Here is a 122,109-nt window from a genome sequence, read left to right as displayed (position 1 = left end):
TTGATCAAGTAAAGACTCTTTATGCCTGCAGCATTTGCAAATTCCAAAAGGCAAATGTTGCATTAATAAGAAAACTTTGTTGCAGTAACAGGAATCTGTTTTAGGAAATGAAAAAATCTGGCTTGACAAGGGACATTTTACATCCTTTTGGAAAAGCCACTTGACCGCTTTCCCTCGGTGTCCTATTCATGAATTTTGAAGATTATTTTTTCCTAGCCTTGTAATAACACATGAGTAATAACACATGAAAAAATGAGAAGGTGAATTACATTGTAAGGAGCGGCCCCCAACCGTTATAAAATGTACAGTAAGGGCCAAAAATCTGGTCCCAACTTACTGCGAACTAAAAGCGTGATACAGGCCCTTATAAACTGTACAAAGATAACAACACAGTTAAGGCAAAAGAAGACAAAGATTGTGTCACAAATGTCCATGGCCACTGAGTGTGTTAAGCACCTGGGCTTCAGCTGCCCACATTTGTGCCACACAGCTTGGCTGGTGGAGTACGTTGTGATACCACTCAGTGGTCAGTAGTTGTTAGCACTGAAAGTGGCTTGAAGTACATTGGGTGGGCTTGTGCTGAGGGAAAGTCACGCAGATTGCTCTGCCAGGGTTGCCAGATCTCCCTGCACTGGAGAGGGCATCGAGCTTTCCAAGAAGGCAGTGGCAAACAGCTACAGCCAGGCACTTGCCACCAGCCCAACAAGGTTGTGTGACCTTGACCAAGAATGTCCATGCAGCGTCACCAAGGGAATACAATCGGTTGTGAAAAATATTCACTTAAAATTCTGAAATTGAACATCAATAGCAATTGGATATTCTTTGTGTATTATTGACTTGCACTGGGGCTGGGACAGCATTCCCGGATGCCATGAGTGGTGGTGAGGCCATTTTGAGAAGTTCTGTCCTTCCTCTCAGTCACACAGTTGTGTACTTTTGTCCGTACAACAGCTTGGCCTCTTCCTGCATCATTGTGGGGGTGCTACAGCTGGGTCCTGAGTCCAATTAAATCCACTACACCTGCAGCGGGGCAGGATGGCTATGGGATAGGGCAAGAGGTAGCATCCTCTTGACATGTGGTAGCATCCAAGACATGTGGTTTGGTGACTGAGCCGTGGACCCCAAAGTGAGGGGCAAATCTTTTAGCTGCGTTTAAAAAGGCTGTCTCCCCTCCTTTTTTGTTGTCAGTTTGAGGTGAATAAACCAACGAAGACATGAAGGGGCAGAAGATACCATCTCTTCTCTGTTTGCTCTCCATATGTGCTACAACTTGGGGTAGGTTTTAATTCCGTTGTTTATGGAAAAAATGATAAAGGTGACAACTCTTATTATTTTTTTGATGGGGGAATTAATTCTGACATTATTTATTAATGGTTAAGGATCAACTCGGCGGTGAGGCCATTTTGAGAAGTTCTGTCCTTTCTGTCAGTTGCACAATTGCGTGCTTTTGTCTGTACAACTGCTTGGCCCTGTGTAAGGGTCACTGACCACCCAGATCATTGCCAGCCAGCTCTATGAACATATGAGTGAGGAAGAAGCTGCAGCTTGAGGCTGGGGACTCTCTCACCTGGATTTGGGATCGGAGGTGGTGCTTTTGGAAAAGCACAGGAAACTCAGGTGGCTAAGGCAGAGGCATGCTGATGTAAATGTACAGATGGTTAGTCAGGTTGCCCACTTAACCTGAGTTCTGCAGAACTGGTTAACTCTGGTTTCCTTAACCAGAGCCCTGCATTATGATACTGATCAAACTTAACGGAGAAAAGCTGCCACCCTTGCTGTCCCAGAGATCTGTGCTACAGAAAATCTTTGAAAGAGCATGCTGTTGAAACACATGATGGGAGCGTTCTACCTGTTGGAGCCAAAGAGTTTTTTGGGTCAGGGATAAGGAGGGGCAGAAAAATGCTTATAAACTAGATTTAATGTAATCCACTCATTTGTACTTACACATTTCTACAGAAAAGGAAACGGTAACAGGGCTGTTTGCAAAGGATGTCATCCTTCCTTGTCCTTTTCCACCTGGTGATGATGAAGTAATTTACTGGAAGAAAGAAGAAAACGATGTGCATAGATACTACGACAGGAGGGATTATCTGGAAAGCCAACACCTGAATTACAGAAACAGAACTCATGTTTTTCATGAGCATATTCCTCATGGAAATGCCTCCTTGAAACTTATTAACCTGACCTTGACTGACAAGGGCCTTTACCGCTGCTATGTGGGGACACAACAAACTAAAACAGAAGTGGAAGTTGAGCTGCATGTGCAAGGTCAGTAAGATAACAAAAGTGCTTGGATGATGCTGGTAGAAACCAGGTAACGCCCACAGATTGTCTGACATGATTTCTGACATGGTATTGAAATCCTCCAGGGGAACAGAGCACCTCTTGGGCCTGTTGGTGTTCTCTCTGTCTCTGGAGAAATGTAACAAGTTAAAAAATCACACTGCAGAATTGCTTCTGATAACCTACTACACAGTGACTTCCAAAGGGCAGTTGGCGTACCTGAGTCATAAAACATCATATGGCTTTTTAGAATAGTATAGACCACAGCATTAACAATAAGTAATGCCATTCTTTCTCCTGAAGCCACATTAAATTTTGTTTTCTGTTGTGCTTATTCTCCCCAGTGTCATTTCAAAAGACCAATCACTTCAACTTGGAAAGGATTTTGAAAATAATAGGACTGCTGTGTTTTCTTGTTTGTTTTAATCTAGTTTCCTCTTATTATGCACTGGAATACCGAAAGAAAGACACAGAAAGGATGCTGACATGCTCTGCCTTTCTTACGTATCCAGCACCAAATATAACTTGGGTAATAGGCAATAAACCCATCCAAGAAACACATCGTGAGGAAACTAGGGATGGCATTCTCAATTCTCTTCGAAGTCACCAGAGCATTGTAACCACATCTGATCCTTACTCCTGTCATATTCCTCTCCCTCAAGGGAAGTGGACTGCTGAATGGAGGATGAAAGGTAGGAATAAAGGGAGGCCTTTTCCTGCAACATTATGGAGTGCAATGGCTGGGTTCTGAGACCAATTAAATCCACTACACTGCAGTGGGGCAGCATGGGTATGGCATAATGCAAGAGGTTGCATCCTCATCCTCTTAGAAAGTCCTCAGTTACAATTACAAGCCAGCACAAGTCCAAGAAGTAGGGAAAGGAGGGGGTAGCTCACATTTCTGTAAGTTTTGCTTTACTCTCAGTATTTTTTCTGTATGTTTCACGTTTCAAGGGACACATAATGATCAAAATTCACACTGTCAAAAAAAGAATGAACTCAGACAAAATATGTGGAAAGGGTTATATGAGACTGAGTGATGTTTTTTGTTCTTGATGTGTATGTTTGTCTATTCTCCACCTTGTGCCAGAGCGTTTTCAGTACCATTCAATCCTTTATTTTTACTTCTCCTGAAGTGCAGTCTTAAGTACCCAGGTGCAGCATGTGGGGTGCATGGGAGTGAAGAACCGCAGCACTGTTTATGTTTGGCAAACTGCAGCTGATCTTGTTATTTAATGGAAAACAGAGATATGAAAATTACATTCTCCATTTTGTCTCAAGCAATTCACAAGCATTGTCTGGAAATTCAGATACTGGTACTTTTCAGCCTCTCATGTATCTTAGGAAGTATTTTTAATAGGATCGAGAGGAATGCAAGAGCAGTTACCTTATTGGATATGCACGGCTGCCTCCATTGCTCAGATTTCTCCCTGAAGTGTACCCAGTACACACTCAGCTCCTAACCCACCGCATATGCTTCAGAACAAGGGTGGTGTTTTTAATTTACGTACCTTCCGACTCTGGAAGGCTTCAACTAGGGTATCAGAGCAGGTAACAAGTGCACCAGAAACGTCTGTTTTGTTCATCTGCCTTTCCAAGTCACAAGTGGAAAAGGTCCATTTCATTACAGCGTTGTTTAAATTCCCCTGCATCTGTCTGCTGTCTCGCTGAAACATTTTTGAGAATATATTGCTTTCCTGTTCCTTATATAATAGCAGCACTGGGTACCGTTTCTTTCTTTCCTAATGGTTTTCAGCACCACACCTCTGCTTATTTGGATCCATGCACAGAAACCAAGTGTGGTTATACTATGTCAAAATAATGTATTATACTTCCTTTCTAGCAGACTGCCAGCCACCATAGCCTCTGTTTTTTTTCCCTTGCTTGTAGCAGATCTCTGCAGTTAAATAGATAGTCGTGCTATGATGTTAATTTGTCCCATACTAGTATTTTATTGGATCATTACGTGTTAGTTCCACTTACCTGCCCATCACCAGGTCAAACCAGTTCTGTTAGTCAGTCCCTCGTAGTCCCCCAGTTTAGGTGAGAAATAGCGAAATGAAAACAAATTCAATATTAACAATTATATGTTGTTACTAATTAGATTTGTTTTAAAACGTATATATGATCAGTTTGTATTTAAAAATCTTTAAATTCTTCTAGAAGAATACTGTGATGTTTGAATAGGATATCAAAACAATGGAGTATGTTTTGAAATGTTTGTGTTGTACTAATTGGTGAAAAAACTTACCATCCTCCTTGATAATATTTTCTAAAACAGTTACAGAGTGTTTTGTAATTGCCTGTTTCAGACGAACTGTCAAAAGCAAAAGGAAGTAGCATTGTCATTCCTTGTGAATTCAGCAGTGACACTTTACACAGAGAGGGCAACAGCGTTGTCTGGAAACGAATCAGAAATTCAGAGACCTCAGTCCTGGCCATCTTCAATGGTACCTCTCACTCTTACCAGCCTCGAGTCCAGATTAACCAAAGGGACTGTTCAATGATATTGAGTGATCTTACCACAAGTGACAGTGGAGAATATCTCTGTAACATGTCAACACCTCACTACACAAAACTCACTGTGATATCTTTGGAAGTTGGTAAGTTGCTGCTCCTTCCCTATCAGAGGGTGGGGACAAATGAGGGGAATACAGGGCCAGAGTCAACCAGAAATCTGTGAAATACTGAAAAACATTAAGACATATGTATTTAAAGCCTTCTTTCTTTCTTCAAAGCACAGAGGGCTGTGCAGCTGAGAGCACAAAGAAACTTATGGACTCATATCCTAAATGCTGTGTTGGTAGCAAATACTCTCTTCAAAGGGAGATGAAGGCATGCCCATAGAAGTGGTACAATTTTTATTCTGCGGAAGAAACCTTGTTGAGAAAAGCATGTAGTTGTTATTTTCAAAGCTTTAATTCTGCACAGCAGGCCTTTTTTACACTTGGAAATATGTATGTTTGTATGTATGCCTTCCTTTTTATGAACTGTAGTAAACATCCAGCTGTGAAGTCTTAGTTACAGTTATTTCCTTATCTCTGGTTTCAAGCAGACTTAGGATTAACTTCTCTATCTATTGAAAACTCTTAAGGTTAAAAATTGACTCCAGCGTTTTAAAATCATAGTGTAAACCAATTACAGAGTTTTTCAAAAACAGCGTGCTGTTTGCGGTGGTGCCTCTTGAACTCTCTGTTCAAAGGGAATGGAAAAAAAACAAAACCACATTCAAGCAGTATCAAGTAGGCATCCATTAAATGCAATCAACTCAAAGACAGAGAACTAATATATGGCACCTCCATTATTGTTTTAAAAAAGAAGTAAACTTGAAACAGTCTGCAGAATGTGAAACACAGAGGCAACATAGCAAAAATGGGAATAGAGTAAGTTATAACACCTGGATATTTGTCTTCCCTTCCTTCCCCACCACAGCTTGGTTTCTGTCTGAAACTATAGGGTGTTCTAAATGGCAGCGACTATACACATGGTATATATATGAAGGAGGGGAGTTAGTGTAAAGAAAAGTGTTGAGTCAGACAAACATACCTCCTTGAAGCTCACATTCCAGCATGATCGTCCTTATCCTGTAAACCTAAGTTTACGGCGGAGTGTAGAAATTTCCAAAAAATGTTTTTGAACAAGATGCGGCAGTGGAAAGGAAACCTGAAATAGAAGAACTGTAGATGAACAAATGAGTCCTTCAAATGTGAGTGTTCTCATATTGATGAGAGGAGCTGAAACAATGCTGCCTAGAACCAGAGCCAACCTCGGCCAGATGGGCTTTTGTGTCCTGTGGAATCTGTTGGTACCACCCACTTCTGCAATTCGGGAGTACCGTTAATGGCATTAAGCACTGTACCTGGAAGCAGCATTTACCCACCTGAGAACTTAGTTGATTATCAACAGGACTTGTATAGAAGTTCTCAAATCATATTTAATGAGAACACAATTTTCTATCAGCACAGTTAAGTAAAGCAATTGGCTTTTACCCATTCACCCTTAATTCATTAAAGTATCCTTTTGAAATCTTCACTTACAGGATGGGTCATGTAACTTGACCGTTGTATCAGTACCATTAACAATAAATGGAAATGTTCTGCCTTAATCATAGGTATGAGATTATAAGTAAGGGAAAAATCATAATTTTGATGTAAGTATCCAATAGCAATGAATGACAATGAATAATTGAATATAAAATATCACAGATTAATATTCACTATTATTCAATAAGTTTTTGAGTTCCTGTTTAACATTTTGGAATTTGTATTTCTATAGAACATTCAGATAACACTTGGAAAACTGTGACATTACTTGTACTGGTGCTGATAGTACTGGCAGCGATAGGACTGGCAGTGACAGGAGCCTATCTCTGTCGCACGGTACGTACAAACATTATGGTATTTACTTTTGAGCATACTATTAAGCTGAATTTCAGACCTTGAATGTTTGACCAAAACAGATTTGATTTTCATGGGATAAAGGATGCAAACAACACTGAAAAACTTAGAATAATAAATCTCAGCTTAAGTAAATTGCCCTATTTTTTTCTATATTCTATGTCCAAAAAGCCCTCCTTAGCACATCTAGGCAATAGTATTTTAGTTGTAACAATGCTAACATGCCCTTTCCTTGACCAGATTGCTCTCCTGCACTCTATAGAAAGATGAAAAAAATGATTACCTGTCACAAACACTTGCTGATAGCTTGCTTTGAAAATAACCAGTTTTGTAATTTTCTCTCACTTTTATTTAAGACAAACAAAACCAGCAAAGATCCCCAAACTACGGGCTGTACTAGCATTCATTTGGGCCCAAATTATCACTTCAGCTCTGTCCAACTTCAAAATTCAACGCAGCTTGTTTGTGTAAAGATATGCAAATTGCTTTGTTTGGGAGACTGCTGTGACTATCTCTCATCTCTGTACAACTGTCCTATTTACTAGTGCTACCAAGTCAGAAGGACATATGGTTGTCTCCCTGATAGAATAATAGAACCAATACCTTTGAGATGAAGCTGTTTCATTTAAAGAACTTAAGCAAGATGAATAGATATTGGGACCTGTAGAAACCTTTAACATATAATTGGAGGAAGCAGAGCAATTTACAAGTTAACACTGCTCTGTTTACATTGATGAAAACTAAATGGAAGAAACGGGAATGCTGCTGCCCTTTTATGTACATGTTTATTTTATTCAGCTGACATTAAAATAGAAGATAGTGACTTACCTCTAACATGAGTATGTCTTGTTCTGTTCCTACTGGGGGGTTAATTTTATGCATCAGTAGTTCTCATGGATGTTTTTGTTTTAAATAGAAAATCGGGATCACTACAAGATGCAGGGGATCAGGAGTGCTATAAGCACTTTGACATACCAAAAAATAAGCTATCTCCAGAAACACAGACACTACTGAGAATACTGCTGAAATACAAGCTTGAGCAGAGGAGTTCCTTTGTCTTCCCTATTGAATTACACTAAGAACCAAGTGGAAAGGCAATCATCTGAACAACAACAACAAACAAGTAAAGTGACAAAGAACATATACAAGTCAATTGACATTTGTATGTGAGGAGTCTGCATGAAGAACCGGAATGCGAGTGTACTAAAAGGACAATGAAAAAGTGTCACACAAGGTTGAGTTTTGAGTGTCGGTGGACTTTGGGTTTCTTTTTGGACTATGAGGGGAAGAGAGGGCTTACTGTTTTGTACTTCGTTGAGTATTGTAATTCCAGTTCCATGACAACTCTTCCCTTCGTTTTCAGTTTTGACATTGAAATGTCTTAAAAGAATGCTGTTTATGAGCCAGGGGCAGTCCTTATGGGATAAGTCCCTCAGCAGCATCTTTTAGGCCCCTTGTGTAGCTGGAGAACAAAAATGCTTTCAGTGATACTAGTGGAAGTTTCTAAACTGACCATTTGCATTAAATTTAGTTTCTGCTGTCCTAAAAAAAAAAAGGTGTAGCCTTTGACTGGCAGGACAGCTAGAAGCTGGGCTATCCCAGCTTTTAGGGCTGCCCCTACGCAGGTTTACTCCAGAGTGCTTTAATGATCTGCACATGAAGGATGTGGGACTGTGAAACGTGACTGGATTTGCCCTAAGGTTTGATTTCATCATTTGCCCTTAGGTTTGATTTCATCTGCCAATTAGGATTTGTTGCAACATAATGAAGTGGGTTGTTGGCAGTGTGTAATCTTGTATTGATCCCTGGGGCTCGACAAAACAGAAATACATCGAAATGAATGTAATCCACTACAGAGTCTCTTTGGGTTTTCACTTGACATTTATTTCTGTAACTGCTTTTTTTTTTTTTCCCATACACCTGCTTTTGGTTATGCCTGATTATATGAAACCTCTTCTCATATTTGTCAGCTTGGACTGCACTTACTCCTCTTCATGAACCTGAAATGCAATTGAGAGGGATAGTACACAACTGTTAAAATTAAACTGTTACATTTAAACTGCTAGAAATTAAAATTAAATTGTTGAATTTGAACTCTTTAACATGTTAATTAAAATTAAACTTTTAAAAACTGTTCGAGTTTTACAGGGGGGTTTAGAGTTCAAGTTCACATGTAAATGACAGAAGTTTCTGTTAACTAACGCTTCTGCTTCCTAGCATTGCCAGCTTGTGTCTGAAATAGGATATTCTATGATTCTATGATTCTGAGTTGGAAGGGACCCTTAAGGATCATCAAGTCCAACTCCTGACACCGCACAGGTCTACCCAAAAGTTCAGACGATGTGACTAAGTGCACAGTCCAATCTCTTCTTAAATTCAGACAGGCTCGGTGCAGTGACCACTTCCCTGGGGAGCCTGTTCCAGTGTGCAACCACCCTCTCTGTGAAGAACCCTCTCCTGATGTCAAGCCTAAATTTCCCCTGCCTCAGCTTAACCCCGTTCCCACGGGTCCTGTCGCTGGTGTTAATGGAGAAAAGGTCTCCTGCCTCTCGACACCCCCTTACGAGGAAGTTGTAGACTGCGATGAGGTCTCCCCTCAGCCTCCTCTTCTCCAGGCTGAACAGGCCCAGTGCCCTCAGCCGTTCCTCGTATGTCTTCCCCTCCAGGCCTTTCACCATCTTCATAGCCCTCCTCTGGACACTCTCCAACAGTTTCACGTCCTTTTTATACTGTGGTGCCCAGAACTGCACACTAACACTAACACTAAATGGATGTACCATATTGAATTTAGCTATCACTTAGAGTCTTACTTGAGCTAAGAAGACAGGCCTCTTGTCCTTATGCTAAGATGTGTATCATCCCTTTGACAGCTGAGGATTTCTATAGAGCCCTCTTGCAATACATGATGTTGTTTGCTCTGAATCACACATACTTTCAAACGTATGAACATACTTTTGAACATACAAAAACATGAATAGCTGTAGGTAGAGAAGGTATTTTTAGGGCTACACTATTGAAAAAAAAAAAAGAAGTCTTTCCAATGTCTTTCTCTTCTTAAAGGAGTTGTTGTTTGCTGATTTTTGGGACAGCATTCCTTATCTGAACAAGTGCCCACTTCTCTATGACTTCTGCAGTTATGAGGCAGAAGAGGGTGCTAGGAAAATACAGGAAATGAACTACAGTCTACAAAGTACAATAAATGACTCTCATGAAATGAAATTTTCCTTTGAATTTGTGGAAATTTGTGGAAATTTTCCTCTTAATTTGTGGAAATTTTTCCTCTTAAAGCCTACAAAACTTCATGCGAGTTTCAGTTGCAGTACTGCTTCCATCACGTGCAAATGCATAAGTCCAGATGTTCATCTAGTTTTACTGTAGATGGTGGAGCTACAGGAATTAATTTCAACTAGAGGTGATTTTATTAGTCCAATATAAAAGCAGAAATTTCCTCCCACAGAATTGTGGGTAAAGTAGAGAGAAGGGATTGAGTGGTATGGAAGTAGCTAAATGGTTACAGAAAGGTTTCTGTTATGTTACTTGACTTTGGAGCTGTACCCCCACTAAACTTACCTGATATTAAGAATGGGAGTTTACATTACATTTGTAAATGAAATAGATAAAGCAATGACCCAGCTCCTCTTTCTGTCCTTCCTACACCAGTCTTCCTTGCTGAGGTTGCCATCAGGCAGGCATAGACAAGCAAGGGTTTGCTTTCAGTTCCAGACCACGTTCCTAGGCTCCTTTTAGTTTCATCTGTATTACTCTACTGCCATTCTGATCAAGTGCAAAACACCACAAATATACTCCTAGTTACTAATTACTTCCCAGCATCCAAGTGACTAATGACTACTATTTTCATCAAGCTCTTCAATTCAATACAATTTTTGAAAGAGCACTCTTAAAGTATCTGGCAATCTGCTAGTGCAGTAATCCCCTGGCTTTATTACATAGGTAGAATTCTACATCAGACAGAGAGAGAGAGATGGAGCTTTTAAATATCCCATGTAAAAAGACAGTTTGGCAACTTCTGGATGCTGAGCGGAGAGGTTAAGTGACACCATCAAGAGAACAGAGATTTCATTTTGTATAAGCAACACATTGCTGTCCTAAAGATTTACTGTAACGTTAAAACAAAGGGTTGACTGAAACCAAAAAAATTAGTAAACCACTATTTACTCTAGTCCATATTACTTGAGGAGATGCAACAGATCTTCCTGTATACACAGCATGTGCCACCATGGATTAACCTGTCACATTTGCTCTGTAGGGTAGAATCATACCTTTTTCATGCCAATATCTCTCGACTTGCTCCTCAGCTTATTAACTTGAGATTCAGCTATTTCAGCCCTTTCTTCAGCATCATCCAGATCATGTTGCTGTTTTCTGTACTTGGAAAGGTACAGATTGGCTTGTGCTTCCTGGTGAGAGAAAATAGTACAGCCGATTTCCTTCAGTCCACGTGAAGCAAAGCCAAGCAGGACAGAAGTGCTCAACACGAATAACCAACACTTCTATGGGAACCACTAGACTCCTGGAGGGATGAGGGTTTTTGTTTGTTGAAGGGTTTGTTGTTTGCAGTGGCACTCTTCATTTCAAGTGAACGGGGAGGATTTCAACGTGTCTCCTGAGGGACTAGCCAGAAGAAAAGGTCTTTCCTGTTCCTCCCCTTCCCTCCACCCCCTGCAAATTACACTCCATTCTTAAGATAAAATGGAATATCTTAATGTAATCAACACACATGCTATATACTATGTATATAAATACATTTATAAACATAGAGTTTGTATAAATACAAATAGTAATACACACAAATTCGGTACTTGTACTAAAAACTTTTGCCGATTAAAGATTGTGGTTGTAGGGCAACAAATTTCTCAGAGGAAAAAAGGCCTAAATAGTCACTTACAGCTTCCTCTGCTTGGTGCTTGTAGCTCTTCACTTTTAGTTGTAGCTTATCAATCAGATCCTGCATCCGGGCCAGATTCTTCTTATCTTCTTCTGACTGTACCAAAACACCATCAGTTAGGATAATAGTGTACAAAAGCATCTGTCCACTAGTTATGGGCGACATATATGTCCTTTTACAAATGCGTAGTTTAAAATATAAACAAGCCATATTGTGATCAACCTCTGTGTAGATGAGAAAAAAAAATATGTAAGCTGAAGATTTGTGAGGGCCTGCTTGCTGAGGACTAAGAATAGCCTCCCAATTTATATGTATGTAAATATTGAGATACATACACGCACATATACATGTATGCACACACACATGTACCCCCAGAGTTCCTTGCTTGGCAGGTGAGGACCTCTCTTGTCATTATAGAGAGCGTCATTACTGAGTGAAACAGAGCAGTGGGCAGGCCTAAAATACTTATAATTTGCATATTTTAAATTTTGTGTTGGGGGCAGGCATTTCTGGCAAAATGATCCAGGTTTAAGCCGTCACAGTCCATAATCAGAAGGACCTGCTAATTCTGTCTGCCTGTGCCGCAGCACTGTCTTCTAAGAAAACAACCTCTGCACACACAAGTCAGAGTAAGACAACATGTAGGATGCTAAGTAATATCCTAAAGCAGATGGTTGGGATTATCTGCTCAGGATTCATGTTGAAAGCAAGGGAAACAGTGCTCTGCGCTGAAGACCTTTTCAAAAGGCAAGCAGCAACAGCAGCTGTTAGTAAGCCTGCAGGAGGCTGAGACTACTACAGCAGTAGTAGTACTACACCCAGCAGTAGGTGACAGAGCCCTGGGACTGGGCAGCCCTATGCCGAGTGATGCACCAGAGTTAACTGACTCCTTATGGCTCCTTTAAGCAACACCAGCACAGCTGAGAGACATCTGAGCTCTTTTTTCTCTTGCAGTATGAATAGTCCTGTAAGCCTGCTCCATTTAGCACTGTGCTGAAACTGTCCAAATCCCAGCAATAGTAAGCTAACGCTGGTTACAATTCGTCAGGCAAGATGATGGTAGCACTAGGAAGATGTTCCTCCCACCCCTAAAGCTTCCTGCAATGAGAAAGCTCTGGGTAATGCCCTCCTTCATCCTTCACTGAAACACTGAAACAAATTCAGTCTCGGACAGGGAGAAAACATTTCTTTCCAGGGATCTAGGGGTTCCTACAGTCCTCGACGTACCTGGTAAGTCAGCTCTTTAATGCGCCTCTCAAACTTGCGGGCTCCTTTTTGGGCATCTGAATTGCGACGGAGTTCAGTCTCAAGTTCATTCTCCAGTTCACGAACCTGCAAAAAAGGAAAGAGACCTTGCAATTATGCTACAAATATAAAGCAGTGGGTAACTTAGTTCACAGTTCAAGACATATTCATTTTCTTCAGCAACTTAATAGTGCTCAATTTGAGGAATAGGTCAAAATGTTGATTTTTTCATTCTATTTTTTCATAAATGTATTTAAGCTGTGCCAGCAGCCAAAGGCCCCACTCAGAACTAGATGCTCTATATACATGTGCAAAGATCAAAAAAAGTTTATCTGAGCCAAGCAGATGCTTTTCCTAGTTGTAGATATTTATATTTTTTTTAAATCAAGGGCTTAGTCACCTACTGTGCTACAACAGCTCACAGCTCACTACAACTGGATCTTGGAAGGGAAGGATGTGTCCAAGAACTGCTCACCTGCATCCTTTGAACTTACCAGGCACCCCAAGGGCACCCACCCACTCCCAAGTCTGTATTTGATCACAAACTTACCCTGGATTCCAGTTTCTGGATCTGTTTCTTGCCACCTTTCAGGGCTATTTGTTCTGCCTCATCCAATCATTTCTGGAAATCTTTCATGGTTTGTTCCATGTTCTTCTTCATTCTCTCTAAGTGAGCACTAGTATCTTGCTCTTTTTTAAGCTCCTCAGCCATCATTGCTGCCTGAAAAAACAACCAACTTTATGACAGCAGATCCATGTTGAATAATCCACTACTTGGCTCATTGGCTATACACCTAATGCTACCAAGAATAGATTGTGTATGTTTATCTCTCCTGGACAGAGACAAGGCATTTTTTTTTTTTCTCTCCATATTCTAACATTATAAGTCTTTGCTTGTTTGTTTTCGTATCCATGCTACAAAATGTCCTCATTTATAATAGCTACAAGTAAACCTATGTTGCTCACTGCAGGCATTTCACCCAGAACTTATTTCAAGTCTAATATTGGAATTTGATCTTGAATATTGCTTTGAAAGGTAGTGAATTAAAAAAAACTAGCAGACGAGTTTCCCGGCACAGCCATAGACAAGAGCTGCCTGAGCAGCTGTAACAGCACAGCAATTTCTGCAGTCTGTGCTGTGATAGGAAGCTCAGCTTCAGCATCTTACATATTCCCTGACCGTTCTCTAAGACTGGTAACAAGGGTGCCAATTAGCTCATGTCTGATCTGACACGTGTCCCTGCCTCCTAGAGCCATTTGCAGATTCTTGTATCCATCACTGAACATCCATCGGAAGACAGCAAGCACTGCAGTCCAGGCTGGAGCTGAATCAAGGACAGTCAGTGTCTTCTCTCTGGCAGGCAGTAACAGAACTGCCAGCTGAGAAGCAGTGAAGACCACGGTACAAGAATAGCTTCATCCAGGCGCTCCAGACACAACTCACAGAAACATCCAGTTCTAGATTTTACTCTGTCTGCTGGTGTGATGTGATATGTCAGCCAAACTCTATGTTTCTCCAGGTCTGTGGGGAAAGAAACTATACTAGTCCAAAATGTCATCTTCCTGACAGGAAGAATGCGCTCACTGTCTCTTCTTGGGAACTTCATCCTCACGTTTTTCTAACAGATGCCTCATTTTGGACTTGGGAATTGTACTCCTCACAGCAGATTCTATGCACACCTGGCGACCTGTTAGTGCTCGTTCTGTCTGAAGTAGTTTAGCCTATCCAGGTATCTAATCCACCCAATTCAAAGGTGACATGACCTGAGACTTTGGGGATCGGTGGAAGCTGCATTCTCAGGGAAAGGAAGAATAAAAAAAGATCAAGCAGAAGTATTTCCTTTCTCTTAACCTCTAGTCTGTTTCCTTTTGTAGTTTCATCAGCTGCCTCCAGATAACTGTGGAGCACTTCAGGTATATCAGGTTTGTAACAGGTGCTTGGGAAATGCTGGCTTGTCCTAAGACAGTGTGGTACTGAAACAAACTGAGCAAGCAATGAGGCTACTTACATCTGTGATTGCTTTCTTAGCTTTTTCCTCTGCATTTCGGCACTCCTGGATTGATTCCTCCGCTTCATTCTGCATCTGGGAAATGTCACCTTCCAGCTTCTTCTTCTGATTGATTAGGCTTGTGTTCTTTATAATGTTTTCCAGAAAACAAACAGTGGAAAAGCAGGAAAAATGATTAATTGAGACATAACTTCTCTAAATACCATAGCACACAAAGGCTTAATGTTTTTTGCAGCCCCTGGATTACACAGAGCAATATTTAGGGAGGGAGGTCCACGTATGGGGTAAGGGTTGGCCTTTACTATGTAGCTTAGCTTCAGACTGAGGAAATATTACAAATACTTTCAACAACGTAAATATTCAGATTTCAATTCAGGTAAAATAATAAGCAAGAGGCTGAAACAGAAGAATGAATAAAGCAGTTCAACTTGGAAAAGTAATGATCCGTTATCAGTCAATAAGGTGATTAAAACAAAAGTCCCACGTCAGACTGTTGACGTATCACACGTGCTGAATATTACAAAATATTGCCAGCCTGCAGCTCATTTTCATCTCCTTCTGAATGTTGGTTGTTTGGTGAAGAGAAGATTGGGTTTTGCAGCAAAAGTGCTGGGGACTCAGGATATATGCCTCCACAACCCTGTAAAAACTGCGGTGCCCATTGTGACCAAGTCCAAAGGACTCTCTTAACAAAGACCTGATGTGGCAGAGCATGCTTTGCTGCCGTGCACAATGCACCTAGTGCTCATGAGGCATTGAACTTTGCTTTGCTAAATAATAACAGCACCTTGTGCGAACGCTACTGCTTTTCCAAATAAATGCCTCCCTATCCCAGCCACAGCCTAATGAAATCAGGAAGCTGGGTTTTTATAGCACCAAAGAAAGTAAGAAATAAAATTTATTCTTGTTATCTCCCATCTTTATATTTTCTGTGAACTGTTTAATGCAGTTGGTTGAGTCATCAGTTCCAGATAACCTGACAGTAACGAGGTGGCATTCCTGCAGAGTGACTTATTTCCTCTACCATTTTCTACCTTGAAGGTGGGCAAGGAGTGTGTCTGCCTTATGACAGCAATGGACAAACAGCGTCAGTGCTTAACAGGCAAGGCTGTTTAACCCAGAAGAAGCCAACCTGAGTATGCAGCAGGTTCACACGTTCGGTGGCTTCCAGCAGCTCATGCTCTGCCAGCTTCCTTGCCCGTTCAGTCTGGTCCAGCAAAGCCCTCAGCTCGTCCAGCTCCGACTGGAGAAGATTGTTCCTCCTGTCAGAGACTGCCAGCTGTTCCTTCAGATCTTCATTCACATGCCCGGAGTCATCCAGCTGCACCTGAAGTTCCTATAACAAAGCAGACAGGTTTTTACCAGTCCAAATGCATTTTGAGCCACTGCGCTTACATGAGAGGGCCACCTCTAGAAGCTCAGTGTTTCTTTATTCGAGAAAGGCTTCCTCCAGACCATAATCTGAATAGCTTTTGTGGTATGTGATGCAAAGAGGGAAAAACCTGATCTGCAATCTGTCAGAACTAGTGCTTCTGCCCGAGGCAGAACCAGCTTCATAGCATGGGAGAGAGATGAGGCAGGCGATGACTTGAAAGGTCTCTTAGCAAGGCTCTTTAAACTACAACAACAAAAATTACTTACGTTGAAGCACATTAGAAAGCTGAATATACACACACAATCTGTACTCTGGCTAACTGATGCGCTCTCCACTTTTAAAGGCCTTGCAAGCCCACATGAAAATCAGATTTTCAGTACCTCATGCTGTAACTTTCTGCCCCAACGGGAAACTGTAGCCAGCAGGGGTTTTACACCTGGATCTCATCCCACTTGTATGCAAGTCTTGGAAGAGATCCACAGTTCAGTGTTCTCTCATGTCAGAAGTGATCACTAAGGGCTTTTCCCGCATGTCCCTGAGAGTAGCTTCTCTTAATCACCAGCACTGTTTTGCTGTGTGCTATGAAACCCAACCTGGGACTGAGAGCTCTCAGAGTACCTTTATTTGTGTTTGCAGGACACGTGTTGACTTCGTTGCTTCTGCAGCATGCCTGTTGGCATGGCTGAGCTGAATTTCAATTTCATTGAGGTCCCCTTCCATCTTCTTCTTCAGCCGAATGGCCTCATTTCTGCTCATTTCTACACAGAAAGGGAAAGTCTGTCCAGTCTTTGGGAACATAATCAGACAGCGGAGGAAATGTGTTATTACTGATATTTCTGAAAGTGATGCCTATCCTTGAAATGCACTTGGAAAAACAGCATGTTCAACACTTACAAACGAACGCAGCTCTGAGAGTATGTTTGATATTACTGCATTGGGGTCATCGTATTCTTGTGGCTGCTCAAAGGGACGTCCTGCTTTAGTGATCAGCCAAGCGGCAAGTGTGCAAAACAGAAAGAACTGCTCACCAGGATTAGTGGGCAGTGCAAAGTAGTGCCTGTTTAAAAAGGAGAAAAACAGTAAATAAATAGACTGCAAACTCCTGCAGCAACTATAGCATTCTAGGTCAGCACAGGCTAGGAAAACAGATTCTTCAACTGACATCCTCAGCGAGTAAACAGTTGGAACTACATCCAGGATCTCTAGTTTCACACATAACTGCAGTAGACTACACCTGCCACACGCAGCTTATCTGTTTCCCGCTTTGAGCAAGTCTTAACCAATATTAGACTTCTAGGGAACCAAACTAAACCTGGGTACTCCTATGAATATGCCTCATTAAAAATAGTATTTTTTTGTTTGTTTTTCACCAACTGACCACATGAAAACTTGAAAGGCACTTCTGTGAGGATGGGAAAGCAACTTTCCTGAAGCACCATTGCTTGATGTCCTGCTGAGTCGTGTCCTCATCTGCGACACTGTACCAGAGTAACCCCGCCACCCAGGCCTTCCTTAACATCTCTTCCTGATACTGGGAATACATCCAGTTCCTCTGGCTTCCTAACCCCTGATTCAAAGATCGAAGCCGAAATTCCTTTAAGTGGTATATTCTTTATTGCAGCGCTGGATGCACGGGGGATCTCTCCACCTATCGTGCATACCCAAAGCGGAAAGCAGTCTTGAATTTATACAATCAATCTATCAATATTCTACAAGCGCCTATACATATGCATTACCTATCCCCGCCTTCCCTCGCTTCTCATGCTAATTAGCCTTTTGGCACCTTGCGCCTGCGTAGAGCCTCCCAAGAATTGTGGGCAGGGGTCTTTGGGACGTGGGCAGGGGTCTTTGGGAGGAAGACCCCGAGTCTTCCTCACAGTGTACTTTTCACCTTTGGTCAGGAATCTGCTGAATTGGCACGTTTCTTAATTGCGAGAGCTGGTTGTTGCCAATTCTTCCGTTTGTTGTATCTTTATAATGAATTCCAATGTCCAACTCCCCCTTGAGCGGCCAGTAACAAGTCTAGGGCCATCCGATTTTGTAATACTACCTGTGATAAACTAGATATCTCTTCTTGTTGAGCCTTTATAGCATCCAGAGTTTTGTTTTCTAACTTCTCTATAATTGCAGAAATATTAACTATCGCCTTTTCCAATTCACTCACTCCTAACCATGGGATAAACCATCGAACAAAACTATGAAAAGCGGTGTGTCTCTCTATCAATGGATTGTTAATTTTTCGTCTAATTCTCTGGATATGATTTCTCAAATAACCTCGAGGCGCTACATCATGTATGGTCAAATTGGGGACTACTGCTCCAACAGTGCAAGTTCCCTTCCAATTCTCGGGCAAGACCTTACGGGCTGTATCATTGCATAGCCAATATCACCCTTTTCCTTCTGGAACCGGCCAGCTGGTTGAATTTGCCCAGCCGCTAGTCGTACTAATATCAATTGTTCGATTACAAGATGTCTGATTTCCCACATAAGTAGTATCCGTATTTATACAATCCTGTTTTCCCATACCCCTAGGTGGGTTACACCTTTGTACACATACATAGTAAGATTCCAACGGCACAAAGCTACTCACTTCTAGTTCCAAAACTTCTTCATATTTTCGACCCCAAGATGTGTTTTCCCACAAATTAGTCCAAGATAAGTTTGCAGGCAAGGGAATCCTGATTAACGATACACCCTTATTCCAATGCTGTGGCAGATGGGTGCATACCCAACAGTTCGTCTTATTAATCACTTGAGGTACAGTTTGTATTAAGGTCAGGTGTAAGTTCTCATCCCAAGTTGCCCATCCCAAATCTGACAACCACACCCCCACAATCATTAGGATCTGGAAAAACGCAATTTTGCTGGTCCAATTGGGGTCGTGGTCCATATCCTCGCCGGGGCCTTTTTCACCTTTGAATCGTGGATCCAAGCTGCTTGCTCCTTAATCTTAATGGCGGTGTGTGTTGTCAGTAATACCTGGTATGTTCCCGTCCACTTTCCTTCCGTTTTTCCTCTAGGGGTTGTCCTGAAAAAGTCTTTATATATATAATCCCTGAGCTTAAAAGGGTGGATTGGTTGATCCAACCGTCTAGCCCAGGTCCTGAGAACAAATTTATGTACTTTATTTAATTATTTCTGAAGTTCAGTTATATATGCATATAAATATTCTAATCCTAACTGCGTTCGATCCTCTCCACTAAATAGAAATGGATACGGCCTTCCATATAAGATTTCAAAGGGACTCAAATTCCCTTTTTATTCTAGGTTTAACTCAAATTCTAAGTAATGCTAAAGGGAGGGATTGAGGTCATGACAAATTAGATTCTTGTCCGATTTTAGCTATTTGTTGTTTAATTAAATGTTTCATTTTTTCTACCTGTCCACTTGCCTGCGGTCTATAAAGAGTATGCAGTTGTCTTTAGAATATCTTTAGAATCTTACTTATCTGTTGTACCCCTTGCACACAAAAATGTGAAACTCTATCAGAAGACATTGCTACTAGAATCCCAAAGCATGGTATTATTTCATTTAACAAGACTTTAACCACTTCTTCTTGCTTTGTTTGTTCGACAGGGAAAGGCTTCAGGCCTTCCTGAAATCATGCCAGTCAGAACCAGTAAATAACAATACCCCCCTTTTCTAGGGAGTTCTGAAAAATCAATTTGCCACAGTTGCCCCGAATAATTCCCTTTATCAATGACACCAAATGTCACCCTATTTCCTGTATTGGGATTATGACGCATACAGGTGTCACATTGTTGGGTTACCTGCCTTATTGTGGTATACAGATTTCTTGCTACCAAGACTCGATTTAATAGTTTATAGAGGGCATCGGCTCCCCAGTGGGTTTTGTTGTGTTCCCCCAAAACCATAGGCCACACCAAATTAGAGGGCATAACAACCCTGTTGTCCTTCAAATGAGCCCACCCATCAACATTCAGCTTCCCTTTTAGATCCTTGATCAACTTTAAATCTTCTTTTGAATATTTAGGAGCCTGTCCTTTCTCTAATGTCTGAATTTTACCGTCTGGTATTAAAGCAAGCACTTCCACTTGACCTCTTTCCACCGCCCTTCTTGCCTCTTTATCAGCCAATCTATTCCCAATCTCGAAGTCGGTGGATCCTCTTTGATGCCCTCGGCAATGCATAATAGCCACTTTTTCTGGTTGTTTTACAGCCTCTAACAATTTTAAAATTTCTTCAGCATGTTTTATCTGTTTTCCCTGAGCAGTCAGTAATCCACGTTCTTTCCAAATCGCTCCATGAGCATGTACCACGCCGAATGCATATTTAGAATCTGTCCAAATATTTACCCTTTTTCCAGCTGCCAGTTCCAATGCTCTCGTGAGAGCAACTATCTCTGCCTTTTGAGCTGATGTTCCAGGGGGTAAAGGCTTAGACTCAATTACCTGCTGAGTAGTTGTTATAGCATATCCAGCTTTACGTTGTCCTTGTGTAACAAAACTGCTCCCATCCGTGAACCAAGTTTCTTCTGCATCTTCCATGGGCTCCTCCTTAAGGTCTGGTCGGCTGGAATACACAGTCTCCATAGTTTCTAAACAATCGTGAATCACAGGTTCCGCCGGAGCATCACTAAGAAAAGAGGCTGGATTCACAATATTAGTTATCACAATTTCCACATCGTCCTGTTCTACCAATATTGCTTGATATTTCAAAAATCTCTGAGGAGATAACCAATGAGCCCCCTTTTGTTCTAAAACTGCTGACACAGTGTGTGAGACAAACACTGTTATCTTCTGCCCCATTGTAAATTTCCGGGCTTCTTGTATATTCATAATTACGGCTGCCACTGCTCGCAGGCAGCCTGGCCATCCTTTACTTACTTCATCCAATTGTTTAGAGAAATAAGCCACTGCCCTTTTGTAAGGTCCCAACTTTTGTGCTAGTACCCCTAAGGCCATACCCTGTCTTTCATAGGAGTATAACCAAAAGGGTTTAGACAAATCTGGTAAACCAAGAGCTGGAGCTCGCATCAACTCCATCTTAAGCTTATTAAAGGCTGCTCGGGCTTCTCCTGTCCATATTAGTCTTATGCAGTTATCTTTAATTAAATCATACAAAGGCCTTACAATTAATCCATAATTGTTAATCCATAATCTGCACCAACCTGTCATTCCTAGGAAAGTTCGTAATTCTTTAACAGCCTGTGGTTCTGGGGTACGACAGATTGCTTCCTTGCGTTCCGTCCCCAATTCACGTTGTCCTCCTGAGATCTCAAATCCTAGGTACGTCACGTGGGTTTGAACCAATTGTGCCTTCTGTTGTGAAACCCGGTATCCATTCATTCCTAGGAAATTAAGGAGGCTCACTGTCCACTGTATGCAGCTTCCCCTGTCTTCGGTAGCAAGCAAGAGATCATCAACATATTGCAGCAGGACCCCTGCAGAATTGGGGGCTTCCCAGGATTCAAGTTCCTTTGCAAGTTGATTACCAAAAATCGTAGGGCTATTTTTAAACCCCTGAGGAAGCACTGTCCATGTCAACTGGACTTTTCGTCCTGAGTCAGGATTTTCCCATTCAAAGGCAAAGAGGTTTTGGCTTTCTGGGGCCAAGGTTAAACAAAAGAAGGCATCCTTTAAATCCAGTACGGTAAACCAGACCAACTTGTCCCTTAACTTGGTCAATAGCGTATAAGGGTTTGCTACCACAGGGTGTATGTCTTCAGTGATTTTACTTATGGCCCTCAAATCCTGAACTAACCTATAGCTTTTTTCATCTGCCTTTTTAATTGGCAATATGTGTGTATTGTATTCTGATTCACATTCGATCAATAATCCATACTGTAAAAATTTATCAATTATCTCTTTAATTCCTTTCCTATCTTCTATCCTCAAAGGATATTACTTAACCTTAACGGGTTTCTCTCCTGGCTTTAATTTAATAATTATTAAGGTCACATTTTTGCTCTTCCAGGGACTTCGGTAGCCCAAACTCCTGGACATATTGATCTGTGATCTCTAAAGGTATTTCACTTTTAGGGTCTAATAAATCTCTACCTAAGAGTGCCCATAAGGAGTTAGGCGTATATAAAAATCTGTGTATGCCCCATTGTTTCCCTAACTTGTACTTCAAAGGTTCACAAAAATAAGCCTTTTCGGTTACACCTTGTCCTGGTTTCAGTTAGAATAGAGTTAATTTTCTTCCTAGTAGCTGGTGGAATGCTGTGTTTTGGCTTAGGATGAGAAGAGTGTTGATAACACCCCGATGTTTTAATTGTTGCAGAGCAGTGCTTATACCAAGCCAAGGACATCTCAGCTTCTTGCTCTGTCCTGCCAACGGGCAGGCTGGGGTGCAGTAAGAGCTGGGAAGGGACAGACCCAGGACAGGTGACCCAAACTAGCCAAAGGGGTATTCCATACCATCTGACGTCATGCTAAACAATATATAGGGGTGGCTAGCCGGGGGAGGGGGCCGGACTGCTCGGGGTTAGGCTGGGCATTGGTCAGCGGGTGGTGAGCAATTGCATAGTGCATCACTTGTTTGTACATATTATTAGTAGTGGTTCTATTATCATCATTGTATTATTACTATTATTATTATTATTATTATTATTTTGTCTTATTAAACTGTCTTTATCTCAACTCACGGGCTTCACTTTCCATTTCTCTCCCCCGTCCCAGAGAGGGAGGGGGAGGGTGAGCAAACGGCTGCGTGGTGTTTAGCTGCCAGCCGGGTTAAACCAAAACACACCTTTTACCCTAACATAATAATTCTGTGAAGGCATTAATGCTTGATTTAGAACTGAATACGTTGCCCCATATAAATAAGAAATTTCACTTCCATTCCTCCCCTAGCTTCATTATAATCAGTGGAGGATCCGCTAGGGTAGATTCCCCAGGTCCCCGTTATTCCTGTTGAAATCAGGGACCAATGATTACCCTAGAAAAAGGCTAGTCAATTTGTCCTCCGAAGCCAGGTCCAAACCGTTTTGTTTTATTTATTTATTTATTTATTTTCATTACATTTCAGAGTTGGTCCAAAAATTCCGTAGGGGTTTCTTTTAGACCTTGTTGGAAGCATATTCTCAATTCCCAATTCATCCAGATTTTAGTATTTACTTAGCCGTTCATAATTTTAGGGATGATTAGGGTCTCAGTGGGGTCGGTCAGGGGAATGCAGTTGTCCACAGTTCCCTGAGCGGTCCCATCGGTAATCTCAGCTCGCACATGAACTCAGGTTGTTTTAAGAGTTAACTGTTTTTCTGTTTCCATAACAACTCTCTCTCGGACCCATCCCCATCGTGATCCCTTTGCCCCAAAGGGCTAACACCCATGATTTTAAGATCTCTGCCTAGAGCAGAGGCAGAACTATTAACATTCCTACATCCTCTTTCCCTGCTCATTCAACTTCAAACACCTTTAACACTTTCAACAACCCTTTTAACACTTCCTTTATCTCTCTCCAGCCTGTACTTCTCTAATGCCAACATCAAAGGCTCAGTCAGGGGCCAACTTAATTCCGTACCTTTTCCCACCAAGATGCTGAAACAACATCAGTATACAACATTTCATCCTATTCTCCTTCTCAAAACCAACATTAACTGTAGCAAAACATTAGAGTTTAAAGTTCCATTTAGGGGCCACTTTTCTCCACATTCCAGCTTATAAAGCGGCCACCATTGATTACAATATTTTATCAATGTTTTCCTGTTCACACTTCCACCGGCAGATCCTCCAATATCCTTCCAGTGACTCAAAACACATCCTAACGCACTTTTCTTAGGAATTTCACTGCTTACTCGCCCCCCCATTTTCCAGTTTACACTTTCAGAATACACGTGTTACTTACAAAAGCGTATCACAAAAACGTATCACTCACAAAATTACAGGCATGCAATATCTTTCAGTAGCGATGTCACAAAGCTACTATTACCAGCAATATTGCTAAAATCACAATAACAATAGTCAGAGTCAAATTCCACATGCGATAAGTCAGAAAACCGAACTGTGTAACACCATAACGATATCTTTCTTATAACAATGCCACGAACCTACTATTACCACCAGAAAAATAGCCAAAATCACAGTAACAATAACCAGAGTTAAATACCATACTCCATGAGTCAGAAAACCGAAATAAACAACACAATTCCAGATGGACCTTAAAGCGAGCTCTTTCCTTAAGGTCCCCAAATATACTTATGGTGCTTACCACAAAGTTTATACCAAACACTGCCTCGCAGAAGATCACCTTCTGACTTACAGACAGTTCCAGATACAGATGGACCTCAAGGTCCCCAGATATACTTGTGGTACTAACCACAAAGTATATACCAAATACTGTCCTGCAGAAGTCACCTTCCGACTTACTGGACAGTCCCAGATGACCGGTCTACCAGAAAACCAAACCAGAATAAAGAATATACTCACTTACAATGATGGGGTCCTTGTCTGCCTCCGCAGTGATCCGGTGAGTCGAGGAGTCCCTCCGGGAAATCCCGGGGGTACCCTAGGGAGTCCTGTCCCCAGCGGGTCCTGCGGTCCGGCAGAGAGGTCGTCCCATCTGGGGTGCCAGATTGATTCAAAGATCGAAGCCGAAATTCCTTTAAGTGGTATATTCTTTATTGCAGCGCTGGATGCACGGGGGATCTCTCCACCTATCGTGCATACCCAAAGCGGAAAGCAGTCTTGAATTTATACAATCAATCTATCAATATTCTACAAGCGCCTATACATATGCATTACCTATCCCCGCCTTCCCTCGCTTCTCATGCTAATTAGCCTTTTGGCACCTTGCGCCTGCGTAGAGCCTCCCAAGAATTGTGGGCAGGGGTCTTTGGGACGTGGGCAGGGGTCTTTGGGAGGAAGACCCCGAGTCTTCCTCACAGTGTACTTTTCACCTTTGGTCAGGAATCTGCTGAATTGGCACGTTTCTTAATTGCGAGAGCTGGTTGTTGCCAATTCTTCCGTTTGTTGTATCTTTATAATGAATTCCAATGTCCAATTTTGAGATTTATAGTCCTTACATTTGTTTCTCTGTCCGTCTGCCGCTTCCTTATCATGAGTTCCAGTGTCTTGTTTCGAGATATACAGTCCATGTCTGGGGATTGTCCTTGCCTCCCCAATGCCTCCCCAATACCTCCTTAATCACCCCCCACATCTCTTCCCCTTCCTGCCTTCCTCTGCTAGCAGGTAGGCTAGAGACTGGCGGACACTCCAAAATTATGTTGAGCTCAATTCTGTTCCCATGGAATTTTAGGGAAGCAGAATCCATCCCACTGCCCCATAATATAACAACACTGACAATTAAGAGTCAATAAATGTATCCATTCAAATGTGATTTACATTATATAAATTACTGAAAAGCTCAAAAGAATCTAAAGTCAAAGATCTGACATTGCCAATAACTTGTAGGCTGTGAATACGATAAGGTTTGTTCAGTCTCAGGCATTTCTCACAAGGCGAGTGATTTAGAATGAAAGACAAAATATGAATTTCAAAAACAACTCCTGAACGTATCAGCAGAAGGGCACATATCAGCAAAACAGCACACTTCAACAATTAAATTAAAACGATCTTTTGCTCAAGTTTTACACCTGTACCAATGGCAAGGGAAGCCAGGATTAATTTGTCTAATTTTTTATCTACTTTACACCACAACAAAAATTATTCAAAAGCGCATACTTCTTTCTGTCCATTAAATGGAGTCTAGACCTATACTTAAAGAAAAGTGACCATAGCTGAGACATGAATATGCCTCATTAAAAATAGTGGTTTTTGTTTGTTTTTCACCAACTGACCAGATGAAAACTTGAAAGGCACTTCTGTGAGGACGGGAAAGCAACTTTACTGGCGCACCATTGCTTGATATCCTGTTGAGTTGTGTCCTCATCCACGACGCTGTACCAGAGTAATCCCGCTGCCTGGGCCTTCCTTAACATCTCTTCCTGATACTGGGAATACACCCAGCTCCTCTGGCTTCCTAACTCCCCAGATCTCTTCCCCTTCCTGCCTTCCTCTGCTAGCAGGTAGGCTAGAGACTGGCGGACAGCTGGGATCAGGAGCGTGCTTCCAAAGCAATTTCTCCAGGCACTCTCACCCACTGTCTTTTGGGTCACTTTAGGGAGTGAGGAAGACTAACTGGGTCTGTTTTGGATCAAACTGAACGAAAAATGTGGTCTGCTGGCATACCTAGTGAGCCCTGATAAGCATTTAGCCCATAAAAGGTCTGTTTTCCTTGCTCCACATACACAGGTGGTCAGACAGCTGGCTAAAAGCAGCTTGTAGCTACCGAGCTCATCCTCGGGCCTCTCCTTCAACGTGGGCATCCGTGGGACTACGCTGTCAAAATACTTTTCTTTTTTCTTTTTTTTTTTTTTTAAAGCACCCCACCATCATGGCAGGCCCTTCCCCTCGCCCCCACCCCAGGACCAGGACGTGCGGCTGCCGAGGCGGTGGCCCCGCTCCCCGGCCCTGCTTCTGCCTCAGGCCCGCCCCAACGCCTCCGCGCCGCGCCGGGCGGCGACCTGGAGAGGGCCGCTCCGCAACCTCCTCCTCCCGCTCCGCCTCCATTTCGGAGCCCCCGCCCCGCCCATAGCAACCCAGTGCCGAGAGTGGTAGCGGCAGCCAATCCTAGCAAGGGATTGCTAGATTCAAATTTTCTGTGCCAGGCTGCATGAGGCACGGACCCAATTTACTACACCAATGTCTCCTGAAGATCCGTCTCCTGAAGATTCAGAGGGGAAATTCTAGAGAATTAGTACGGCAGGCATGGAGTTTTATCAATAAGTGGAAAAAAAAAAAAAAAAAAGAGGTAAGAATTTGTACACCTGCGGTCCTTTGCTCGCTGGTAAAACTTGACGTGCTCAGGTATGTCTAGTTCTCCTAAATGCGTGCATTCCTGAAACGTGCTGTTATTATCCTGCTGTTAATATCATGTTGTTATCATGTTGTGCTGTATTTTGAAGTAGTTCATGTGGATGGAGCAGGGACGTGGTCTGTCAGTTACAGTATGATTACGCTTGTGCTCTTCTGTTTGTGAGCTTGCAAAACTGATGGGAGAGCCTCCTCTGTGTTCCTACCCTACACTTCCTAGTCTCTAGATGCATTTTTCCAAGTTCAGCCAATGCACTTTTGATCAAGTAAAGACTCTTTATGCCTGCAGCATTTGCAAATTCCAAAAGGCAAATGTTGCATTAATAAGAAAACTTTGTTGCAGTAACAAGGAATCTGTTTTAGGAAATGAAAAAATCTGTCTTGACAAGGGACATTTTACATCCTTTTGGAAAAGGCACTTGACCGCTTTCCCTCGGTGTCCTATTCATGAATTTTGAAGATTATTTTTTCCTAGCCTTGTAATAACACTGAGGGTTAACACATGAAAAAATGAGAAGGTGAATTACATTGTAAGGAGCGGCCCCCAACCATTATAAAATGTACAGTAAGGGCCAAAAATCTGGCCCCAACTTACTGCGAACTAAAAGCGTGATACAGGCCCTGATAAACTGTACAGAGATAACAACACAGTTAAGGCAAATCTTTTACCTGCATTTAAAAAGGTCATCTCCCATCCTTTTACGCTGTCAGTTTGAAATGAATAAATCAACAAAAACATGAAGGAACATAAGAAACCATCTCTTCTCCTCTGTTTACTTTCCATATGTGCTACCGTTTGGGGTAGGGCTTATTTCTTTTGCTTATGTATAATGATAAAGATGACAACTCTTATTCTTTTTTATTTTTTTTTTGACAGGGGAATTAATTCCGACATTATTTATTAACAGTTAAGAATCAATTTGGGGTAAAACACTCCTGAAGCAAAAGAAGACAAAGATTGTGTCACAAATGTCCATGGCCACTGAGTGTGTTAAGCACCTGGGCTTCAGCTGCCCACGTTTGTGCCACACAGCTTGGCTGGTGGAGGACATTGTGATAGCACTCAGTGGTCAGTAGTTGTTAGCACTGAAAGTGGCTTGAAGTACATTGGGTGGGCTTGTGCTGAGGGAAAGTCACGCAGATTGCTCTGCCAGGGTTGCCAGATCTCCCTGCGCTGGAGAGGGCATTGAGCTTTCCAAGAAGGCAGTGGCAAACAGCTACAGCCAGGCACTTGCCACCAGCCCAACAAGGTTGTGTGACCTTGACCAAGAATGTCCATGCAGCGTCACCAAGTGAATACAATTGGTTGTGAAAAATATTCACTTAAAATTCTGAAATTGAACATCAATAGCAATTGGATATTCTTTGTGTATTATTGACTTGTGCTGGGGCTGGGACAGCATTCCCGGATGCCATGAGTGGTGGTGAGGCCATTTTGAGAAGTTCTGTCCTTCCTCTCAGTCACACAGTTGTGTACTTTTGTCCGTACAACAGCTTGGCCTCTTCCTGCATCATTGTGGGGGTGCTACAGCTGGGTCCTGAGTCCAATTAAATCCACTACACCTGCAGCGGGGCAGGATGGCTATGGGATAGGGCAAGAGGTAGCATCCTCTTGACATGTGGTAGCATCCAAGACATGTGGTTTGGTGACTGAGCTGTGGACCCCAAAGTGAGGGGCAAATCTTTTAGCTGCGTTTAAAAAGGCTGTCTCCCCTCCTTTTTTGTTGTCAGTTTGAGGTGAATAAACCAACGAAGACATGAAGGGGCAGAAGATACCATCTCTTCTCTGTTTGCTTTCCATATGTGCTACAACTTGGGGTAGGTTTTAATTCTTTTGTTTATGAAATAATGATAAAGATGACAACTCTTATTCTTTTTCTTGATGGGGGAATTAATTCTGACATTATTTATTAATGGTTAAGGATCAACTCGGCGGTGAGGCCATTTTGAGAAGTTCTGTCCTTCCTGTCAGTCGCACAATTGCGTGCTTTTGTCTGTACAACTGCTTGGCCCTGTGTAAGGGTCACTGATCACCCAGATCATTGCCAGCCAGCTCTATGAACATATGAGTAAGGAACAAGCTGCAGCTTGAGGCTGGGGACTCTCTCACCCGGATTTGGGATCGGAGGTGGTGCTTTTGGAAAAGCACAGGAAACTCAGGTGGCTAAGGCAGAGGCATGCTGATGTAAATGTACAGATGGATAGTCAGGTTGCCCACTTAACCTGAGTTCAAAGCTCAGAGCCCTGCATTATGATACTGATCAAACTTAACGGAGAAAAGCTGCCACCCTTGCTGTCCCAGAGATCTGTGCTACAGAAAATCTTTGAAAGAGTGTGCTGTTGAAACACACGGTGGGAGTGTTCTACCTGTTGGAGCCAAAGAACTTTTTGGGTCAGGGATAAGGAGGGGCAGAAAAATGCTTATAAGCTAGATTTAATGTAATCCACTCATTTGTACTTACACATTTCTACAGAAAAGGAAACGGTAACAGGGCTGTTTGCAAAGGATGTCATCCTTCCTTGTCCTTTTCCACCTGGTGATGATGAAGTAATTTACTGGAAGAAAGAAGAAAATGATGTACATAGCTACTACGACAGGAGGGATTATCTGGAAAGCCAACACCTGAATTACAGAAACAGAACTCACGTTTTTCATGAGCAAATTCCTCATGGAAATGCCTCCTTGAAACTTATTAACCTGACCTTGACTGATGAGGGCCTTTACCTCTGCTATGTGGGAACACAACAAACTAAAACAGAAGTGGAAGTTGAGCTGCATGTGCAAGGTCAGTAAGATAAAAGTGCTTGGATGATGCTAGTAGAAACTGGATAACACCCACAGATTGTCTGACATGATTTCTTACATAGTATTGAAATCCTCCAGGGGAACAGAGCACTTCTTGGGCCTGTTGGTGTTCTCTTTGTCTCTGGAGAAATGTAACAAGTTAAAAAATCACACTGCAGCATTGCTTCTGATAACCTACCTACATTACTAAGTAATGCCATTCTTTCTTCTGAAACCACATTAAATTTTGTTTTCTGTTGTGCTTATTGTCCCCAGTGTCATTTCAAAAGACCAATCACTTCAACTTGGAAAGGATTTTGAAAATAATAGGACTGCTGTGTTTTTTTTGTTTGTTTGTTTTAATCTAGTTGCCTCTTATTATGCACTGGAGTACCAAAAGAAAGACACAGAAAGGATGCTGACATGCTCTGCCTTTCTTACGTATCCAGCACCAAATATAACTTGGGTAATGGGCAATGAAACCATCCAAGAAACACATCGTGAGGAAACTAGGGATGGCATTCTCTATTCTCTTCGAAGTCACCAGAGCATTGTAACCACATCTGATCCTTACTCCTGTCATATTCCTCTCCCTCAAGGGAAGTGGACTGCTGAATGGAGGATGAAAGGTAGGAATAAAGGGAGGCCTCTTCCTGCAACATTATGGAGTGCAATGGCTGGGTTCTGAGCCCAATAAATCCACTACACTGCAGTGGGGCAGCGTGGGTATGGCATAATGCAAGAGGTTGCATCCTCATCCTCTTAGAAAGTCCTCAGTTACAATTACAAGCCAGCACAAGTCCAAGAAGTAGGGAAAGGAGGGGGTAGCTCACGTTTCTGTAAGTTTGCTTTACTTTTGCTTTCTTTGTCTATTCTCCACCTTGTGCCAGAGCTTTTTCAGTACCATTCAATCCTTTATTCTCACTTCTCCTGAAGTGCAGTCTTAAGTACCCAGGTGCAGCATGTGGGGTGCATAGCAGTGAAGAACAGCAGCACTGCTTATGTTTGGGCAAACTGCAGCTGATCTTGTTATTTAATGGACAACAGATATGAAAATTACAGTCTCCATTTTGTCTCAAGCAATCCCAAGCATTCTCTGGATATTCAGATACTGGTACTTTTCAGCCTCTCAAGTATCTTAGGAAGTATTTTTAATTGGATCAAGAGGAATGCAAGAGCAGTTCCCTTATTGGATATGCATGGCTGCCTCCATTGCTCAGATTTCTCCCTGAAGTGTACCCAGTACACACTCAGCTCCTAACCCACTGCATATGCTTCAGAACAAGGGTGGTGTTTTTAATTTACGTACCTTCCGACTCTGGAAGGCTTCAACTAGGGTATCAGAGCAGGTAACAAGTGCACCAGAAACGTCTGTTTTGTTCATCTGCCTTTCCAAGTCACAAGTGGAAAAGGTCCATTTCATTACAGCGTTGTTTAAATTGCCCTGCATCTGTCTGCTGTCTCGCTGAAACATTTTTGAGAATATATTGCTTTCCTGTTCCTTATATAATAGCAGCACTGGGTACCGTTTCTTTCTTTCCTAATGGTTTTCAGCACCACACCTCTGCTTATTTGGATCCATGCACAGAAACCAAGTGTGGTTATACTATGTCAAAATAATGTATTATACTTCCTTTCTAGCAGACTGCCAGCCACCATGCCTCCTGTTTTTTCCCTTGCTTGTAGCAGATCTCTGCAGTTAAATAGATAGTCATGCTATGATGTTAATTTGTCGCATACTAGTATATTATTGGATCATTACGTGTTAGTTCCACTTACCTGCCCATCACCAGGTCAAATCAGTTCTGTTAGTCAGTCCCTCATAGTCCCCCAGTTTAGGTGAGAAATAGCAAAATGAAAACAAATTCAATTTTAACAAGTATATATTGTTACAAATTAGATTTGTTTTAAAACGTATATATGATCAGTTTGTATTTAAAAATCTTTAAATTCTTCTAGAAGAATACTGTGATGTTTGAATAGGATATCAAAACAATGGAGTATGTTTTGAAATGTTTGTGTTATACCAATTGGTGAAAAAACTAACCATCCTTGATAATATTTTCTAAAACAGTTACAGAGTGTTTTGTAATTGTCTGTTTCAGACCAACTGTCAAAAGCAAAAGGAAGTAGAGTTGCCTTTCCTTGTGAATTCAGCAGTGACCCTTTACACAGAGAGGGCATCAGTGTTGTCTGGAAACGAATCAGAAATTCAGAGACCTCAGTCCTGGCCATCTTCAATGGTACCTTTACCTATCTCCACTATCAAGTCCGGATTAACCAAAGTGACTTTTCACTGCTATTGAGTGATCTTACCTCAAGTGACAGTGGAGAATATCTCTGTAACATTTCAACACCTCACTACACAAAACTCACAGTGAGAACTTTGGAAGTTGGTAAGTTGCTGCTCCTTCCCTATCAGAGGGTGGGGACAAATGAGGGGAATACAGGGCCAGAGTCAACCAGAAATCTGTGAAATACTGAAAAACATTAAGACATATGTATTTAAAGACTTCTTTCTTTCTTCAAAGCACAGAGGGCTGTGCAGCTGAGAGCACAAAGAAACTTATGGACTCATATCCTAAATGCTGTGTTGGTAGCAAATACTCTCTTTAAAGGTAGGAGGGAGATGAAGGCATGCCCGTAGAAGTGGTACAATTTTTATTCTGTGGAAGAAACCTTGTTGAGAAAAGCATGTAGTTGTTATTTTCAAAGCTTTAATTCTGCACAGCAGGCCTTTTTTACACTTGGAAATATGTATGTTTGTATGTATGTCTTCCTTTTTATGAACTGTAGTAAACATCCAGCTGTGAAGTCTTAGTTACAGTTATTTCATTATCTCTGGTTTCAAGCAGACTTAGGATTAACTTCTCTATCTATTGAAAACATTTACTTGAGGTTAAAAAAAACCTGACTCCAGCTTTTTAAAATCATAGTGTAAACCAATTACAGAGTTTTTCAAAAATAGCGTGCTGTTTGGGGTGGTGCCTCTTGAACTCTCCGTTCAAAGGGAAAGGAAAAAAAACAAAATCACATTCAAGCAGTAGCAAGTAGGCATCCATTAAATGCAATCAACTCAAAGACAGAGAACTAATATATGGCACCTCCATTATTGTTTTAAAAAAGAAGTAAACTTGAAACAGTCTGCAGAATGTGAAACACAGAGGCAACATAGCAAAAATGGGAATAGAGTAAGTTATAACACCTGGATATTTGTCTTCCCTTCCTTCCCCACCACAGCTTGGTTTCTGTCTGAAACTATAGGGTGTTCTAGATGGCAGCGACTATACACATGGTATATATATGAAGGAGGGGAGTTAACGTAAAGAAAAGTGTTGAGTCAGACAAACATACCTCCTTGAAGCTCACATTCCAGCATGATCGTCCTTATCCTGTAAACCTAAGTTTACGGCGGAGTGTAGAAATTTCCAAAAAAATGTTTTTGAACAAGATGCGGCAGTGGAAAGGAAACCTGAAATAGAAGAACTGTAGATGAACAAATGAGTCCTTCAAATGTGAGTGTTCTCATACTGATGAGAGGAGCTGAAACAATGCTGCCTAGAACCAGAGCCAACCTCGGCCAGATGGGCTTTTGTGTCCTGTGGAATCTGTTGGTACCACCCACTTCTGCAATTCGGGAGTACCGTTAATGGCATTAAGCACTGTACCTGGAAGCAGCATTTACACACCTGAGAACTTAGTTGTTTATCAACAGGACTTGTATAGAAATTCTCAACTCATATTTAATGAGAACACAATTTTCTATCAGCACAGTTAAGTAAAGCAATTGGCTTTTACCCATTCACCCTTAATTCATTAAAGTATCCTTTTGAAATCTTCACTTATAGGATGGGTCATGTAACTTGACCATTGTATCAGTACCATTAACAATAAATGGAAATGTTCTGCCTTAATCATAGGTATGAGATTATAAGTAAGAGAAAAATCATAATTTTGATGTAAGTATCAAATAACAATGAATGACAACGAATAATTGAATATAAAATATCACAGATTAATATTCACTATTATTCAATAAGTTTTTGAGTTCCTGTTTAACATTTTGGAATTTGTATTTCTATAGAACATTCAGATAACACTTGGAAAACTGTGACATTACTTGTACTGGTGCTGATAGTACTGGCAGCGATAGGACTGGCAGTGACAGGAGCCTATCTCTGTCGCAAGGTACGTACAAACATTATGGTATTTACTTTTGAGCATACTATTAAGCTGAATTTCAGACCTTGAATGTTTGACCAAAACAGATTTGATTTTCATGGGATAAAGGATGCAAACAACACTGAAAAACTTAGAATAATAAATCTCAGCTTAAGTAAATTGCCCTATTTTTTTCTATATTCTATGTCCAAAAAGCCCTCCTTAGCACATCTAGGCAATAGTATTTTAGTTGTAACAATGCTAACATGCCCTTTCCTTGACCAGATTGCTCTCCTGCACTCTCTAGAAAGATGAAAAAACTGATTACCTGTCACAAACACTTGCTGATAGCTTGCTTTGAAAATAACCAGTTTTGTAATTTTCTCTCACTTTTATTTAAGACAAACAAAACCAGCAAAGATCCCCAAACTACGGGCTGTACTAGCATTCATTTGGGCCCAAATTATCATTTCAGCTCTGTCCAACTTCAAAATTCAACGCAGCTTGTTTGTGTAAAGACATGCAAATTGCTTTGTTTGGGAGACTGCTGTGACCATATAGCCTCTAATTCATCTCTCTGTACAACTGTCCTATTTACTAGTGCTACCAAGTCAGAAGGACATATGGTTGTCTCCCTGATAGAATAATAGAACCAATACCTTTGAGATGAAGCTGTTTCATTTAAAGAACTTAAGCAAGATGAATATATATTGGGACCTGTAGAAACCTTTAACATATAATTGGAGGAAGCAGAGCAATTTACAAGTTAACACTGCTCTGTTTACATTGATGAGAACTAAATGGAAGAAACGGGAATGCTGCTGCCCTTTTATGTACCTGTTTATTTTATTCAGCTGACATTAAAATAGAAGATAGTGACTTACCTCTAACATGATTATGTCTTGTTCTGTTCCTACTGGGGGGTTAATTTTATGCATCAGTAGTTCTCATGGATGTTTTTGTTCAAATAGAAAATGGGGATCACTCCAAGATGCAGGGGATCAGGAGTGCTATAAGCACTTTGACATACCAAAAAATACCCGTCTCCACAAACACAGACACTACTGAGAATGCTGCTGAAATACAAGCTTGAGCAGAGGAGTTCCTTCGTCTTCCCAATTGAATTACACTGAGAACCAAGTGGAAAGGCAGTCATCTGAACAATAACAAACAAGTAAAGTGACAAAGAACATATACAAGTCAATTGACATTTGTATGTGAGGAGTCTGCATGAAGAACCGGAATGCGAGTGTACTAAAAGGACAATGAAAAAGTGTCACACAAGGTTGAGTTTTGAGTGTCGGTGGACTTTGGGTTTCTTTTTAGACTATGAGGGGAAGAGAGGGCTTAATGTTTTGCACTTCGTTGAGTATTGTAATTGCAGTTCCATGACAACTCTTCCCTTTGTTTTCAGTTTTGACATTGAAAAGTTTTAAAAGAATGCTGTTTATGAGCCAGGGGCAGTCCTTATGGGATAAGTCCCTCAGCAGCATCTTTTAGGCCCCTTGTGCAGCTGGAGAACAAAAATGCTTTCACTGATACTAGTGGAAGTTTCTAAACTGACCATTTGCATGAAATTTAGTTTCTGCTGTCCTAAAAAAAAAAAAGGTGTAGCCTTTGACTGGCAGGACAGCTAGAAGCTGGGCTATCCCAGCTTTTAGGGCTGTCTCCTACACAGGTTTACTCCAGAGTGCTTTAACGATCTGCACATGAAGGATGTGGGACTGTGAAACGTGACTGGATTTGCCCTTAGGTTTGATTTCATCTGCCAATTAGGATTTGTTGCAACATAATGAAGTGGGTTGTTGGCAGTGTGTAATCTTGTATTGATCCCTGGAGCTTGACAAAACAGAAATACATAGAAATGAATGTAATCCACTACAGAGTCTCTTTGGGTTTTCACTTGACATTTATTTCTGTAACTGCTTTTTTTTTTTTTCCCCATACACCTGCTTTTGGTTATGCCTGATTATATGAAACCTCTTCTCATATTTGTCAGCTTGGACTGCACTTACTCCTCTTCATGAACCTGAAATGCAATTGAGAGAGATAGTACACAACTGTTAAAATTAAACTGTTACATTTAAACTGCTAGAAATTAAAATTAAATTGTTGAATTTGAACTCTTTAACAGGTTAATTAAAATTAAAACTTGAACAGTTTTTAAAAGTTTACAGGGGGGTTTAGAGTTCAAGTTTACATGTAAATGACAGAAGTTTCTGTTAACTAACGCTTCTGCTTCCTAGCATTGCCAGCTTGTGTCTGAAATACACTAACACTAAATGGATGTACCATATTGAATTTAGCCATCACTTAGAGTCTTACTTGAGCTAAGAAGACAGGCCTCTTGTCCTTATGCTAAGATGTGTATCATCCCTTTGACAGCTGAGGATTTCTATAGAGCCCTGTTGCAATACATGTTGTTGTTTGCTCTGAATCACACATACTTTCAAAAGTTTCCAGGAACATGAAAAGCCGTAGTAGAGAAGGTATTTTTAGGGCTACACTATTGAAAAAAAAAAAAAAAAAGTCTTTCCAATGTCTTTCTCTTCCTAAAGGAGTTGTTGTTCGCTGATTTTTGGGACAGCATTCATTATCTGAACAAGTGCCCACTTCTCTATGACTTCTGCAGTTATGAGGCAGAAGAAAGTGCTAAGAAAATACAGGGAATGAACTACAGTCTACAAAGTACAATAAATGTCTCTCATGAAATGAAATTTTCCTCTGAATTTGTGGAAATTTGTGGAAATTTTCCTCTTAATTTGTGGAAATTTTTCCTCTTAAAGCCTACAAAACTTCATGCGAGTTTCAGTTGCAGTACTGCTTCCATCATGTGCAAATGCATGAGTCCAGATGTTCATCTAGTTTTACTGTAGATGGTGGAGCTACAGGAATTAATTTCAACTAGAGGTGATTTTATTAGTCCAATATAAAAGCAGAAATTTCCTCCCACAGAATTGTGGGTAAAGTAGAGAGAAGGGATCGAGTGGTATGGAAATAGCTAAATGGTTACAGAAAGGTTTCTGTTATGTTACTTGACTTTGGAGCTGTACCCCCACTAAACTTACCTGATATTAAGAATGGGAGTTTACATGACATTTGTAAATGAAACAGATAACGCAATGACCTAGTTCCTCTTTCTGTCCTTCCTACAAGTAGCAGCACCAGTCTTCCTTGCTGAGGTTGCCATCAGGCAGGCATAGACAAGCAAGGGTTTGCTTTCAGTTCCAGACCACGTTCCTAGGCTCCTTTTAGTTTCATCTGTATTACTCTACTGCCATTCTGATCAAGTGCAAACCACCACAAATATACTCCTAGTTACTAATTACTTCCCAGCATCCAAGTGACTAATGACTACTATTTTCATCAAGCTCTTCAATACAATTTTTGAAAGAGCACTCTTAAAGTATCTGGCAATCTGCTAGTGCAGTAATCCCCCGGCTTTATTACATAGGTAGAAATCTACGTTAGACAGAGAGAGAGAGATGGAGCTTTTAAATATCCCATATGAAAAGACAGTTTGGCAACTTCTGGATGCTGAGCAGAGAGGTTAAGTGACACCATCGAGAGAACAGAGATTTCATTTTGTATAAGCAACACATTGCTGTCCTAAAGCTTTACTGTAACGTTAAAACAAAGGGTTGACTGAAACTAAAAAAATTAGTAAACCACTATTTACTCTAGTCCATATTACTTGAGGAGATGCAACAGATCTTCCTGTATACACAGCATGTGCCACCGTGGATTAACCTGTCACATTTGCTCTGTAGGGTAGAACCATACCTTTTTCATGCCAATATCTCTCGACTTGCTCCTCAGCTTATTAACTTGAGATTCAGCTATTTCAGCCCTTTCTTCAGCATCATCCAGATCATGTTGCTGTTTTCTGTACTTGGAAAGGTACAGATTGGCTTGTGCTTCCTGGTGAGAGAAAATAGTACAGCCGATTTCCTCCAGTCCATGTGAAGCAAAGCAGGACAGAAGTGCTCAACACGAATAACCAACACTTCTATGGGAACCACCAGACTCCTGGAGGGATGAGGGTTTTTGTTTGTTGAAGGGTTTGTTGTTTGCAGTGGCACTCTTCAGTTCAAGTGAACGGGGAGGATTTCAACGTGTATCCTGAGGGACTAGCCAGAAGAAAAGCTCTTTCCTGTTCCTCCCCTTCCCTCCACCCCCTTCAAATTACACTCCAATCTTAAGATAAAATGGAATATCTTAATGTAATCAACACAAATGCTATATACTATGTATATAAATACATTTATAAACATAGAGTTTGTATAAATACAAATAGTAATACACACAAATTCGGTACTTGTACTAAAAACTTTTGCTGATTAAAGATTGTGGCTGTAGGGTAACAAATTTCTCAGAGAAAAAAGGCCTAAATAGTCACTTACAGCTTCCTCTGCTTGGTGCTTGTAGCTCTTCACTTTTAGTTGTAGCTTATCAATCAGATCCTGCATCCGGGCCAGATTCTTCTTATCTTCTTCTGACTGTACCAAAACACCATCAGTTAGGCTAATAGTGTACAAAGCCCAAAAGCATCTGTCCGCTAGTTATGGGCGACATGTGTGTCATTTTACAAATGTGTAGTTTAACATATAAACCAGCCATATTGTGACCAACCTCTGCGTAGATGAGAAAAAAAAATCTGTAAGCTGAAGATTTGTGAGGGCCTGCTTGCTGAGGACTAAGAATAGCCTCCCAATTTATATATATCTGTAAAAACTGATATATCTACACACATGTATGCACACACACATGTACCCCCAGAGTTCCTTGCTTGGCAGGTGAGGACCTCTCTTGTCATTATAGAGAGCGTCATTACTGAGTGAAACAGACCAGTGGGCAGGCCTAAAATACTTATAATTTGCATATTTTAAATTTTATGTTGGGGGCAGGCATTTCTGGCAAAATGATCCAGGTTTAAGCCGTCACAGTCCATAATCAGAAGGACCTGCTAATTCTGTCTGCCTGTGCCGCAGCACTGTCTTCTAAGAAAACAACCTCTGCACACACAAGTCAGAGTAAGACAACATGTAGGATGCTAAGTAATATCCTAAAGCAGATGGTTGGGATTATCTGCTCAGGATTCATGTTGAAAGCAAGGGAAACAGTGCTCTGCGCTGAAGACCTTTTCAAAAGGCAAGCAGCAACAGCAGCTGTTAGTAAGCCTACAGGAGGCTGAGACTAGACCTTTCTGCCCAGCAGTAGGTGACAGAGCCCTGGGACTGGGCAGCCCTATGCCGAGTGATGCACCAGAGTTAACTGACTCCTTATGGCTCCTTTAAGCAACACCAGCACAGCTGAGAGACATCTGAGCTCTTTCTTCTCTTGCAGTATGAATAGTCCTGTAAGCCTGCTCCATTTAGCACTGTGCTGAAACTGTCCAAATCCCAGCAATAGTAAGCTAACACTGGTTACAATTCGTCAGGCAAGATGATGGTAGCACTAGGAAGATGTTCCTCCCATCCCTAAAGCTTCCTGCAATGAGAAAGCTCTGGGTAATGCCCTCCTTCATCCTTCACTGAAACACTGAAACAAATTCAGTCCCGGACAGGGAGAAAACATTTCTTTCCAGGGATCTAGGGGTTCCTACAGTCCTCGACGTACCTGGTAAGTCAGCTCTTTAATGCGCCTCTCAAACTTGCGGGCTCCTTTTTGGGCATCTGAATTGCGACGGAGTTCAGTCTCAAGTTCATTCTCCAGTTCACGAACCTGCAAAAAAGGAAAAAACCTTGCAGTTATGCTACAGATATAAAGCAGTGGGTAACTTAGTTCACAGTTCAAGACATATTCACTTTCCTCAGCATCTTAATAGTGCTCAATTTGAGGAACAGATCCAAATGTAGCCTTTTCATTCTATTTTTTCATAAACGTATTTAAGCTGTGCCAGCAGCCAAAGGCCCCACTCAGAACTAGATGCTCTATATACATGTGCAAAGATCAAAAAAGTTTATCTGAGCCAAGCAGATGCTTTTCCTAGTTGTAGATATTTATATTTTTTTTAAATCAAGGGCTTAGTCACCTACTGTGCTACAACAGCTCACAGCTCACTACAACTGGATCTTGGAAGGGAAGGATGTGTCCAAGAGCTGCTCACCTGCATCCTTTGAACTTACCAGGCACCCCAAGGGCACCCACCCACTCCCAAGTCTGTATTTGATCACAAACTTACCCTGGATTCCAGTTTCTGGATCTGTTTCTTGCCACCTTTCAGGGCTATTTGTTCTGCCTCATCCAATCGTTTCTGGAGATCTTTAATGGTTTGTTCCATGTTCTTCTTCATTCTCTCTAAGTGAGCACTAGTATCTTGCTCTTTTTTAAGCTCCTCAGCCATCATTGCTGCCTGAAAAAACAACCAACTTTATGATAGAAATCCATGTTGAATAATCCACTACTTGGCTCATTGGCTATACACCTAATGCTACCAAGAATAGATTGTGTATGTTTATCTCTCCTGGACAGAGACAAGGCTTTTTTTTTTTTTTCTCTCCATATTCTAACATTATAAGTCTTTGCTTGTTTGTTTTCGTATCCATGCTACAAAATGTCCTCATTTATAATTGCTACAAGTAAACCTATGCTGCTCACTGCAGGCATTTCACCCAGAACTTATTTCAAGTCTAATATTGGAATTTGATCTTGAATATTGCTTTGAAAGGTAGTGAATTTAAAAAAAATGGCAGACGAGTTTCCCGGCACAGCCATAGACAAGAGCTGCCTGAGCAGCTGTAACAGCACAGCAATTTCTGCAGTCTGTGCTGTGATAGGAAGCTCAGCTTCAGCATCTTACATATTCCCTGACCGTCCTCTAAGACTGGTAACGAGGGTGCCAATGAGCTCATGTCTGATCTGACACGTGTCCCTGCCTCCTAGAGCCATTTGCAGATTCTTGTATCCATCACTGAACATCCATCGGAAGACAGCAAGCACTGCAGTCCAGGCTGGAGCTGAATCAAGGACAGTCGGTGTCTTCTCTCTGGCAGGCAGTAACAGAACTGCCAGCTGAGAAGCAGTGAAGACCACGGTACAAGAATAGCTTCATCCAGGCGCTCCAGACACAACTCACAGAAACATCCAGTTCTAGATTTTACTCTGTCTGCTGGTATGATGTGATATGTCAGCCAAACTCTATGTTTCTCCAGGTCTGTGGGGAAAGAAACTATACTAGTCCAAAAGTCATCTTCCTGACAGGAAGAATGAGCTCACTGTCTCTTCTTGGGAACTTCATCCTCACGTTTTTCTAACAGATGCCTCATTTTGGACTTGGGAATTGTACTCCTCACAGCAGATTCTATGCACACCTGGCGACCTGTTAGTGCTCGTTCCGTCTGAAGTAGTTTAGCCTATCCAGGTATCTAATCCACCCAATTCAAAGGTGACATGACCTGAGACTTTGGGGATCAGTGGAAGCTGCATTCTCAGGGAAAGTAAGAATAAACAAAGATCAAGCAGAAGTATTTCCTTTCTCTTAACCTCTAGTCTGTTTCCTTTTGTAGTTTCATCAGCTGCCTCCAGATAACTGTGGAGCACTTCAGGTATATCAGGTTTGTAACAGGTGCTTGGGAAATGCTGGCTTGTCCTAAGACAGTGTGGTACTGAAACAAACTGAGCAAGCAATGAGGCTACTTACATCTGTGATTGCTTTCTTAGCTTTTTCCTCTGCATTTCGGCACTCCTGGATTGATTCCTCCACTTCATTCTGCATCTGGGAAATGTCACCTTCCAGCTTCTTCTTCTGATTGATTAGGCTTGTGTTCTTTATAATGTTTTCCAGAAAACAAACAGTGGAAAAGCAGGAAAAATGATTAATTGAGACATAACTTCTCTAAATACCATAACACATGAAGGCTTAATGATTTTTGCAGCCCCTGGATTACACGGAGCAATATTTAGGGAGGGAGGTCCACGTATGGGGTAAGGGTTGGCCTTTACTATGTAGCTTATCTTCAGACTGAGGAAATATTACAAATACTTTCAACAACGTAAATATTCAGATTTCAATTCAGGTAAAATAATAAGCAAGAGGCTGAAACAGAAGAATGAATAAAGCAGTTCATCCTGGAAAAGTAATGATCTGTTATCAGTTAGTCAATAAGGTGATTAAAACCAAAGTCCCACGTCAGACTGTTGAAGTATCACACGTGCTGAATATTACAAAATATTGCCAGCCTGCAGCTCATTTTCATCTCCTTCTGAATGTTGGTTGTTTGGTGGAGAGAAGATTGGGTTTTGCAGCAAAAGTGCTGGTGACTCAGGATATATGCCTCCACAACCCTGTAAAAACTGCGGTGCCCATTGTGACCAAGTCCAAAGGGCTCTCTTAACAAAGACCTGATGTGGTAGAGCATGCTTTGCTGCCATGCACAATGCACCTAGTGCTCATGAGGCATTGTAGTTTGCTTTGCTAAATAATAACAGCACCTTGTGCAGACACTGCTGCTTTTCCAAAGAAATGCCTCCCTCCTATAAATGACATATATAGCATGGGTTTCTAGTGCCTCATTGCCATCTACCTGTTTGCTGTGTTTCACACCCTCAGCTAACTCCTGATCTGCAATAACCTATAGTATTAATCTCCCTCATTTCCGTTGGCAATATTACAGCAAGGATTTCCCTTAAATCTCTCATGAGCTCAAGCAAGTACAGCTTTGAACCTAGCAAGAAGCATTTCAAGCTTAGCTGTCACATACCAAGGTATTTACCAAATCGTTTACTTGGTTGCTTTACATCTCGGCCTGTTTATGAAGGCATTAATGAATGAAATTAATCAAACTGATGGTAGGTAGCTATGTTCAAGCCAATCATTCTAGGCACCCTGTATATAGTAAATGACACTGGCAAGATCCAATTTATCACATCTTGAAGTAGATGTTGAAACGTACATTTCTTATGCTCAATTATGACAGGAGTATTTCAAGAACAGAAATCTGTGTTACAGACATCTACAATTAGAAGAGATTGAGCCCACTGTAATTAACAGGCTGCTCCCCATGTGAAAGGCCTTTTATGTCTGTCTATGTAAGAGATAGCAAAACAGAGACATATGCGCTACAATTTGGGGTAGGGCTTAGTTCTTTTGCTTATGTATAATGATAAAGATGACAACTCTTATTCTTTTTTATTTTTTTTTTTTGACAGGGGAATTAATTCTGACATTATTTATTAACAGTTAAGAATCAATTTGGGATAAAACACTCCTGAAGCAAAAGAAGACAAAGATTGTGTCACAAATGTCCATGGCTACTGAGTGCGTTAAGCACCTGGGCTTCAGCTGCCCACATTTGTGCCACACAGCTTGGCTGGTGGAGTACGTTGTGATACCACTCAGTGGTCAGTAGTTGTTAGCACTGAAAGTGGCTTGAAGTACATTGGGTGGGCTTGTGCTGAGGGAAAGTCACGCAGATTGCTCTGCCAGGGTTGCCAGATCTCCCTGCACTGGAGAGGGCATCGAGCTTTCCAAGAAGGCAGTGGCAAACAGCTACAGCCAGGCACTTGCCACCAGCCCAACAAGGTTGTGTGACCTTGACCAAGAATGTCCATGCAGCGTCACCAAGGGAATACAATTGGTTGTGAAAAATATTCACTTAAAATTCTGAAATTGAACATCAATAGCAATTGGATATTCTTTGTGTATTATTGACTTGCACTGGGGCTGGGACAGCATTCCCGGATGCCATGAGTGGTGGTGAGGCCATTTTGAGAAGTTCTGTCCTTCCTCTCGGTTGCACAGTTGTGTACTTTTGTCCGTACAACAGCTTGGCCTCTTCCTGCATCATTGTGGGGGTGCTACAGCTGGGTCCTGAGCCCAATTAAACCCACTACACCTGCAGTGGGGCAGGATGGCTAGGGAATAGGGCAAGAGGTAGCATCATCATCCTCTTTGAAACTCATCAGTTACAATTAGAAGCCAGCACATGTCAAAGAAGTGGGAACAGGAGGGGGTAGCTCACATTCCTGTAAGTTCGCTTTACTCCCAACATTTTTCCTGTATCAGTTTCACATTTCAAGGGATGCATAATGATCAAACTTCACGCTCTGTCAATAAAATAACAAACTCAGACAAGATAAATGGAAACCTTAGTGAACCCAGGGGTTATATGAGGGAGAAGAATACTTTTTTTTCTTGGTGCGTGTGTTTCTTTTCCTCTTCTCTACCTTTTGCCAGAGTTTTCAGTACCATTTGATCCTTTCTTTATACCTCCCTTGAAGTGCTGTCTTAAGTACCCAGGTTCATTCTTGAATACACAGATCCCTGATCAGCCAAGCCAGCCTCCTGCCCCACCTGCTTGACCTCCGATATTTTACAATTGCCTTCCCTGTGCTACTAGGAGGCAATGCATAAAGATTGACCAGCACTGATGGACACCAATGCCGTCAGAAATCTGTCAAAAGGCCTGGGATAAGTCCCTCTGCAGCATCTCTTAGGCCTCTTGTGCAGCTGGAGAACAAAAATCCTTTGGCTAATAATAGTGAAAGTTTCTAAACTGACTGTATGAAATTTAATTTCTCCTGTCCTGAACAAAATGGTGCAGCCTTTGACTGGTAGGACAGCTAGAAGCTTGGCAATTCCAGCTTCAATATGCCTCGTTAAAAATAACATAATTTTTTTTTGCACCAACTGACCACATGAAAACTTGAATGGCACTTCTGTGAGGACGGGAAAACAATTTTACTGAGGTGTCATTGCTTGATGTCCTGTTGAGTTGTGCCCTGTCTGCGTGCTATCCTCATCCGCGCCACTGTACCAGAATAACCCTAACACCTGGGCCTTCCTTAACATCTCCAATACTCTTCCTGGTAACAGCAATACATCCAGCTCCTCTGGCTTCCTAACTCCCCAGATCTCTTCCCCTATCTGCCTTCCTCAGCTAGTGGCTGGGCAAGAGGCTGGTGTACAGCTCAGATCAGGAGCATTCTTCTGAAGCGATTCTTCCACACACCCTCACCCACTGTCTTTTGGGTCACTTCAGGGAGCGAGGTAGACTAACTGGATCTGTTTTGGATCAAACTGAATGGAAAAATGTGGTCTGCTGGCATACCTAATAATGAGCCCTGAGAAGCATTTAGCCCATAAAAGGAGACCATAGTTAGTCCCTCAAAATACACATTGTGTGTACGTGGGATACTCAGAGCCAAGTGCTCCCTTTTGCAGACACAGCACTCGCTCAGGTGGACAAGGTCTGTTTTCCTTGCTGCACATACACAGGTGGTCAGACAGCTGGCTAAAAGCAGCTTGAAACTACCGAGCTCATCCTCAGGCCTCTCCTTCAACAAGATCATTCTTTGGTCTCCACTCACCACGCTGCTGGCGGTGGGGAGGGGGCAGTCTCCGTTCATGATGATGGTGGCACATTAACCCTTAAACTCTTCCTAAACCCTTCCGAGCTGGGCCTGGCTAGGCAGCAGTGCAGGGGGAGGGCCAGTGCTGCACTCCCTTGTCTGCAAGCAGGGCTGCTTTCTTCTGCCTACTGCCTGAGTGGGCTGTAGGTTTTTTAATTGCATAAGGTTGTTCATTCCCTCAGGTCAAATATTTACCCGCTGCTTACCTGATTACGTGAGAGCAATATGAGTGGGGGCAGGCCAGGAGGAGGGAACAGCTTCTTGTACTTTCATTTGCGGAGCAAGAGTCAACCTGCAGCAGCGTTGCAAAAAACGCAGATTACTTGAGCTGTTGGCTGCGTATAGGTGTGGCTATGGAAGGAACAGGGAAAAGATTTTCAGTTTTAGAGAAGAGAACAGTATAATTCGTTTTATTTACACATATGTAAAAACCCTGCCTCCAAGAAACACCAGCCTTTATTGGAACAATTAGCTGGATGCTGAAGTTGTTGGGTACTCGTGAACTCAGAAGAGGTAACAAAAAATAAATTCTTATAATACTTCTCTGTCGCTCTTAGTGTTATGCGCAGAGGTGGGGGGAAGGGGCACGGGTTATATCCGAGAGGTAAAACTTGCGGGTCAGGTCTGCATCCTAAGGGAAACTTTGTATGGTTGTAGTGCGGGAGCCTTCTGCCTTCAGGAGTACTTCTTGCCAACCAAGGCATGGGGTTAGGGCACTAGGCGTAGGGGGTGCATTGGGGGACTGCAGAGAACTGCGACTACTTTCTACTACAGAAAATGTCTCCTGAAGATTCAGAGGGAAAATTCCAGAAAGTTAGTATCAGTATGGCTGGCACGGAGTTTTATCGATATGTGGAAGAGTTAAGATTTTTACACATGCAGTTGTCGTGTTTGCTCACTGGCAAAACTTGACATGCTCAGGCATTTCCAGTTCTCCTAAATGCATACATTCTTGAAATGTGCTGTTATTAAGCTACCTTGAAAAGCAATTAATTACAATCCTCTTAGTAAGAAATAAATAATTTTGATTTAACAAGGCGAGGAGACTATTACAGTATCTGTATGGCTGCTCCCAAAGCAGTAAGAGGCAAGCTTGTTAAGTGGTAATTAATCCCATGTGCCTTGATGAGCACACAGGTAAAATGCAAAGTTCATATGTGGTGCAAGACTATGCATGTGGTTTGGTGACTGAGACGTGGACCCCAAAGTGAGGGGCAAATCTTTTAGCTGCGTTTAAAAAGGCTGTCTCCCCTCCTTTTTCGTTGTCAGTTTGAGATGAAGAAACCAACAAAGACATGAAGGGGCAGAAGATACCATCTCTTCTCTGTTTGCTCTCCATATGTGCTACAACTTGGGGTAGGTTTTAATTCTTTTGTTTATGAAAAAATGATAAAGGTGACAACTCTTATTATTTTTTTGATGGGGGAATTAATTCTGACATTATTTATTAATGGTTAAGGATCAACTCGGCGGTGAAGCCATTTTGAGAAGTTCTGTCCTTCCTGTCAGTCGCACAATTGCGTGCTTTTGTCTGTACAACTGCTTGGCCCTGTGTAAGGGTCACTGATCACCCAGATCATTGCCAGCCAGCTCTATGAACATATGAGTGAGGAACAAGCTGCAGCTTGAGGCTGGGGACTCTCTCACCCGGATTTGGGATCGGAGGTGGTGCTTTTGGAAAAGCACAGGAAACTCAGGTGGCTAAGGCAGAGGCATGCTGATGTAAATGTACAGATGGTTAGTCAGGTTGCCCACTTAACCTGAGTTCAAAGCTCAGAGCCCTGCATTATGATACTGATCAAACTTAACGGAGAAAAGCTGCCACCCTTGCTGTCCCAGAGATCTGTGCTACAGAAAATCTTGGAAAGAGTGTGCTGTTGAAACACATGGTGGGAGTGTTCTACCTGTTGGAGCCAAAGAACTTTTTGGGTCAGGGATAAGGAGGGGCAGAAAAATGCTTATAAACTAGATTTAAGGTAATCCACTCATTTGTACTTACACATTTCTACAGAAAAGGAAACGGTAACAGGGCTGTTTGCAAAGGATGTCATCCTTCCTTGTCCTTTTCCACCTGGTGATGATGAAGTAATTTACTGGAAGAAAGAAGAAAATGATGTACATAGCTACTACTACAGGAGGGATTATCTGGAAAGACAACACTCAAATTACAGAAACAGAACTCACCTTTTTCATGAGCAAATTCCTCATGGAAATGCCTCCTTGAAACTTAGTAACCTGACCTTAACTGATGAGGGCCTTTACCTCTGCTATGTGGGAACACAACAAACTAAAACAGAAGTGGAAGTTGAGCTGCATGTGCAAGGTCAGTAAGATAACAAAAGTGCTTGGATGATGCTAGTAGAAACTGGATAACACCCACAGATTGTCTGACATGATTTCTTACATAGTAATGAAATCCTCCAGGGGAACAGAGCACTTCTTGGGCCTGTTGGTGTTCTCTTTGTCTCTGGAGAAATGTAACAAGTTAAAAAATTACAGTGCAGTATTGCTTCTGATAACCTACTGCACAGTGACTTCCAAAGGGCAGTTGGTGTACCTGAGTCATAAAACATCATACGGCTTTTTAGAACAGTATAGACCACAGCATTAACAATAAGTAATGCCATTCTTTCTCCTGAAGCCACATTAAAGTTTGTTTTCTGTTGTGCTTATTCTCCCCAGTGTCACTTCAAATGACCAATCACTTCAACTTGGAAAGGATTTTGAAAATAATAGGACTGCTGTGTTTTCTTGTTTGTTTTAATCTAGTTTCTTCTTATTATGCACTGGAGTACCAAAAGAAAGACACAGAAAGGATGCTGACATGCTCTGCCTTTCTTACGTATCCAGCACCAAATATAACTTGGGTAATAGGCAATGAAACCATCCAAGAAACACATCGTGAAGAAACCAGGGATGGCATTCTCTATTCTCTTCGAAGTCACCAGAGCATTGTAACCACATCTGATCCTTACTCCTGTCATATTCCTCTCCCTCAAGGGAAGTGGACTGCTGAATGGAGGATGAAAGGTAGGAATAAAGGGAGGCCTTTTCCTGCAACATTATGGAGTGCAATGGCTGGGTTCTGAGCCCAATTAAATCCACTACACTGCAGTGGGGCAGCATGGGTATGGCATAATGCAAGAGGTTGCATCCTCATCCTCTTAGAAAGTCCTCAGTTACAATTACAAGCCAGCACAAGTCCAAGAAGTAGGGAAAGGAGGGGGTAGCTCACATTTCTGTAAGTTTGCTTTACTCTCAGTATTTTTTCTGTATCAGTTTCACGTTTCAAGGGACGCATAGTGATCTAACTTCACACTGTCAAAAAAATAATGAACTCAGACAAAATATGTGGAAAGGGTTATATGAGATTGAGTGATGTCTCTTGTTCTTGATGTGTATGTTTCTTTGTCTATTCTTCACCTTGTGCCAGAGCTTTTTCAGTACCATTCAATCCTTTATTCTCACTTCTCCTGAAGTGCAGTCTTAAGTACCCAGGTGCAGCATGTGGGGTGCATAGCAGTGAAGAACAGCAGCACTGCTTATGTTTGGGCAAACTGCAGCTGATCTTGTTATTTAATGGAAAACAGAGATATGAAAATTACAGTCTCCATTTTGTCTCAAGCAATTCTCAAGCATTCTCTGGATATTCAGATACTGGTACTTTTCAGCCTCTCAAGTATCTTAGGAAGTATTTTTAATTGGATCAAGAGAATGCAAGAGCAGTTCCCTTATTGGATATGCACGGCTTCCTCCATTGCTCAGATTTCTCCCTGAAGTGTACCCAGCTCCTAACCCACTGCATATGCTTCAGAACAAGGGTGGTGTTTTTAATTTACGTACCTTCCGACTCTGGAAGGCTTCAACTAGGGTATCAGAGCAGGTAACAAGTGCACCAGAAACGTCTGTTTTGTTCATCTGCCTTTCCAAGTCACAAGTGGAAAAGGTCCATTTCATTACAGCGTTGTTTAAATTCCCCTGCATCTGTCTGCTGTCTCGCTGAAACATTTTTGAGAATATATTGCTTTCCTGTTCCTTATATAATAGCAGCACTGGGTACCGTTTCTTTCTTTCCTAATGGTTTTCAGCACCACACCTCTGCTTATTTGGATCCATGCACAGAAACCAAGTGTGGTTATACTATGTCAAAATAATGTATTATACTTCCTTTCTAGCAGACTGCCAGCCACCATGCCTCCTGTTTTTTCCCTTGCTTGTAGCAGATCTCTGCAGTTAAATAGATAGTCGTGCTATGATGTTAATTTGTCCCATACTAGTATTTTATTGGATCATTACGTGTTAGTTCCGCTTACCTGCCCATCACGAGGTCAAATCAGTTCTGTTAGTCAGTCCCTCGTAGTCCCCCAGTTTAGGTGAGAAATAGCAAAATGAAAACAAATTCAATTTTAACAAGTATATGTTGTTACAAATTAGATTTGTTTTAAAACGTATATATGATCAGTTTGTATTTAAAAATCTTTAAATTCTTCTAGAAGAATACTGTGATGTTTGAATAGGATATCAAAACAATGGAGTATGTTTTGAAATGTTTGTGTTATACCAATTGGTGAAAAAACTAACCATCCTTGATAATATTTTCTAAAACAGTTACAGAGTGTTTTGTAATTGTCTGTTTCAGACCAACTGGCAAAAGCAAAAGGAAGTAGCATTGTCATTCCTTGTGAATTCAGCAGTGACACTTTACACAGAGAGGGCATCAGTGTTGTCTGGATACTAAACAGAAATTCAGAGATCTCAGTCCTGGCCACCTTCAATGGTACCTCTCACTCTTACCAGCCTCGAGTCCAGATTAACCAAAGGGACTTTTCACTGCTATTGAGTGATCTTACCACAAGTGACAGTGGAGAATATCTCTGTAACATGTCAACACCTCACTACACAAAACTCACAGTGAGAACTTTGGAAGTTGGTAAGTTGCTGCTCCTTCCCTATCAGAGGGTGGGGACAAATGAGGGGAATACAGGGCCAGAGTCAACCAGAAATCTGTGAAATACTGAAAAACATTAAGACATACGTATTTAAGGACTTCTTTCTTTCTTCAAAGCACAGAGGGCTGTGCAGCTGCGAGCACAAAGAAACTTATGGACTCATATCCTAAATGCTGTGTTGGTAGCAAATACTCTCTTTAAAGGTAGGAGGGAGATGAAGGCATGCCCGTAGAAGTGGTACAATTTTTATTCTGCAGAAGAAACCTTGTTGAGAAAAGCATGTAGTTGTTATTTTCAAAGCTTTAATTCTACACAGCAGGCCTTTTTTACACTTGGAAATATGTATGTTTGTATGTATGCCTTCCTTTTTATGAACTGTAGTAAACATCCAGCTGTGAAGTCTTAGTTACAGATATTTCATTATCTCTGGTTTCAAGCAGACTTAGGATTAACTTCTCTATCTATTGAAAACTCTTACTTAAGGTTAAAAATTGACTCCAGCGTTTTAAAATTATAGTGTAAACCAATTACAGAGTTTTTCAAAAACAGCGTGCTGTTTGCGGTGGTGCCTCTTGAACTCTCCGTTCAAAGGGAATGGAAAAAAAACAAAACCACATTCAAGCAGTAGCAAGCAGGCATCCATCAAATGCAATCAACTAAAAGACAGAGAACTAATATACGGCACCTCCATTATAGTTTTAAAAAAGAAGAAAGCTTGAAACAGTCTGCAGAATGTGAAACACAGAGGCAACATAGCAAAAATGGGAATAGAGTAAGTTATAACACCTGGATATTCCCTTCCTTCCCCACCACAGCTTGGTTTCTGTCTGAAACTATAGGGTGTTCTAAATGGCAGCGACTATACACATAGTATATATGTGAAGGAGGGGAGTTAGTGCAAAGAAAAGTGTTGAGTCAGACAAACATACCTCCTTGAAGCTCACATTCCAGCATGATCGTCCTTATCCTGTAAACCTAAGTTTACGGCGGAGTGTAGAAATTTCCAAAAAATGTTTTTGAACAAGATGCGGCAGTGGAAAGGAAACCTGAAATAGAAGAACTGTAGATGAACAAATGAGTCCTTCAAATGTGAGTGTTCTCATATTGATGAGAGGAGCTGAAACAATGCTGCCTAGAACCAGAGCCAACCTCGGCTAGATGGGCTTTTATGTCCTGTGGAATCTGTTGGTACCACCCACTTCTGCAAATCGGGAGTACCGTTAATGGCATTAAGCACTGTACCTGGAAGCAGCATTTACCCACCTGAGAACTTAGTTGTTTATCAACAGGACTTGTATAGAAATTCTCAACTCATATTTAATGAGAACACAATTTTCTATCAGCACAGTTAAGTAAAGCAATTGGCTTTTACCCATTCACCCTTAATTCATTAAAGTATCCTTTTGAAATCTTCACTTATAGGATGGGTCATGTAACTTGACCATTGTATCAGTACCATTAACAATAAATGGAAATGTTCTGCCTTAATCATAGGTATGAGATTATAAGTAAGAGAAAAATCATAATTTTGATGTAAGTATCAAATAACAATGAATAACATTAAATAATTGAATATAAAATATCACAGATTAATATTCACTATTATTCAATAAGTTTTTGAGTTCCTGTCTAACATTTTGGAATTTGTATTTCTATAGAACATTCAGATGATAACACTTGGAAAACTGTGACATTACTTGTACCGGTGCTGATAGGACTGGCAGTGATAGGGGTCTGTCTCTGTAAGGTACGTACAAACATGATGGTATTTACTTTTGAGCATACTATTAAGCTGAATTTCAGACCTTGAATGTTTGACCAAAACAGATTTGATTTTCATGGGATAAAGGATGCAAACAACACTGAAAAACTTAGAATAACGAATCTCAGCTTAAGTAAACTGCCCTATTTTTTCTATATTCTGTGTCCAAAAAGCCCTCCTTAGCACATCTAGGCAATAGTATTTTAGTTGTAACAATGCTAACATGCCCTTTCCTTGACCAGATTGCTCTCCTGCACTCTATAGAAAGATGAAAAAACTGATTACCTGTCACAAATACTTGCTGATAGCTTGCTTTGAAAATAATCAGTTTTGTAATTTTCTCTCACATTTATTTAAGACAAACAAAACCAGCAAAGATCCCCAAACTACGGGCTGTACTAGCATTCATTTGGGCCCAAATTATCACTTCAGCTCTGTCCAACTTCAAAATTCAACGCAGCTTGTTTGTGTAAAGACATGCAAATTGCTTTGTTTGGGAGACTGCTGTGACCATATAGCCTCTAATTCATCTCTCTGTACAACTGTCCTATTTACTAGTGCTACCAAGTCAGAAGGACATATGGTTGTCTCCCTGATAGAATAATAGAACCAATACCTTTGAGATGAAGCTGTTTCATTTAAAGAACTTAAGCAAGATGAATATATATTGGGACCTGTAGAAACCTTTAACATATAATTGGAGGAAGCAGAGTAATTTACAAGTTAACACTGCTCTGTTTACATTGATGAGAACTAAATGGAAGAAACAGGAATGCTGCTGCCCTTTTATGTACATGTTTATTTTATTCAGCTGACATTAAAATAGAAGATAGTGACTTACCTCTAACATGAGTATGTCTTGTTCTGTTCCTACTGGGGGGTTAATTTTATGCATCAGTAGTTCTCATGGATGTTTTTGTTTAAATAGAAAATCGGGATCACTCCAAGATGCAAGAGATCAGGAGCGTTATAAGCACTTTGACATACCAAAAAAAAAAGTTTTGTCTCCAGAAACACAGACACTACTGAGAATACTGCTGAAATACAAGCTTGAGCAGAGGAGTTCCTTCGTCTTCCCAATTGAATTACACTGAGAACCAAGTGGAAAGGCAATCATCTGAACAACAATAACAAACAAGTAAAGTGACAAAGAACATATACAAGTCAATTGACATTTGTATGTGAGGAGTCTGCATGAAGAACCGGAATGCGAGTGTACTAAAAGGACAATGAAAAAGTGTCACACAAGGTTGAGTTTTGAGTGTCGGTGGACTTTGGGTTTGTTTTTGGACTATGAGGGGAAGAGAGGGCTTACTGTTTTGTACTTCGTTGAGTATTGTAATTGCAGTTCCATGACAACTCTTCCCTTTGTTTTCAGTTTTGACATTGAAAAGTTTTAAAAGAATGCTGTTTATGAGCCAGGGGCAGTCCTTATGGGATAAGTCCCTCAGCAGCATCTTTTAGGCCCCTTGTGCAGCTGGAGAACAAAAATGCTTTCACTGATACTAGTGGAAGTTTCTAAACTGACCATTTGCATGAAATTTAGTTTCTGCTGTCCTAAAAAAAAAAAAAAAGGTGTAGTCTATGACTGGCAGGACAGCTAGAAGCTGGGCTATCCCAGCTTTTAGGGCTGTCTCCTACACAGGTTTAAACCAGAGTGCTTTAACGATCTGCACATGAAGGATGTGGGACTGTGAAACGTGACTGGATTTGCCCTTAGGTTTGGTTTCCTCAGAGATCTGCCAATTAGGATTTGTTGCAACATAATGAAGTGGGTTGTTGGCAGTGTGTAATCTTGTATTGATCCCTGGGGCTCGACAAAACAGAAATACATCGAAATGAATGTAATCCACTACAGAGTCTCTTTGGGTTTTCAGATGATATTTATTTCTGAAAGTGCTTTTTTTTTTTTTTTCCCATACACCTGCTTTTGGTTATGCCTGATTATATGAAACATCTTCTCATATTTGTCAGCTTGGACTGCACTTACTCCTCTTCATGAACCTGAAATGCAATTGAGAGAGATAGTACACAACTGTTAAAATTAAACTGTTACATTTAAACTGCTAGAAATTAAAATTAAATTGTTGAATTTGAACTCTTTAACAGGTTAATTAAAATTAAAACTTGAACAGTTTTTAAAAGTTTACAGGGGGGTTTAGAGTTCAAGTTTACATGTAAATGACAGAAGTTTCTGTTAACTAACGCTTCTGCTTCCTAGCATTGCCAGCTTGTGTCTGAAATACACTAACACTAAATGGATGTACCATATTGAATTTAGCCATCACTTAGAGTCTTACTTGAGCTAAGAAGACAGGCCTCTTGTCCTTATGCTAAGATGTGTATCATCCCTTTGACAGCTGAGGATTTCTATAGAGCCCTGTTGCAATACATGTTGTTGTTTGCTCTGAATCACACATACTTTCAAAAGTTTCCAGGAACATGAAAAGCCGTAGTAGAGAAGGTATTTTTAGGGCTACACTATTGGAAAAAAAAAAAAAAAGTCTTTCCAATGTCTTTCTCTTCCTAAAGGAGTTGTTCACTGATTTTTGGGACAGCATTCATTATCTGAACAAGTGCCCACTTCTCTATGACTTCTGCAGTTATGAGGCAGAAGAAAGTGCTAAGAAAATACAGGGAATGAACTACAGTCTACAAAGCACAATAAATGACTCTCATGATTTACCTATTTTAGTGTCCGTGGCTTTGTGAATTTAGGAGATTTTTTGGGGAGGAGGGAGCATGGTGGAAAAAAAATGAAAAAAAAACATGGAAATTTTTCTTCTTAAAGCCTACAAAACTTCATGCGAGTTTCAGTTGCAGTACTGCTTCCATCATGTGCAAATGCATAAGTCCAGATGTTCATCTAGTTTTAATGTAGATGGTGGAGCTACAGGAATTCATTTCAACTAGAGGTGATTTTATTTGTCTTTATTAGTTTTATTTTATAAAAGCAGAAATTTCCTCCCACAGAATTGTGGATAAAGTAGAGAGAAGGGATTGAGTGGTATGGAAATAGCTAAATGGTTACAGAAAGGTTTCTGTTATGTTACTTGACTTTGGAGCTGTACCCCCATTAAACTTACCTGATATTAAGAATGGGAGTTTACATTACATTTGTAAATGAAATAGATAAAGCAATGACCCAGCTCCTCTTTCTGTCTTTCCTACAAGTAGCAGCACCAGTCTTCCTTGCTGAGGTTGCCATCAGGCAAGCATAGACAAGCAAGGGTTTGCTTTCAGTTCCAGACCACGTTCCTAGGCTCCTTTTAGTTTCATCTGTATTACTCTACTGCCATTCAGATCAAGTGCAAACCACCACAAATATACTCCTAGTTACTAATTACTTCCCAGCATCCAAGTGACTAATGACTACTATTTTCATCAAGCTCTTCAATACAACTTTTGAAAGAGCACTCTTAAAGTATCTGGCAATCTGCTAGTGCAGTAATCCCCCGGCTTTATTACATAGGTAGAAATCTACATCAGACAGAGAGAGAGAGATGGAGCTTTTAAATATCCCATATGAAAAGAAAGTTTGGCAACTTCTGGATGCTGAGCAGAGAGGTTAAGTGACACCATCGAGAGAACAGAGATTTCATTTTGTATAAGCAACACCTTGCTGTCCTAAAGATTTACTGTAACGTTAAAACAAAGGGTTGACTGAAACTAAAAAAATTAGTAAACCACTATTTACTCTAGTCCATATTACTTGAGGAGATGCAACAGATCTTCCTGTATACACAGCATGTGCCACCGTGGATTAACCTGTCACATTTGCTCTGTAGGGTAGAACCATACCTTTTTCATGCCAATATCTCTCGACTTGCTCCTCAGCTTATTAACTTGAGATTCAGCTATTTCAGCCCTTTCTTCAGCATCATCCAGATCATGTTGCTGTTTTCTGTACTTGGAAAGGTACAGATTGGCTTGTGCTTCCTGGTGAGAGAAAATAGTACAGCCGATTTCCTTCAGTCCAGGTGAAGCAAAGCCAAGCAGGACAGAAGTGCTCAACACGAATAACCAACACTTCTATGGGAACCACCAGACTCCTGGAGGGATGAGGGTTTTTGTTTGTTGAAGGGTTTGTTGTTTGCAGTGGCACTCTTCAGTTCAAGTGAACGGGGAGGATTTCAACGTGTCTCCTGAGGGACTAGCCAGAAGAAAAGCTCTTTCCTGTTCCTCCCCTTCCCTCCACCCCCTGCAAATTACACTCCATTCTTAAGATAAAATGGAATATCTTAATGTAATCAACACACATGCTATATACTATGTATATAAATACATTTATAAACATAGAGTTTGTATAAATACAAATAGTAATACACACAAATTCGGTACTTGTACTAAAAACTTTTGCTGATTAAAGATTGTGGCTGTAGGGCAACAAATTTCTCAGAGAAAAAAAGGCCTAAATAGTCACTTACAGCTTCCTCTGCTTGGTGCTTGTAGCTCTTCACTTTTAGTTGTAGCTTATCAATCAGATCCTGCATCCGGGCCAGATTCTTCTTATCTTCTTCTGACTGTACCAAAACACCATCAGTTAGGCTAATAGTGTACAAAGCCCAAAAGCATCTGTCCGCTAGTTATGGGCGACATATGTGTCGTTTTACAAATGTGTAGTTTAACATATAAACAAGCCATATTGTGATCAACCTGTATGTAGATGAGAAAAAAATCTGTAAGCTGAAGATTTGTGAGGGCCTGCTTGCTGAGGACTAAGAATAGCCTCCCAATTTATATATATCTGTAAAAACTGATATATCTACATACATGTATGCACACACACATGTACACCCAGAGTTCCTTGCTTGGCAGGTGAGGACCTCTCTTGTCATTATAGAGAGCATCATTACTGAGTGAAACAGACCAGTGGGCAGGCCTAAAATACTTATAATTTGCATATTTTAAATTTTGTGTTGGGGGCAGTCATTTCTGGCAAAATGATCCGGGTTAAAGCCGTCACAGTCCATAATCAGAAGGACCTGCTAATTCTGTCTGCCTGTGCCGCAGCACTGTCTTCTAAGAAAACAACCTCTGCACACACAAGTCAGAGTAAGACAACATGTAGGATGCTAAGTAATATCCTAAAGCAGATGGTTGGGATTATCTGCTCAGGATTCATGTTGAAAGCAAGGGAAACAGTGCTCTGCGCTGAAGACCTTTTCAAAAGGCAAGCAGCAACAGCAGCTGTTAGTAAGCCTGCAGGAGGCTGAGACTACTACAGCAGTAGTAGTACTACACCCAGCAGTAGGTGACAGAGCCCTGGAACTGGGCAGCCCTATGCCGAGTGATGCACCAGAGTTAACTGACTCCTTATGGCTCCTTTAAGCAACACCAGCACAGCTGAGAGACATCTGAGCTCTTTCTTCTCTTGCAGTATGAAAAGTCCTCTAAGCTCGCTCCATTTAGTACTGTGCTGAAACTGTCCAAATCCCAGCAATAGTAAGCTAATGCTGGTTACAATTCATCAGGCAAGATGATGGTAGCACTAGGAAGATGTTCCTCCCACCCCTAAAGCTTCCTGCAATGAGAAAGCTCTGGGTAATGCCCTCCTTCATCCTTCACTGAAACAAATTCAGTCCCGGACAGGGAGAAAACATTTCTTTCCAGGGATCTAGGGGTTCCTACAGTCCTCGGCGTACCTGATAAGTCAGCTCTTTAATGCGCCTCTCAAACTTGCGGGCTCCTTTTTGGGCATCTGAATTGCGACGGAGTTCAGTCTCAAGTTCATTCTCCAGTTCACGAACCTGCAAAAAAGGAAAGAGACCTTGCAATTATGCTACAAATATAAAGCAGTGGGTAACTTAGTTCACAGTTCAAGACATATTCACTTTCCTCAGCATCTTAATAGTGCTCAATTTGAGGAACAGATCCAAATGTAGCCTTTTCATTCTATTTTTTCATAAATGTATTTAAGCTGTGCCAGCAGCCAAAGGCCCCACTCAGAACTAGATGCTCTATATACATGTGCAAAGATCAAAAAAAGTTTATCTGAACCAAGCAGATGCTTTTCCTGGTTGTAGATATTTATATTTTTTTTAAAATCAAGGGCTTAGTCACCTACTGTGCTACAACAGCTCACAGCTCACTACAACTGGATCTTGAAGGGGAAGGATGTGTCCAAGAGCTGCTGCTCACCTGCTGCATCCTTTGAACTTACCAGGCACCCCAAGGGCACCCACCCACTCCCAAGTCTATATTTGATCACAAACTTACCCTGGATTCCAGTTTCTGGATCTGTTTCTTGCCACCTTTCAGGGCTATTTGTTCTGCCTCATCCAATCGTTTCTGGAGATCTTTAATGGTTTGTTCCATGTTCTTCTTCATTCTCTCTAAGTGAGCACTAGTATCTTGCTCTTTTTTAAGCTCCTCAGCCATCATTGCTGCCTGAAAAAACAACCAACTTTATGATAGAAATCCATGTTGAATAATCCACTACTTGGCTCATTGGCTATACACCTAATGCTACCAAGAATAGATTGTATATGTTTATCTCTCTTGGACAGAGACAAGGCATTTTTTTTTTTCTCTCCATATTCTAACATTATAAGTCTTTGCTTGTTTGTTTTGGTATCCATGCTACAAAATGTCCTCATTTATAATTGCTACAAGTAAACCTATGCTGCTCACTGCAGGCATTTCATCCAGAACTTATTTCAAGTCTAATATTGGAATTTGATCTTGAATATTGCTTTGAAAGGTAGTGAATTTAAAAAAAATGGCAGACAAGTTTCCTGGCACAGCCATAGACAAGAGCTGCCTGAGCAGCTGTAACAGCACAGCAATTTCTGCAGTCTGAGCTGTGATAGGAAGCTCAGCTTCAGCATCTTACATATTCCCTGACCGTTCTCTAAGACTGGTAACGAGGGTGCCAATTAGCTCATGTCTGATCTGACACGTGTCCCTGCCTCCTAGAGCCATTTGCAGATTCTTGTATCCATCACTGAACATCCATCCGAAGACAGCAAGCACTGCAGTCCAGGCTGGAGCTGAATCAAGGACAGTCGGTGTCTTCTCTCTGGCAGGCAGTAACAGAACTGCCAGCTGAGAAGCAGTGAAGACCACGGTACAAGAATAGCTTCATCCAGGCGCTCCAGACACAACTCACAGAAACATCCAGTTCTAGATTTTACTCTGTCTGCTGGTGTGATGTGATATGTCAGCCAAACTCTATGTTTCTCCAGGTCTGTGGGGAAAGAAACTATACCAGTCCAAAATGTCATCTTCCTGACAGGAAGAATGCGCTCACTGTCTCTTCTTGGGAACTTCATCCTCACGTTTTTCTAACAGATGCCTCATTTTGGATTTGGGAATTGTACTCCTCACAGCAGATTCTATGCACACCTGGCAACCTGTTAGTGCTAGTTCCGTCTGAAGTAGTTTAGCCTATCCAGGTATCTAATCCACCCAATTCAAAGGTGACATGACCTGAGACTTTGGGGATCAGTGGAAGCTGCATTCTCAGGGAAAGTAAGAATAAAAAAAGATCAAGCAGAAGTATTTCCTTTCTCTTAACCTCTAGTCTGTTTCCTTTTGTAGTTTCATCAGCTGCCTCCAGATAACTGTGGAGCACTTCAGGTATATCAGGTTTGTAACAGGTGTTTGGGAAATGCTGGCTTGTCCTAAGACAGTGTGGTACTGAAACAAACTGAGCAAGCAATGAGGCTACTTACATCTGTGATTGCTTTCTTAGCTTTTTCCTCTGCATTTCGGCACTCCTGGATTGATTCCTCCACTTCATTCTGCATCTGGGAAATGTCACCTTCCAGCTTCTTCTTCTGATTGATTAGGCTGGTGTTCTTTATAATGTTTTCCAGAAAACAAGCAGTGGAAAAGCAGGAAAAATGATTAATTGAGACATAACTTCTCTAAATACCATAACACATGAAGGCTTAATGTTTTTTGCAGCCCCTGGATTACACAGAGCAATATTTAGGGAGGGAGGTCCACGTATGGGGTAAGGGTTGGCCTTTACTATGTAGCTTAGCTTCAGACTGAGGAAATATTACAAATACTTTCAATAACGTAAATGTTCAGATTTCAATTCAGGTAAAATAATAAGCAAGAGGCTGAAACAGAAGAATGAATAAAGCAGTTCATCTTGGAAAAGTAATGATCTGTTATCAGTTAGTCAATAAGGTGATTAAAACAAAAGTCCCACGTCAGACTGTTGAAGTATCACACGTGTTGAATATTACAAAATATTGCCAGCCTGCAGCTCATTTTCATCTCCTTCTGAATGTTGGTTGTTTGGTGAAGAGAAGATTGGGTTTTGCAGCAAAAGTGCTGGGGACTCAGGATATATGCCTCCACAACCCTGTTAAAACTGCGGTGCCCATTGTGACCAAGTCCAAAGGGCTCTCTTAACAAAGACCTGATGTGGCAGAGCATGCTTTGCTGCCGTGCACAATGCACCTAGTGCTCATGAGGCATTGAACTTTGCTTTGCTAAATAATAACAGCACCTTGTTCAGACACTGCTGCTTTTCCAAATAAATGCCTCCCTATCCCAGCCACAGCCTAATGAAATCAGGAAGCTGGGTTTATATAGCACCAAAGAAAGTAAGAAATAAAATTTATTCTGGTTATCTCCCATCCTTATATTTTCTGTGAACTGTTTAATGCAGTTGGTTGAGTCATCAGTTCCAGCTAACCTGACAGTAACGAGGTGGCATTCCTGCAGAGTGACTTATTTCCTCTACCATTTTCTACCTTGAAGGTGGGCAAGGAGTGTGTCTGCCTTATGACAGCAATGGACAAACAGCGTCAGGGCTTTACAGGCAAGGCTGTTTAACCCAGAAGAAGCCAACCTGAGTATGCAGCAGGTTCACACGTTCGGTGGCTTCCAGCAGCTCATGCTCTGCCAGCTTCCTTGCCCGTTCAGTCTGGTCCAGCAAAGCCCTCAGCTCGTCCAGCTCCGACTGGAGAAGATTGTTCCTCCTGTCAGAGACTGCCAGCTGTTCCTTCAGATCTTCATTCACATGCCCGGAGTCATCCAGCTGCACCTGAAGTTCCTATAACAAAGCAGACAGGTTTTTAACCAGTCCAAATGCATTTTGAGCCATTGCGCTTACATGAGAGGGCCACCTCTAGAAGCTCAGTGCTTCTTTATTTGAGAAAGGCTTCCTCCAGACCGTAATCTGAATAGCTTTTGTGGTATGTGATGCAAAGAGGGAAAAACCTGATCTGCAATCTGTCAGAACTCGTGCTTCTGCCCGAGGCAGAAGCAGCTTCATAGCATGGGAGAGAGATGAGGCAGGCGATGACTTGAAAGGTCTCTTAGCAAGGCTCTTTAAACTACAACAACAAAAATTACTTACGTTGAAGCACATTAGAAAGCTGAATATACACACACAATCTGTACTCTGGCTAACTGACGCGCTCTCCACTTTTAAAGGCCTTGCAAGCCCACATGAAAATCAGATTTTCAGTACCTCATGCTGTAACTTTCTGCCCCAACGGGAAACTGTAGCCAGCAGGGGTTTTACACCTGGATCTCATCCCACTTGTATGCAAGTCTTGGAAGAGATCCACAGTTCAGTGTTCTCTCGTGTCAGAAGTGATCACTAAGGGCTTTTCCCACATGTCCCTGAGAGTAGCTTCTCTTAATCACCAGCACTGTTTTGCTGTGTGCTATGAAACCCAGCCTGGGACTGAGAGCTCTCAGTACCTTTATTTGTGTTTGCAGGACACGTGTTGACTTCGTTGCTTCTGCAGCATGCCTGTTGGCATGGCTGAGCTGGATTTCCATTTCATTGAGGTCCCCTTCCATCTTCTTCTTCAGCCGAATGGCCTCATTTCTGCTCCGGGCTTCAGAATCAAGGGTGGACTGCAGTGAATCTATGGCGCGTTGCTGATTTCTCCTGGTTTTGGAATAATGTAGAAGGGTCATTTAGAGTGAATGGACTCATTTTAATCTCTGGGAAGGAACACAGAACTACATGCAACAGTACTTCAACAGGTGTCTCATTGCTAGAATCAGCAGTACATTCCTGAATGACATACATAGCATGGGTTTCTAGTGCCTCATTGCCATCTACCTGTCTGCTGGGTTTCACACCCTCAGCTAACTCCTGATCTGCAATAACCTGTAGTATTAATCTCCCTCATTTCCTTTGGCAATATTACAGCAAGGATTTCCCTTAAATCTCTCATGAGCTCAAGCAAGTACAGCTTTGAACCTGGCAAGAAGCATTTCAAGCTTAGCTGTCACTTACCAAGGTATTTACCAAATCATTTACTTGGTTGCTTTACATCTCAGCCTTTTTATGAAGGCATTAATAAATGAAATTAATCAAACTGATGGTAGGTAGCTATGTTCAAGCCAATCATTCTAGGCACCCTGTATATAGTAAATGACACTGGCAAGATCCAATTTATCACATCTTGAAGTAGATGTTGAAACGTACATTTCTTATGCTCAATTATGACAGGAGTACTTCAAGAACAGAAATCTGCGTTACAGACATCTACAATTAGAAGAGATTGAGCCCACTGTAATTAACAGGCTGCTCCCCATGTGAAAGGCCATTTATGTCTGTCTATGTAAGAGATAGCAAAACAGAGACAGGTACATTATTTTCCTCTAACAATCTCAACAGAGAGGCTTAGAAAACAACAACAACAACAAAAAAAAAACACCTGCAATTCTAGGCTCTGAGTCCAGTAGAACAGGTTTTGCCTTCCTGAAACCAGAAAGAAACTCAAAACACCAAATATGACTCACACAGTGAATTTTCTTCTCACTGCCAGCCGAGCTTTGCTGATTGCATAGGATTTCTGGGAAATCACCAAGTCAACAAGGAAAACCTTGAGGGTGTTATTGCTTAGGCAAGACACTGAACTGTGCCCTGCATTCCCAGGAGACACCACAGCTTGCCTGCTGAGCAGTCTAAGCAGTCTAGAAGCAAAACATGCATGAGGCTGAGGCAGAAACACTAATTAGAATAGCCTGTTGGGATTTCCATAATCCAGACATCTGCAGAACATCAGAAAATAGCCTCTGAAAGCACCAAAATCTTGTTTGTTTTTCTGAAGCAATTAACATGTTAATGCTTGTATCTGTTCTAGCCAAAGTGGACCTTTGGCCTCCCCTTTCCCTGGCCTTTACCCTTCTAGCAAATAATGATGTGCTTCTTGGACTAATAACACTACAGCACGAAGTGGTTCAAGACCAGAGTTTCCTGAAGGACTGCACACACATTGCTAAAAATCTTACCCAGGATCAGTGTACCTCTGCAGACTAGAGTTTGTGCTGCAGGGAGGAGGGGAGCGACAAAACACATCATCCCTCTGCCATCTAATTGCTTTCCGTTTTTCCTGTTCATCCCTTTCACCTGCAAACTCCTTTCCTTCTATATTGACACTTCCCGTACCTCTGCAAGTCTCAGGGGTTACCCAAATGATGTACAGGTAACTGCAAGCTCCTCACATCCTCCCACAATCAGTGTAGCCATGACTGCATAAATTGACTGAATGCAGAGGTAAAGATTGCCTTTAGCACACACCAGTGTGAGCACCACTGATTTTGCCTGTGGTTCCCCCCTTGGGAGGCACTCATCCTAGGGGATGGGGAGGAGGCAGCAGACTAGCTAGACGTGCTTGGCTCCATGCTGTAAGCAAGTAGAGGTAGTAGGTAGGACTAGTAAAGTAAAGAAAGGTAGTAGGATTACCCTTTGGCAAATACCCAGAGCTGCCTTAGTTCCTGATAGTGAGTATCAGCTTTTGCTGGTTTGTTTACGTGTGTTTTGTTTGACTGGCTTGGGTCTTGAGAATATTTCTGATCTTTTGAGATTTTCCCCTTAAAAATAAGAATTTAAAAATTATTTGTCTCTACACGGTACCTCATATTTTCCATTTCTTCATCCTTTTCTGTAAGTTTCCTTTCAAAATCAGCCTTAAGCTGAGAAAGTTCAAGCTGAAAACGAAGGGTCTTACTTTCTTCATGCTCCAAAGCTCCCTGAAACAGAAAGCACCAAGAGCTTGCAATTGCACAGATGATCCCTTCATGCTTTTCTCACTGTTCCCAGTAGCAGAGTTCCTTCCCTGCCCCTCTCTATAAGCAAGGACATGAGCAAAACAACACATTTATCTGCTTTCTAATGCAAGCTGGCAGCTGGAAAATTGAGCAGCAAGCTCCTCAGAGTACAAATTGTCAAATAGTCCATGGCTCACAAAAAGATACATTATGCCTTGCCTGTATGGTTTTGATACCAACAAATGCATTCCCCTGGCACCCCAATACAGACACTCTCTGGAAATTCATGGGCTTGCAAGCAATAAGGAGAGGCTAAAGCCAGACTGGTGTTGGAAAGTTGAAGGGGTCCACACTCCTTCTAGCTCATAAGGACTTCTCCAAATCATAGAGTGTTGAAAGCCTCTCGGGGATACAATCTTGTTATGCCAAATGACTTTAAGGAAAGAAATAGCAGACATCGGCTCTATATGAAAATACAAAACTACTCTGTCCCCTTTTTGCAGTTAACATGAAGGAAGCTATGGAACAAGGCAGGTTTATCCTGACATCTTCGTTCTTACATCATCTCTCATGTATGGAGGTCAAAAACTGCACTGAGAGCAGCCTGCAGTTATCTAACAGGGCCTCAGACTCCCAGGTCTTGCCATTGCAACTCAGTGCTGCTCTCAAACAGGGAAGGAAAGCAGAAGGAACACCACGTATTTTGGAAATGCTCTCAGAAGGGTAAAATTGCACTGGCTTAGCTGTGTTTCCCTTAAGAGATGATGGAAACAGAATGGGGTTTCTGATGGCAAAGCTGTTCAAAATCCTTGCTAATCCGTGGACACTGTGCAGCAGCTGCAGGTCACTCAGATGCAGGTTTCATGCCAAGGAACCACCCCACGTTAACAGCACACAGAAGTACCACATTACCAGCGGTGACTGCCAGAAACCCAAACTCACAAGGGAGGGAGGAAGTCAGCATTAAGCCATTACTTTCACAATTAAAATGAGATACATCATCACTTTACTTTCATTAGCCAATAATTTCCCTGAGCTTTAGGAAGCCATTCCACACGGTTCAGGAAAGTAAAGTATGCCCCTGAGATCCCCCAAGAACTGGATGTATTCTTTGGTGTGAGAAAAGCTCAGTGACAGAGCATGTAATCACTCTTCACATCTCAGAGCTGTGGAAGCGAGATGTGCTATTTCCTCTGCTCTTATCACCAGACCTGCTTGGTTGGCTGTGAAATCCCTGCAAACTGTAAAGCGTCCTGTAACAGACAAAAGAAGTTGCACAATATTTGAGGTATTAACAGATCCCTGTCACCGCATGATGTTTACTTTAGCATACGCTATGCAGAGAATAATTCAAATGAAATGCAGCCCTCACTAACAATCCTGTGCTGTGTTACTTCTACCCAGCAACACCTACACCCCTTCCTAGCTCTGCCATGCACCAAACTTCCAAAAAACCTGACAACCCACATTTCTAAGTGAATCGCCAGGATTGTCAGCCAGCCTGTTCCATGTTGTTGGTTTGTTTCTGGAAACAGGGATGGGGTGTCCCTCTTGGTACATGCATACTTGTCACAGTATAAACGAACACAGTGATGTTAAGTGTCTATCAAACTCCTGTGGGAGACAAAGATTTTCTAGATGGCCTGTTTTCATCTCATATCCGAGCCTGGTACCACTTCTGCTTTTTTTTTTTTTTTTGTTTGTTTTGTTTTGTTTTTTTGTTTCTGCAAGCAGCAGTATCTAACACACTAAGACCTTAGAGTATTTCAAGTTATCAGGAGGTTTGTTTTCTTATGCTCAAAGATGGGAAGTGGTGAATTTGCTGATTGAAATCTAGACACTAGAAGTATCTGATAAAATACTGTAAAGCCATGGTTCCCAGCAATTTCTATTTCCTGAAAGACTGGAATATTCCATGCTAGATTGTCAGAACATGGGCAGAGGATATCTGAGCTTTCTGAAAAAAAAGGAAAAACAACCACACAAAAACCTACAACACACCTCCTTTCACATGGCCTCCATTTGATGATCTTAGAGGTGAAATCTCCAAAAGTCACCAGTCACTTTTGAAAGCTATGGCTAGGAAAGCCCGGGGGAACTGGGTGCAGCACTTGCTATCAACACATTCACAGTGTTGCTGACAGAATCAAAAAGGAAGGAGTTTCATGACAAAGGCACCCTTTCCTCTTGCTTTGAGCTCTTTCCTTACCTCTGCTTCTTCCAGAGCCAGCTGAACTTCTGACTTTTCTTGTTCAACCTGTTTCTTGATTTTTTCTATTTCATGAAGGCTCTTGTTTCCTTCACTAATCTGGTTGGTCAGATCAGAAATCTCCTCTGAAACAAGAAAAAGGTCGGAGGCATTTATTTTCAGTCTGCATGTCCCAGACATAACGCAACTCAGGGAGTGAGAATACAGCATCTGTGCCTCAGACTACTACTTCAAAGGCTCATCTGTACATCAGACATCTTGGGTTCAGCTTCCTTTTACAGCAGCTGTTTTTACCCAATGTACTTGAAGGCACAGACTTTGTCATAAATGCTTTTTGAAGTGGTTTAGTTTTATCTGTGATTGGCAGGCTAGCAACATCATGCTCTGCTCTAGGAGCTATCTATCAAGGCTTCATCTGTTGCACCTTTGCTATCTTTCTTGTTCCTGAGGCTGGCACCTCTGCCAGTGTTGGGCTCACTTCCCCTGCCCCTCACACTGATGGGAATGATGAGAAAAGCACTGGGGACAACTAGAAATTTTCTTTCAGTGATGTGAATTTCTCCATTGGTTTATCAAGTGTGGATTGTACTGTCAGTAAAAAGCTACAGACTTTTAAGAGCATTTCTTCTCCTTTGTAATGAGGATTATCTCTCTAAACAAAACTGTAGGCAACATTAGATTACACAGACCTAATCAGTCCTCCGGCCACACCATTTTCTACACTTAAACCCCCTGTTGCCAGCATCAGTCAGTATCTTTAAACACACCTGAAAGCTATTTCCAAGGAGATGAGAAATGCCTTTCCCTACAACTGTCCTCCCTGCTGTGGCACTCACACCAGGCATGGAGACTGAATGAAACCTACCTTGGAGATTCTTGTTTTCCCGTTTCAGTGTCTCCAGGTGGTCCAGTGTCTCTTCATAGGCATTCTTCAGCTTGAAGAGCTCGGTGCTGAGGCTACGGGCCTCCTTCTGAGAAGCCTCCAGCTCAGCCTGTGACTCTTCGTACTTTTGCTTCCAGTCATTGATGATCTTGTCAAACCCACGCTGCTTCTTGTCTAGGGAGGCAGCTGCTGAATTGGCCTTTTCCAGGTCGATCATCATGTCTTCCAGCTCATTCTGCAGCCTGTGCTTTGTCTTTTCCAGAGAAGAGCACTTGGCATTGGCAGCCTCAATTGCTTCCTCAGCTTCTTGCAGGCGAGCAGCAAGTTTCTTCCTGCCAGGTGGGGAGGGACAGTAAAATGACTGAGCAACCACTGCCATGCTATCCAGAAAAAAAACTGATGCCAAATCAGCATCTCAATAATTCAGTTTCCAAAAGGAAAGTGTGAAGGAAAAATAAATAGAAATCAAGCCTCTAGAGAGAAGGGTCTATGACAGGCAAAGAATAGCATCTAAATTGTGAATGCTGAGAAGTGGCAGATAATTTTTTGCATGCGTGTATATGTGTGTGAATGTTTGAAATTGAACTTTTGACCTCTCAAACAGAAGCCTGCCATTATTTGCTAGCTGTAACCAGTAAGTGCTGATTGTAAATTTTGATAAAACCTGGTCTAAGTCGAAGTTTCACATACTGAATTCTATAACTAAAAGAGATGACGACTGAAAAGGAGTTGGTTCGTGCCTTGGGCCTTTTGTTCATAGACTAGACTGGGAAAATAGAGTTTGGTAGTCACAGCAGCGAGAAGAGGCCCTGGAAATAAAGGAAGGGTCCCCAAAAAAATACAACAAAGATGCCAGATGGAGAAAATGTACTGGAAGAGGGGGAAGATCCTGCAGATTGGAGACATGCAGATGCAGATACTACAGTCCTTCCAGCTGAGGGGCAGATGAAACCCATAGTACCCACTTACTTGGCATCTTCCAGCTCCTCAGTTCTCTGTATGGCATCAGTCTCATACTTTGTTCTCCACTGTGCCACTTCTGCATTTCCCTTAGAGAGAGCCCGCTGCAGCTCCGCCTTGGCTTCTTGCTCCTCCTCATACTGCTCCCGCAAGAGATCACAGTCATGCCTGGCTGCTTGCAGGGCATGAGCCAGGGCATTTTTGGACTGCAGAAATAGAAAGGTCAAAGCATTGGATGGGTACCTACTGAAAAACCCAAATAAACATACTCTAGAAATTCAAATGGAGACAGAAATCTGTTTCTTTTTTGCCTCTGGCCTTGACAGTCCTGATCAAGTCAAGTCAAGAAATACTTGAGGTCATCCCTACTGATGACATGCTGGGCAAACCATCAAAACTGAGGATACCTCTGGAGAAACAGATAAATGTTTAAGATGCAAGATTTAAGATTTTGGGTATACTATTGGATAAGTTTCATTTACCAGTTATGGGCACCAGATATTTTCCAAAACTCTTCTCCTTTGACTTATTTGTGTCAGGGGCAGGAACTTATATCCTTAAAATTACCAGGAAGTATTCTCACTTCTACGTGTCATTTCAGCTTTTATCCAGGGTACAAACAAACATGAGTAGTTTTTCCCTTTCCAACCCAATGAATGGGACAACATCAAAGCATTACCTTGGTTTCCTCTTCTAGCTGTCTCCTAAGTTCTTCAATCTGCTGGGTAAATGATGTTTTTCCCCGGGACAGCTGACTTATCAGTGACTCCTTCTCCTCAAGCTGTCTTACAAATTCACCTGTCACAGAATTTGATCAAGAAAGGGTAAGAACAAGAAGTGACACACTCCTAGCCAGAGCCAAAAATCAAAGTCTGTCTTGTCCAATTCTGCAGAGGAAAAGAACTAACAATGACTGTGGCTAACCTTTTGTGAAGTGTCTTTCGATCTTGTAACCACCAAGATACTTCACTTTCTTCTCTCTCTCTTTTTTTTTTTTTTTAAATAGTTATTATTTGTAGTGTCATTACTTTGATTCATGATTGTTAGTTCATCTCATGGATCAGGCTAGATTGATTCTTACTTTCACATGCAATTGTAGCTGGTTTTGCTTACATGTTTTCTTCACTATTTTGCTTTTCTACAGACTGCTTTTCAGTTGGCTCCAAAGTATCCTAATATCCTCACAACTGCCAGCATACAGAATAGAGGGATACATAAGGAAAACTATTTATCATGAGAAGGGCACCATTACAGGGTGGAAACTCAAGCCTTATAGGAGTACATAGAACTAACAAGATAACTGACAGAAAATGAAATACATGTGTCTTTGAAAATACATGGAAAGTTAATATAGCAGAACAGTGATAACTGATGAGGATGCTGAGATTAAATGGTTCTCTAGTTAAAAACATAGCACACACTTGGAGGATATGTCTGAGTGGATCCAAGTATCTTCTAGGTTGCAATGCCTGAGGTTATGCTGAGGAAGGCAGTATCCACACAGACAACAACAGTACACCAACTTCCTCATCTTCCCTCTAGCTTTGCACATGTCATTGTTTATGAAACTGGATATTGTGCACATGTGCACATAGATGCACATGTCATTGTTTATGAAACTGGATATTTAGCCAACACGTCCATTTCAGCTCATGAGGTGGTAGCACAGCATGTTGGTAACTACGGTTATAGCTTAGTTTTAAAAGCCAGTCCAAGGCAGGGTCTCTTCTATCAAGCTTATGCAAATACTGAAGGCAGGAAAATTGGAAGATACAAAGCTACAGCTCCATTCAGCAGTCTTAATCCAACCAGTTCCAGTACAAGTGTTACTGCACAATACTCCTCTTTAATGTAGCCGCCTGATATACTGAATCCCAGTATTTGGGCTGAACACTCATGTGCCACACATACCGTTCTCACTCTGGAGCTTTGCCTTCTGAGTAGTGAGGTCGTTCATGAGGCGAGTCATTTCATCCAGTTTAGTTTTTGTCTCATTCAGATGATCTTCATAAGTGCGACAAAGTTTTTCTGCATTTGCCTAAGAAGGAGAAAGCAGGAAGCAGGAGAAAAGACACACAAAGCTGTAGCTTCCAAGTAACTATTTGGAAGCTGTAGCCTTCCAAATCTGTGTATGTGTGTGTATGCATCCCTTTCAGAGAAATGTCAGATAACAAAGACACAAATATCACTTTCAGCAGCAGCATACAAGGAGCGATAAGGCAGAGGTTAAGGCTGGGTCTTCATAAGCTTTAAAAAACACTTAAATCGCATTCTGTTGGTATCCTGGTTTAAGGAAAAAATTTGACCTGGTAAATACCACTTTTCTGTTTTGCACCAAGTAGAACAACAGCGAAATGTATCTTCCAGGAACATTGAGTGCCTAGAACTTGAATAAAGAATTTAGGATTTGGCTCAGATATAAGAGTGACCAAGAAGAAATGATCCTACTCATCATCATGCGTGTGTAGTTAATGTTTTTCAAGATACAGTTCATGAACAGCAAAGGTTACAGAGGGACAAATGACATCCCTTGTTCTTAGTGAACTTCTCATAAGTATCTCTTAAAGCTCTTCAATAAAACAGATCCAAGTCTTGCCACTGTTTTGAAGACAGGGACACTGGAACTGAAAGAGGAAAACCTGCTTTGGCATCTTGGAGGACAGCAGCAAAGCAGGGAATAGGAGCCCTGTGTCTGCAGCCCCAGTCAGGGGTCTCCCCACCAGACCATACCACATTTATTTTCCCTTAATTGCATTGTGAAAAAACGCACCAGAGTAAAAAGACTTTGCAAGACCTTCAAAAGCAATCACATGCCTATGAAGTTCAGTCATAAGCCTCATCATAATTGCTAGATGGGAATATCACTTCCAATGAAAACTGCTTTACTGATTCTATTTAATTGCCATTTATCATAAATTGAGGCTGATGACAGCCTTCTAACACTCAGAATAATGAAATCTCTTTTCTTCAGCTGCACAGAAAGGACTCTTTAGAGTGCCCTGAAAGCTACCAAGCTCAGGAAGCAAAATGGGTAACTCATCCATAGAAGGTCAAAATAGAGAACTGTCACAAAGCTTTTGTTTTATGCTCCTTGTTAACATGACTCAAAACAGTGAGCCAGGAACAGGATCTGGAGGTACTGTGCTTGGGATGGGAATCTAACCTTGGATGACATCACACCAGTTATCATCAGCCTGGTGGAGCACAATTAAAGTGACACAGTTTTGTGCTCTGAAATATATGATTAACCAATATGTCTGGGATGGGGGATGCACTATGTATTAGACAGGCCCTCTCAATCACTGTCTCATCTCTAAGGTAAGGAGGGTTATACCACCAGCTGAGGAAAGTGTGATACTATGCGCACATGCACCACCATATCGCAGGAAACCACCTTGTGAAACACCCCAGTCCTAGGAAACCTTCAGACCAGCCTTGGCTACACATGACCACTGTAGGTTTGAAAAGCCTCAAGATGCTTACTTTTCCCTTCACCATCTGCTCCATGTTGGATGACAGATCATCCACCTCCATCTTCAGCTCACTTTTCTCCTTTTCCAGTTTCTGCTTGACCCGCTGGAGGTTGTCCAGTTGCTCCCCCATCTCAGCCACGCTGTCTGCATGCTTCTTCCTCAGGGTGGCAGCCGTGGCTTCATAGTGCAGCGTGGCCTCCTCAAGGTCCCGACGCAGCTTCAGGAACTCAGCCTCACGTTTCTTGTTCATCTCCAGCTGGGCAGCAGTGGCTCCCCCAGCCTCCTCAAGTCGCTCACTTAATTCCTCCAGTTCTCGGGCCAAATCTGATCTCTGCTTTTCCACCTTGGCTCGAGCAGCTCTCTCTGCTTCCAATTCCTCTTCCAGTTCTTCTATACGAGCCTATCAAAAAGACAGGAGTGCCTTTGGGTTACCCTCCATGATGATTCCTATCAGGGAAACTTGAGGCACCTTACAAATACTTAAGCCTTCTGACAGCCCACACTTCACAACAGAGATGCAAGCAGAGCAGTTAAGGACTTCCCAAGTTGTGCCAATAAATTGGATCTTGAGCTAGAGTAAGGATGATGAGTTACATCTTTCTCATAGTAGATTGCTCTACAAGCTCTACAGTTTGCTATACAAGCTTTAGTTCAAGACACTGAAGTACACTGGCCTTGTATTCTGTCATGTACTTTACAGTTAGGTCAAGTACAGCAGTGTGAGTTTTTTTTTTATAGTAGGAGTGAGGAATAGTAACTAATTGCAGTTGAAGGGGAGTGTAAGAGTTCTCTTTACTTCCACTGTAAGAGTGAGGATTTTGAATATAGCAGTGTGCCAAACTGCATGCATAATGAGTACTCATTGGGGGGTAATCTTTATCAAAAAAACAGTTGTTTTGATGAAAATATGCTTCACATTCAAATTACCTGAATGTTCTTTATTTATAAAACATCAGAGCTGATATTTTGGGTCAAGACATTTAATTTGGACTGTGCTGGTCGCCTTTGGCCTTCTAATTTCTGTTGAAACTTTCCTGAGCATTTGAGCCCTTATCCTAAATTTCAAATCCATGGCTATTCACTGCTGAATCCTCCACAGTATCCCCACAACCATCCTCAGGTTCATTGTTCAGAGCTTAAAACACATTACCAAAACCTTTCTGTCTATCCTGAAACCACTAGCATTCTATAGTCATAAGTCCTGATACTGGGAAAGAACCACTATGGAGAGAGCATTGTAAGGGGAAAAGGTATTAACATGGGCTGCTATAGAGTTACACCACTTGCTGTCTCAAAGCTGAGCTGCAGCTTGCTGTGAAAATCTCTGCAAAGCATTTCAGTAAGGCATAAAAATCACAGAATCACTGAATGGTTTGGGTTGGCAAGGACTGTAAAGACCACCTAGTTTCAACCCTTGCCATAGGCAGGGACACCTACCACTATACCAGATCGCCCAGGGCCTCATCCAGCCTGGCCTTGGAGAGACTCATCCTAAGATAGATGAGAAAGAACCACACTGACCTGAAGCTCCTTGATCTTCTTCTGCAGCTGCATTACTATAGCTTGCTCATCTTCTATCTTGGAATTCAGCTGGCTCATTTCAAATTCTTTCCTGCCAAGGAAAGGAAAATCCCACTGTGACAGTTTTCCCCATAATTCAAACAAAGTTAGGCTTATGCAATTTTTAGAGTTGTTCAATAAAACTCCTAATGCATCTAAAAATGAAAACAATCCTCATGCATTGCCATGTGCATGAAAACACATCCTTCTCTGAGCAGTTGTTGCCAAGTCAAGGCTCTGCAATAACTTGTGAAATTACATTTCTTGTTCTTTTGGTCATACAAAGTAATATTATTTTCTTACTCAATGAAAAAAATATCCCTAACCAAGCCAGGTCTTTCAACAGTGCTGTCATAGTTACTTAGAATGGACAACTTTTTAGAGGCTTCCTTCAGTTTTATCTGCTAATATGATGATAAGGGTAATCATCTATAATGTTTCAGGCATACTGTATGCAATGCAATGATTTTCCCCTCCCTCCTTGGTTATATACTCTCTGTCATGGAAATTCTATTTAGCCAGCATCAGAGCAGAACGACACACCTGAAGTCTCTACATGGCAGTAGTAACTGTGTTGCTTTACTTTGTATAAAAGAAATAGTCTCTTACTTCTTCAGCTTTTCTTCCATCTGCAACTTATCATTCTCCAAGTCCATGACACTCTCTTGGGTCAGCTTCAAATCCCCTTCTAGTTTGCGTTTTGCCCTTTCCAGATCCATCCTCACCTTCTTCTCTTGTTCAAGTGAGCCCTCAAGCTTTAGGTACAAGGTCACTTGTTAAATATATTCAACACAGATGGTTTCCAACAGTCAGTTGCATGCTAAACCCATCTTTGTGCAGAGCTCTAGCAAGAGTTGAATCAGAAGTACTTAAGTATAAGCATCTGATCTTATGTTTTCTTGGTTTCTAGCAGCCAGTAGACATATGGGATAAATAAACATAGTGTAAGGATTAGTCCATGCTTTACGTTTGCGTGAGCATTATAGTTCTCTTGGTAGCAAAGCTCCGTTTGACTGCATGCCAGTTACAATGCAAATGCACACTGAGTGTGGATTTTCCCTTTTACTGTATTCCTTTCAGAGGTGTGGCTACACAGATAAGTATTTATAGTGTTGCTGTAATTTTACTTTTTGCAAGGTGCAACAAGGACTGCATTTATAAATCCTTGATTGTTTCTGAAAGAACAGGAATACATTGCAAAGATCTGTGACATTTCAGACACATTAAAATTGTTAAGTGGTAGACAAAACAAGCCTTCAGAAAAGTGAAGGCAGAGCCAGCTTACATCGTCCACTTGCTGTTCCAGTTTCACTTTAGCTTTGCTCAGTGTGTTGACTTTGTCCTCCTCTGCTTGTAGGTCATCCAGAACTTGCTGGTGAGCTTCCTGCAAAGACTTCTTCTCCTTAGTAAGTTTGCTGATGTTCTCATCAAGAGTTGCCATTTCCTCTGTCAGATTTTTGACCTGTGGAAGAGAGGACGGTTAATTTATAAGACTCTTAAGCAAGGGATTATCACAAACAGGCTCAGATGACTGTCTATACTGAAATTGTATGGAGGAAGACAGTGGGAAGAAAGGGATGTCTTCCCTTGACTCCTTGTGGGGTTTTGAATGAAACTGTCATCAAGGGAGCCAGTAAGTGCCAATTCTTGTTATGGACATTTTTATTTCAAATACATTCAGTTTTTTTTTTTTTTTCAGTGTCACTCTCACTGTGACAAAATCCAGCTCCTGGTTCTTTCTGGGAGAATTAAGAGATGAGTTTTACATTTGCAGGCCCTCAGAGGAAGAGCTGGAAGAACTCATGGTTTCAGCAGAAAACTGTTTGCTTAAACACACCAAAACTAGACGCAATTCTTTAGCAGTGTTGGAGCAAAACCCACTTCTGAAAAAGAGAAACTAAGGCTCAGACTTAACACTTTTTCCCTCATAAGTTTGAATGGCTCTGTATATATTGACCCTTTAGTGTGGCCTTTGTAACAGGCAGTGTAAAGTTGTCAGGTACACCGGTAGCTCTTGTGAAAAAGGTTATCCTTGCCTGACCTCTTCTGAAAACATGACAAAGTTCTAAAGGTACCTTATTTTCAGTGGCATGTTTCTCTTTCTCAACTTTTGCAAGAGTTATTTCAAGATCATCAATATCTTTCTTGAGCTCAGAGCACTCATCTTCCAATTTTCTCTTCTTGGAAGTCAGCTCAGAATTCATCTCTTCCTCATCCTCAACCCGCTCTGTCAGCTCTTTGACTTTGGCCTCCAGCTGAATCTTGGATTTAATCAACAAGTCGCATCGTTCCTCAGCATCTGCCAGAGTGTCTTGCTCCTGGTGAGAAAGGAAGAGGACAAGTGGTCATTGCCTCAATTATCACCTACTCTGTATTCACAGAGACTGACCCAATGTTACAGAGCAGTTTCTATCTGCCCTAATTTTTTGGCAAGACTCTGACAAGACCAACAGCTTATTTTAGTTGAATCACATCAACACGCTGGTCTGTAAGCTTTTGAACTTGAAAATACATCTAATGAACATTCAAATATACATCCCTACTCACAGCTTGGAGCTGTAGAAGCAAGTCATTTTTTTCCTGAACTAAAGAGACTTGCTTTTCTTCAAGTTCTTTTCTCCTGGCTTCAGATTTTTCCAGAGCCTCCTTCAGTTTCAAGAACTCTTCCTTCATATTGGCCATCTCTTTTTCAGTTTCTGCAGACTTCAGAAGAGGTTTAATCTTAAAGAAAAGCTTCATCCAGGGCCAATTCTTTACAGCCATAAATGCACGGATATTCCACTGAATTACAAGAAGGGCATCCCTGTTTTAGGAAGAAAACACAATCCTCTAATGGTTATCCTGAATTGAGAAAATTCCCAGTTAGTTTTATGGCTCTGCTCTCAGTAATACTGGGAACTTGTTCCAGGTCCTAACATATGCAAGATACTTTCTCCACAGTTCTTGATTTTCAGAGATGTGAAAAATTTTCCAAATCTGATTTTTGTCAGAGCTGCAGGCAGCAATATACAGTCGTTATTACCGTTATCAAACATGTAAGTTAAACCTTTAATTCAGGACTAGCTATGGCTTTAGGAACTGTAAAAAGGCCTTCACTCAACGTATAATTAAATGGCAATGACTATTATCTGCTAAGATTGAAAGGGGTGACTTCATACCTGCGCTCCACTATCTTCTGGAACTCAATACGCATCAGTCTGCCACGTGCCCTTGCTTGGATCATCGTTAAGATCTTTGCAAGTCTCTCATCCCTCATTTCTTCTAGATGGCCCAACAGACCAGCCTTGAAGAACACCTGGTACGTGCACAGATGACATTTGACCATAGTGAACGTATTTTTTCCAGAGTGCACCAACAATTACAGAGACTTTGTTTTAATTGTTCAGAAGAATGGTAATGTTATTGGCACATTTATAAAGCAAAAGAAAATAGAGGGCTAAATACTACCTGCATCAGGAACTGCATTGCACAGTTCTACAACTGGCTCTCATCTCCCCAGTTTTGAATAGGCCAAACCATTTTTTCATCATGCTACACAGTATCTGTTGGATGTAGCAGGTTCAAAGCAGGTCAGCTGAACCTCAACTCCCGACTCTCAGGTCTCTGCTGAATGGGATCATGTCATAATTGCGCATGGCTTCATTTAAAATGCTGTAGCTGATCTTGCAGTCCATATATGCTTGAGCCTATCTATGCTATAATAAACTACTGTTTTACTGATAGGCATGGAGCATCAGCTGCTCTTCTGTTTGCTTGCAGTGTTGCTGTAATAAAAGCTTTGTGGGAGCTTAAGCTGGAGAAATAAAATTTCTCTAGCACACCTTAAAAGTTAATATCAGTTTGCTGCCATATTACTGGTTCCTTGTATTATCAATTCTTCATTAATCGGCACCACCAGAGATTGCATAATACCCTATTCTGCCAATCAGATCCATCTTTTCTCTCTAAATATCAATTGTTAATCTTTTCTGGTTACCTTGGTGTGTCCAAAACGATATTGGTTATGGTCAATATCTAAAGATGCCAGCAGTTTTTCAGCAGCTTTTCTGCTATCAACAAACTTGTCTTCTGGGATTGCACCCGGATTCAGAATGCGGTACCTGTTAACAACAGATAAGCAATGAATAGGACTGGCAAAAAAATGACCTAGACTAATTTCCTACTTTGCATCTACAGCAGAATTCTGCCTTCTATGTTCAGGCAAACTGGATAGAAAATAAACTTGAATTGAATAAAATACCTCAAATAAAAATGATAGGACATGCTTTGCTTATTTTGGCTGATAGGATAAGGACAGGAGACAACACAGCTCTGTCATTACCTTTGTTTAAAGTCTGCGTAAAGCACCCTGTTTGGGAAACCCTTACGGCAAATGCGGATACCTTCCAGGACACCATTACACCGAAGCTGATGCAAGACAAGGAAAGCATCCATTTCACCTACAGGGGGGAAAACAAAAGAGAACTTTTCCATAGGGCTTAATCTTCATTTCACAGTGGGAAATGAAAAATGGGAGGTGTCATCTGAGAGGGCAACACCATGGGAAAAACTGAATAACGCAGGTCGTATAGAAATATGTTCTGGAGACTTGCAAGTAAGTACTGGAATTACACTGTTTGAGTACACTAAAAATTTTAAGACAGCTGTGCTTTTCATACCTGGTGTTTTTGATTCATTGGGGATAATGCATCGTACAAAGTGAGGGGCTGTAGATTTTAGGTTAGTCATCAGCTTATTCAAATTTTCCTGGAACAGACATGACAAAACACAATTAGCTTTAATGGTCTTGTGGAATTCCAATTGCTGATTTCTCTAGTTTGTTAGTTAAGTTTATTAAGGTCATCTACGTAGTTCCTAGTAAGATTATAAGCTTAAAAATCATTAAAAAGAAATGATTTCAAATAAATCAAAATCGAAATTAACTTCTTTAAAGGAATCCACATCAGTTTTAGCAAAATCTTAAGAAGATTTGTGTTTTACTTACAGCCCCAGAACTGTCAGATGCAACATGAATAGCCAGCAAGATGCAATATCATCCCGCAGAACATTTTTGCATTTTTTTCTCTTACACTATCTACAAGACATACTCTTCATGTAATGATACATGAAAATGGAAGATCCTCAATAAAACACGTTACATTGATGACTACCTTCATTAACACATCACTGATGTTAAACCCTGTTTTTTCATCAAATATTATGGTGACACTAAGCATCAGGACTCTCTCTTCACACTGTACTGTCTGATGACAGTTTTCACACCATCCTGTTTAACCAGTGACTTTACACCTTCCACTAGGAGTACTAAGTTCCTTTCACCTGAAGAGACTGATTTGAACTGCATTTTTGCCTAGTCACTTAACCCTTCCCATCTGTGCCTTGTAAAAGCTAGGCTTTTGTCCTCGTGGCCAAACATTTTCCCTTTATTAATCTTAGACATCTTTCAGGCAGGCAGCAACCTAGCTCAGAAGAAGCCAAGCATTCAGTGCCTGCCAGTGATCTCCAGGCTCTAAGGAAGGTGTTTTGTCTAGTATGCAGAAAATAGAGAAGATTAGAGGTGAAATATAATGTAATCAGGGCAGGCTGTTAAAGCTGAAAATTTCTCCTGTGCCAGTCAGGATGATAAATGAGACAACCCGAGCCAGCTCCTAAGCAGCTCCTTGTGTTCTGGAAAATGGGCCTCTATTATTGGACTATTAAATTGCTGTCTGCAAATACATCCTTCAGATATATTTACATTTCTTCAGCTGGCAAGATATGTCTCTCTGTTTCCTGTGATTTCACTTCATGAGGAGTAACATCTAACAAAATAAAATACATGTCTAAGGGGAAACCCCTATCAACTTCCCCACCTGATGCTAGCTTACATTACGTCTTCCTCAATATAATGCATAAAAAAAGCCAAAAAAAACCACAACCAAACCAAACCAAAAACCCGTAAGAAAACAAAAACACACTAATGGTAAGTTACAAGCCCCTTTTTTCCCCAGAGATGATCCTGATGTCAGCTTCCACCAGGAATGCATTCCAGTGAGGGAATTACTCAGGAAAAAAGAGGTTATACTCTGCTCCTTTCAACAACTTTTGTTTTCTACAATTGCTCTTATCCTAGGATCCCATTAGAAGCAGTAACAAAGCAGGGACTAGCAAATAACTTGTAATCAGTTCCAGTTCCAAAGACTTGTATGAAGCTACAAGCCATGAAATAAATGATACTTGTTAAAATAGAATTAAAAATGATTTACCTCCTGCATGCTCAAATAAAAGAAAACAGAGCAGCCCCTCACACATACAGTTTTAATAACTTTGACAGGGTCAATAACCTAGGCTTGGAATCAAATTCTGATATCGGATTTCAGTTTCCTTTGTCCATTATAGTCATTAACATCCCTCTTCAAAGCATTGTCTCAACACTAACCATCAGGTGTGGTGATGTAAACAAACCTTGTGTAATGAGGACACAGTTTGAAAAGAAGCACCTTTCTTGCGTTTCTTTTCTCCACCCTGGTCAGCTAAGGAAAAAAGAAAAAAAGAGTAAAAATCACACCATGTATCTCAGTAAGGGGTGCAGGCCATGGCACGGGAAACAGACAAACCATAGATGACTTGATGGCTGTGATCATTCAAATCATTCAAATATTATACAAAAAAAAAGCCTTCTGAATGTCAAGTGTTATATATCACAAGTTTGCAGCTTACTGTCTACATTCAGGATTTTTGTCAAAGACCATTGCTTTCTGCATTGCATTTTCATTTCAGATCTGGACAGCATCACTTGTTACACAGAAAGTCCATAAATATGAATAAGGCAGAAAAAATAACTTTAACAACACAGAGTAGCTTGTATTTCACTAAAATGCCTAGGGTGAGATGACACAGAAAGAGAAAAAGATAAAGAAAGAAATGCTTAGGCAGAATTTGTACTGCTCATTGTACTGTACAGACCTGATTCTCACGTCAGCTAATGAGACACTGAACTCATGCAAGTTACGTTTGGCCAGAATAAATAGAAATAAATATTTATTTTGTAATTTTAGATACAGTAGCTTGGCATCCCCTGAATTTTGCTTAAAGCTTCAGAGTTGAAATCTCTTAAAGAAATGATAATTTTTGACATGACCTTTAAGAAGTTTCACGACTCATGAGCAAAGCATGACCCAAAAATATACAGCCATTTCTGAATTTCTACAGTTTTTAAATACTGGACCATTAGATCATTTCCAGGAGGTCTGACATTCTGTCACCTGTCAACAGTCAATGTAAAAGGTGAGGTGAACAGTACAATCTGTTTGATGCAATTATCAAAATCCTCTCCCCCTTTTGAAAGCGACACTGCTAAGACTGGAAGAGGCTAATCTGAGCAGGCTGTTCTTTTCTCCTGACACTGAAGAAAAGCAAGGTAGCATTCTGAGAGACAGGACTATCCACAGGCAAGTATGCAGTTAGTAACTTGCAAGAATTTGCTAATGTCATGATTTTTGTTATTTATATTCAGCTCCATCTCTTAACACATTATGAAGTCTGCATTCTGCTTGCTTTCTCAGCAAGTGTCTTATGATTCACGACAACATCATCCACAGGAATGAGGTTACTAATAAGTAGGCTGTAAGTGATTGCAACTTCAGGACATAAGAACGACATCTTTGTAAAGAATGCCAGTCTTATTTACTTAGCGTCCTTTCTCTGGATGCTTGCTACTTGTCTTCTCTCAACTAAAACAGTTCTGTATAATGCGTATAGCTTAAATGCATCCTCAGATGTACATTAGTCTATTGGTCTTTTCAAAAACAGACAAAAAGGAAAAAAGAAACCCACATCAACAGCAGCAACCAGAAAGGAAGATGTATTTGTAAAATCTTCTGCTACTTTGGCAAAGGAGGAAAAATGTTCAGTCGCATTCAGTATTTTCTTGCCACTAATCCAACAAAATATTTCAAGATTCTCTCTTAAATATTGCACTTCTTATTTAATCCAGGATGGCTAGCAAGCAGGACTACAGAACAGGGAACAAGAGCTGTTCTTGTTGACAGGCATTTATGTACAAAATGTTTTGTGAAACACTTGCCTGTATAACTGAACACTTGCATGCTCAAACACCCACTGGAGTGTTCACAACACAAATTTCCTTGCCAAAATTGCTTAGAGGTATTATGCATTCAAACTAGCTGAGTTAATGGCCTACTTAGGATAACATGGCAGACTCCTACAGATGCTGTGTGCATCTAAATAACTAGTCACTGCCTCATTTAGCATTGAGTCAACTGCAGTTTATAGTTGTTTCTTAAATTCATTTCCAAGCACACACCCCAGAAATGAACAAAAACTCATGTGAGTTGATTCTGCTTACCACTGTCAGCACCAACGTAGCTTTCAAACAGGCTTGCCAGGAGTTTGTTGGATGATTTTTGGAAAATCCCTACTACGGTTTCATTAAGCGGGTCTTTGTTCTTCTCAAGCCATCCAATGATGTTGTAGGGAACCTACAGCAAGGTGTTGAAAGCATAAACCAGAGGTTGCAAATGCTCTCCATCAAAGTAGTCCCTTAAGGCTTGGCTTGAAGCTAATGACCTTTTGCGAAATGCTGTTCTCAGAGCAGGACCAGCCACCCAGTTTTTCCATCACTTTCCATCCAATTCTCTGCTTCTTAATTGCCTGACCTCTCTTCCTAACAATTACCATCTGAATCCCACACACTCTTTCCAAACTTGTTGGTCTCTATATCTTCTGAACTCCATGTGGCTGGCTGTAAATACACCACATGCCATCAGTGTCCCAGGAACCCTCCTTATAACAGCTGAACTATAAAACACACAGGTAATAATTTCACTTCACAACAGTATACTACGCTCAAATAATTAAGATTTTCTGACAGAAATGTAGTGGTTGAAAAACTAACTCCTGGACTTTGCCACGTCTCTCTGTTTAGTGAAAAAATACGTTCTGTTAATAGTACCATGTGGAGATGAAAATTCTCATTTTCTTTGCTGAATACACTAACATCTACAGATAAAGAGCAAGATGAGCATTACTTCTCATAATAAAAGCAAAGGCAGCTTACAGTTCAATCATACTTGAAAATGAACTCAAACCAGTACTAGGTAGGTTCCAGCTCTGCTGTACTGACACTTCTTATCAATGCTAGTTTGATAAAAAAAAATATTTCTTATGCCCCTCTCAAATTCTTTCTGCCCATCTAGTCTGAAAATGCAGCTTTGAAATCGTGTACGTTTCGACTCAAGTGTCACAACATTGGATTGTATTCCTTTACCCCATCATCATCAGACCTGTTAACTAAACCTTCACAGCAAAATCAATGACACTTCCCTTTGGCTGTATTGACACACCGGTCCCAACATGAGTAATAAGTGATATAAAATCTGTTCTTCAAAACCTTCCTGAAGTTAGGCAGAGATTACTTAGTTCATTTGTACAGGGAAACAAGATGGAAAGTTAGATGCTGCTGCTATTTAACCACTAATCTGAATCTGATTACAGGACAAGTGAAAAAGACAAGGCTTATTTTTAGCAATACCACTGTTAGCCCTCCTCAGTTCACTTCCTTTATTTGTGTAGCCAAGAACCAGATGTCCTAAAGTCTGGTGGCATCTTACTGTGTTGCAATGTTTATGCAGAGAGAGCAGGCATTTGCTCTTAACTCCTTTCCATCTTCACCCTTCCCACTCTCCCTTCCTCACTGTGTGCTACAGTTTAATCCCCCCTCCACACATACACACCTGGAAGACCACTAATATAAGGTCTGCTTGCAAACAGAGGAACTTACTGCACCAGCATAATGAAGAAGTTCAAAGTGAGCTTCATATTTCCTTTTCTTATCAGGCCTGGGCTTCTGCAAGTTAGGTGACTTGCCAAGATGATTGTCATAAAGTTTGGCTTTGAATGTCATATCTGTTGCTTTTGGGAACATGCATTCCTCTTCAAGGATTGACAGGATTCCCAATGGCTGTTGATTAAAAAGGTCACAGAATCATAGAATACTTTGGGTTATAAAGAACATTAGGGATCACCTAATTGCCATTGGCAGGGACACCTCCCACTAGACCAGGTTGCCCAAATCTCCACCCATCCTAGCCTCAAACACTTCCAGAGATGGGGTATCCACAGCTTCACTGGGCTACGTGTTCTAGTGCCTCATCACCCTCATAATAAAGAATTTCTTCCTTATATCTAATCCAAATCTACCTTCTTTTAGTTTAAAGTCATTTCCCATTGTCCTATTACCACTCTGATAAAAATTCCGTCTCCACATCTTTCTTGGAAAATGTTTAGTCTGCCTACAGCAGCTGTGCAGCCTTTAAGTTTGATCTGATGGAAATTTAAGCTTGCAAAATTTATTCCCATTCTGAGGATGAAATCTTTGACTATTCTGTTAAAATTGTAACCACACCTTTCGCTATTCAGTATGACACTTCTGCCTTAGGAGGCTTTCTGATGGCTTCCAGAAATTGTTTGGTTTAGACAATTGGACCAACTCACATTTTATTGCTCATCTTTCAGAACAAGATAGACTAACTTCCTAGGATTTGACAGGACAGATTTTTTGTGGGATGAGGGTGAAATGCACAGACATCCTAACCCTGGAGAAGAAAGTGATTAAGTACAAGAGCACTTAATAATCTGGCTACTTCTGCTGTTCCAAGTGTCCTACTAATACAAGACTCCAAATTTAATTTTTCCTCAGAGATCAGCAGGGTTAAATGCTATGTCAGAAGAGATGGCATAAAGAGATACAGCAAGATTCAGCTGCCCTGACAAGGCTACATAATGTTCATGAGGAAGGGAAAAGGAAAGGCATATCCTATGCTGGGGAAGCTGTGGGAGGGAAGCATGGCTTCAGGCTAGGGAGAGCCTGAAGGACTTCACATCAACATGTAATGTAAGAAACAGGACATCATGGGGAGAGAGATGCTGACATTAAGCATATGTGGAACAAAGTAAACTGTTGAACAGTAGGAGAAAAGTGAAGTAAGAAACAAGGAAGACCACACACCTACACAAAACAAGTACAACTTGTGGCTGCTGTTGGCTCTCCAAGGCAAACTCACTGAAATAAAGTTAAATAGATAGAAATGGCACAAATATTGATTTTTCTTTGATTCCATAATGCATATGGTGAGAAATCTGTCTTGCTGTTTATCCTGCTCTATTGACTGGGATTTGAGGGTAACTCCAAAGGAACATCATGAATTAAAACAATTCATTAAATACACCTTAGCACTCCTGTACGTACCTTCTCAATTAGATCGATACAAGCCTGCAGGTCCATGCCAAAATCAATGAATACCCACTCAATGCCTTCCTTTTTATATTCTTCTTGCTCCAGGACAAACATGTGATGATTGAAAAACTGTTGCAGTTTCTCATTAGTGTAATTGATGCAGAGCTGCTCAAAGCTGTTGAACTGCAGGAGTTAAAAGGAGATGCATTTGTACATAGCGAACTATGTCATGGGTTTAGTGGAAAAGCAAGAGGGAAGCTATCTACATTTACAGCCTTCTAAACAGTAACAAGTTGAGAAACTACTGAGCATTACACTGAAGGCAAAGGAGGGGGAGTTCAATAGCAGGCTGCTGGCTGCCTTGTGTGCTGTTCTCTGGAGTGTGTGGATGCCCCGATTTGTTCAGGTCTCTCAGTTAGAATGCACACCAGTTTTCCTCAGCAGCATGCCATCCAAGTCCTCTAGAGCAGAGCCAGTGCAGTTTTTGCTCTGCTTAATACAGAGAGCAAATCATAGCAGCATCATCATTAAGCACATACCCTTAGGAATGGCTTCTGAGAAACAAAAGTTGTGAAATATTTTATGTTGCAGACATTTTTTATGGTGATAATAAAAAAAAAAAATGAAGAAGTGCTGCATCATATAAAAGGCACTTTCTCTCAAAGAGAAAAAGTGGCTACAGTGGGCACACCATCCTAAAATTCAGCCCAAACAATATGAGATGTTGTCTCTGCTAAAGACCCTCTTCCTGCCCAGGAACTATGAGCATGTCCAGCTGTGTTGAATACTGAGCATTGTCTACACCTATTCATGGCAAAACCTTGTAAAGTCATATATGCTGTTTGCTCTACAGCTTTCTTGGCTTTTGGCTTTGTGTCCATTTAGAAGAAAATACCCATCCCAAGAAGTATTGTTAAGTAACTTCTGTGTCCTTCCCCAGGTCCTCACACATGAATACTCACATCAAAGATTTCAAAGCCAGCAATGTCCAGGACTCCAATGAAGAACTGTCTGGGTAGCTTAGTATCCAATGTCTTGTTGATACGGACCACCAGCCACTTGAACATTCGATCATACACTGCCTTGGATAAGGCCCCAACAGCATACAAAACCTAAAATACACATTTCAAAATGCCACTACATACAACAGAATTCACTGTGGAACACAAGGATTTCAGTACATTAGTCTTTTAAAATTCCTACTTACAGTTTAAATATCACAATTTTTCTTATAATTGCTGAGGTAATTACTAGTTAATACAACACACAGCTTCTTCCATTATCTATGCTGACTTTTCTTCAAACCATTGCTATACATATTTCAGTCACATATGTACAAACATGTACATAAAGTGTTAGTAATGTTCCTCTTTGGAAAGAGCTGGATGGCAAGTAGCAAAAGGCTTCATCCCTTGTACTGCTGTGGAGTTCAGTACCACAAAGCTCAAAGGCCTGATGTTAGCCATAATAACCAGAACTGTAGGCACAGGGGATGTCTGTGCTTAAGCTACTCCTTGACGTTTGTTTCAAATTTTGAAGGATGCTATGTCACAAGCAGGATGTTGGAAAGGAAATGTCTGTGCCTTTGCTTTAGTGTACCAAGTGCATGACTACACTAGTAAGGTAGAGCTCTCTCCAACAGTTCTCCAGTTACTGAGCCTGTGCCATAGCCTGCCTTCAGACAACAATTTTAATTTTAACCACAATGCTGAAGTACCTTCTGGAATACTATACAGCCTGCAGCAGTGCTAACCCAAGGACATTTGTTTCCTAAATTAAGAGGTACCTTTACGTGGATATTGCCTTTAGCTGATTGAGGTCACACAGAACTTAGAATTACATGAATAATAAATGAGTGTATAAATAATCCACAGATCATCTCTTCTAGGTAGCTATTCTCATCCAGAATTAGATACCAAGTCCCATGTGCTTTTACTGCACCTCATTTCCTTGAGTGGCTGCTACTAACACATCTGAAAAACAATCCCAAAGGCCACTATCCTCTTGTCAATCTTTTTACCAGTATCCTGCTCTTTCATCATCTATTCCCCCATGTTTGGGGATATAAAATGAGAACAGTTACTAGAAGATCCACTGTTCATACAACACGCACGCACGTTAATATTGCTAGCAAAAGTCTCTCTGGGATGTTACAAAAGACCCCAGGCTTGTGGAACAGGTATCCAAACACTGTGACAGTTTCTTCTTACCTGTTCAACACTTTGACCTTTAGTCACATACTCATTTCCAACTTTCACTCTAGGGTGCAATAAACCCTTAACCAAATCAGAGGAGTTGATTCCCATCAGGTAGGCAGCTTTGTCAGCACCTGATCAGGAGAAAACAAGGTTTTAGCTGGCTCTGAACTGCTATGTGAAAACATACCTAGCCAAGAAAAAGTTCTTAGTTCATCTACACCCAAAGAGAAACTAGATAAAGAACTTGCTTTTTAAATTATTAATCTTGGGTGTGCCTATGCTCAGTTCTGTGGTGGAGAAGGTCAGCTAGAAACACACTTGACAAACTCTTCAGATATAAGAGATTTTCAGAATGGATATAGGCAGTTGAAATAGTACTATTTCATGTGCTAGAGGAAGCAAAGAAAGCCTGAGGAAATGAAATTTAAAGCTAAAGCAACAACTTTTCACAACCATTTTGTTCAAATGGTCAAAAAAAATGGAGTTTCATTGTGTTGCTCTGTGTCTATTCACTCTCTACTAAGTGAGGTTGCTCGGCAGTGTACAAATCACTGCTAGAAATGATGTGCAGCACTCTTGGCTGAACAGCAGCTATACTGCACAAGATCGAATCAAACAGGCTCCACCTTCCTCAGCACAGGGTTTGATAATACGCCAGACTTTTGAAGGTAAGGAGTAACATTAAATGTTTTTCTTACTTTCAGTGCCATCAGCCTCTGCCTGCTCTTCTCTGGGTCGTTGTTTGAATTTCATGTTTCCAAAGTGCATGATGGCTCCTGTGAGTTTGTAGGCACCAGACTTTTCATCTGGTACAAATCCCAAGATGTCCATGGCTTGCTGTGAAAAGCAAAAAAATGGGTATTTGATTGCTTGCCTCTTCAATAGCAATGTTATTTTGCAGCCCCACAATCTACCCTTGCACAGGAGATATTATTAACCTGCCAAGGGGCATTATCTCAAAGCAGCCACTGGAACACCCTGATGACCCAGCAATGGATGGAAAGCAAGGGAAGAGATCCCATTATTTAGTGTTTTATGCATCAAAATTATAAGAACATTGAGCCCACGGGCATTACATGGACCAGATTCAAAAGCACAATATTTTACCGGGCCTCATGATTCATGGTTTGAATGCAATTGAGACCCATTCCAGTTTTCGTTTTATTCTAGCAGTTTCAGTGACAGAAGTTTGGCTCCTGGCCAGCACCTTTCCTCCTCACATGCACCTAATCAATGAGGCAAAAAGTGAAATCAATACAGGCTTACATCTGTTGCCATCAATTCTTCTCCATCATCCAAGTTGTCCACTGTAACTACTCCTTGTGAGCAGAAGTGGTAGTCATAAGGATTGGTGGAGACCAGTAACATATCTGTAAAAGAATTGCCAAGGTCAAAATCCATTCCATTCCAATCCAAATTCCATCCATTCAGGAAATCCACCAAAAAATGGAGATTGAAGGGATCAAGTCAGACATACATTTGTCTTTACACAAACGTGTACAATATGTTTCAAGTGCAGGGCAGTAACCAACTCTTTCATTTTACTGTTCCAGTCTGAAGACCAAGATTTAGAGAAAGAGTAAATAAAAATAATATGAATAATATGCACACACTTCTATTAAACATGTTTTGCATTATACTGAGGTCATCATTTCCTATATAGCCCTACTTTCTGCTTTGCATGACTGTAGGGGGTAAGAACACTATCTAGTTACAGAAAAAAATATTTTAGTAGGATTCAAGATAGGGACAACTGGGATGGTTCCCTCTTTTATGACAGACCTGAAAAAAATGAGTTTCAGGATTCTTTGGAAAAGTCTCTTATATCTTAATGAACAAAAGTCTAAACACAGCTTTTTATTTCTTTCCTCTTTCCTTTCTCCTCACATCAAAAGTCAAAACTACAGAGTTATTTTCTAGAAAGCTAGAAGGCTACAATACTTCACAGAGAGTCCTGCTTCCTTGAATTCACAGAAAGTTTCACCTGGATTCAGCAGACCAAGCTTTGACCAAGCTAGATGTCAATGTTTTACTTACACACACACACACACACACACACACACAGAATAGCCTGAGTTGGAAGGGACCCACAAGGATCATCAGGTCCAACTCCTGGCTCCACACAGGACCACCCCAAAATCAGAGTTTGTGTCTCAAAGTGTTGTCCAAAGCGCTGAACTCTGTCAGGCTCAGTGCCGTGACCACTGCCCTGGGGAGCCTGTCCCAGCACCCGAGCACCCTCTGGGTGCAGACCCTTTCCCTAACCCCCAGCCTGACCCTCCCCTGTCCCAGCTCCATGCCGTTCCCTCGGATCCTGTCGCTGTCCCCAGAGAGCAGAGCTCAGCGCCTGCCCCTCTGTTCCCCTCGTGAGGGAGCTGCAGGCTGCCATGAGGCCTCCCCTCAGCCTGCTCTGCTCAGGGCTAAGCAAACCAAGGGCCCTCAGCCACTCCTCATACTGTCTTGCCCTCTAGACCCTTCACCGTCTTTGTAACCTTCCTTTGGATGCTAATAGTTTTATGTCCTTCTAATATTGTGGCTCCCAAAACCGCACACAGTACTCAAGGTGAGGTCTCACCAGTACAGAGTAGAGCAGAAGTACATATCTAAGTGTGTGTGTAAATCTCTCTCTCTTTATTCATCTGTTATTATGTATATATAAAGTCATATTCTCTACGTCTACGTGTTACTTTGCTCTGTAGTCACTATTTTACGCAATCACTTATAAATATACACATAACACATATATTTATCTATATTTAGAGAACTATGTATTGATGTACAAAGATGTACATTTCTTGTCTACAAAGCAAAGCCACCATTGGTTTCAGACTCTTTAAAAGCCTGTAAACATGCCCCTCCTGGCCAGAAAGGTGAATGCTGTTTGTGGAATATACAGACAGTTTATGAGAAGGACCATATTTTCCCAGCACAGGGATTCACAGAGGAATCTCAGTGCAATGCTTCCTTGAAATCTTTCCCATAATTGTCATTAGACTACATAAAAGTTAAGAGGGTTAGGGACTTGACCACACACTGTCAGGATAAGACTTCAAAACAGATTATGATTGCTACGGCTTAACAGGAGTTCAGCATAGCAACAGAGTGACTCTTCAACGTGTTTTATAGAATATGTTTCTTAGAGGACAAACAAAAGTCAGCTAGCCACATCACTTTAATGATTAGTGAAGGCTCTATTTAAAGCATTAGGAGATAGGAGCAAGGAGACCTCATCTGCTCTCTGCTCTTCTCCAGCAGTCTATGGGACTGCCTTCAGCCAAGGGAAACTTGACAGGGGAGATTGCCAAGCAGCCGTGCATATTCTCCTTTTCTATGAGTTGTGCTAGGATACTATGCCCATTTGGGACAGGAAGAGGGAAATAGTTTTTCTTCATGGATATATAAGCAAATCTCCTCACACACACACAGAAAAAAACAAAAATCATGATCAAAGTTTTATTGCCATAAATGCTTTTAAAGGCATAGATTTTTTTCCAGATGTTTTGAGAGCTTGAATTACACAGATTCAATATGACGGTTTTTGGCTTTATAATGATACATTTTAGAAGTCACATCCAAATCTAATTCCCTTATTCTAATACCTTAAATCACATCACTTTATTGGGTACTTGCATCAGTGAAAGAGACTTTCTGAACACATCTTTGCTCCCTACCCCCTCTTAAGCTGCTTCAGAGAAAGGCTGGTTCTTAAAGGCTGCGTATCCATTAAACACTTACCTAGTAACTCTGGTTTCTTTCCTGACAGGATTTGGTAGAAGATGTGATAGTCTCTTTCACCTGGTTGCTGGAAAATCACTCGGGATTTCTCCAGTAAATCTGGTTTCACAAAGAAAAATTCAGTGAGTAAGGTTCTCCAAGCTTTCAGATGAGGAATTGTACTTTTAATTACTTTAAAAAGAAAAAAAAAAAAAAAAAGAGAAAAAAAAAAAGAATTTGCTGCTTACAAATCTCAATATCAGCAGATGACAGTTTGCCTGTGGTTCCAAAGTGGATTCGGATAAATTTACCCTAAACCCCAGAGAAAAATATTCTAATTAGTGCATACAGTATACAGAGAGGAAAACTTGAAGGTGATCATTTGGTTCAAAGAATCAGTTTATTGTAACTACTTGGCTTTGCACAGGGTCATTTTCAATGAGAAATACCAAACAATGATATAACAGTTTCTTAAGCAGCCTGAGTCTGTATCTACAGCTCTTTAATCAGCTTGTGGGGAAAGGATAACCGTGTACTATTATAACAGGCTGAGATATGGGAAAGCATGTGGCTTCCAGTTTCATGTTACAGCTTTACAGGAATGTGGGACTCAAAGTAATAATCCAATAAACCTGAACATGAGACACAGACGTCTGTGTCCATGCATGTGTGTAGTGACTCCCTCTCATTTGTAGTCCTGACTTATAATTTACAGGTCTAATGAAAACAGAGAGAGAGGCCCAAGCTCATGACAGCACTAAGAAACAAGAGAAACAAGCAGGGACAGCTTATTGAGACAAAAAAAAAAAAAGTAGATGGCATGGGTCAAAGCAGAACTGCTCTCTGTATGGGTCTGCAGAAGGAGAAGATGTGGGAGGGAGCAGGGATTGTGGTACATCTCTGACACATGACAAAGTAGAAGTATTGTAGAGAGGGTGGATGACTTGGGCTGGTGGAAAACGGTAGGACAATAAGGCTCTGCAGCAGAAGCAGTCTTGGGGAGAATCTGCCATTGCTGTTTAAAATTCTGTGATGTGAAGGGCTTCATAAAGCGAGGCTTTTCTTGGTTTCTGCTCATGGAATTGTTTAAACAACTATTCAAGGTGGATCAATCTCTCTTTTTTCCTCGTTAATCCCTCCAATAGTTTTTCCTAGACAGATCCTACTTTGTTATTCCTTCCTTGTGAAGAAGCCCAACCATTTTAGTGGACAAAATGAGAAGCAATTTATGAAATAATTATTACAGAGATGTTACCAAGTGGCATTGTTAATGACGATATTATTATGCTGCATTACGGACTTACAAAACGTGACGAGTTGTCATTTCTCAGGGTTTTGGCATTTCCAAAAGCTTCTAGGGCTGGGTTTGCTTGAATGATTTGATCCTCCAAGGTTCCCTAGAAATCAAGGTTGCAATACTATTGAGAAACCTACAGGCCACAAACTCATACGGTAACTCTAACTCAGGCATGCGTTCACTCATAGAGAGAAACCTCCCAAGGAAAACAGCTTAGCTCCACCCGAGGGGTGGCACGGCATGGAGTGGTGTAACAGCAGAATTGGCAGCCAACTAGGAACGCTTAAAATGCCTCAAATGTTCAGTGGCTCTCTGCTGTTTTGCTTTGTAGATTTGATAATTTATGCCATCTGCATGCAGATGAAATCACCATATCTTTCCATGTATTGAGAAGTCGCTGGGGACACCCAAGTGCATGTGTGTAGGAGAAGGGCTACTGAAGACAGTGACAAGCACTGCAGTGAAATGCATTAATTTTTAAAGCACTCAGAGCTTTTAGTGTCTAGAATTTTTGGAAACGAGAAAGTGTTAACCACCACTTGCACAAACTTCAGTTTGCTAAAGAAAACTACAACTGCCTTGGCTTCAGGGAACACTTCAATAGGGGAACCATGCAAAGTAAGATGCTGAGGTTCATGAGATGGAATGACAGAGCTGGGTACCATCTTCACATGGAAAAGGTAAAAAACAAAAACAAACAAACAAAAAAAAACAAAGCTGAATACTTACCCCAGTTTTGGTAGCTGGTTGCTGTCAAAAGACAGTAAAAAAAAAAAGTCAGTACTTACAAAAAGGACATCACAGGATATAAACATTGGCAAGGTTAGACATCGAGTTGGGGCCAACATACTAGCAGGAATTTCTGAAATCTTATTTAGCATTCACCACACATCACAAAATAGCCAAGTGCTGCTCCTATCCAGCTCATTATTTTAACTCCCTACTCCAAGCATATGCCTGGTTTTGCTCCAGAGGTGTTCCAGAAGGAACCACAAGATTAACAAACCAGACAGAGAAAACAGGCAAGTACCAGATGGTAAGGATAAAAGAATGTAAATGCAAACATGAAAGTTTTAGACAATCAGATTTTGCTGCACGTGAATTCTTGGATTATTAGAAACAAGGGCTGAGATGTTGAAGATAAAATGTGACCTCAGCTGAGAAGTTACATGGACAAAGTCTTCCAGCTGCAATATCTGTTATTTGCACATTTTTTTCATGATCATGCCAGATTTCTGATGCCATTATGAGCATCAATGTCATTGCACATGCAAGGCTGACTCTGGACCACTCAGTCATTTCCTAAGAGAACTTTGCAGACTTCAGATGAATGCACATTATATTTTGGGAACATGAGGTGAGCAAACGGAATCTGAGGCTGGCTGAAGTCTTAGCTTTATACATAAAGTTCATAGGAATCAATTTGCCACAAAAGAGCGTTGAACCTTGAAGTGCAATGAAGCATAGTGAATAAACTCATAGCAACACAGAATAAAAAGCAACATGAATGCAGTATTCACTGTAACCTTAGCACTTAAAAGCAGAACAGCACTTAACCAAAAGGAAATATACAGAAGTTGATTTAAAAACCTTTTGTCAAAACATTCCTATTTTAGAGGACAAAAAGGCTTTTCAACAAAACAGACATTTTGATCAAAGCTATGCTTTTGAAGACTGTTTTCCATGTGAAAAGAAATCTTTTTTTTTTTTTAATCTTCATGATCTTCCCAGCATTTGATCAGTTTTAACGCATTAAGAAACATTTAGCACTTGACAACTAAAACTCTTAGAAAAAAATATCAGCAACCAGCAGTAGTTCAGAACCAGGAAGGGTTTTGCTGCTCTGCCTGCAGCATGGGAAATTTGGAAGAGCATTGCCTTCCTACCTTCAGGGCTACATGGTTTCAGTAATGCCATTTAGATGCATCAATAACTTTTCCCAACAATTTCTTATCTTAACCATGCCCATTGAGGTCTAGCACATAGTCCAGCACTCAGGATGCAGACTTGCAATGTTGTGCACAACAAATATCTTGGAAGCTTGAAATGAAAGAGCTGCTGGCAGACTTACGCTCTTTTTACCAGGTTCACCCAAGGCTGCCACTGTGGCAAAGTACTGGATGACACGTTTTGTGTTGACAGTCTTGCCAGCACCGGATTCTCCGCTAGGGGAAGAAGGAATGTAACATTAGAGTCGCTCAATCAGCTCTAACCCATTCTTTTGCCCACCCATCCTGTCAGCTCCATGCCCTGCACAGGCTATTCTTACAGTCACTGACTGATTTCTGCAGCCTGTTTTTGGGTCATTCCAGGGAAAATCATGTCATATTAACTGAATGACGAGCTGAATGCCTACAACAACAGCAACTAATTCTTCATGTGACTGCGTTCAGAAATCTAATGCAAACCCACACTACTTTGAGTTTCCTTTAAGTTTTAATAGAAAGGTTTATTAAAAATGTCCAGACTCAGGATCCAACTCTATACAGCTAATGAGTTAAGAAACATACAGGAGAACTGCAGTATTTTGTCAGCATCATCCAGTAGAATATGTGAACTGTGTAGAGAGAGACCTAGCTCTCCATCTTTCATGCTTGACAGTAAATGTGCCTCCTCTTTTCTTGGTCATCTTCCTTCCTGTGGATGTGTCTATTCAATGTTCTTGACTATGTTTTGTAACACGAACAACATTTTGAAGAAAATCTTCTGTGTCTGGAGAGGGCAGACACAGCGAGGACAACCCTGGAAGAAGCTTCTCTAACTGCCTGTTGAGTTGTTTTCATGCCTACTTGGAAAGAACACCAAATGCAGATCAGAAATGGGCCAGCCTCCATCAAACTCTCAGCTATTCCTTTCCAATGGGGCTCAAGGCAGCCATCAGGTGGCTAAATTGCCAATTATTTCACTTGGATCAAGTTCCAGGCAATATAGCTGAGCTTTTAAGGGTCAACTTGTATTTCAATGGGATTTTCAAGGAGACTTTTCAATAGTCTTTTTCTTTTTTTTTTTCCCTTTGAAGTTTTTTTCCACAGCAAAAGAGTCTCAAATCAGCCAAAAGAGAAGCACTTACGTGATCAGCATAGACTGATTCTCCCGATCTGTGGAGGAGGAAAAAAAAAAAAAAAAAGAAAAAAAGAATTGAAGCAAACTTAGTTGGCTGTAGAAATTGCTTGTTATAATTTCAAATCAGAACCAACTATTCTAGAACCAGTCCTGAATGGACAGGAGAGAAACACAGGAAGTAGCGGTGGAAAGGTAAAAATAAGCATTATTAGTCCAACCTCCAGCACTGCCAGTTTTTCCTGTACCCTGAAGCCTCCTCTCATGTTTTGTTCAAGTCAGTACTAAAGACCTGCAAGTCATGCACATTCCCCTACGTCTAGGAAACAAACAACAAAAAGAAAGTAATTTGCTGTCAGCAAAATGTTGCTTTACTTACTCCTGTGTAGGTCTCTGCTCACGTCTGACCCCTCTGCCTTGCATTATTGCACCAACCCAAGCAATTCTACTACTTGTTCTTGGGCCATTCATCACTGTATGTATGTACTCTTTTTTGGTGAGCCATGCTGCTGAAATCAAGTTTTATAGTTCCCCTACTGTTAACGCCCTGAGCAGAAGTAAACATTTATAAGAACATTTTGCAATCAATATATTATTGAACTAGTTCAGCAAATGCTACCTAGAAGCAGATTCTAGGAACCACTGGGCCTGAATCCCTCTTTTCTGTTTTAATTCCAGACATCCTGATGAGATACATATTGGGCAGCGTGGCCATATTTCACTCTCATCTGATAAAAGAGCATCTTTCCGCAGACACGTCTCTGTCCCAGCACCTTTTGTCCCCTTGCAGCCATGGTGCTTGCCATTTTATGAAAACCAGGCGACAGCAGCGTGTGCCCACACCAAGTCTCTCTGGGATTTATCCTGCAGCCTCACAGGACCCGGTGTAAGCACATCACTGCTGCCCTCTGCTGACAAACTCTTTTTCCAGTGATTGGAGGGCTGGGGCGAGATTCTATAGAAAAATAGCAGAGCTTGCTGCTGCACAGTAGGCGCTCAGACCCCACGCGCAGTCAGCGCGCTGCTGATCCACAGCAGGTTCTTGCCAACAATGTGCACGCAGCATCCTCCATAGCTGCCCTTCATTAACTTCTGAATGTTTGCATCTGATGAGCATCTGAATGAGCTGTTACCAGAACTAGCACAGGGACAGGCAGGGCAAAAAACACAATAATTAAAAAAAAATTACTGATGCAGACTCCCAAGCCCCTGTTGCTTGTTGAGTATCTGCACATTTGGTGCACACTGCAAATGCTCTCACAAACGGCCATCTGGTATCAATCATGTCTGCTAAATAAAGCAAAACTAAATTTAAAAGCAAGGAGCGCCACTTACTACGCAGCATGTCGTGGTATGCGTTATCAGCGATGGAGAAGATGTGAGGAGGAGCCTCTGAGCGCCTCTTGCCTTTGTAGGCAGCAACAACCTCCGACTTATAGACAGGCAACCATTTGTAGGGGTTTATAGTCACGCAGAATAAGCCTGAGTAGGTCTAGAGGGAAACACAAGACAAGGGTGGAAAAAAAAACTTCCAAGGAATAAGAAAGAAAACCTGAGTTAACCCAGCAGGAACCCATGTTGCCAGCTTTTGATCTGACTTTGAATTCTGGTCAAAATTGTAGCCTTTAATCTGAATTCCTAGAGCTACTGGTTTGCTACTGGACTTCCCATTGGCAATCAATGGTACCAATATGACAGATATTAAGCAGTTTTCCAAAGGGGCAAAATTATTTTCAAGATGACAGCCAGAGAGAAACAGCCCCTCCAGATGAACAGAGAAGCAGCAAGGAGACCTCTGTCTGATTTTCTGCCTTTGCCACCCATTAAAAGCCGTTTCCTCTTGAAAACAATAATTATGAAAAGGAAAAAAAAAAGTCAGAGCTTTTCTGTTTGAACTCTGTTCTTAGGAAGAGAAATCTGGGAGAAAAAATCTCCCATTACTAACTTGATGTGAACACCCTGGGGCAAATTTCAGTTGGATGTTCAAAGAGAAAATAACTTTGTTGTACTATTCCCCAAAGCTTTTTCAGCTTTAGGAGAAATGTAGTTGGCAAATAAATAAATAAATAAAATCTATCTTCATAGTCACTCTGTAGGCTCTCTTTATCAATTAGCTGGGGCCTGACAGTTCTGAGGAAGAATGAGTTTCAGGTTGTAACATTGGGGGATTAGCATTAGCTGGTAACTTTTCAGGTACTTAGTCTGGGTCAATGCAGAAAACTTTTCAGAACCCAGATATTATATGGGCACAAGAACTACGTTCATATAGATTAATGAATTCAATGAGTTAATGATTGCAGGTGTCTTCCCCTAAAATAGGATTAGGACCTGCTCCAGAATGGCCTTGGCATGAGTCTTCAGTACTAATTTTCTAAGCAGAAAAACAAACAAATAAAATAAAACAAGCTGTAAATGGTTTAAGCAAGATGATGAAATTTCATTTTCTAACTGTAATATCTACAAGGCAAAGCTATGTTTTAGGCTGTACAAGTTTATACAGGGGTTATTAAATAAATACAGAAGCTATATAACAATCAGAACTTAAATTGGATTCACTCCTCTTATGTAAACCAAAAACCTGAATAAGGATTGGCTAGAAAAATCTATCGATTCTCCTGACTGACTTCAGACACAATTGGATGTAGCAAGCTGAGGGCAAAAGTTTGGCCTCATGAAACTAGATGCCACTGAAACTTATTCTGGTGATAACAGAAATTATGTTAATGATGTCACAGGGAAGATACAGAGCGAGGAAAAAGGCCAGAGCAAAACAAGACAGATGTCAACACTGAAAATGAAGCGAATAAAATTACTGAACTAAAGATAGAAAGGCTTCTAGTTAAAACAAGTTATGCGTGTGCTCTAAAAGCTTGAGGCATTGTTTCTTAACAAGGAAATCTCCATAGCTGGTAATGGCATGGATTAGCATTAGAAGTGGAAAAATAAACTAGGTCTCCTCAAGGTCTTGACTGCTGAAAATATGTCCCACGACACCTCTTTCCTAGACAAGCAAGGAAAAACAGAGCTAGACACAATCTTATTCACTTTTGTCTGTATTCAGTCAAAATTACTGCAAGGAAATTTCCTTTTTCCTACTGAAAAAAATGAGTGAGACCCTCAGTTTTATAACATATCCAAGTTGTAAACTGAATATGAAGATCACATGCTCGAATATCACAGCATTTGAAATGCGTATTTCCAGAGAGACAAAGTAGTGACCCTTACATAAATCATCCAGTTGCTGTAGCGCTTCCTCAGGTTGTACAACACAGATGCCTCATTCAGATGGGTCAGCATAGCCATGTCCTCAATCATGTCAAATTTGGGAGGGTTCATGGACTGCACATCGTCTTCTTTTATAGTCATGGTCTGCAAAGACAGATAGAGTACAGCACCACTGGAAGACACCAAGATTTTCTGTCACTTCACACACCTTAGAGGAGAACATATTTTTCCCTGTAGAGGGAGATTCTTTGGCTCAATGTGGTCTATGTACATGATGCCATTTATTTTCACAGATACTGAAAGAATGAGGGAAGTCTGAGATGGAACAAATAAGAAGAGTGGTGGTGTGGCTGTGGAGCCATGGGAATTCACTGTCAGCATAGGGTTTTACCTCCCACCTCCTTATTTCTCCCTCTGGGGCCCAAATCTGGACTGGTTGGCCGCATACCTCTGTTCACAGTGCTGTGCACATACTGATGCTCCTTCAGGCACCAGCAAATTCCTATTTTTCCCTTGGCTGTTTCTCATTTGCCATCAGTTACTGAGGCTTCTTGTTCACAGCCTATTTCATGGATGACATGAACCAGGCAGCAGAGCTTAAACTGAGCCAGGTATGTTCTGGGACTTGCTGCTCAGCCCTCATTCATCATGGGTCATACAAAAATGCTATCATACCCGTCCATCTGTTGTCTCGACGGTCACTTTGCCACCACTGGTTTCTGTAATTTCAGCTTCAACATAAGCTTTCTTTTCATCGGGAACCCAACATTTCTTCTTCCCTGTGAAATTAAGGAGACAGAGGGTTCACAGTCTTGAGTCAAATAACAACGTCATGTCCTACTAAGTGAGATTGCTAGGGTTAGTTAAACCCCTGGGACCACAGCAGATCGGCAGTGCTGCGGGAGCTGAGTGCCAAAACAGAAGGTTCAGAGCTTCCAAATGTTGTCTCTCCTTTGAAACTACCACTTGGCTTCCCTAGATCCTCCAAGCACAAGGTGTCACAATATTTCACGAACGCTGGCGAAGCCTCAGCCTTCATGGGAAATCCACAGTCATCATCACCAGCGTGCAGATGGAGGAACTGAGATCCAAGCCCAAATGAAACCATTTGCTAAAAAGCCACAGAATATTGCTATCTGAATGAGGAATTCAGCCCATATTATTTGCCTGCCAGCTATCAGATTTAACCTTGTTCCTGCACACTCCTTTGAAGTCTGTCTTGAAAAACAGTAATATTAATAACTCACACCGAGTTATGTATGCTGCTTTTTAGAAGTTTGGATTAGCCATGCTGGACTTCAGATGATTTGTTTTAGCAACTGCTCTGAACAGCATACAGCTGTGGTTATTGGTGATTTTACTCTTACTACTACACCTCAGAGCTCACAAAACCATTTCATGAAAAATAACTTATGGAAAGTTAAAACCTAGCACTGGGCTGTCAATAAAGCATACAAATCATGCAGAGGTACATGTACAACAGGGACATTTAGTCAGGTCACAGAATTTCTTACATTACAGCAACATCAGCGTGCGACATTTTTCTCCCAAATGGACAAAGCAGCAATCTCTCTTTTAGCAGTGCAGTGCAAGTATGTCTTGTTTCTAAATCTAGCTAATTACTTAGTATGAGTTGATAGAATGCTTCCCTTCAGCACTGCCTTAGGGCTCTCTGTAGCTTTGCAAGATAAGAGAAGATTATTCAAACTTGGTTGAACCAGCCATCTCATCATCAGCAGCAGCAACAGGGGTTTGCATCCTGCTTTGCTCTGCACTCCCCCAGCTACATTACGGATGCAACCCTTACAGGGTTAACAGGCCACCACCAGCATAAAAAAAATGGTTCTGCAACTCACCATCAAAGGCCACAGTTTGTGCCATCATCAGCTCCTTCTCACTCTTTCGTAGGAAGGGAGCAGCCTCCCCGAATTCCGACATGTCCATCATCTTGGCAAGGTTTCAAGGTGTCACAGCTCAAGGAGGAGAAAGGCAGGGACCCGCTCTAACAAAAAGGAGGAAAAAGTTGCATTTCTTGGACCATGTGATGCAATATGAAACACTCAGCAGATCGTGGCAGGTGGCTGATTAAAGTGACGACTAATTTGAAACAGAAATACCTAATGGAGATTTTGGGCTTTACTGAACCCTTCGCTAAACCCTTGCCTGTCTCAGTTTATTTAAAGCCAGACAGATCCCGTGTGGTTCAAAACCCCGACACGGGTCGCGGTTATCTCCATGGGAGAATGCAGTCTCCTCTTTATGCCATGAATGGTGCTTAGGAACAGCAGATAAAAGGGACCACTTCAGCCTGTGACTTTGAAAACCATTTAGCAGTGGCTCTGCCTCCTACCAACTCATCTGGAGTGGGCTGCATGCCCTCCAGTGCTGGGGCACCTCCCCCGGGGCCCTGCCACGCATCCACTCTGGCAGGCACTGTCTTGAAACCGCAGAACAAGAATTCCCTGCTGTGAGCTATTGCAGAGGCATGCTTTACACCCCCTGGCGAGGCTCCAGAGAGGCATGCCCATGCTCCTGCCGCAGAAAACCGGAGCTGGAGATGGTGCCGTGCCCACAGTGCTTGCCTCCGATGGTGCCAGACAGCCTGGCAAAAACCCAGGACTCATCCGGCTTGAGTACAGCAGAAGGCAAACGTGCCTGCAATACTGGCACTAAGGCTTTGTTGATTTCCACATTGATCTGAGTTTATTAGTCCAGCTTAATGCCTACAACACTTGTTTTCTCAAATGACAAGGCCACAGCATTTAGGAGCCCCTTATCATATAAGAAAGGGCAGGGCACATTCATGTAAGTGAGACTGATTTGCTGGGCTTGTACTGCCAAGCACTAAGGCTGGTTATCCCACTCTTATTTTTAATGTTTGGAAAGTAGATAGCTCAAATCAGTGGCACTTTATATAATGGAATCTATAAACACAGAACTTAAGCTTTAAGGAAAATTTGCCTAAACAGCTATACACGATATTTATTTTTAAGGATTCAAAACTTGACAATTGGGCTGAAATAAGTCTTTCTGAATACCACTGAAATGGATAGCTTTTTACTAAAAATTAATTTGATTCACGCGTGTTTTCTATATTAACTGTATAAATGACTTTTTTAATGTATACGTATGCATACATACACACATACTTATAAAGACTTACACAAACACACACAAGTATGTAAAATATTCAGGGTGCTGTCCAGAGACATCTTAAAAGCTCTGCTGCTAAAAGGTGTCTGTCCCCTTCCACCTCCCTCCCCTGGTTTAAATATTTCAGATATTTTTCTCTTTCAAATCAATACCATTTAATTAGTACTGAACCTGCTTAACTGTCCCTAAGATACTACCTTTTCCCTTATTCTATTTACTATGCAATATCCAGAGCAGATGATAAAGTTTCAGGAGTCCTGTCAAGACAGACACTGCAGTCTTTTAAAATTTAATTAGATTTCCTCTTAACAAATCTTTGTACAGATATGAGATCTTCATCAATGAAGAAAGGTTTGTTGTTGTTGTTGTTTTATTTTTTCCCCTTTTTCTTCCCCCAGCACATTCCTCCTGAGGAATGTAAAGCCCTAATACAGTTTGTCTGCCAAAAGTTTTATGTGCAGCCATCTCCCCCCTGACACAATGCAAGCTTGGGATCTTCTGTCTTGTTGTTGTAAAGCAAAAACTTTATTCTTCACGGAACTAACCTCAACTTTTTTCCTTTCTAAAGGGCCTACCTAAGCACAACTACCAGCAATTATTTTAACATTATCTGAACTGACCAAAATTCCCAACTGGAAACAACTCAAAACTAGCACAGCAAAGTCTGTCTCCCATGGGGAGCATCTTAGCTCTGGTAGAGCACAGAAACTACATCGGTTCATACATTTAAACAGAACAGGGTTAAGGCATGTAAGTGCCATTTCACATTAAACATGCAAAAGTAAGAGAAGGTCTTTATCTCTAGGATTCAGGACAGATTCTCACAAGTCCAAATATACACCAAACCTTTTCCATGTGCTTTAGCTCTATTTGCAGACCTCTTAGCGAGGTTTCTCCTGCTTTGACTTTCTGATGTAATTTTGTTTTCATGTATATTTAGAGCTAAGCACTACGTCTAACGTGTTACGATGTAAGGAAGCACTTGCTGCAGCTGGTACAGAATCCCTTTTTCTGCAGCATTTTCATGTGCTGGGAGTTAAGACAGAGGCCAGAGCCCAGGAAGCACACGTGGGGGTGCAGAGGACTCAGCATGGGAAATACACTGCAAGATATGAGAAACTGGAAGTGTTGTTTGGCTTATGGTCATAGGATTCTTTGTAGGAGATAGTACAGTCAGGAGAGACAAGGCTGAACTAAGGACATTCACTTTCCTTTCAGTTTACTTTGGGTAATAACAAAAAGAGGTAGCCCTTGTACATAAAATTTGGAAGATCCTTGGAAGCACCTGCTCCCTGTAGAAAGCCAGTATTGGGACACAAATTCAAGTGGCACACCCAGGAGCACCAACAATTTGGTGGTGCACTCAAACTTGGAAAACAAGGACCTCATCTTCCTTTTCTGTGGTTGTTGGAAGAGCTACCACTGTGCTGGTCGCTCAGCTGCTATACCAACAAAAGCCTTTGAAAGGGAAACCAATAAATCTCCAAGGCTTGTAATTCACTCTAGGTTAAGGAATTCTTTGAAGCAACAAGCTGTTTATAATTGTGAACTGCACAAATCATCATCTCTTGCAGATGACAGAGAAGACAGCAAGGATGGCTTGTAGGTAGCGGTCAACCATTCCGTTAGATGCATAATTATAACGGACCTGACTTTTTCCTAAATGTTTATTCTAGCTGGCTAAATGAATGCACTGAAGTTAAACAGAAAAGAAGCACGCGTTTGCCATCCTACTGTTCAATCAGCATCCCAGGACAACCAACATAGTGCTATACGTTTAGTGATACTACTACTACTCCTACTACTCCTTAAGCCACATGAAAACCTTATCACACCAAAACTATGGCAAAGTGTTAGAGTACAGCCGGCCACACGCATTTAGAAGTGAGAAAGGTCAGTACTCACCCCAGAGAGCACACACAGTGTCACCACTCTGCCTGGTCCAGACTTTATATACTCCCATCTCAAGGTCACCGGTGATGGCTTTTTAAAGGCATCAGGGGTTTTTCTTCATGCCTATATTTGTCCACCGGATGAGGAGACAATGCTGGAGCAGGGAGCGCGTCTGGCTGTGCCCCAGCCCAGGGGGAGGGCAGGAATGTCGGGGGGAGCACTCCTCGCCCCCCGCCCCTCGCAGCTCCATTCTTGCTTCATGACTTCATGGAAGAAACTTTTCCTGCTTCTCTGCTGTGTTTGTGCAGGGGCAAGGATAGCTTCTCCACGTGCCTGAGGACTTAATTAACATTGGCTTGGGGAAGGGGGACATTAAGATTACTCAGATGCAGCTCCCCTAGAAAATAAGAAACAAATCTTGTGCAAGGGATGAGTGACTTTAAAGGGAATTTGTTTATGTGAGCCAAACAGCCTTCAAGCATCAAAGCAAGGATGCGAGTTCTCAAATCCCACTCAAGCGTCTTAAATCCCCTTGCCGGGCCCCAGAGAATAAAAGCCAAGCCCATCGGCTCAGGTTTGGGATACATTGGTATTCCACCATTTATAAATGGGAGATGGCGAAGAAGTTTAAGAATTTATTGATTCTGTCTGGAAAGTAAACCACAGATAACAAATAAAACAAGCGTCAGTTTTAGCAAATGCTTTGCTTCAGCAAACTCATCTATGAGACTGAGTGCAGGCAATGTTTGGCCTTCTTGTCAACTCATTTTTTCTGTAGAACAAGTGCCGTAAGTACGTCAGGACTCATTTCACTCCAGTCCATAAACAGCAAAACAAGCGACACGCGGATTGATTTGCTTTTACCAGTGTGTGTACATATATAGGTTTCCTTTGGTTCCAGCATAAACTGAATATAAAAGCACAAGGGAAAAATAAAGGCAGTGGGCAATGCTTGCTGGCCAAAGGGGAAGAAAACATGTTAGCACTTCAGAACACTCAATTTCAAGGAAGCAACGGGGAGCAGGAAGGGAGCTTGCCCATAGCTTCATCAAATTCTTAGATAACCACAGGAACAAATGGCTTTGTTTGTGACCTGGCAAGAAGAAAAATATTTGCATACTGAATCTGCTATTTTTAAAGCTGCTGTCCTGAAGACTGGACAGTGACAGGTTGCACAGGCAAAGTACTTTTGGAAGAAATGGAGGGATTTGTGGAAGTGATAGGCTTAGAGATGGGAGATTGATGTGGCAGGTCTGAGGATCTGAGTGCTTTAGTGACTTGGTATTTTTAGTATGAGGGGAATGCAACCAAGAGACAGAGAATCACTACTGCTTCACTAGAGACATGCCATCTTCAGACAGATTTAAGCTGAGGAGAGGGCCTTTTGCTAAAGCTAGGAGTAAGGCTTTCAGTCTTGGTCTGGATCATCTGTAAAAGCAACCAGAGCTTGAGCTGAAAACAAACTGCCTGTGTCATGCCCCAGCACTCAAGGGGCAGTTGTGCTCTTCTTATTTATTACCTTAAATCAACATCACTTCCCACCCTTCCCAGCCTGCTGCTTTGTAGATACCCAGTGCCCTGCAGCATGGATGTGTTTTGATGTTGGATTTAACTCAGCGTCTTTTTATTTTTGTCTGGCAAAAAAGAACAGAGCTCATGATCTCAAATGAAGTGAATAGTGAATGACTCTCTAAAGCTTAAGCAGATGCTCCTGATCATGTAATTGAAAACTGGATAAACTGCATGCATCACCCAGATTCATGGATACCATTAACCTGCTGTCAGGTCTAAGAATAAGATTATTTCACGCTGTGAGGATACAGCACGCTGATGCTCTCTCCTTCTAGTTCCTTTCTTTTACTACCAGCAGCTTTAATTCCAAACACAATATTCCCATTACCACCTACTTTGGGGAGAAGGCGGCATCTTTTGCAAATACTCTGTTATCACTTACATGTTTTTTGTTCTGTAAGTATTCAGCTTTTATCAGTCCTGCACAAACACTACAGTCTCTCTCCCACGCCTCCTTTTTCTTTTTAGGGGCTGCAAACAACTGTTTCTGCAGCTGATGCCAAGGCACTTCCAATGTATATGCCACTAAAAAGGAACACAAGATCAAATGTGATCAATTTATTTTCCTTGCTGGCCTGACACAAATTGGCACTACACACATTATTCCTGCCTTTCTAGAGTTTATTAGCTTTGTTTTAATAAGAAGCTGAATTCACTGAACATTTTCCCTAGATTAAATTTGTAACAGTGACAACCACAGACACTTGTCTCTCGCAGAGGCTACTTTTAGAAAGGTTAATGCTGGTCACCGTTTCTGGGGAAACAAGGGCCTTTGATAAGAAGTGCTTGTGACAAACCTATTTTTAATGACATTACATATTAGAAAAGAATGCAATAACATTTATCAGCTCTAGACACAGATAGTGTCAATAGTGTGGTTTTATATAGTAAAGGTGACACCCGGGATCTGCAAAAGCCTAATTATGAAACCCATTCTATTTTATTAGAAAAAAGCAACCAGCCCAGTGTGTTCTGACAAAGTTGGCCTTTAGACTACCATCAATAAAGCAAGCTCTGTAATAAACTGGCACTCCTGAAAAGCCAGATCGACGAGATACAAGAACACTAGTTAAAGATACGGGTGCTTGGAGAAAGCGTCTTCTGAATCATGATCTTCTGGGCTGCTCCCTACATGAGCAGACAGACTGTCCCCTCCAAAGATATCAGAGCTTCTTATTCACCTCTAGTTTTTTTGGTCATTACTCCTTGCTGATATTTCACTCAGTTTAAAGAACACAAAGGAAGGAGTCAAAATGAACTAGTTGCGTGTCATTTGAAAGAAAAGGCCATCCATACAGGTGTAAGGAAGACACAAGCATGGCATCCAGCAGCAAATCCAGGCCCATTCTGTAGCAGCAGATCAGTTTTCTCTTGTGAAGAATTATACTGCCATTATTTAAGCTGCTGATGCCCCAAAGAAAAATTGGAGGGGGAGAGAAGCTTAGCTTTAAAAATAGCTGCACTCTGCTACATCTCAAGAAAGTTGGCACTAAACAGTACATTTAAAGTATGTTTATGACAGGAAGATAAACATTATTGGGACAGGAAACTTCCCAGTTTGTGCAAGCCTTCCTGCTCCAGTGCAAGTGCGGGGCAGTGGGCACAGACATCTACAACCTGGAGGGGGAGGAGTAGCTCCGGTTCATACTTTTTTCAGAATAATCATTCAAGTATTTTTTTCTATTTAATTCCTTGCTGATAGCTACTGTGTGGTGTGAAAGCTTACCATTGATAGTATAAAGGAAAGCTAAGTTTCTCCATGGAAAGCACCTGCTGTTATGCCAGCGTGCCAAGGGAGATAATTTCTAAGCCAGAAAAAAAAAAAAAAACCCAAAGCTCAAGTGCCTTTTGAACCACTGAAATCCATGATCTATTGCTCTCGGTATGCAGACCCCTGCACCAGAATATCTCCTCCTGCATGAGCAGCCTGAAACCACCACCGGTGGTGGCAGAAGCCAAACTCACAAAAACGCGGGAGGTGAGAAGCCAGACTCGGGAGCATTGCCAGGCTTCCCGCAGGGCTCTGCTCCCACCCCTGCCGAGATGAGCAACCTCTGAGAGCTGTCACTGGTGCCTCTGCCCCGCTGACACATGGTCATTATGCTATCTTCAGGGCGTTTGAATAGGTCAGGGCTCTAATGGGAGAGTGCAGCTTCTGGGAGTGAGACTGACAGTGCTTGGAGAGCGGATTACTGGCGCTGATAAATCAACCTTGGGTTGACTCGCACACCCCAAGAAAAGTAAAAGGGTGAAAACAGTAAGGAGCGAGCCTAAGTGAATAAATGGCCTAAGATATCTGGCTGTGGAGAGGTGCGGGGAAAGGGAACAAAGGTTTTTGTCATGTGCTTTCTTATACCTGTCTCTAAAAGCTGGCATTCCCCACCCCGCCACACAAAGTTTTCAGTCTTCACCAACCTCCAGCGTCCCACACTGCCAGTTGGGTCGGAAACTAAGCAACAGCGCATTTGCAGAACTGCTCTGCATCCTTTGCCCAACTTCCACATATCTCAAAAGCCTTTCAAGAGTTCCCCTCCCCACCGCTCTGCGTTATCTGTAACCACTGGGGAAAAGCAGAGAGTTAAATGCCTTAATAATGTATGTAAGTAGTTCAGGTTAATCTTTTCAGTATTCATTAACCAAGCATTTATTTGCACAGCACTTCATTAGAATTACCGGAGCCCATTCACCAGATTGTGCGCTTCTGAAGTTTCTAGTCAGAAGTGCTTTAGCCTTGATGAAGACAGAAAAGAAAAAAAATAATCCATAAACTTCTCTCTAAAGTTTGTATTACGCAACCTTGCTTGGAAGATAGGGTGCAGCCAGCCCGTGACTACGATGTAATCTCTCTGCTCAAACAGTCCGAAAGCACGTCAACATGCAGCATTGCCCTAAAAATACCTGAAGGCCTTCAGACAACATATTCCAGCTCTCAGTGCCAAGCTCCTGTAAGACAACTTGCCTTTGTTTGTCCTTTTCTACATTTCAGCCTCAAGCATTTAAAGCCTGCCTTTTCGAGATTGGCAAAGATAGGCACAGACCTGTTTTTGCTGCTGCAGAGGTTGATTTTTCAGAGGTGAGGGGGAAAGAAAGGGAAATATTCATGCCTTTCCAGATTCAAGCAACATTTCAATTTTTTGCTTCTGTAACTCTAAGCCTTAGCTTGACTCCTTGTCAAGGATTGTTTGCTATCTTGTGTTTGTTATCTTGTAGCTGTGTTTACCTTATGCCAATTGCAAACTATACCAAAAAAATGCACCGACGGTTTAATCAGAAAAATAATTGCCTTGCAGAGATACTTACTTAACATTGCAAGAGCAGAGAAAACAGACCCTGTGTGATTGACATGACACTAAATAGCTGGGAGCCACTGCAGGAAGCCAACTGTGTGATTTTTCACTATTTACATTCATGTAAGCAGAGACAAGACACTGCCTCTTGCCAAGTACAGCTACGCTGAGCTGATCACCTCAGCCAAGAAACTCAGTCAGCAAAGCTTGAAAAAACAATCCCAGTCCTTAAAAATCTATTTCCAGAGATATTACTTTCTGCCACAAGCTTGAAAAAGCACAAGTCTGTGCTTTTGACGTGGTCTAATGACTTAAAAACTTGATTGACAAGAAGTTTCAACACCTCCCAAGACGGACACACCATCCTTCTCTCTAGTGGCACTGCTCTGAAGCAACTGGTTGGGGTGTGCATAGAGATGTACATACGTTTAGATGCCTGTTTATATGTAAATGTATATATACGCAGACATGTGTATATGTTTTTATAATATGAAAGCAAGTTTGTCTCTCCTCTCAGCTATGGTGTTCCACACTTGCAGTTTAATAGGTGACAAAAGGGACTTTTCCTCTGCAGACCCCGCAGAACTGATCCTAGAAACCGATGCTGTACCACAGCCAACTCTGCCACTGCCATGCTCCCCCTCCTTTCACTGCACCCAGCTCCCCCAGATAGCTCATTCTTGCTGCCCAGGTTCAGCCCCAGCAAGACCAGAGGCTGTTCCTGAAGGAGCACATCAAAAACCAAAGTAATTTCTGAAAAGGCACTGCAGAGCATGACTGGAAAAGGGGAAGAATCGCCAGGCTGCAGTACGCCAGGCTGCTGCAAACTCTTGCTGCTACTTGGGTAAAAGGCAGGGGTGGGAATGCAGAGATGCCAGAAGCAATGAGAGGAGGGGTCAGGAAGGGCTACAGTGAGAAAGAGCTGTGCTGGACCAGCCAGAATAATCCAGAGCATTTGGAGACAGGCTGTGCTATGTGCCCAGACCAAAACCACAGCCAAGATCACAGCCAAGACGGGCCGGGCGTTGCCTTTGCAGAGGACTGCCTCTGCCACAGGAGCCAGCAACAGCTGGGATTTCCAGTGAGGTTACATGCATAGCTCCCTTTAGAGTCATAGCAGCTCCCCAGCAGCAGCTAATCATATCGTAACAGAACTGATTTTAAATGCCCTTTTTGTAATTGAAATATGTATTGTGTCTTTATAGAGGAGGGAAGAATGAGGGAGATGAAGAAAGTCAAATTACATGCTTGGAAATTATTGCACAAAGCCAAAATGCACAGTACACATCCACAGTTTTAGGCACTTCAGTCTCACACAATGGTCTAGAAGAAAGAAGAAAAGAAACAACACATCTGGTAGGATGAGGTAAATGAGGGAAAGACAGATTACTGGAAAAAACACAGAGCAAGAATAGGAAATACACCCTGCCTGCATCAGTGGGGGCCTCAGAAACTTCACTTTAAATATCAGTAGCTCAGCAGCTTGGAAACACCAAGCAATTCATTTGACAGGACCACCAGCCCGGTTGAGTAATTTGTTAAATTTTCATCAAAACTCACCCAACAGGAAGCCTCAGGCTTCGATCCAGCACGTCCCACAGAAACGTCTCACCAGCAGCTCAATCTATTCAAACCTATTCACCAAAAGAGCACTTGGGAATAGTCCTGGTTCAAGGGCTGCTGCTGCCCTGTGGGTACACAGGGCTGTACACAAGGTCTCACCTCTCCTAGTGCTGTCCTGCAGGTCAGGCACCTGTGCTGTGCCTCTTCCTAGGGAGACCGTGGGGTCCTAACAATGGTTTCTGCACAACAACAACATAGCATTTTTATTTATATAGCATAGGAAGATGTACATTTTTAAAATCATCAGTGACATTTTTCAGAGAATCCAAACTCACAGCAGCAGGCTTAACTGAAAAATTTGACACAGAATTTCTAACAAAAATACAGGTTATTTTGGGGTATGAAAATATGCTATGGAAAAAAAAAAAAGGAAACTCTGTAAAATAGATTATTCTGCCTCTTGCCTGTCAGGATATATTGATCCTGGTGGAAACTCTGGTCCTTCTTGTCATACTGAAGTTGATGAACAGGTATTTTTCAGAGCAGAAATATCTCTGCTCCCATTGCCACCCAGGTGTGCACCAGAAGAACCTCAGAGTAGGAACTGCAGAACTTGAGGGCAGATGATTTCCATTGTGTTTTTTTTTCAGCATGGTCACAGGACCTACATTCAGCCATTACTGATGCACCTCCACCCTACAAGACCTGCAATGCGTCTATCCTCATTTAAAAAAAAAAAGTCAGTGAAGCAGATATTATTTCTAGGAAAGAGGAACTGATCGAGGCCAAGGTAAGGGCTACGTCCACATATGCAGTGAGGCAGACAATTCATGCTGATTTATTGTCGCAGAGTTACAAGGCTGATTACCTTTCAAAGAAAAGGGACTAAGCAGTCTGGTCATGGCCATGGTGGACCTGGAAAAACCTGGTGGACCAGGAAAAACCACCAGGCAAAATAGTCTGACAGCCTACTCAGACAGTTTCAGCCTCCATGGGGAGACGAGCTTCTAGCCAGACAGGTCATCTCTTTTAATGCTTACTTAGTCTAAAGAGTAGCAATTTTATCCATGTAAAAGCTAATGGCATGTCATTCTTGTCAGATCGGTTTATTTTGAATCTAGGAGAAAATTAAGATGTGCGAGAATCAGATTTTAGATGTTGAAAGCATAAGGAAAGCACTAAGTGGCACTGCTGTTCAAAACAGAACAGGCAAACGTAGTCAAAAGATAACAAACCCATTATATTTCAAGTTACAGCTCTAGAAGAAAATTTGGCTTACTCTACATTGGACACAGATTGGAGTTTCAGCTACTTGCAGCTAGAAACCATAAAACCATCATGAACAGACTTGAACTACTTACAGCTTTCTATTGCCACACGGGGCGCGCAGCTGGGGTGATGAAAGAAACATGCAAATTGGGATATGGGTCGAATTTATTTCAAGAAGAGAAGGAATAGAAAGGGAATCAGGAGGCGGATGTATGGATCCTTTCCCATAAATAATAAAACACTCAGAGTCCACCAGTGGGCACCAGCGCTGCCCCGTAGCCACAACATGCAGGCGGGTCTTACTGATTTGATCACAGGGTATACATGTAGGGTTCAAAGAGAGTAAGTACTCCCTTAACCAGAAAGGTTGCAGTCCTTTGAACTACAGATTCAAGATGCTTTTTGGTGAGCATTACGGACTATAAAACAAGTATGGACATGCACTTTCATATGGGTTATAAAAGGGAGGCTGCAAAAGGGCAAATGATAGAAAATCCTCCACTCTCTTCCCGTTCCTCATCTCACAGCCTGTTTGCTAGTAGTAACAACGTGTGACATGCCACACACGGCTCTGCTGAGCTGAGCTCCAGGCGTCTGACACTAAACCACTGATAAAGTCATAACATGTGGAAAAAAAAAAAGCTGTTCAGGGCCATAACCACGCTTTGGTAGCCAGCAACGTGTGACTTAATCCAGCTGTCTCCATTAAATGTCTCCCACCACTGTTATCACAACCAGAAGCAAAAAGGGCGTTAGCAAGGGGGAGAGATTTATGCACAGTGCTCTTTAATTGAATTGGGTTTGTGTCTGCCTTACACTTTCCAGCTGAGCAACGACGGGATGAGGAAAGAGTGCCTGTGCACCAGGGCACACATGAGGACTGTCAGGCAGCTGTGAGAGTAGCTCCTAACCACACGCATTCAAAGAGGGGACCGAATAATAATCATCCAGCTCTGCTTTAACTATGAATATCATTTATTTTTCCTTAGCTTCACCTCCTTTTTCTCCCTGCCTCAGCTGAGGACAAGATGATCGAGGGGACAGCTCCTGAAATCCCTCCTCTTCTTTTCAGACTCTGTGGAAGTGCACAGCAGAAGGAAAGCACCAGGAGAGGTTGTCACTTTTGGCTCTGCATTTACAAAATAAGAAGCAGACACATAGGGGCAAGGAAAAAAAAATAAAATGAGTGGATGTTGTTTCATTCTCATTCCTCTTTTATTCATTAATGTCTGCAAAGACATTACTACTCCTACTTCCTCACCCCCCAAATAAAACCTTCCTTGAAACAGCAGACTGAACACATCACCTCGGATGTTTTTACAACCTGACAAAACGTATTAAGCACTAGCATCCAGTTCTTTTTTCTCAAGATTCAGTGCTCATTGTGTCTATTGGAATTTCTTTAGAGGTCTAAAATAAAAAAAAAAAAAAAGAATCCAGCAGCTGCTGAGAGAGTGAGAGAGTATATTCCTAGCCTTAAAGGATTAGGAGCTTTCAAAAATAATAGTCAGAAAATTAAAAACAAAAAACAAACCTGAAAATTCTTCATGATGGGAACAGATCATTAATATTAAAATATTATGGGATATTAAAAATAACGTACCATCCTACTGCATTCACAGTATCTCTGATGAGGCAGTCTAAGTAAATCCAGCCTGGGACATACGCATTCAAGTTAGAGAAAAACATGTCTTAGGGGTGGAATTACAATTAGGAATGTGAAGAGGAACATGACAAGAATAATCACTGACCCAGGAAGCTAAGAGATTAGATGAAAAGGAAACCTGACTAAATTAAAGTAAGAAACACGCACAGCTTGGGGTGCTCACAGGCAGCGTACTAACACAGGGTCTTAATACTGCTGTATAGCGAGGCCAGACCACGAGTAAGGCGTCTGCGTGTTTCTATTCCTACTAGCTTTTACAAGCCAATTCCACCTTTCTGAAGTCATTGAATGAACAATTGCTATCATTCAATCATTTTTATCAGGCTTCAAATTAAAAAAAGGGAGAACTTGTACAGAGAAGTGGTACGAAGATCCTACTCTGAGCTCTGCTAGCACAGAACTTGTGCTGCTCTCTGTGGCTCTGCCTCATTCCCAGCAGCAGCCAAGGTTTCAGCAGCACAGGGGATGTTTCATGCAGCAATATGCAAGCCACTCAACCATTAAGGCATTAAACTTTTAAAGACAAAAGCAGAGTGGCATGGTTAATCCACCAGTGAAAATGTATGCATGCCTTGTCTCCCCCATAAGATTGGCATTTCAGGCAGTACAGTGCTTGCCTGCAAATTAACCTGCAGAAGCCTGGTAAGACTTTTCATTCTCTCCAATGCCACAGTGGACCAATCTAAGATTTTTTAGCTTGTTTGTATGCTATACATAACATTAAGTACAGCCATTACTAAAAGCTTAGCTTAATTATTAGCTGATTCCTTCATATGCATGCAGACATAAAACTTCAATTATTTTTAATTATATGGAAAGTTTCAAGTGTCTGCTTTATTCCATTAAGATCATTCAGGACTCAGTAAAAGCGACAAACGCTTAATTTTTAAATGACAGTTCCTAATTAATTTGAACTCTGACTAATTAAAAGATTTGCAGATTCCAACAATCTAGCCCATTTTCAAAAGGCAAATCTTTAAGCCTGAAGAAAAAAATGCTCTACTTTCCATCGAGATTAAAGATTCAGCCCCTACTTGAAGTGCAAAACCCTCTTCAGCTCCAAGGTACAAACAGCCTCTCGAGGATACCCAAGTCCATCGCTCCCACTCACATAAAAATCTAGGCTCTGGAGACAGGAACGAGAGCTTCAGCCAGAGCCCATGGTGGTGACAGCCTGGGGTAATCCCACTCACCTACCCAGCTTTTATCTTTGTGCAGCACCGTATAAAAGGGGAAAGCAGTGCCCAGCTCTGACAGCTGCTGACAGACAGCCTGCAACATTAAAAAGGAAAATGCATTTGCTAGGTACCCCCACAGAAATGCTAGCTTCAGGGGATAGCTTCAGCAAAAGAAGAAAAGTATTTATATCTGTAGCCAATGAAAACAAGGCTTCTGGCTGTGCTGTGGATCTCCCAGCACCCACAGCTACGCTTACCCTCGCTGATCAATTCTGATGACGTTCAACGAGGTGAAACTCAGTGACAGCCCTACAAGTCAGCAGCTGGTGAGAAGCTGGACTCCAAAGCCAATGTGGACAGAAGGTGGTCTTCCTGTACCGTGTATACCAGAGCCCAAATGGCCAACGAGTCCAACCAAGCCAACACCATTACATGTTTCTTCCACACCAGCAGGAAGATCAGTAGTGGCACAGATGCAAGGAAGCTGAGGTCACTTTTTTGTGGAACAAAGCAGGGCTTAAGGAGGACCCAGGCCCATACTGTATGAGTTTTGCTGCTTTCATCATGCACTGCTTTTAAATGCCTGAAAACCAGGTTGTTGACTGGTGTGAATTAAGTTGGATTTTCAGCACAGCAGCTTCACACAGCTGCTGGCAACGAGCTTCCTTCATGCACAAACAGAGCTAATATACACAGAGATGGCTGGCCAGATTCCTCCAAGTAGAGTGAGTAATGCACATAGCCATAGTAACCAGCTCCTGCCTCCGAGCTTTCCTTTACTCTGAGGTTGATCTGCGTGTGCATGGATCTGCGGAGAGGAGGTTACATTTCTCCTGGCTGGAGGAGCGAGTGCAGGAGACCTGGCTCTGCGATTCCGCCACACGCTGCAGCAATGACACGGAGCGACCTTGCCTATTGGTCTCTAAGTGGTTTTCCAGCACGTCACATGCATCTGTTACCCACTTATCGACCCACTTGAGTCACATAAACCAGCCAATACTCTCTGCTACACAGGGTTATTTACTGCACATCAATGTTGCATTTTTAATATCTCCAAACAAAATTATGGTGTTGGATATGGTGTTAGAAAACTATTTTCAATGACTTCATGGAGTTTCACAGTAAGACAGGTTTATAGTTAGCTTTTTCACTAGCATTTTGTCTGCCTAAACCATCTTGCATCTGAGGACATTGAGCATTTAGTGTTTTAATGATACAGGCGTGCCAGAGCCTTTAACACAAGATAAAATCCAGTCTCACTTGCACACATCAGCATTTGGAAGTGTTGGCACCTGAGTTATGAGCTCAGGACCCAGAGCCACTAGCTTTTATTCCTTTGTAAACAGGTAAAAATAAACACATCCTTTCTTACCCTTTATGGGGATGAAAACATTGCAAAGAAGGAGGGATGTGTGTACTGTGAAGAGCAGAGTGAGCTGCAAAGATTACCCCAACAGGGCATACAGCAAGCTTCATCTGGGGAGCTCTTCATTGTACATTGCAGTGTCTATATAGAAAATTAATGAATCAGATCATAGCTTAGACTGCAGAGCTGTGCCCGGAAGAAGGAAAAATCCCACCTTCTTACCTCAGAAAACACTAAGGATTACAGAGATCTTCATACAGAGCAATAATATGCAGAGTAAGAAAAATCTCAAAGCTATTGTGGTTTCCTACTGTTACACAGTGCCTTACTGAGTGAAAGGGAAGCTGGCTGTGCATGAACTGTGGAAAGCAACTAATTTCATCCAGCAGTAAAGAAGATCTGACCTGAATTGCCGAGCTTAACTTTACCTTGGGCTATGGACAAGTGCAGAAGATGTTAGTTACCACCGCAGAGCCAGCGCTTTGTACCCCCACTGAATTCCTTCACTTACCTCTAGGTTGTGAGGCACCCTTGTAACTGGCTAACAAAAAAATATTAGTGGCTCATGTCTGTGGCACGAACGATCGCTGCTTAATATTTCAGTCCAGCAGAGTTCTCTTCCAACATGCCCTTGTTAGATTTGCCTGTGACTGATGACGTTTAATGAGTCTGGGAGAAATCCAGGAAAATGTTATCACCGAACAACAGACAGAGACTAATGCCAGGCTTCGGCTACCTGCTTTAAAATTTTAATCACACTTCAGCACTACAATGAATGGAAAATACTTACCAAAAAGATTAGCACCATTCCTTCTACCTCTCCTCTAATCACTTTCAACCTTAAGGTCTAGGAAATGGAAGAATATGGGGGAAGCAATGGTAGAGGGGATGTTCCAGTTTCTGTAATGCAACCACCTCATGCTTTTGCTCATGGGGCAAAAGATGCTCCTACACCATGCCTATCCAAGGCTGTAGCACAAAACTTATTAAACTTGTATGCATCATGCAGGATAGTAAAGTTCTTACAGAACTTAAGACAGGTATTTTAAAGTTTTTCCCTCTTACCTGAGATATATTGACATAGTATATAATTTTCTTAAAATAGTCAACATGATATTAAGATAAAGGAGAAGTAACAAGTATCACCCTCCTATAAACAGGAGTTTCCTGGAGGACTCTGTACCTCTGAACAGCTCTCACTTGGGCTCAGCCAAAGGTTTTTCACCCTTTATCATCATTTACATGCCTCCTTGTGTGCAGACCTGGTAAGCTAATCAAATCGTATCTGCAGTTTAGGACTAGCTTCCACATTTCCTCCTCCCCAACTCATGAATAAACATGACAGGATCGGGCACTGAGTAGTTAGATTTCTAATCAACAAGGCTTAGGAGCAGGAGGGAAAGGGGGAAGGAAAATCGCCATTTGAGTACTCCAGGCTTCAGAAATAGAACTAAAATTGGAGGCTGCGCAACCTCGCTCTGGTACCTTTGTGCGTAAGCACTGTGCCTCCAGTGATGTGATTAGATGCTATTTTTCCCCTGGGGGCTCTGCCTCATTCTGCGAATGAGAGAGGCCTGCGTGGGGAGGAAGGCAAAAATCAGGTGGCAAGGGAGACACTGCTGTCTGCATGCCCCTTTTTGCTCGGTTGCTGAAGCTGCCTTCTGTATGAGTCAGAAGTGAGAAAAGATGATTTTAAGATTCAAGTAATTGCTGGCTGCATTAGTATGCCAGGATGCTTTGCCTCAAAGCACCTGGGTGACATATCAGCAAGCAAGGAAGTTACTCCAGCCTTTAGGCAGGCAACCATTATACCTGGTTTTATTTTCAATGCAACTAGGTTGAGATGCCCTAGGTTTGCAAAAACTTACTGGTTTGTATGGGAACACTGAGTAGAAAGAAGTGCATGAAAGCATTGTATGCACAAGCTGCTGCCAAAGACATGAAGAACTATGTTTTGAGCTACAGATACTTGTATAAAAACCATACCTGTGCAGGCATGTATGTATTAACTGTTATGGGCCAGGCTGGATGGGGCCTTGGCCAGCCTGATCTAGGGGGTGGTATTCCTTTCTATGGCAGTGGGGTTGGAGATGCATGATCTTTAAGATCCCTTCCAACCTGAGCCATTCTGTGACTAACAAATGGAGGCTTTTGGCATTTCATAAAAGGAATCAGAAACTGGCAGCTTACCTCTATTTGCTTCGTGGTTCTCTGTTGGTAACATGAAGGAAAATGAACACAGATATACTTAATAAATGTCATATAGAAATTAAGTTAGAAGGGAGCTACACACTAGATATATCTTCATTTATTAAATAGCTACAGGCCAGCAAAGCTCCTTCACACATACATAGGTGTTTGGACACAGTCTAAACAGCAGCAGGTGTCTGAGCAGTTAGATCTGCAGCTCACACAGGGAGACAGGAGCAGTTTTTAATTCTGGCATTGCCCACAGCCCATAGCCTGTTACCTCTCTGTTGGGGACAAGTCACCTCGGAGGGCAGCATGCATCAGCCAGCCCAAAGATGGCACTCCTTAAGCGCACCATGCCTAAAAATAAATGGCACTTCAGCCACGGGCATCAAGCAGGTCAAGGGGTGACAACAGCCTCATGTACAGAGGGTGCTGCTCCCCAGGGTAGTAACGCCTCCCCCAGGAAAAATTACTTGTGCTCTTTCTAATGAAAGGGAAAAGAGGAACTTACTTGGCCTCTACAGAACACAAGCAAGGCAACAGCTCAGTACCTTCAAGAATATCTTGACGAACTTCACAGCGTCAAAGCAAACCGTTAAACTCATCCTGCAATGAACACAATAGCTCTCAAAGTTCTTACTGCCTTTGAAAGCCACAAAGAAATTGTCTTAATTCATCTCACCCTGAATACAAGAAAGAAAATTAAAGGCTTCTTTTAAAACCTAGATTCAAATCCAATTGCTAGATATGCGATAAAAATAAACCAGAAGATATTTCGCTAAGCTTTATCCTCAAGAGATAAAAAGAGAAACAATTAAGGCACTTGATATGACACACAAGCAAGCAGAAATGGCTCCTGACTTTGGCATTCAGCCCCCATCAAGATTAAACAAAATACATTGTAACTGAGCAGCTCTAGATTTTATTTTTTTTTTCCTGGGGCTTAACATAAGCCTCTGGATTTTCAAGTTACAATAGCTTTTTACTTCCTTCAAAGGTTATAGGACTTCTTGGCTGTACTGTAAAACACTGTTGAAATGCAACACTTGAGTATCAATACAAACAAATACATTCAGATAGATTATTCTGAGGTAAAACTGAGCCAAAACAACAGCTGCTTACTCACAAAATTAGTTTTTAATAACTTAATACAGTGCAAAACCCTAAAACACATTGTTAGCTCAGTTGCTCAGAAGAAAAATGTAACTAATACAGTATTTACTGGTGCACAAAGGCTCCGTTACATATGGGGAAAACGAGGTCTAGCCATCTTTGCTATGTGGGGGATCTCAGCGTTGTGAAGTGTTTGTTTTCCACGCAGAGATAACCTTTTCAGAGATGTACTTTGGCTCAAAGGGAAGGGATCCTACAGAATTCAATCAGCACGTATTAAGTGACAACCCACAGGCTGGAGTTAGAACAAAGGCTCTGTATCATGAGCCAGCCACATTAAAGGAGAACTGCAGCCAATTATACTACAGTAGCTTAGCCAAGGAAATCTGGGCTTTATCCACTCCTGTGTTTCTTTAGGACAATATTCTCCCTTCCCCTACACTCTGCTTTCTTATACCAAAAGATTGGCAATGCTGGAAACATCCCACAAAGAAAACAGTTGCACTCACCATCTACCTGGGCTCTGCATCTCACGAGGGGCGTGTAGGCCATCTGCACACTTCTCAAACACCAAAGAGTTCGTTTCTGACACAGAACTTTAAAAGGAGATGATGTTTTCAAGCCCAGCAAGCATATAAGCAGTGCTTTCAAAATCCATCTAAGCATCAAAAGATGCAATGCCCCCTCTTGAGTTATGTATGCTGTCCTTGGTACAGCACAGCTTTTGTATGTCCTTAAAGAGCCTCAGAGGTCTGTATAAAAGTAATAAAAAAGGTGCTGTGTTCACAACTGAATTACATTCTGCCTGAAAGGATACTTCTGATCATTCCCAAATATGAAAGAAAATGGAAGTCATTGCCTGCTTTCCTCAAGGTTATGCAAAACAAAAACCAAAAAACCCTCATCTGACAGCCTAAGAGCCTCAGATTCAATTTTTAAGTATGGCAACATTGGTGTTTGGCACCAGATCAACTGCTTCCAAATGATATTAAAAATTCTTGCTAGACTCCGACCAATGTTGTCCTTGCAGGACGTTTTTCAAGCTAAGCCAGAGCCTGCACTGCAAGACTGAAGTTCTGTGCTCCCTGCTCTGTGCATCTCTATTCGACCTCTTCTGATATTCAGACAAAGTTTTGAGCAGAGATATATTAGTATACTTTCCTATTTACGTTTTCAAGGACATGCTCGGTAATAAAAGATCTATTGTTATGAGCACAGTGAATGCAATGTTAGCTCAAAAAGCAGCAGAGCCCAACAATAATGGATTAGGAAGACAGACAATAAACACATTACTGGTAGCAACACATTATATCAGCGCTCCCAGAATTCCTCAGCTTCCATTTCAGACAAAAGCTAATGCCATAAATGCAAACAAAGCAGAAATAAACAAAACCCACCACCAGAAACAACACAAAAACAACCAACGCACCCCAAAACTCACCTTATAGACTCAAACTTGCGTTTACAGTTCAATTAGGAAGTCACGCAGGCTTAAAAGGAGGCATGGAGTGCACACAGTACTAATGCGAAGCCTGAAACACACCCGTGGATGCAGCTAGCTGCTCTTACTAATTCCCCATTAAAAGAATCCCTGATAAAACAAGGTGCTACCAACTGACTACCTGCTCTTCAGCCAAGGCGGCCAATTAATCCAGATTAAAGGGCAATGTGTCAAAATGGACACAAGGCTGCTCCTTAGGAAGGACAGCTTCACAGATTGCCGGTGTCAGAACCTTAGGCATGGCAGACTTGAGCAGAAGGTGGACATAAAATTAAGGATCCATAGTACCTTGCTATTTCTCTTTAAGAATTAATACCCTCTTTAATTAATGAACACCCTCTTTGATTAAGATACTTTTTTTTCCCCCACTGCAGTCTTCGAGCAATCCACACTTGCCATTCTGGAGATGGAGACACCCCTTGCCCTAGGTGTCAGGCATGGTCAAGGTCTACCAGGATACTTACATGAATAGCTATATGGTTTTCAGCGTGACATAATTCAACCTAATTCCCATTTCTACTTACTCCTAGGAAAATATCCAGTTTAGACTGGGATGGGATGAGATACACAAATGTGTCACTGATCTAAAGCCAGCAGACTTTCCAGCTTCATCACCCTGCAGGAGGAAAATTGGTGAGAAAGTCGAAAAGGACACGTTTCAGACAGTGAACAAAACTGAGATTTCACAAGTAACCAGACTGAAATGCATGGAGGAGTTTGTTTATATACAAACCAACTTTGTAAGGTTGAAAGCATTTCTTGTGAAACAAGTACTTGCCTAAAAGCACTCGATCTTTGGTTGCTAACTAACTCTTTTACTTAAAAAGGAGCAGAGAACATCTTACATCCTTACAAGAACACTTAAACTAAATCCATAAAACTGTGTGTCTGTTTCAATGGAGTTTGTTCCATTTTTTTTGGGAGAACAAGTATAAGTCAAGTGCATTGTTAAAGAATTCCTGGAAAATTATACACTCACCTCCAAATCAAGACAACTGCAAGCACAAACAATACATAATTTCTAGCCCACATTTAACATATCTGACACTGATGAATCAGTACCATAAGAAGTAAATTTTAGATTTCTTCACTCTGAATTTTGTATTCTGTTTACACAGCCTTTAAATACATCTTACTACTCACAATCAGAACGAAACACTGCCTGAACATCTATCAAAGAGCACACCATCTGTTCATTACATTGCTTATTCTAAACAGGCTTACTTACCACCACAGCTCTTAGGATTAATTCCTAAAGCAATGCTTTGTTTTCAGTTTGTAAAGCTCAGAAGTTGTACTATTTGTGCAGGATATTAAACTACAGGATGAAGTTAAGAAGAAAGGCAGCCAATATTCCACGTGCCTGGGAGGAAGGATTCCCCCATGTTAAGCTGGGCATGATAGCACAACATACCTGTTTTGACCATACCAATAAAACTATGCTGTCTTGGTAATAAGAGTAAGCATAGGGGGAGGACAGTGACAACATAGGAATTGGTTCAGGAAAATCTTTCTTTTCCATTGTATGTGCTGGCAGGGATGACCAACTGCACTTCAGAAGTTTGAGGTCAATGACACTGCCTGTTTTATCTGAAGGTTGGAAAGACTCCACTACTAGAACCGACCAGCACTGAGAAGCTTCCCAGTTTATGTACAAGACAGACTTCCCCAGGTGAGAGCAAGCAGTAGGCACTGTCGCTTGGAATCAGCTCTGAAAGGAGTGGAGATGAAGTATGGGAAAGTGAAAGCCTAGAAAAAAAAGATCAATATCAGGGAAGTAGTAGAGATCAGAGAATCCAGAATTGACACCAAAGATGAAGACAACATATGACAAGTCATATCATATGACAAATCATATATTGAAGGGCAGGTGCTCTGAACATTTGACTCATAGCAAAGAGGTACACCAAAAGAGCTAACGAGTACAGCAAACAAACACCACAGATTTTCCCCACCTTTCTCCTACCCCAGCATGATTGAAGTGATGTACAAAGCTACACAGAACCACATAAATGAAAACTTTCTCCAGGATATAGAATAAAAGACATCTACTCTCAGATATAAAGGGTTAGAGTGCCCAATAACGAGACTTGGTGGTGCTCTGAATTAAGACAGCTCAAGTCTCTGCGCTTGTAAAATCGGCAACTGACAACCTGACATAATGCATAGATAATTAAAAATCGACTCTATTGAAGAGCTGTTCATTGTACCGGTTACTCTGCACTAAATGAAGGAGCCTGTGGGGAAAATAGTCCAATAACATATTATGTGCAACAAGAATATTAAAAGTGCACAGGGAACTTTATTACAGAACTGTTTTCAATGTTATTATCAAAAGGCCTAAAAGCAAACTCCTAGAACACAATTCATGTAGAAGAAGAGTTAAGTGTAAAAAGCTAGAGATTTTCTCTACAGTGAGAGGAGCTATGTATTTCAAATAAACATTTTAAACAGAAATGAATTCATTTGCTATTTCCATTAGCCACTATTACAGATTTA

At 41.4% G+C, this 122,109-nt stretch overlaps 3 protein-coding genes and 1 long non-coding RNA gene across 5 annotated transcripts; 1 reads left to right on the top strand and 3 right to left on the bottom strand.

Annotated features, from left to right (window-relative positions):
* Nucleotides 1-11,662: 11,662 nt before the first annotated feature.
* Nucleotides 11,663-17,394, bottom strand: LOC137862153 (myosin heavy chain, cardiac muscle isoform-like). The gene is made up of 7 exons (XM_068693870.1): nt 17,110-17,394; nt 16,834-17,001; nt 15,973-16,176; nt 14,841-14,966; nt 13,382-13,552; nt 12,814-12,918; nt 11,663-11,682 (listed from the first exon to the last, which is right to left on the bottom strand). Exons 1-5 carry the CDS (start codon nt 17,377-17,379, stop codon nt 13,448-13,450), a joined length of 873 nt encoding a protein of 290 aa, XP_068549971.1. The 5' UTR covers nt 17,380-17,394; the 3' UTR covers nt 11,663-11,682; nt 12,814-12,918; nt 13,382-13,447.
* Nucleotides 17,395-28,220: 10,826 nt separating this feature from the next.
* Nucleotides 28,221-36,156, top strand: HHLA2 (HHLA2 member of B7 family). The gene is made up of 6 exons (XM_068693847.1): nt 28,221-28,871; nt 29,528-29,839; nt 30,207-30,467; nt 31,944-32,234; nt 33,923-34,026; nt 34,971-36,156. Exons 1-6 carry the CDS (start codon nt 28,811-28,813, stop codon nt 35,013-35,015), a joined length of 1,074 nt encoding a protein of 357 aa, XP_068549948.1. The 5' UTR covers nt 28,221-28,810; the 3' UTR covers nt 35,016-36,156.
* Nucleotides 35,888-103,065, bottom strand: MYH15 (myosin heavy chain 15). Of its 2 annotated transcripts, none has more exons than XM_068693808.1 (43): nt 102,915-103,065; nt 99,713-99,858; nt 98,532-98,635; nt 97,857-98,000; nt 95,967-96,123; nt 94,642-94,669; nt 93,643-93,736; nt 92,301-92,321; nt 91,579-91,671; nt 90,523-90,586; nt 90,296-90,394; nt 87,827-87,930; nt 87,259-87,397; nt 86,573-86,691; nt 85,325-85,474; nt 84,375-84,545; nt 82,908-83,087; nt 81,474-81,606; nt 79,571-79,638; nt 77,785-77,872; nt 77,448-77,565; nt 77,103-77,226; nt 76,285-76,421; nt 75,674-75,929; nt 75,202-75,444; nt 74,412-74,588; nt 73,736-73,881; nt 73,088-73,178; nt 71,577-71,966; nt 70,005-70,131; nt 68,773-68,891; nt 68,103-68,299; nt 67,116-67,465; nt 66,251-66,375; nt 63,908-64,023; nt 61,735-61,927; nt 60,875-61,078; nt 41,642-41,767; nt 40,184-40,354; nt 39,619-39,723; nt 38,403-38,498; nt 37,783-37,920; nt 35,888-36,028 (listed from the first exon to the last, which is right to left on the bottom strand). In XM_068693808.1, exons 2-43 carry the CDS (start codon nt 99,801-99,803, stop codon nt 36,011-36,013), a joined length of 5,814 nt encoding a protein of 1,937 aa, XP_068549909.1. In that variant the 5' UTR covers nt 99,804-99,858; nt 102,915-103,065; the 3' UTR covers nt 35,888-36,010. The 2 variants fall into 2 exon arrangements, with proteins under 2 accessions (XP_068549909.1, XP_068549900.1); XM_068693799.1 differs by lacking the exons at nt 35,888-36,028; nt 37,783-37,920; nt 38,403-38,498; ... (1 more) ...; nt 40,184-40,354; nt 41,642-41,767 and adding exons at nt 54,029-54,066; nt 55,864-56,001; nt 56,490-56,585; ... (1 more) ...; nt 58,282-58,452; nt 59,739-59,864 and having other exon boundaries at nt 102,915-103,063.
* Nucleotides 103,066-111,591: 8,526 nt separating this feature from the next.
* Nucleotides 111,592-116,055, bottom strand: LOC137850226 (uncharacterized). Its single transcript, XR_011092384.1, has 3 exons — nt 115,315-116,055; nt 114,810-114,944; nt 111,592-111,722 (listed from the first exon to the last, which is right to left on the bottom strand). It is a non-coding gene; the product is annotated as an uncharacterized lncRNA (long non-coding RNA).
* Between the last annotated feature and the right edge of the window lie 6,054 nt (nt 116,056-122,109).

This window comes from Anas acuta, chromosome 1, assembly GCF_963932015.1.
Source record: "Anas acuta chromosome 1, bAnaAcu1.1, whole genome shotgun sequence".
NCBI classification, from domain to species: domain Eukaryota; kingdom Metazoa; phylum Chordata; class Aves; order Anseriformes; family Anatidae; genus Anas; species Anas acuta.
The sequence above is the reverse complement of the archived record's forward strand: the minus strand, read 5'-3'. Positions and strand labels throughout refer to the sequence as shown.

Coding starts and splice junctions, on each gene's coding strand:
- LOC137862153 (XM_068693870.1), bottom strand. CDS start 17,379: ATGTCAGTTGAAGAATCTGTTTTCCTAGCCTGTGCTGACCTAGAATGC. Junction 17,002..17,109: donor TCTCAGAGCTGCGTTCGTTT/GTAAGTGTTGAA, acceptor ATGTTCCCAAAG/ACTGGACAGACTTTCCCTTT. Junction 13,553..14,840: donor CTAAGAAAGCAATCACAGAT/GTAAGTAGCCTC, acceptor TTGTTTTTTCAG/GCAGCAATGATGGCTGAGGA.
- HHLA2 (XM_068693847.1), top strand. CDS start 28,811: ATGAAGGGGCAGAAGATACCATCTCTTCTCTGTTTGCTTTCCATATGT. Junction 28,872..29,527: donor CATATGTGCTACAACTTGGG/GTAGGTTTTAAT, acceptor ACATTTCTACAG/AAAAGGAAACGGTAACAGGG. Junction 34,027..34,970: donor GAGCCTATCTCTGTCGCAAG/GTACGTACAAAC, acceptor TTGTTCAAATAG/AAAATGGGGATCACTCCAAG.
- MYH15 (XM_068693808.1), bottom strand. CDS start 99,803: ATGATGGACATGTCGGAATTCGGGGAGGCTGCTCCCTTCCTACGAAAG. Junction 92,322..93,642: donor GTGAACCTGGTAAAAAGAGC/GTAAGTCTGCCA, acceptor GTCTTTTGACAG/CAACCAGCTACCAAAACTGG. Junction 87,398..87,826: donor AAGAATTGATGGCAACAGAT/GTAAGCCTGTAT, acceptor TGCTTTTCACAG/CAAGCCATGGACATCTTGGG.